The sequence below is a fragment of the Scardinius erythrophthalmus genome (genome assembly GCF_964197995.2).
Source record: "Scardinius erythrophthalmus genome assembly, chromosome: 6".
In the NCBI taxonomy this organism is placed as follows: domain Eukaryota; kingdom Metazoa; phylum Chordata; class Actinopteri; order Cypriniformes; family Leuciscidae; genus Scardinius; species Scardinius erythrophthalmus.
Window position 1 is genome coordinate 41,555,360 of NC_138226.1, and position 144,179 is coordinate 41,699,538.

Sequence of the window (144,179 nt, forward strand, 5' to 3'; positions counted from 1 at the left end):
CTAGCACTCTTACTATCCTCAATTAAAGTTTGGATGCGTGTTTCTAATTCTGAAATCTTCTCTGTCAACCTAACTGTCTCCTTACATTTATCACATATAAATCCTATATTGTCGACAGAGAAGCCTATACTAAACATGTGACATGAAGTGCAAGTGACAATAACAGGACAAGACATTACTCACCGTGTTTGTTGAGTGATTATTACTCACCTGAGCTTTTTATGAACTCAAAGGCGCGGACGCGCGAGAGAAAAATAAATAAATAAAATAGCTGAGCGCACGGGTGGCGCGTTAACAGGCTAGCGAATTACTAGCGTTTTGTGCTAGTAGTACTAACTAGAATGTACATTTCCTGAAGAAAATGTGAAGTGGTGCTTGCAGTGGCAAAACTCGCCACTGGGCAGATGCTAACACAATTAACATGTTGTGATACCATGATATACCACGTTTTAGCATTATTTACCACGATTTACCATATTTCTAAGATGATTTACTACGATTTACCACATTCCAGCATGATTTACTATGATTAACATGTTGTTTGAATGATGCTAGCATGATTAGCATGTTGTTAACATGATTAGCATGATGCTAGCATGATTAGCATATTGCTAGCATGCTTTTAACAAGATGTTAACATGATTAGCATTTTGCTAGCATGTTTTTAGCTAGATGCTAACAGGATTAGCATGTTGCTAGCATTATGCTAGCTTGAATAACATGTTGTTAACATGATGCTAGCTTGATTAGCATGTTGCTAGCATGATGCTAGCTTGATTAGCATGTTGGTAGCATGATGCTAGCATGATTAACATGATGCTAGCTTGATTAGCATGTTGATAGCATGATGCTAACATGATTAGCATGTTGCTAGCATGCTTTTAACAAGATGTTAGCATTTTGCTGGCATGTTTTTAGCTAGATGCTAACATGTTTAGCATGTTGCTAGCATTATGCTAGCTTGATTAGCATGTTGCTAGCATGATGCTAGCTTGATTAGCATGTTGGTAGCATAATGCTAGCATGATTAACATGTTGCTAGCATAATGTTAACATGATTAGCATGTTGCTAGCATGATGCTAGAATTATTAGCATGTTGCTAGCATGTTTTTAGCAAGATGCTGTTGCCAGGTGGTTGCTAGGGTGTTCTGGGTGGTTGCTATGGTGTTGCTAGGCAGTTGCTAGGGTATTCTTGGTGGTTGCTAGGCAGTTGCTAGGGTATTCTTGGTGGTTGCTAGGGTGTTCTGGGTGGTTGCTATGGTGTTGCTAGGCAGTTGCTATGGTATTCTGGGTGGATGCTAGGGCGTTGCTAGGCAGTTGCTAGGATGTTCTAGGTGGTTGCTAGGTGTTCTGGGTGGTTGCTAGGCAGTTGCTAGGGTGTTCTGGGTGGTTACTAGGCGGTTGCTAGGTGTTCTGGGTGGTTGCTAGGCAGTTGCTAGGTTGTTCTGGTTGGCTGCTAGAGTTTTTTGGTGGTTACTAGAGCATTTCTAGACGTTGCTAGGGTGTTCTGGGTGGTTGCTAGGCAGTTGCTAGGGTGTTCTAGGTGGTTGCGAGTGCCTTCAGTACGGCACTCGGCCTGCGGCCTCGTGCCTATGGCCGAATAGGGTGTTCTGGGTGGTTGCGAGTGCCTTCAGTACGGCACTCGGCCTGCGGCCTCGTGCCTATGGCCGAATAGGCACAAGCATGGAGCAATATCGCAAGGCCACGAGAGTAAAATTGCTTTAAAAAATATTAAAAAAATAAAAAAATGTTTTTTTTTGGTTTAGGGTGGTTGCTAGGGAGCTCTTAGTGGTTGCTAGGGTGCTGTAACTGGTTGCTAGGGTGTGGCTATGAAGATTTTAGGCCATTACTTATTGGCTGCTTGATAATATAAATCCTCTGAGGGAGAGAGAGAGGGAGAGACGCAGGGGTGTCAGGCCCTTTGGAGTCTGTGTGTGTGAAAACGTCGGTTGGGATTCAAATGTTTTTAGAACTCCCAATGTAAAGTCAATGGGACTTTTTTGGCCGCTTTTTCGTCCGCTGTGCGAACATCGTACACCCGATCGCTTAGAAAAGTCATACCACACCTCTCCTCAATGAGCCGGTCGATTTGACACCTCACTCAGGGGTCTGTGACAAACGGTGCGGGGCGAGTTTCGCGCCAAACTTTTGTCCGGAATAATAAGAAGAAAAATAATAATAACTAGAATGTACATTTCCTGAAGAAAATGTGAAGTGGTGCTTGCAGTGGCAAAACTCGCCACTCGGTTGCTAGAGTGTGGTACATGATTGCATACAAGCCAACAAACATGTCTGTACGATGTTCTGGTGCTGAGATATGGCTTATTCATGTTGTTCAGGTGGTTGCTAGGGTGTTGCTAGGGTGTTCTGTGTGGTTGCTAGGGCTTTGCTAGGTGGTTGCTAGGGTGTTCTCGGTGGTTGCTAGGGCGTTGCTAGGCAGTTGCTAGGGTATTCTGGGTGGTTGCTATGGTGTTGCTAGGCGGTTGCTAGGGTATTCTGGGTGGTCGCTAGGGTGTTGCTAGGCAGTTGCTAGGGTATTCTGGGTGGTTGCTATGGTGTTGCTAGGCGGTTGCTAGGATATTCTGGGGGGTTGCTAGGCAGTTGCTAGGGTGTTCTGGGTGGTTGCTAGGGCGTTGCTAGGCAGTTGCTAGGGTATTCTGGGTGGTTGCTATGGTGTTGCTAGGCGGTTGCTAGGGTATTCTTGGTGGTTGCTAGGGTTTTGCTAGGCAGTTGCTTGGGTATTCTGGGTGGTTGCTATGGTGTTGCTAGGCGGTTGCTAGGGTATTCTGGGGGGTTGCTAGGCAGTTGCTAGGGTGTACTGGGTGGTTGCTAGGGCGCTGCTGGGGTATTCTGGGTGGTTGCTATGGTTTTGCTAGGCGGTTGCTAGGGTATTCTGGGGGGTTGCTAGGCAGTTGCTAGGGTGTTCTGGGTGGTTGCTAGGGCGTTGCTAGGCAGTTGCTAGGGTATTCTGGGTGGTTGCTATGGTGTTGCTAGGCGGTTGCTAGGGTATTCTTGGTGGTTGCTATGGTGTTGCTAGGCGGTTGCTAGGGTATTCTGGGTGGTTGCTAGGCAGTTGCTAGGGTATTCTGCGTGGTTGCTAAAGAATTGCTAGGCAGTTGCTAGGGTATTCTGGGTGGTTGCTATGGTGTTGCTAGGCGGTTGCTAGGGTATTCTGGGTGGTTGCTAGGGTGTTGCTAGGCAGTTGCTAGGGTATTCTGGGTGGTTGCTATGGTGTTGCTAGGCGGTTGCTAGGGTATTCTGGGTGGTTGCTAGGGCGTTGCTAGGCAGTTGCTATGGTATTCTGAGTGGTTGCTATGGTGTTGCTAGGCGGTTGCTAGGGTATTCCTTGAGGTTGCTAGGGCATTGCTAGGCAGTTGCTAGGGTATTCTGTGTGGTTGCTATGGTGTTGCTAGGTGGTTGCTAGGGTATTCTGGGTGGTTGCTATGGTGTTGCTAGGCGGTTGCTAGGGTATTCTGGGTAGTTGTTGGGTGGTTGCTAGGGCGTTGCTAGGCAGTTTGCTAGGGTGTTCTGGGTGGTTGCTATGGTGTTGCTAGGCGGTTGCTAGGGTATTCTGGGTAGTTGCTAGGGTATTCTGTGTGGTTGCTATGGTGTTGCTAGGCAGTTGCTATGGTGTTGCTAGGTGGTTGCTAGGGTATTCTGGGTGATTGCTAGGGCGTTGCTAGACAGTTGCTAGGGTATTCTGGGTTGTTGCTATGGTGTTGCTAGGTGGTTGCTAGGGTATTCTGGGTGGTTGCTAGGGCGTTGCTAGACAGTTGCTAGGGTATTTTGAGTGGTTGCTATGGTGTTGCTAGGCGGTTGCTAGGGTATTCTGGGTGGTTGCTATGGTGTTGCTAGGCGGTTGCTAGGGTATTCTGGGTAGTTGCTAGGCGGTTGCTAGGGTATTCTTGGTGGTTGCTAGGGCGTTGCTAGGCATTTGCTAGGGTGTTCTGGGTGGTTGCTAGGCAGTTGCTAGGGTGTTCTGTGTGGTTGCTAAGCGGTTGCTACGCAGTTGCTAGGGTGTTCTGGGTTGTTGCCAGGTGGTTGCTAGGGTGTTCTGGGTGGTTGCTATGGTGTTGCTAGGCAGTTGCTAAGGTGTTCTGGGTGGGGTCTAGTGCGTTGCTAGGCAGTTGCTAGGGTGTTCTGGGTGGTTGCTATTATATTTTTGGTGATTACTTGAGCATTTCTAGACATTGCTAGGATGTTCAGGGTGGTTGCTAAGGCATTTTTGGTAGTTGCTATGGTGTTACTAGGTGGTTGGTAGTTTTCAAAGATGGTTACTATGGAGTTTTTATAGAGTTCTTAAAATCTTTAATAACGAGTGCCTTCAGTACGGCACTCGGCCTGCGGCCTCGTGCCTATGGCCGAATAGGCACAAGCATGGAGCGATATCGCAAGGCCATGAGAGTAAAATTGCTTTAAAAAATAAAAAAATATTAAAAAAATCTTTTTTTTTGTTTAGGGTGGTTACTAGGGAGCTCTTAGTGGTTGCTAGGGTGCTAAAACTGGTTGCTAGGGTGTGGCTATGAAGATTTTAGGCCATTACTTATTGGCTGCTTGATAATATAAATCCTCTGAGGGAGAGAGAGAGGGAGAGACGCAGGGGTGTCAGGCCCTTTGGAGTCTGTGTGTGTGAAAACGTCGGTTGGGACTCAAATATTTTTAGAATGCCCAATGTTAAGTCAATGGGACTTTTTTGGCCGCTTTTTTGTCCGCTATGCGGACATCGTACACCCGATCGCTTAGAAAAGTCATAGCACACCTCTCCTCAATGAGCCGGTCGATTTGACACCTCACTCAGGGGTCTGAGATAAACGGTGCGGGGCGCATTACGCGCCAAACTTTGTCCAGAATAATAATAAGAATAATAAGTATGAGCAATAACAATAGTGATGCTTTCAAAAAAAGCACCACTAATAAGTATGAGCAATAACAATAGTGATGCTTTCAAAAAAGCACCACTAATAACAAAAGCTAGCGATGTCAGGTTAATCTGAGATGTTGGGTAAAATGTAGTAGTATAAACAACTAGAAATGGTAGTAAAATGATGGTTCAAAACAAAGAAATATATGGCTAAGACGGAGCTTATCGCACCGAATCAAACAAACACACTCACAGCAGGCAGCGAGGCAGACAGGAGCAATCGATCAGGGGCAAGTGACAAGGAAGCGTCCGAAAGTCCAGGACATATGAAAGTCCAGGACACATGGTAGCCCCCCTCACTGATCTGTTGAAAGCAAAAGCAGCTTTTGTTTGGACAGCTGCCTGTCAGGTTGCTTTTGAGGCAGCTAAATCACTTCTTACTTCCACTCCTGTATTGGCAGCGCCTCGTTTTGATCGTTCTTTTCAGGTATGTGTGGATGCTAGCAATGTGGGTGCTGGAGCAGTGTTATTATAGGCTGATGAGGAAGGAATTCACCGTCCAGTTAGCTACTTCTCAAAAAAGTTTAATTCTTATCAGTTGAATTACTCTGTGGTTGAAAAGGAGACATTAGCTTTGATTTGGGCTTTGCAACACTTTGAGGTGTATGTGGGATCCGTGTCAGACCCATTGGTTGCTTACACGGTCCACAACCCGCTTGTCTATTTACATTCTTTGCGTTGCCCAAACCAACGATTGACTCGTTGGTGTCTTTTTTTGCAATCGTATGCACTTGACATCTGGCATATTAGGGGGACTGACAATGTGGTAGCTCCTTATTCCTTTTAACTGATTGACTAACTATGTTTTGTTTTGCTCTACTTGTCTTTCTTAAATTGCTTCCACAGGGCCCGTGGTTGCTGAGGATATTGGAGAGTATTACAGAGTGGTGGGTTTTTCCAGTTTTTGGAGTTGTCGGCTAACGGGTTTCATAAATGTCCACCCTTTTTTCTATGGGGGGGGGGGGGGGGGTTAAGACATTAGTGTGGGTCATATTGTGTGGGTTTGGTTGTCTTTTGTCATTTGTTTTGTAGGTTGGAGTTGGAGTGAGTGACGTCATGATGACTAATGGTTTACACCTGTGTTAGAGCTGATGCCGGCAAACAAAAGCAGCTCCCTTTAGTCGTGAATAGTGCTCTCCCCTTGTGCCATTTTGTTGTTGTCTTAGTTGTTGTTTTGTTCCCGTTTTGGTCTATTCTATTACTTTATTACTTTAACTTTAATAAATGTTGTTCCTTTTTGCATATCATTTTAACGTGTCATCTCCTTCTTTGTCGTGGCTTGCGAGCCGGCCGTGACAGGTGTCAGCACTATCTTAGGCCGGGGTCCCCGTGAGGGAGGCGGCCTGCGGCAGCTTGACGAGCGCAATCTCTGGCGCAAGACTTGGCGACATTGCAGAGGAGGAGGCTGGGAGGACTGCTGAGTCGAACTACAGGCAGGCGGCTGCTTCTGGGAGCGGCCTGCAGTAGAGCTTGAGCGACGAGGTAAAAAGAGCTTCATGGCCTGGGTGGTCTTTTGTACCTCAGAGAAGCAGTCCACAATCCCACTCACGGCTGGGCCAAAGAGGCCGGTTGGAGAGAGCGGGTGTTTAGAAACGCCGCCCGCTCAGCTTCCCTCATATCCGTGAGTGTCAGCCATAGGTGCCTCTCTGTAACAGTGAGTGAGGCCATGCAACGTCCAATGGCCTGGGCCGCGGATTTCGTGGCGCAAAGAGAAAGGTCCGTCGCGCTCCTTAAATCCGTCACGATAGACTGATCTGCGCCTTTCTCGTCCCATTCACGGAGGAGATCGGCCTGAAGGATCTGTAGCACGGCCATCGAATGCAGGGCGGAAGCAGCATCGAACATCTCAAGTCGAGCCCGCAGGGTCGACATGGTCAGTTCATCGCAGTGGACGCAGCCGCCCGAGGAAAAGGTCAGGGCTGCGTGCTCACGGCCCAGACAGAGAGCGCAGATGACATGGCAGTCTCCGTTACTGAGCGGTTCTCGGCAAGAGCCACAGGAAAAACGAGGCATTGAAAAATGCTTTGCGCTCTTTTAGAGAAGTGTGTGTGCTCGCCGCTCACTTCTAAAAGCAGTGAAAGGATATAACGCCGGATAGCGTAGCAGGCACGGATGGCTGAAGCCGGCTTCCTCAGGCGCTGTCCTGGGCGTGCTTGTCGCTTGAGTTGACGGCGTCGGCTTGTCTAGAGAATCCAGCGATGCGGTGACCTTCGCTGAAGAGATGAAAATCAGGTAAGCAGCCCCCGAGCCCTTCCTTTTATACGCTAAGCCACACCCATTCTGGCGGGCTGTGACGCGTGAGGGCTCATTGGTAGGCTGACGTCACGCAGGGCTCAGTGGTAGGCTGCTGCGGTTGCCGCCGAGCAGCCAATGAGCGCGCTAGATAGCCCGCTCTATGTCTGCTAGCTGCTGCAACGCGTTGACAATATATACAAAATTAAGGATAATTTTTGGCTTCAATATCTCGAGAAATGATGACTTTACCCGTAGTGTAAGCAACTTATGCAATACGAGAGAACCTCTCGTAAGAGAACTGAAACCCTTTAGAAACCGAAGACATCACATTTACTAGATTATAATAAGCTATTTCTCATGCATAAAACAAACAAAAATAAATGTGATGTGTATTGAAAGAGATGTGGAGTATACATTTATTACAAAATGGTTTCAGAAATAATTAAATTGAAAGAAATTATAACTTATAATGAGAGGAAGTGGAAAGGTATGAATAATATGAAAGCAAGGCTAGAGATTGAAGAAGTCATGTAGCCGTTTCTCAATATGCGAACTTGTCTGTACTTGTGTTCTTGTGGACTTGTGAAACGTCATCAGTCGCTGCCCTAGTACTGTTCCAATTCAAAGTTCACATCTAGCCAAGTCCAGTTCGAATCCCCGGATGTGTTCTTGATCCGCCCCTTTTACCGAGGATGCATCGAGAGGTGACTTGTGCGGACTTCAGACAGCCAGGTATCCCAGAATGCATCTCACACCAACCAGCAAGCGTCAATAGCAGAGGAGAAACCACGCGTAATTTAAAAATACTGCTATAATTGTGTCACAAAATGTAGTTTTAAGAGTATTTCAGGCGAGAATGTAGTTGTTAAAAGCTCAAATCTTTGGTTTATTTATAAAGATAGCGCCTATTTGAAAATTTGATCTGACGTTTTCGGAGTTTTGAGAACCAGGCAATCGGACGCTTGGCGCTCGTACCCCGCCGAGAACAGCCTCTCTCGGCTAGTGCTGCTGACTTGCCGGTAGCTCGGATGTCTAGTCTAGTGGTTTAACTAACATGAGATATAAATCGTCTTGTGTATATCCAACAGGCGATTTATTTATTTTATTTGTCTCATTAATGTATAATTTGTTCCCTGGCAAAACGTTTCATAGCTTTATTTAACGTTAGTCTATTTAAATTTAACGTTTTAGCGAGAGATGACTTATGTTTGACTGAATCGTTGGCTTTAGTATAGCTTCTTATACCTATAGGCTACTTATACTTTTAGAATGGCTATTATTGATCATTAAAACTGACATTTAACAAGGTTATGTCATTTTATTTTATATATTTAAAACATAGCCTATACAATATTTTATTATAGTCTGCATGTTGCCTATTCTCTTCACTGTATACATATACAACCCAGCTAGCAAAAAGTCGTCTATTAGACGTTGAATAGACGTAAATCTTCAACGTCTAATTACGGTCCGCTTAAGGTTGAAAATGAAAATTGAAAAGACGTCAAATTTGTCCGACTTTTCAACGTTGAAAACAGATCAATCTTCAACGTCTAATTACGGTCTACTGAAGGTTGAAAATGAAAATTGAAAAGACGTCAAATTTGTCTGACTTTTCAACATTGAAAACAGGTCAATCTTCAACGTTTACTCGATGCCTATTGACAATTGTCAATTCTAAAGTCCCAACACATTAACATGCCAAATAACATTTTATATTAACATATGAATAAAACAAAGCTTTAAAGAGAGAATAGCTTTATTATACTTAAAACAGCACATTTTAAATAAAATAGTGCAATAAAACACAGATTTCACATTCCAAAAGCACATTCCAAGAGTCAACACAAAACACAACTCAGAAAATTTAACGTTACACTACAAATGTTCACACTTTGCGACTTCCACCTCCAGCTCTCCCGGGAGCATGTTCAAGTGTCTCAGCCATAGCAGCCCCGATTTCAACTTCTGTAGCAGTTTTACTCCACTTCATTACTGCAGCAGCTGCAAAAGAAAATATATTAGATGGTGCATGAATAAACCAAAGCTGAAATTAATTAATCTGGCTATCTACGATGTAACATAACTAAAAAATAAATCACAAACAGTTAAACCTTAATGGCTTATTAATATCCGCATTTTGGGAATTTCACACAGATAGCTAGCTAACAGTCCATCGGTGTGGTGTGTACACGTGGTAGCTAGCCGTATAATGTCTAGCTAGTACGTTTACAATAAATAAAGTCAGGTTTGGTTGAAATAAGGTAAACGTTTATAATGTTACACTTATTTTGCCATCATAGCTAATTATTTTGTCATAGCTACTTACTTTACACAGCTGCTTTAAGGTGTGAAGAGCTTTCTGGCGGTTGGCTTGATGATGGGTGGAAAAATACAGAGCGCGCACTTCATCTGCTGCATGCATGTTCGCGCGCGCGCCTCATTTGCTTCTTCTTCTTTCGGTTTTATGGCGGTTGGCAACTAACTTTAATGGTGCATTACTGCCGCCAGCTGGGGTGTGGTAATTCTTTTCAAGTATGAATCCTCATTGCACGTACAGTTTCAATGTATTTTTTTATAACTTTGACGGAATATGTAAAACTCTTTAGATTTATTTGAGATAATAATGAACATGGTTTGGTAGTTTGTTTTCTCCGTTGTTTTAGCATGTATAACACACTATCCTAGCTGTCTTAGATTATCAGTTGAAAACATGTCTTAGATGATCAGTTGAAAACACGGAGTCAAACAGTCCGGCCGAAACTACTTAGTTGAAATCACGTCGTAAACCAGTCCAAGGCGGACCGACTTATTTTCAACCATATTTCAACGTTGAAAGACGGTAATTGTTTACTGGGAACCCTGTCTCTTTTTGCTAAATATTCGTTTTAATGATCAATATTATAATGTTTTTTATTCATCATATTTTTAAAATGAAAACAAAAAGAGTCAGGGTTGTGCTTTATATTTCGTGTTGTTGTAAATATGCAGTGAAGATAATCAATTGCGTTTCCTGAACCACATTTGTGTGGCCATTATGTTAAAGATTTTTTTTAAATGAAAATGAAAAGAGGCAAAGTGGTGGTTTATAACATATTTCGTTTTATTTGTAGCCTAGAGAGATAACCGGAGTAGCCAGAGCGAGCTGCATGAGTGACGCTATCAAGTACGCCGCTGTTCCATTTGCAGAATTATCGGACTCGCGTCCTCCCGTCCTCGGGAGTTCGTTCTCCTGAGTCGAACTTGTCAGTCCGAACTACCAAGGACTCAAGTCCGAACTTTGCGTACTTGGTATTGAGAAACGGCTACACACTCCAGTAAACAGTAGGAGGCGCTAAACAGCCTTCACGATATTATTAAACCCGAAAGAAAAATAAATGAACAAGAAGAGTGATGGGCGGGGTTTATTTGTTGTTGATATCTGAGGCCTCTGTGCATGCGCATTCCGAGGAAACACCTTTGTGTCCAAACCGAAAGTAAAGAAGATCCTCAGGAAATGTAAATTCACCTTCAGTCTTCTTCTTCAGAATATCACATTGCGGTAAGTTAATTTACCTGCTTCTGATATCGTGTCATATTATTGTAGCCTACAATGTTTTCGCTTTCGCGTCGCGTTCATATTAAACTCGATCTTTGCATTTTTAAAGACCAATTAATGGAGTTGTGACGCATGTAAAAGTGAACAACTTCGTCTTCGTGATTATAATGATTTCGAGCTCTAGGGATTATGCTTTTATTTTAGATTAATTTACGGATACATTCTGAAATATAGAAAATGGAAATGTAAACATTTTACAATATAGCTACTAAATACTTCCGCACTTCTGTAACGTTAGACGTCGATTCACAGAGGATCAGCTTTAGTGAGAAGTTTCATTGTTACATAAATTTATTTTTGATGGCTACACTCCAAAAACACTCCTATTGTCTGGTTTGTGTTATTTAAAGGAATATTCCACAGTAAATAATATGATACATTGTCTGAGAATTTTCCACTTTTAATGTGAAAATGCATAATTATAATACAGTATTTAAATAATAATAAATAAGCAAACGTGCATTTTTAAAAAAAATATAATGGATTTATCTGGACCCTAATAGCCCAATTAAGTCATTTCATAAGTTTGGTGATTGGTGGTCCAGCTGTGAAATTACAGAGGGCCAAGCCATAGCACACCAATGGCTGCATCCAAAATCGCATACTTCCCTACTATATAGTTTGTGAAAAACAGTATGTGACAAAAGAAGTATGCCAGAATTCACAGCACTCATAAAAGAGTAGGCAAAAGCACACGGATGACCTACTGCTGTGTACTGTATATAATTATTTTGTATATATAAAAGCACACACACACACACACACACACACACACACACACATGCAGGTATATACAGTATTTAAGAAATATTTGCATACTATATATTTATGTTATATTATATACTGTATATAAATATAATTATTTTATATAAAACCTTTTTTTAAATACATGCATGTGTGTGTATTTATATACAAAATAATTATACTCAGTACACACACACATATTATGTAAACACAAACTTTTATTTTGGATCTGATTAATCGTGATTAATTGCATTGATCAAACTTCTTACGATACGGTGCATCCAGGGGGGTAATCGAGCTCTCGAATAGCGTACCACCCCCGGCGGCCGCCATTGGCTATCAAGCCATCACCTGCTGTTAGCATTCCATTGACTCCCATTCATTTTGTCGTCACTTTGACAGCAAATAACTTTACATCTGAGGCGTTTAAAGACTCCATTTGTCCATTGTTTATTTCTAAAGAAACACGACAATGTATAAAAGGCTCCATTACCTTGTATCTTACATTATGGCCTTACGTAACAGGCTAACGATTGCGTCATAACCACGCGACTCTCTGGAAATTACCGTATAGACAGGAGGAGAAGCTCGCAGGCAATCGGGGGGACGTGGAGGCATAAAGGCCGATAAAGTCTAGGGAGACGCCCATAAAGTTGCTCCTACTCCTAGCTCATGGACAGCTCCTAGTACTCATGTTCTCCATCTCTGCAAGATTTGTAAGGGAATGATTCAGATTTCTCTTGGCACAGCTACTAGAAGACTTACAACTGTCAGACAGGCTGCTCACGTCACATCCACGTCGTCAAGCTCAGTTTGAGTCTGCGCAGTACGCTCAGCCATCAGTTCTTCTAATTTGCTTCACTTTTCTCCGTTGAAATATATGGGGTCGCTGTGTCCAGTTTATATACTGTCTATGGGTGCATCAAAACCACACGTAAAATATCGATATTAGGTACCTTTATTTTGAGACTCTCCACATCCTCACGTAACGTTCGTCTAAGCATTTCTGCCAAAGCGCGTATTTTCATTTACTCACCATACTGTCTGCCGGTGTGTCTTTATAACGTTAATCTACTCATCTGAAATAGACACCTGACAAGATTGATTAAACAATAAACACGTTTTATCACAAAAGCCAGTATTGTCCACTGTCAAGGCATCGCGAGTTCATGTTTTACAGTAGAATCCGACAAGCACCCTTGTTGCTTGTGAACACAACCCGATAAGTTCATTTTAGCGAATCGGCGCGCAGTATTCAAGTCAAGTGACAAGGTTGCTAGTCACTTCGAAAAGACACGCTTGCTAGCTGAGAGGAGTTTCATCAAAGCTGACTAAAAGTGATCGAGGATAGCCTAGATCAGATTCATTTCAATGAACTTGACAAACCTGTGATATTTTCTTCGGGGCGTAAGAGGAAAATAAAAGCTGAAACTTTTTCACGGAACCTTGCTAAACCAGCACGTTACTGTGGTGAGGGAAAAGCTGCCTGTATTGCATGTAATCACAGCAACAAAGTTTGTCAGCAGTCTATGTCAGTGGAGGAGATTAACGTTACAAAGATTAACCAAGTGTTTTATTATATATCATAGCAATTACTTGGTCTTATTTAACTCTGAAACATGAAATGTGGAGTTATCTACTTTTGCTAAAAAACAAACTGATATATATATATATATATATATATATATATATATATATATATATATATATATATATATATATATATATATAATAACTGTAACTGTTAGGGCTGTAACTATCGATTATTTTACTGTAACTGTAACTGTTAGGGCTGTAACTATCGATTATTTTAGTAATCGAGTATTCTACTGATTAGTCCATCGATTAATCAAGTAATTGTCATGTTAATAATGGCAAGGAAGCAATATGCAAGTAAAACTCTTCTTTATTGACAAAACGTAGAAAATGATGGAGACACGATCACGGGGTGTGGCGCAGGGACCTCGATGGCCAACATATTGCAGGTGAGATGGTCAGTACCCCCCTCCTTGGAACGCCTCCTGGCGTTCCCAGACTCCCTTACCTGGCGATTGTAATCATCGATAAGGGAGTGATCCAGGATGTCCCTAGCAGGTACCCAACTTCTCTCCTCCGGACCGTAACCTTCCCAGTCCACCAAGTACTGGAATCCGCGTCCCCTCCGTCTTGAGTCCAGAATACGATTGACCGAATATGATGGTTCCCCCTCTATGAGTCGCGGCGGTGGGGGAACCGGGGCTGGCGGATTAATGCGAGAATAAAACATGGGCTTGACTTTGGATATATGGAACACGGGATGAATTCTCTTGTACGCAAGAGGGAGGTTAACCTGTTAAGCTGCAACGCCACTTTTGAAAAATCCCCAGAAATGACATACCCAAACTTAAACAGATACAGTTAAAGGAGTCATGACCTAGTATTACCTTGGATACCTACTGCTGTATGATAGTCTTTCAGGCCCTTCTAAAAAAGAAAAGTGGAAAAAAAATAAACACAGAGCTCCTCAGACCCTTATTTCTGAAGGCATTATTGTCTCGCGAGATCTGATGCGATATTTTGGCTGTCGTGGACAGTCATTTTAATAATGCAAATGAGGGGCGCGTTGATTGGTGGCAGGAAGGAGGGGGTTGACACCGCAGGTGACGCTTTAGCATATGATTACAAAATGACATCATGGCGCAAATTATGAATGAACCCGACCCGACCCGAAGTATGAGGCGCCGTTTAGGGCTTAAATCAAACTTCATTCACGCACACATAACGTTATATGAAACACGCTTGCATACATACTAAGTAGTCACACATACATGTATATGAACTCTCCACGCACATACTCATTTGAGAGACGCGAGCACACACACACAAACTCGCGCACACACACACACACACACACAAAAAAAAACTAGATGGCACCTCATATATAAGCGTTAGGCAATCAATATACAATAGCCGAATTCATGATGATCTCAGTCATTTGTTGTTTGCAAAGTAACGTTAGCAGCCATTCCCCATGTTTACCTCGAAGCTAATACTCCCGCTAGCATACAATAGCCGCATTAGCAGTTTGCTGCTGTTTGTTACACAGAGTAGAGCAATAAAAACACATTCTTACTGTTTCAATTGCAGGCAAGTGTCTGATTGTTGAAAATGGCCCCTTTTTCCCGAGCTTCAAAGCCAACTTCGCCTGATATTGCCTCAAATTTGTGAAGGATTCCGGCGTAAAATGTTTAGTTAGCACAGACACATAACGTTAAGCCAGTGGGAAGGGTTGTAGGAACCGCGTCATTAAAAATTAATTTAATCCACTGGTCCCTGACAGCTTGGTCCGTTCTTAGGAGAGAAAACACATTTACATGTTGATTCTGGCAGTCAACAACAGAGCAACTCAGTGTGCACTACGTTTCTGCTTCTTTCTTGACTGAATATGAGGGGAGGAGGGGCGCCAGGGCGCACTTCCTGTGGCAGGTCTGCGGTGTCCATATATGGTATATCCAGCCCCGTCATGACGTCAAGTCGGGGCTGAAATCAAAATCTCGTATTTGAGTGCGCGTGCACGCGCGCTGGTTTATGAACCCTGGGGTAAACGAACGCTTCACTTTTAAATATCGGCTTCCCGGCCAGTGTATAATCGTTAGGCAATCATAACATACATTGATTCTCGTGGAAAAGTGAAAATTGCAGGTCATGACTCCTTTAATGAACCCTTTGTACTAAAAGCACAAGTATGATCTCATTTGAAAGCTGACACCTGGCAGTTTATTGTAAATGTTGAATTAATTATTGTCATAGTGAAAAAAATTGTTATAAATAGCTTCAAAGTTTTGTAAAGTTATTAGAAATTAATTTTTATGAAACATCCTCATGAAAATAAAATTGAAGTTGGCACTGGAGCAATCTAGAAATGCACTACAGCTAAGGCCACGTGTCTAAACATTTTATATTTAAAATCTGAAGATAATAAGTCCAAAACTCTGTATTTAGTTAAATGTTTTTCAAGACCATGTCAATGACTTTATTTTGATTTGCTACTTTAAAATGCTACTGATGTTTATTGCCATCTTCTAAACATCAATTCAGTCTTTTGTCTCTATTGTTTTGTGGTGCAAACGAGCCCCATTCAGTCTCAGTCTCCCCCTGCACACATTCACACCTCTCCAGCCTAGTTATGGCTCGAAATATGCATTTCTTTTGTCTGCATTATAGTTACTAACGACTGGCTATTTACAAGCTATTCATAGGGTTTCAATCCCTAATTTCTTTTATCAAAGTTCTCACTTAACATTTAAAAACTGGATCAAATGCCCTGCTTGAATTTCAGTAAGCATATTTAGAAAAAAAAACATAAAAGGATAACTGCTATATATGGCAGGTGCACCTAGGGCTAGCTAGCATGTTAGCTTAGCACACCATCAATACACGACAATTTATGAGATTAAAACCATGTTTGTGCTCCAAACTTAATTTATAACGCAAGTCGAGTGTTTTAAATAATCTTCTGTGATATAATTTCGCTTCAGATAAAAAAATCAGACAGAAAATATATATATATATTTTATTCTGCACAATGATAAAGTCTATATCGATTAGCATTACATTATAAATATAATCTATTGTTATGGAAATACCTGACATTACTCGAAGAACACAGGTAAACCAAATATCATTTCAATCATGTTTATTGTCTTCAAAACATGTTACAGCGATCTCTGATAGCTTTGATGTGTTCGAGACTTCCTGGAATGTCACATGATCATGCCTCTTCTTCATGTTCTATATATGGACTATTATTGTGCATGTAGCGCCCTCAGGCTGTTGGTATGGATTGAAAACACAATACATCACAGTATCCAGCGCTCATAATGATTACATCGACGCATTTGGGCATAAATTCAATAAATATTATTCCTGTCTATAGAAATCTGATGAAAACCTATGAAAATATATCAATATTTCTCCAAATCTGCACATTTTTGAGCTAAAGCCCTGAGGGACGTTGTTTTGTGTATCGCTGTCATGACGACAGCACTGGAGTTTTTTATGAATGAAAGCGGTTGACGCGCATAATTCATATTAAAGGTATCGACTCATTTTTTCATTTCATAACTCCTGACACAAATTAAGACATAACTGTCACTATAAGTTTTTCAGAATACAATAGTGGTCAAATACTGAAACTTGAGTCTTATATCTTTTTAATGATGTATAGTTTGTCAATGTATAACATTAAATCTGATAGAAATTTTTAACTAAATAAAAAAAAAAACGCTTCAGTGCGCCGACGCACTGGTGAAGCTTAACAGGTTAAGGTGGATTGCCACCGGACTAACGATCTTGGTGACAGTGAACGGGCCAATAAATTTGTGAGCAAGTTTATTCGAAACGGACCGGAGAGGAATGTTCTTCGTTGAAAGCCACACTTTGGAACCGACGACGTATACGGGAGGTCTAGACCGGTGGCGATCGGCCTTTGCCTTGGTGCGCGCCCCCACTTGGAGTAAAGTCTAACGGGCTCTAGTCGAAGTGCGGTGACACCTCTGGACGAATGCGTGAGCGGAGGGGACCTCTACTTCAGACTCCAGACTGGGAAAAATAGGTGGCTGGTAACTTACACTACACTCGAACGGAGATAGGCCCGTGGATGACACTGGTAACGTATTGTGGGCGTACACCATTGACAGTTGTTGACTCCATGAGGAAGGATTCGCGGGACCCCGGCACAGGGGTCGCGAGATGATTTCTATAAAAAAAGTGGAAAAAATATATAGGCCCTATTTATTTTTGTTGCAATTAATTTAACCCTTTCGCACGTAGGCTATCACACCGGGTAGATTTTCTGTTTGGCGAGTAAATCTCAAAAGGCTATCCGCCACACTGGCGGGTGAATGTTCATACCAAAATATGAAATTTGCAGCTCGCACGCGCTCTTCTGCCTCTAAGAACGAGCAGAGAGAGAGAGAGTGAGAGCGCCCCGGCCGCGCGCGCGCACTCACTACTCAGAGCGGCCAGGCGTCAAGCTTCCCCGTACTTTTTGACAAGCGTCCTTGACAGGACGGCCAGAGCTTCTTTGCAGCTCAAGTCAGCGGCGTTGTGTTCGTACAGTTAACGCTCTATCTGTTGACGGCGCTGAGGAAAAAGCTCCCGCCACTGGAAGAAGCGGTCGCCGCCCATTTATGTCCTGCTGGCAGTTGGAGAGCAAAGGCTGCGCACCCATCTAAGCCGTGCAGAACGTCTTTAGCACTCGCGGATTGTGCATACTCCGCCGCTGGACAGGCTGCTTCTGCTTTACACACCATGGCTGTTCTTTTCTCGAGAAAAGGAGTTTTCCCTTAGTGTTTGCAACGCAATACTCGTTCCCTTATCTCTCAGGGAACAGAGGTTACGTTCTGCCTTCCCTTCCACATGAGCCAGGTAACAAAACTGAATTTAAAAAAAAAAAGAAAATTGCCTATTTCACCCCAATGATTAGCCTGGGTTTCCCCATACTGCCTTGCTCGCAGCGCGATTCTATTCACGCTGCTAGGCAGTCTGGACACCATGGGACAATTTTTCCCCTGAAAAAGGGAACCAATCACAGAACGGGGAGGGAGCAGCAAGATGATGACGACACCGAAGCAGTTTGTTTATATCAGACTCGACGTTACCTTCTACCCTCATGTTTATCTTGCACAAACGGTAATATTCGCTAAACGCCATCGTGTACAAATAAATCTTTGACCCATCGTCTTTTTCCTCGTCGAATTTCTCTCACTATACATACGTCATCTGGTATAATTGAAGCGATTGGCTATGAGCTACGTACAGGCGCATTTGATAGACATTCATAGCGCCCAATAAACGGCTCTGGGCATTCGTAAACCACGCCTCAAATACGAGAAAATGCGCACGTAGTTCCCAGACCAAGTCTCAATGAGACTTGGTCTGACGTTAGCCAGGCTACCCAATGATAGTAATATTATATATATTTCTCACATTTTGATCAATATATATATAGATTTTTTTATTATACATTTCAAATTTTGCTCAGGACATTTTTTTAGGTTTGTATTCAACATAATAGGCCTACCTTATTATCTCAATTAAAAGTACTGAAATGAATGTATATGTGACAAAAAAAAAGAAAAAAAAAGGCTGTTTATTATTTTGGGCGTGAAAAAATATGCTTGGCTGGTGGATTTTTTCATCTACCAGTCCCCGTGGCAGGTGAGCCAAAAAGTTCATTTCGGACCCTGGGGTGGGGGAGGTGCGGGGTCGCGGGGCAGCAGCGCATTTATCATGGGGGTCGCGGGCTAAAAAGTTTGTGAACCCCTGCTCTAACAGCCTCTGAAGCACTTGTCGGACGTGCTGCACATGTTCCTGGAGAGAAGAGGAAAACATCTATATGTCATCCAGGTAGACATATATGAACTGATCGACCATATCTCGCAGCACGTTATTGACGAGTGCCTGGAAGACCGCTGGGGAGTTCGATAATCCGAACTGCATAACCGAATATTCAAAGTGACCCCTGGGGGAATTAAAAGCGGTTTTCCACTCATCCCCCTTCCTGATGCGGACCAAATGATAAGCATTACGTAATTCCAAGACCAACGCTCCCTGCAACCTCTCGAATGCTGAAGACATCTACCGCAAAGGATAAGTATTCTTTACTGTGATGCTGTTCAACCCTTGGTAATCAATTCAAAGTCGCAGAGTTCCGTCCTTCTTCGCCACAAAAAAGAACCCCGCCCCCGCTGAAGAAGAGGAAGGGTGGATGAACCCCACTGCTAGAGAATCAGAAATATATTTCTCCACAGCCTCCCTTTCTGGAACAGAAAGCGAATATAACTTGCCCTTAGGCGGAGACTTACCTGGCAGTAAATATATGGCACAGTCATAGGGATGATGTGGAGGAAGAGAAGCAGCACAAGACTTACTGAACACTTCCTTCAGGTCGAGGTACTCCGCGGGCACGTTAGACAAATCCATTGTCTCCTCCTGAAACATAGGAACAGAAACAGACGGACAGGCAGACACAAGACAAGACTCATGACATTGACTGCTCCACGACACAATAGCACACTGCTGCCAGTCCACACGGGGGTTGTGTTGTATGAGCCAAGGGTGATGTCAAGGGTGACAATGGGTGCAAGGGAGGAGTCCATGATGTAAAATGAAAGTCTTTCAGTGTGATTACCAGACGTGACGAGAGTGATGGTTTCAGTGGTGAATTCGATGGTGGGGAGATCTTGACCGTTGAGTGCACGAACTGAGACCTTGTGTGTGAGGGGTTTGATGGGAACATGAAACTTGAGTGCAAATGAATAGTCCATAAAATTACCTTCAGCCCCGGAGTCCAACAGTGCACGACAGTCGTGGGTGTGTGTTGACCATCTAAGTCTTACCGGGAGGAGCGTAGATGTTGATGAGGTCTTCTCGGCGGAGATCCCAACCGATACTAGCCTCATAGTTACTATCGGGCTTGGCCTTTTACCGGGCAGCTGTATGCGTGGTGACCGGTCCCACCACAGTAAAGACATAGTCCCTGGGATCTCCGCCTCTCCTTCTCCTCCCGGGAAAGCCGAGCTCGCCCCACCTGCATGGGCTCGTGATCGTAAGCGGGGCTGACCGCATCCACTCCGCTGAAACGCTGATTCTCAGCTCCTCCGGACAACCGACTGGGCAGAACCCGTCTCTCGACTCTGGTCAAACGTGCATCGACTCTTAAAGCCAGTTCAATGAGCCCACTGAGGGATGTGGGCAGATCCAGGGTGTAAATCTCTCTTTGGATGCGGTCAGCCAGCCCATGCAGGAACATGTCCCACTGCGCCTCCTCGTTCCATTGACACTCTGCCGCTAATCTATGAAATTCGATGGAGAAATCTAATACTGATCTCTCTCCTTGACGTAAATCAGCGAGAATTCTAGCCGCTTCTCTCCCGGCAACCACCCGATCGAATACTTGCTTCATTTCAGCTGCGAGTGTCTGGAACAAGGCACAGCATGGGTCCTAGTTCTTCCACATCGCCGTCCCCCAAAGCGCCGCCTTCCCTGATAGCAGCGTTAGAACAAACGCAACTTTGGACTGTTCCGTATTGAAGGTTCTGGGTTGCAGTGCAAAATGCATGGAACAACGAGTGAGGAATGCCCTGCAGAAACTGGGCTCACCTGAATACAGTTCCGGCACTGGTAGTCGAGGCTCTGCCTGGGAAGAATTCGCTGGTGGTGTGGGGGGAACAGCCGGTGTGGGCGGCGCAGTGGGAGCTCGCAAAAGTTGTACCTGCTGGGTGCATGCTGTTGTTGACGAAAGCTTGAAGAGGCACTGATGATTCACTCGCTGCTTCCATAGAACGGTCAGATCGTTCTGTCATGTTAATAATGGCAAGGAAGCAATATGCAAGTAAAACTCTTCTTTATTGACAAAACGTAGAAAATGATGGAGACACGACCACGGGGTGTGGTGCAGGGACCTCGGTGGCCAACAGAGTGCAGGTGAGATGGTCAGAAGAGATGAAGTGATGATGATGATGAATAATCCAGAACACGGAGACGAATACACAACCGGAACTCAGGAACAGGAACAAAGCACACAAACTGGATGCCAACCGGGATCAGGAACCACACACACGAAAACACAACGATCTGACAAAGAGAGGACAAAACAGTGAGTATAAAAAGGTATAGTGGATGAGCTGCAGCTGGTGTCTGAGAGTGAGACCAGCTGATCGCTGATTAGCGCTGATGGGCTGGGTCACACCCCTTACTCACACACCCACACACGTATAACAACAAAGACACGAGACAAGAAGGAAATGCATGAACCGTGACAGTAATTGGATAAAAATGTGGTGATAAAAATAGATCCAAGTGAACAGCAGCCTTTAAAATGACTTAAAATACAAATTGGTAACACTTTACAATATGGTTCATTAGCTAACATTAGTTAACTACCTTCATTAACATACTAAGAATGAACACTACTTCTACAGCATAATATTAACATTAATTTCAACATTTACTAATACATTATTAAAATAAAAGGTTGTATTTGTTAACAGGGATTAAAGTTCTCCGTCGCTACGACGGATTTCCGTTAATTGCAGCAAGTCCATGACGGATTTCCGTCATTGCGGGTTCCAGTCTGTCCTTAAAGTCTTAAATTCACTTTTCATAATTTTAAGGCCGTAAATAGGCTTTCATTTCTCAAATAGTGTAATAAATATCTTAATTTTAGTTTGAATAGGTCTTAAATTAAGGAAAGACAAGGTGTATTCACCCTGCTGAGGGGAATGTGATCAAAGCCTGGAGTGGAGCAAAAGCACGTTCCTCTCTCCACTCTAAGCACTCTATAATCACTTCGCTAATAGTCCACTCCGGGTTTTCAATTACCGCTCACGGAAAGTGCATGTCAGGCTACAGCTGAGCGCTGAGGTAGAACTATATTTCAGTGACACACTTATAATGCAGGTAGGGCTGGGCGATATCGATATAAAAAATATATCGATATATTTTTTAAATGGGATATGGAATTAGACCATATCACATCGATATAGTTTAAATTTGCGCTGTGATCCTTGCTCCCCGCGCCTCCGCTCCTCCTTTTCCACACTGCGTGCGTGTTTAGAGCATGTTATGAGAGGCGAATCATGACTACTTCAGAAAACCCAGCACAATAGGAACTACCAGGCAGGCAGTGACATAAGTGTACGCTGAAATAAAGTTTTTCACCTCAGAAAAACGGACTTTCTTGTCCTGTCAGTCGTTATCCTGTTCTCGTAGCGCACACTCAATTGCACGCGCAAATTCAGCGGCGCGCGCTGTAAGTTATCGCCTCACTGATCAAGTGCAAAAGAAACTACGAGCATGCAACGCCGTTACGTTGTAAATTACACGAAATAAAAGTAATGCAGGTATGATTCTCATTCTATTCACCAGTTTTCATGTTTCATTAACAGTTATTGTTAATATTGTGTATTCACCATGGTAACTGTCGTTTCCATATAACCCCAAAATGCCACTATTTTTCTTTGTGTTATTTTTTATATTTTTAAATGACTGTAGTGGCTCATACCAACATTGTATTAACAAAAACTAGTTTGGGACTGCTATTTAATAGCTTTAGCCTAGCCTAATGTTTACAGTGCTATGAATAAGTTTAGACACCCATACTAAAGTTGAATAAAAAGAGGAATAAAAAATCATCTTTTGGTAACTGAACTTAATGCCTTAATTTGAAAAATTAGGAAAAATCCAACCTTAAAGGACACCAATTTTCTTTGTGAATAAATAATGTATCGTAAATAAATAAATGTTCTTCCTTAAAATACAGGGTGCATGAGTCTGGACACCCCTATGTTAAATTCCCATAGAGGCAGGCAGATTTTTATTTTTAAAGGCCAGTTACTTCATGGATCCAGGATACTATGCATCCTGATAAAGTTCCCTTGGCCTTTGGAATTAAAATAGCCCCACATCATCACATAGCCTTCACCATACCTAGAGATTGGCATGGTTGTATTTCAGTTAGCCTAATAGCTAGTTTGATTTGCATTGAGAGATGATCTTATGGAAAGTATCTCTAGGTATGGTGAAGGCTATGTGACGATGTGGGGCTATTTTAATTCCAAAGGCCAAGGGAACTTTATCAGGATTCATAGTATCCTAAAAAATAAATAAAAAAAATACTTAAAAATAAAAATCTGCCTGCCTCTATGGGAATTTAACATAGGGGTGTCCAAACTTATGCACCCTGTATTTTAAGGAAGAACATTTATTTATTTACGATACATTATTCATTCACAAAGAAAATTGGTGTCCTTAAAGGTTGGATTTTTCCTAATTTTTTAAATTAAGGCATTAAAGGTATAGCGGAGGATCTTTTTACTTCCGGGTGGATAGCCTATACTATTGGTCCTCCTAATTGTCAATCATTCTGGTGAATCAATCAAACTTTTCAAAAAGTGGAGAGGGCGGGACTTATCTAAAATTCGGAAAGATCCTCCGCTATACCTTTAAGTTCAATTTCCAAAAGATGATTTTTTATTCCTCTTTTTAGTCAACTTTAGCATGGGTGTCTTAACTTATGCATAGCACTGTATTTATTAGTACTAGTCTTTACTATTAGTCATATTCTTACAATTTATGTTAAGTAAAGGGGAAAAGTAACTTACTTGTGTGTTAACAAATTTTGTGTAAACGTGTTATAATTTGCATATATATATATATGCAAATTATTAATTATATTAGTATGTTCCATGCCTTGTTTTCATAGATTAAAATATAGCTTTTAAAATACGCCTACCGGCAATATTAAATCGGTTTAAAACGTCTCCCCTTAAAACGCTATTGGTCTCGACTATTTAAAAAGTTAAAGGAATATGACTTGGCCTAAAAAAAAATTTCAGTCAGAAGAATTTTTTTCACTTTAATCCCTGTGTTAACATTAATGTACTGTGAATGTGAACTAACATGAACAAACAATTAAAATAACATTGACAAATATTAATAAATACAGTTACAAATGTATTGTTCATTGTTAGTTCATGTAAGTTATTACATTAAATAATGTTAACTAATGAGCCTTATTGGAAAGTGTTACCTAAATATTTAATAACAAGCAATAATTATTTGTTCAAATAAAGTATCAAAGTAATCATATGGGTTTTGTTGAACAACGCTGTTAAAGTACACCATGTACACACACAAATGTATCACTGGACATGCACCACCTTATCTACAAGAACTCATCACCTTGAAATCCTCCTCCCGCACTCTCATATCATCAGGCCACCTACTTCTTCAGGTCCCGACCACCAGACTTCGTACTATGGGGGACCGAGCTTTCTGTTCAGCAGCACTGCGGCTTTGGAACCATCTTCCGAGTGAGCTGAGAGAAGTACAGAGCTTGGACACTTTCAAGGCAGAACTGAAGACTTTTTTATTTAGAAAGGCTTTTATGTGCTGATTGTTTTGTTTTTATGGTTTTTAGTATTCTGTAGTTATTATTGTTGTTCTTTTGTGTAGCACTTTGAGATTCTTCGGAATGAAAAGTGCGTTATAAATAAAATCTATTATTATTAATACAGATATATTATTGAAAATGCAATCAGATGAAATGTAGCAACTTTTGTTTGTCTGCATACTCTGCACAACAGAGGTTTACTAAATTAAAACAGAGAAAAAACTATATTTCTTAATGTTTAAATAAACTTTATTATTATTGTTGTTGTTATAACTTTAAAGGTGGTATCAGCAATTTCAGGCCCAAACATAAATGATCACATAACCAATAACCGACAGGGGTGGGTGTTGTAAGTTTTTGCGCTCGTGCACGGCTGCCTATGACGGCTGCACGCGAAAACTTCACAACACCCACCCCTGTCGGTGATTGGTTTAAACATTATTTATTTTGGTTTTGAGTGGTGGTGAAAGCTATTTTTTTGTGTGCAGATCTCAGAGCCTAGGCTGCCTACAGAGACGCGTTTTTTTTGACGGCATGCTTATGGGGCGGGCAGCTAGCAGATCGTTAGGAAAGATAAGATGAATATGATCATTTATCATATCACCATCGGAGGGACCATCATTTATTGTTTAATAAAATTATAGTTAGGATTAGGATTACATTATGGATTAGGCCTAGATAATCAGAGAGTAGCCTATTTCTTTTCGTTTTAAATTGTTAAAAAGACATTTCAAGCTTTCTTAAGCTATATTTCATGTCTGTGAGGCCTACGCCGAGTTTCGTTAAATTAGGATGAGATGCGCTCCAGTTCACACAAGCAATGCAAGTGACCGCGCGGGCGACTGCATGATTAGGCCTATCGTCTGCTATATTTGCTATTTATTAAATCCAGGCAATTGGTTGATAAACAATTATTACAATTAAGATTCAATTTATACAAAATGAAATTCACTTCAAAAAAGTCTTTCTACAAAACAAAACTTAATTAAGTGGTCAAAATTATGTCTGACCCGCTCAATGTCTATCGATATTGCGCATCCTATCTTACTCGTGTGGTTCACTTTTCATAATCAACATAAATAAAAAAATAACATTATAATATTTTAACAAATATTAAACTAAAATATAGCTGCGAGCAGCGATTGCGGGCCCAAGCCGGTGGCACCGCCACCCTGGTGCCTTTAGTTACACTAAAGCCACCGGGGTGGCGGTGTCACCGGCTTGGGCCCTCCATCGCTGCCCGCAGCTATATTTATATATATATATATATATATATATATATATATATATATATATATATATATATATGTGTGTGTGTGTATATGTATATATATATATACACACATTATATATATGTAACAAAATATATATATATGGTGTGCGTCCACTGCGAGGAACAGGCAAAGAACGAACGTTTTTTAGTCCATTCCTACTTCCATAGGAATTCATTGAAAACGCTCGCTCTGCACCATTATCCATGTCAGTGCGGTCAAAAGCATTTTGAAAGCGACACACTTCCTGCTGCCAGTTGGTGGCGCTATAACTTTGACTCACAATAGTTACATCCATCTGATCGGCCTCTTACTACGAACACACTGCTGAAGTTTCATCAAGATCAGTTGACGTATGTAGCAGTTATATTACTTCATGTTTCTCCTTTCTCACCATAAATTCGTTTCCTCGTGGAGGCGATTGGATGAATTCTCTAGGATGAGTACATCAAATTCCACAGCATGCATTTTTCAAACAACCCATAATAGCTGACTTCCTGTTGGGCGGAGCTAATAACTTAGAGTGCGGAAGTTGTTCGGCCCAATGAGATCTATATGTGTACCGAGTTTCATATTAATTCATGCAAGCGTGTTTGATATATGGACCAAGTTTTCAGACCGTGTCAAAGGGGGCGCTGTTGAGCCCCCCTGCCACGCCCGGGTACCAGTTTCAGCCCGGCTCTGATGACCGTGGGTTCTGACCTGTGTGAAAAGTTTCAAGAGTTTTTGAGCATGTTAAGGGCCCCAAAAGCCCCTGAAACCTTGAAAAACAAAGATTAAATGGAATAGACAAATCCCCCCCCCACACACACAGACACACACAGAGAGAGAGAGAGAATTCTCCAGAAAATCCACATTCAAACCAAAATATCTGACTTCCTGTTGATCTGAGGTAATGACTGTAAATTAGAAAGTTGTCCGGCTTGATGAGCACAATACACCTACCAAGTTTTGTGATTCTAGGAAAAACTAAGCCCCCATTTTTGACTAAAGGTGGCGCTACTGAGCCATTCCACCACGCCCGTTTCTGAAACTTTGCACATGTCTACTGTATAATAAATGTGATGTGTCTGTCGAGTTTCATGCATTTTCAAGCATGTGAAGAGTCTCAAAAGCATCTGAAAAGAATATTAAAGTTTGATGCCTTGCCATGGCAACAGTATCTAAGATATCAATAATCCTTTCACAGGTCTACGTCTGCCGTGTGTCGACATTATACACATAAAGTTTGAAGCAAATCGGGTAAAAATAAGAGGGTGATTTCAAAGCATTTTGAAAGTGACACTTCCTGCTGCCAGTTGGTGGCGCTATAACTTTGACTCACAAATGTCACATCCATGTGATCGGCCTCTTACAACGAACACACTGAGGAAGTTTCAGCAAGATCAGTTAATGTATGCAGAAGTTATAACACACTTCCTGTGTCCCATTATTTGCCATAAATTCGTTTCCTCGCCACGGCCAAACCGTTCGAGATATCAAAAATCTGTTCGCAAGAATTCATCCTCAATGTCTTGACTTCATTCACACCGAGTTTGGTGGCAATCGGATGAAATCCCTAGGAGGAGTATTTCACATTCCATTGTATGCGTTTTCCAAACAACGTATAATAACTGACTTCCTGTTGGGCTTTTGTAAAACTTAGAGCACGAAAGTTGTTCTGCCCGATGAGATCTATATGTGTACTGAGTTTCATATTATTACATGCAAGCGTGTTTGATTTATGGACCAAGTTTTAAGACCCCATTCCAGGGGGCACTGTCGAGCCCCCCTGCCACGCCCGGGTACCAGCTTCAGTCCGGCCCTGATGGCCGCGGGTTCTGACCTGTGTGCAAAGTTTCACGAGTTTTTGAGCATGTTAAGGGCCCCAAAAGTGGCAAAAAGGCAAAAAAATATATATAATGAAGAAAAAAAAAAAAGAAAAAAAAAATCCTTACGAAAACAATAGGGCCTCCGCCCTTTCAGGGCTTGGGCCCTAATAATAATCCTTACGGAAACAATAGGGCAGGGGTCGGCAATAAACTTTGGCCGCGGGCCAATATTTTTTTTAGCCAGTAGATGGCGGGCCAGCTACACAGAGTAGGCCTATGGATACAAATTAAATACTCTTATATAGGCCTATAATTGCGGAATATGATGGGTCCGTCACCGTCCGTGGATCATTCATTCAATCGTTTTTTTTTTTTTTCAAATTAAAACCAAAAATAAAAAGATGAAAAACGACTTGTTTTTCTATTATTTATTTCCTAAACTGAAATGAAAAAAAAAAAAATAAGGACGGGTTTTCTGATTTTCTGATTGTGCTCAGATCAAAAATAGAAAAAATGAATTACTGGATTAGACAAATTTAAATTTTGATTTTTAAGTTTTAATTTAACACCTTATGCATATATCAAGGAAACCATTTTAAACAGATCAAGTAGGCTACTATTGTGGTAACATATTACAGCCATTTTAATAAAGGTGTGAATAGCAATCATGCCTCATTCCGTACAGTCCGACTTTTGAACTTTATTCCTTTTTTATTATTATTATTTATTCGGGGACACACACATACACACCTAAGGTTTAAGGAGGTCTGCGTGGGACTGTTTTTTTTTCGTCCCGCTCCCACAAGGTTCTATTCAGCAACCGCTTAAAATACACTCGGTGTTCACCCGCTTTATTTTTCCTGACCTGACGGGTCCACAAAATTTAGATCTCGTTTCCATAATCTCACATTCAAATGTCTCTAATGGAAAGAAGGAGATTGGAGTAGCCTATAATAATTATAAATGCTATACAAAAATTGTGTTCGTGTCAGTATAAATATTAGGCTATTTTAACATTGTACTGTCAGCAGAGAAAAAAAATGTCACAGAAAAAAAATATGAAATATAAATAACATGAATTAAATAGGACAAAGCCTATCACTCAAGTTTCTAAGCAACATCTGTCGTTGTTGTTATATAGTTTCTGTCGAACTATTTCAAACATCCTTGCAAAAAAAGAATGTTGTTGACTGACAATGGTTTCAGTACCAAACAGCTCCTCAGAGATAGGTGTACAGGCGGTCAGAATTAAGTGCGGATACGCTGTCAAAAGATGTCGGGAGTTGGCTATTGTCAGTCAGACCGCACGCTCCGTCCAAAGTACACCAGAGTTCTGACCGCTACCGTCTTTTGACGCGCGAATGGACACAAAGTGGTCAAGCATATAACTAGACGCGGCAGGCGCGAATTTGACGCGCTATTCGCGTCCGTTGTGAACGCACAGTTATACTTTAAAATGTAATCCTGCACCGCATGATTCCCTATGGGCGTTTCACACAGTATGCGGCGGTGAAATCGCCGCGCGACTACGGCTTTTCTCAAGTAGTGGAAGAGTTTTGTACAGCATTTAGGACTGCCAAAATAATCCGGCGGGCCAGAAAATATTGCTGACGGGCCAGTTTTGGCCCGCGGGCCGCCAGTTGCCGTTCCCTGCAATAGGGCCTTCGCCCTTTCAGGGCTTGGGCCCTAATAAGCTTATTTAATGGCTACAACACGTATAGTAGACCTAGACTCTATTTGTACAAATTGCTGCACATTCATTTTATTCTGAATTTTGCACACATAAGTTGAAAGGCATTTGTTTGTGCATGCATAGCAAAACATATCTGCAACATTTATCAAGTTCACTGATAATTATGCGCGCATTTATTAATTATTATCTTAATGAATAATGAAACAAGGACGAAGCATATAAACTGCGTTGTTTGTTTAGAATGGAATGGATCGCAAATAGATCTGAATGAAGAAACGAACCATAGTAGAAAATGTTTTTTTTTCCGTCTATTTGAAAGTTAGGCTAATAAACATGTTGCATTCGGCCTGATTATGTCATTTTTTAAGTTAAATAGCCTGCCTCCAGTTTTCCTCAACTTGACTAATTAAGAGGCGATATTTGACCGGCATATCATTAAAATGTCCGGAAAACGAAACCTCACCATTTTTTTCTAGCGGAAACTCTGACGTAATATTAACAGACTTCGTCCATCTCTCTCAGTAAAGAGCACGGCAATTCTTGTTCATGCTTTAGTCACTTCCCGTATTGATTATTGCAACGCTCTTTTTTATGGACTGCCTTCAAAGTTACTCTACAAACTTAAGCTAGAACAGAATTCGGCTGCTCGAATCATCTGCAGAACTCCTCTAGCTGAACACATTACTCCCATATTACAACACTTGCATAGCCTGGTTAAAACCAGACCCTTCTCAGTTGAAACTGAGTGTAGGGTCTGGAGAAGCTATGTAGACAAATCATTTCCAAAGGGGCGTCACCAACCGACGTAGCTCAGCTTGATTGACAGGTGATCTGACCAATCATACTTCGCCATCCGCCATTTTGTCCGACAAAGCAGTCAGGAGAGTAGATTAACATAGGAGGATTTAAATTTGAAAAACGGAGTGTACTGACGCCTTTCCGTGGTTAAAACAACATTCCTTCTTATGTTTGTTCATGTTTATTTGAGGCTATAAATTAACTAGAAGGAAGAGATGATCGGTTCACAAGAACAGCTTTAACTGATGCTCTAGTCTACAGCGATCTGTCACGGCACATTAAAGAGCAACAAAACGGTATTTATTGTTTAAATTTCTTTTAAAAAATTACCAAATTTGAAAGCGGAGACTTTGTTTAATATGTTTAATATCAAACGTAACCGAAAAGTAGCCTGCTCTGTCCTGTCTGCCAGCGTGTTGTCAGTGTCAGTCTCCTCTCTGCTCCGCAATGTATTTTTCACTGCGTGAGAACTCCTTCAGCGTCGCTGCGCTGTCGTCATCATGTAAATCCCTCCCCAAACGTTTCTGATTGGTGCCGCGATTTCGGCGGCACAGAAATGAGTTTGAATGGGCTCTTCTCCAGACTATCCTGGAGAGAGAATTAAAATTCGCCGGAAGTAGTCTGGGTTTTCCCAGGCTAACACTTACATTGACTCCTGGTTAAATATCGTACTGATTTTAAAATTCTTCTTCTTACTTGCAAGGCACTCAACAATCTTACCCCTTCATACTTATCTGACCTTCTTCTTATTTACACTCCTACTCTGACTTTAAGATCATCTTCTTCACTCACACTTGTTCTTTCTCGAACTTGCCCTACTTCCATCGGGTCCAGAGCCTTTAGTCATGCAGCTCCTTATTTATGGAACCTGCTGCCACAAGATGTGCGAAACAGTGAAAGTCTTCAAGTTTTTAAATCTCGCCTTAAAATTTATCTTTTTCAGCAGGGTTTAATGTGATTACTTTTACACATTAATACTAATATCCAGGCTGTAATTATGAGTATTTGTTTATTGTTGATTGTTTTATGGTGTTTGTAAGGTGTCCTTGAGTGTCATGTAAAGCGCCTATAAATAAAATGTATTGATCCGTGGCTGCAATACTTAAGGCGGGATATTGATCCCATAGCAGTGCTCTAATAGTGGTCTAGTGCGCAATTCTTAAAATGCCCACAAGATGGTGCCGTTTATCGTGAATCTGTTATTACAAAATCAATACCCGATTACGGGAAAATGCTTAAATATCAGGAAAAAAAATTGGTAAAAACAATTATCGGTTGATCTCTACTGACGAGTTTTTCCACACCAGAGTAAACCATCAATTTATGGATTTCATAAGAAAAGGATCGGCCACATACTGCTGCTACTGAGTCTGAAGCACAGAATAGGCCTACTCTAGAATGTAATTGTGTGTGTGTGTGTGTGTGTGTGTGTGTGTGTGTGTGTGTGTGTGTGTGTGTGTGTGTGTACTGTGTAGTATTAAGAATTGTGTTTCTTCTCAGTGTTTCCATAAGCAGGTCTGAAGTCAGTTTCTCACTATGGAGAACAGAGAGAGCAGTAAGAGACCTTCATCTCCAGATCCCAGCTGTGTATCTCTGAAGAGTGACATGTCAATGCCTCTTCCTCCTTTATTCAGTGATGATCCAGTGACCTCTGACCCCAGGTGAGACACCATCTAGTTCTGTAGAAAATAGACCAACTCGTACAGCATCACAGATGAACGAATAATATTGTGTTAATTACACTGTGTAGTAAATTAGCTCTAAAGAAATATTAATAATTAATCATAAGTTATAATTATTTATAAATATTTGGACTTAATGTAGTTAAATTAATATTACAATCAATTAAACTGTTTGTCCTGTGAACACTCAGTGCTAATTGTTTATTCATTCTAAGAAATGTTAATTTTCGGGCTATGGGAAATGTCTATCTTACTGTACAGTATCAGAGCATGTAGTCAAAATCTGCATGATTAGGGACTCCAGTATATGAGCATGAAACACGGACAACTTTAAGTGTGACATTAACAAGACTTTATTAACTAGACTAACACTTAAACTACTCTAACATACACATACAGAACATACATGCATACAGTTTTCCAAGGGAAAGAGAGCTGAAGCAGAATACAGGAAACAGGGTTCGTACAAGGTGCTTAAAGTGTTTGAAGTACTTGAATTTGACTTTTTGAAATTTAAGTCCTGGAAAACCCTTGAAAACAGCCATAATTTTTAAGAGGTTCTTGAAAAGAGCTTGAATTAGGCCTATTAAAAATAGGGATGCACCGATACCGAGCTCATGTACTCGTACAGATGGTGGACAACCAGAATGCGACTTTTACCGCCGCCGTTCCTGCGGCGGCAAAATTGGGATGTGTATTTGCTGCCTTTTACCGCTGAGTGGCGCTGTAATCACAGACTTTGAAAAGTGTCAGTTTATTCTCTTTATGACGTAATCTGCCGCAGCAGTAATCTGATCTGAGGTCACAGATAAATTCAAGATAAAAATTGTGGTTAAATGAATTCAAATTCATTAAATTTAAACAAAGTAGACACACGTTAACATTGTGTGCCCAGTTTTTCTATAATTTAGAAAGGCTATGTCAATAGGTTACTTGTCATTTACGTCGTGTTATTTTAATGTGTTTGTAGATTTATTAACTGAAACATAACAGTGAAATAAATTAAAATAATTTACTGTAAAATTAAAACATTTTCAGGACTTGCAGTTAGCCTACTAACCGATGTTAGTCGGTTTAAGCATTCTTTGTTATATTCAGAATTAAATAGGCTTACATGTTGTTATGATTATCAATTGAATTCTTTAATAAATAATCAACCACAATGCCTATTACTGCCGCAGCAAAAATAAACCAGTCGAATTTCAAAGTCGTTCGTGAAATGACTAGGCTATACCGGGTGGCGCGAATGTGACAGGGCAAAACAGCAGCAACTGCGGCATTTTAAATGGTAAGTTTCCTATATGTTTATGTAAAAAAAAATATATTTTTTTCATTATTTGAACAAAAATGAGACTGATTGAATATGTAAAAATATAAACAAACAAAGCAGAGAATAAAACAAAATTTTAGGGAAAAAATATAGGCCTATTATGCTACAACAGAATTGGTTAACATTAACGAAAGCAAAATATGTAAAAATACATTTCAAACAAAATAAAACAAAACAAATTCGTGGCCGAGTGGTAGGCTATAACTTACATTTCAATAATTCAGATGACACGGGTTCAAATCCAGAACAAACATGGACTACTTTTTTATTATTAATGCAGATAGATTTGATAGTTCTAAAATATTGCTACACCATAGGCCTATTGTTTTTTTTCTCCTATAGCCTATATTAAATATTTTATATTTATAAAATAAAATTACCATTCATTTCCATTTTACATTAGGGACAAATTTTATCCAACAGAATGGCTGAATTAACATCTGCATAATAATAATAATAATAATAATAATAATAATAAATAAACAGCACAAGGTCTTGTAAAAACACTTTATTTTTTATTTTTTCGACACATAATTTCGAGACAGTAAATTGCCAATGTTAAAAAAATAAACAAATAAAAAAGAATATAACAAACTTTTAAAACAGAGAAAATAGTAGATCTAGGCTATTCAGACAATAGCTCTGTGGTCAATGCATTAACAATAGCCTCTCGGAGCTTCAAACGATCTGAGATCGAATCTCAGTGTAGCCGACAGTGTTTATGTTTTTCCGTTCTTGATGCTTAAATATGCATCTGTTTATTAAAGTCAATCATCTTGTTTAATTATCAATTGTACATTACAACATAAATTTGCTACATTCCAGTTGAGCCGCTGCAAAGACGACACATCTGATGAAGGAAGACTGTCAGTCGATCGCACCAGAAAATGAAGATGATGAAGCTCGACAGTGATACCCGGCCATAGCAACGGAAGACATTTTTCAAAACAGATCGAACAAATCAGAAAAATACTTTCAATACAGTATTGCTTTCAATTAAAAAATAAACAATGAAAATGTAAAAGAAAAAGAAAATTAATTAAGTTTGAAAACCCATCGCACATTTCAAGGTATGAATAAAGTGTCGGGACAGTTTATTTATTTAAACAGGGTTGCATCGATCAAGTTTATTCCCTTTGTGATGCAAAATAAGAAACAGAATCTTATTCTTGCAATATTTTAAATTTCTATTGTCAAAGAAATTGCAGCTAAATAAAAAAATTAAAACGGTACAAAACTAAAAAAAAGTTCAAAGCAACATAAATTAAGAACAGGCGTTTTTCTTTGCCTCTCTCTCGCGCTGGATATTTTTTTAGTATGTTTGGTCTCCCTCACTGCGCGTGGCAGGTCTTTCTCGAAATTAAGCATTTCAGCGTAAAAAAACACCATACAGCTGATAATACTGTAGCCTATATGTAGCTGTGTGTCATCCACACAAATCACGAAAGAAAAAACTGTAACAAATAGCTTTTGTTCCTTCAAAGATACAACATGCCTTGCTGAATTCACCTTACAATAAAACGAGGTGGGTCGCGAATTAAAGAGCTCTGTATCTGCTAAATTGAAATTGTGTGTGGAAAACCTTTAAATACAATCAATAAAAATACAATATATAATTTAATAAGATATAGGGCCTACTGTACATAGGCTATGGACTTTTGGAGATTTTGAGATTAATCCTTAAAAGAATTTTGCCTTTGCCTGCTCATCAGGCTGGCTCCGACACTCTCCATATGAAAGACGGAACATTAACACCTCTGTCCTGCACCCCCACGATAAAGCAACTATTGCCTTCTCCAAACCCCCCACAGGCTAGCTGAGTTTGCAAAACAAAACAAAGAGTTTGCCACTCGTCGTGGTGTGCCAAAACACTTAATTATAAACTTCAATATTTCATTCAAAACAATCTCAAAACGCTTTGTGACATTTTGAAAAGCCGTGGATGCATTACTGCCACTGGAACCATGAACGCAACAGAATACTGGTTCTGATTTTATTGTTTGTCGTTTAAACGTCATATTATATATATATATATATATATATATATATATATATATAAATGTTTTAACAGAACTGCTTTTGAAATTACGATTGGAATTATTATAGGCTACAGAAGTAAAGTCATTGTATAATATTTGTTCCTTAGTGTAAAATGGAAATGCATGGTGATTTTATTTTGTAAATGGGCTATAAGCAAAAAACTATGTTTTAGAACTAGACAAATCTCTCTGCATCAACAATAGACTATAAAATGCATTAATATAAAAAATATCAGTAGTCCAAGTTAGTTCGGGATTCAAACCCGTGTTATCTAAATGATCGTAACGTATGTTCAACCACTCGGCCACGATTGTCACGGATGCACACGGGAAGCAGGAAAATCCAAGTGCAGTAATTTATTAAGAGGGCAATCCAACATCGTTGTAATCCATGCAGAGGTCAAAAATCCAGAGAAGCAATCCAAACAAGAACAGATATAAACAGACAAGAAGTGTGGTGACACAAATTAACGACTCCGTACACATACAGAAACAGGCAGAGAATAAATACACACAGATCTAACAGGGCTAACAATGAACAGCTGGGACAGATTACGGGCAACAGCTGAGTGTAATGAACAGTGATAAGTGACAGACAGAATGCTGGGAATTGTAGTCAATGTGAGGGACACCGTGAAAAACGAGACACAAACCAGACACTGTGACATAACCCCCCCTCTACGGAGCGGCTACCAGACGCTCCATGACAACACTAAAACACAACACAAGAGTTCAGGAGGGAGGTGGAATGGTGGAGGATCAGGGGGAGGGAAGGTGGGCCAGGTCCATGGGGGGAAACGGGGACAGGGAGTGACAGTTCATCTGGCGGCCAGAGCGGAGACGACAGTCCCTCGAGCGGCCAGGGCGGAGACTTTCCCTCGGGCGGCCAGGGCGGATCCAGCTGTGCAGGCGACCGGGACGGGGCAGGTCCTTCGGGCGGCCAAGGCGGAGACGACCCCTCAGGCGGCCACGGCGGAGACGACCCCTCGGGCGGCCAAGGCGGATCCGGCTGTGCAGGCGACCGGGACGGGGCAGGTCCTTCGGGCGGCCAAGGCGGAGACAACCCCTCGGGCGGCCACGGCGGAGACGACCCCTCGGGCGGCCACGGCGGAGACGACCCCTCGGGCGGCCACGGCGGAGACGACCCCTCGGGCGGCCACGGCGGAGACGACCCCTCGGGCGGCCACGGCGGAGACGACCCCTCGGGCGGCCACGGCGGAGACGACCCCTCGGGCGGCCACGGCGGAGACGACCCCTCGGGCGGCCACAGCGGATCCGGCTGTGCAGGCGACCGGGACGGGGCAGGTCCTTCGGGCGGCCAAGGCGGAGACAACCCCTCGGACGGCCTGGGCAGAAACTTTTCCTCAGGTGGCCAGGGCGAAGCAAGCTGTGCAGACGGCCAGGGCAGAAACGTCAGTCCATCGGGCGGCCAGGGCAGAGACCTTTCCTCAGGTGGCCAGGGCGAAGACTCTCCCTCGGGCGGCCAGGGCGGAGACTCTACCTCGGGCGGCCAGGGCGGAGACTTTCCCTCGGGCGGCCAGGGCGGAGACTTTCCCTCGGGCGGCCAGGGCGGAGACTTTCCCTCGGGCGGCCAGGGCGGAGACTTTCCCTCGGGCGGCCAGGGCGGAGACGATCCCTCGGGCGGCCACGGCTCAGGAACTGGAACAGACACCACCGGTTCAGGCACTGGAACTGGCACCACCGGCTCAGGCACTGGAACTGGCACCACCGGCTCAGGCACTGGAACTGGCACCACCGTCTCAGGCACCACCGGTTCAGGCACTGGAACTGGCCCCACCGGTTCAGGCACTGGAACTGGCCCCACCGGTTCAGGCACTGGAACTGGCCCCACCGGTTCAGGCACTGGAACTGGCACCACCGACTCAGGCACTGGAACTGGCACCACCGACTCAGGCACTGGAACTGGCACCACCGACTCAGGCACTGGAACTGGCACCACCGACTCAGGCACTGGAACTGGCACCACCGACTCAGGCACTGGAACTGGCACCACCGACTCAGGCACTGGAACTGGCACCACCGACTCAGGAACAGACACCACCGGCCCAGGAACAGACACAGAAACAGACACAGGCACAGAAACAGACACAGGCACAGACCCAGGCACAGGCCCAGGAACAGACACAGGCTCCGGAACAGACACTGGCCCCGGCTCAGGAACAGACACTGGCTCCGGCTCAGGAACAGACACTGGCTCCACCGGCTCAGGAACAGACACTGGCACCACCGGCTCAGGAACAGACACTGGCACCACCGGCTCAGGAACAGACACTGGCACCACCGGCTCAGGAACAGACACCACCGGCCCAAGTGTGTGCGTAGCCCACACACACCACATGGCTGTGGCCATAATGCCCAGTGTCGCGGTCACTGAGGGCTCAGGAACAGACGCCACCGGCTCAGGCTCAGGAACCGACACCACCGGCTCAGGAACAGACACAGGCTCGATGACGGCCATCTTGTCAGGGGACACAAGCTCGGCAAACGTGATGTGAACACTCTCGGCGGCGGCCATCTTGTCCGAAGACACAGGTTCAGCAGGTGTGACGTGAACAGGCTCGGCGGTGGCCATCTTGTCCGAAGACACAGGCTCGGCAGGCGTGACGTGAACAGGCTCGGCGGCGGCCATCTTATCCAAAGACACAGGCTCGGCAGGCGTGACGTGAACAGGCTCGGCGGCGGCCATCTTGTCCGAAGACACAGGCTCGGCAGGCGTGACGTGAACAGTCTCTGTGGCAGCCATCTTGTCCGAAGACACAGGCTCGGCAGGCGTGACGTGAACAGTCTCTGTGGCAGCCATCTTGTCCGAAGACACAGGCTCGGCAGGCGTGACGCAGACAGTCTCCGGCTGGGCAGACGGAATGTGAACAGTCTCTGACTGGGCAGACGTGACGTGGACAGTCTCTGACTGGGCAGACGGGACGCGGACAGTCTCTGACTGGGCCGACGCAGGTCTCCTCCTCCTTCTTCCCTTCTGACGGATGTGTACCGTCTCTGAACTGGACGAAACCATCGACGAAGTCCCAGCGCTCGATGAGACCCGTGGTGAAGCTTCAGCTATCCTGATTTCCTCATGCCTTTGTGCACATCTAGAAAAATACTCTAGTAAAGAGATGCCCTTCTCTCTCTCTGCGGGAGAAAGTTCGCTACGTGGAATCCACATAGTAACTGGGGACGAGATCCTACAAAAAATAATAAAAAATGAAAATTACCGCTGGATTTATGGTGACGGAGTCGTTCTGTCACGGATGCACACGGGAAGCAGGAAAATCCAAGTGCAGTAATTTATTAAGAGGGCAATCCAACATCGTTGTAATCCATGCAGAGGTCAAAAATCCAGAGAAGCAATCCAAACAAGAACAGATATAAACAGACAAGAAGTGTGGTGACACAAATTAACGACTCCGTACACATACAGAAACAGGCAGAGAATAAATACACACAGATCTAACAGGGCTAACAATGAACAGCTGGGACAGATTACGGGCAACAGCTGAGTGTAATGAACAGTGATAAGTGACAGACAGAATGCTGGGAATTGTAGTCAATGTGAGGGACACCGTGAAAAACGAGACACAAACCAGACACTGTGACAACGATTCACTCGTTGCGACATGGCCTAACGTTCCAGTGTGTGTTCGCTGACACGAGCGAGAAGCGCTCTTCATTCAAATGAACGCGCCGCCGCGTTTGTCGAACACTAATTCAACATGCCAGAATAAAACCTGGCTTTAGAACAATGCATAGCGCCACTCGTCGTGGTGTGCCAAAAAATGTACAATAATTTAGTTTCATTCATTTCAGTGTTAATGTTTGAGTTAAAAAAAACCTCTACAAATTAAATTAACACAAAGTCGGCTATAAGAGTCCTTTATAGGCTACGTAAAAAGCAAAGGGCTTACAGTCTTAACATTTAGGCTACTTTGCTTAAATTCGATAGGGATGTAGGGATGTAATTTCAGTATGCTTTACCAACGCTATGTATTCAAATAAAGTTCCTAGAGGTCTGGTCTCTATATTTCCTTCCCAGCTGACACTAATATGCAAGTGCACAGCAAAAATCACAACTTGTGCTTGCTGCGAACGCAAGTTGTTTAAGGTGTCTCAACTGTACACAGTCTACCATACAGTGTGAATTCGTTACAAGGTTTCATTTAATTAAATTAATGTGCAGCAATTTGTACAAATAGAGTCTATAGGCCTACTATAGGCCTACTGTTGTAGCCATTAAATAATCTCATTTAGTATCATATTTGTTAAAATATTATAATGTTATTTTTTTCCATCTATGTTGAATATGAAAAGTGAACAGCATGAGTAAGATAGGATGCATTATATCGAGAGATGGATATGGAGTGGGTCAGACATGATTTTGACCACTTCATTAAGTTTTGTTTAGTAGAAAACCTTTATTTAAAGTGAATTTCGTTTTCTATAAATTGTATCTTAATTTTAATAAATTTTTTATCAACCAATTGCCTGGATTTAATAAGTAAGAGAAGCAAATATAACAGACACTAATCATGGAGGCGCCCGCGCGGTCACTTGCATTGCACGTCAGCTGGAGCGCATTTCATCCTCCTAACTTAACGAAACTCAGCGTATGCCTCACACAGACATGATAAATACATCAAATACACAAAGCTTGAAATGTCTTCAAACGAAATAATTCAAAACGAAAAGAAAAAGGCTACTCTCTGATTATGTCTTTTTGCATTTCTCTCTAGGTGCGTTCATTACAAATATGGCGATCGTCAACTTCATCTTTGCAGTCGACACTGTCAGAAAACACTAGTTTATTGATAAAAATCAATGCACGCATCACCGGATTTACAAATACACATCTTGCTTGTTGCACGCACACATATTATGTCGAAAAAACAAAATATTATGTTGAAATAACATTATTATTAATAATACATCTTTTAGAATATTTGATTAAATGCTGATTGTTGCGCTTGTTCAATTTAATACAATTAAAACTTTAATTGTGATAATTAAAATAATTGGAAATTAAATATTTAGTGGCCAAGTTTTGCTAATTTATTATATAGGCTATTATATGCCTATTGCCTATATTAAGTAGGTCATATTAAGACAAGGCATATATTAAGTTATTTTAGCTGTTATGAGAAAAATAAATCTAACGAAATCTAAAATCTAAATCTAATAAATCAAAAAAAAAAATTCTAACGCCAATTCAACATGCCAGAATAAAACCTGATTTTTGAACAATGCGTAACACCACTCGGCCTGGTGTGCCAAAACACTACATTTTAAACTTCAATGTTTAATTCAAAACAATGTCAAAACGCGTTGTGACATTTTTTTTAAAGCAGTAGCCTAGCCTATACATTAAGGGCATTGAAACCAGGATCTTAACTAAAACGCGTTCCGCATAATCTCTCAAAAATTATGCCACACTACTCCATGTATTTTTTTTAAGGACTGCTTTTGAAATCACTATAAATTACTATGCAATTGTATCGCTCACGAGAGCTCTTCATTTATCTAATTCCTCAATAGAATAGTAAAAATATTCAGCGTCATTGCTCCTAATATCGTCTCTATTTTTAACTTTTGATTCTATCTTTGGTTCTATTCTGTTGTAGCCTAATAGGCCTATTTATATATGAAAAATATGCTTATTAGGCTTAGGGTTTTATATTTAACCCACTTACATTTTAAAATACGGCAATTGTTGCTGTTATGCACAATGTCCCTTTGCGCCAACTGGCGGTCATTTCGGGAACGACTTTGAAATGCGGCTGGTTTATTTTCGCTGCCGCGGCGGTAATAGGCATTCTGGTTGTCCACCATCTGTACTCGTAAAAATGCTCCGATACCAACAACCGATTGGCCTACCAGGCAGCGTGTTTACAATTTTTGTCCAGACAAAGAAACATTCATAACTGAGAGTATAATGGGGATAAAAAAAAGAAAGCTGTCTATGAAGTAAATGTATCTTATTAGTGGAATATTTAACGCAATGTAGTGACACATATCTGTGGTGCGCAAGCTGGTCGAGCGCATCCCTTTAAACAGACATCAGTGGAAAGTTTGTAGTTAAGTTGGATGTCAGTGGCAAAGAAAATAAAACAAATTCACACAAATTATGTAAAAACGCCTGTCTTGGTAAGTATCTTAGGAAACAAAGTCGGTTATATCTCAAGTCAATGTAGCCATGCTGCTGTGTTTGAATGTTAATCAAAGGACAACGAAATTACTCACTGCTCTAGACTAAATAGGCTACCCTTTTCAAATTTACAAAAAGACCCATCTATATTTAATTTATACAGTAATGAATATGCAATTTTTTCACATTTGATTACTTTATTCAAATATCTGTACCTGTTAGATCTACCCAAAAAACTCTAAAAACACTGTTTGTTTCATTTGTAGCCTTTCTTTGTTCTATTGTATTTATTTGTCCTATTTGTAATTCGATTATTTGTTCATATTTTGTTACTGACTGCTTATTTGTCTTTAATAATGTTTTAAATTCACATTAATTAGGCTGGTAGTTTTTGTTGTATCAAATATCCAAGATATCCAGCGATCTTAAAAAATAGAAAATGTACTCGTACAGATGGTGGACAACCAGAATGCGACTTTTACCGCCGCCGTTCCTGCGGCGGCAAAATTGGGATGTGTATTTGCTGCCTTTTACCGCTGAGTGGCGCTGTAATCACAGACTTTGAAAAGTGTCAGTTTATTCTCTTTATGACGTAATCTGCCGCAGCAGTAATCTGATCTGAGGTCACAGATAAATTCAAGATAAAAATTGTGGTTAAATGAATTCAAATTCATTAAATTTAAACAAAGTAGACACACGTTAACATTGTGTGCCCAGTTTTTCTATAATTTAGAAAGGCTATGTCAATAGGTTACTTGTCATTTACGTCGTGTTATTTTAATGTGTTTGTAGATTTATTAACTGAAACATAACAGTGAAATAAATTAAAATAATTTACTGTAAAATTAAAACATTTTCAGGACTTGCAGTTAGCCTACTAACCGATGTTAGTCGGTTTAAGCATTCTTTGTTATATTCAGAATTAAATAGGCTTACATGTTGTTATGATTATCAATTGAATTCTTTAATAAATAATCAACCACAATGCCTATTACTGCCGCAGCAAAAATAAACCAGTCGAATTTCAAAGTCGTTCGTGAAATGACTAGGCTATACCGGGTGGCGCGAATGTGACAGGGCAAAACAGCAGCAACTGCGGCATTTTAAATGGTAAGTTTCCTATATGTTTATGTAAAAAAAAAAATATTTTTTTCATTATTTGAACAAAAATGAGACTGATTGAATATGTAAAAATATAAACAAACAAAGCAGAGAATAAAACAAAATTTTAGGGAAAAAATATAGGCCTATTATGCTACAACAGAATTGGTTAACATTAAAGGTTGTCTAAGCGATCCCGGGAGACGTTTCTTCTTGTTGACATTCGAATTATTGTCAAACAAATCGGAGGCTAGCTAGACCCTCCCTCCTCCTCATCCGCGCACTAACCCCCGAACCCCACCCCCACATCATTCTTGTCGGTTATTGGCTGGAACAGTTTGTTGTGTTTCGTGCTGCGGGTCGCTCTGTTTTTTGCTCAGTTTGTTTTTGTTGCAGTTTGTGGAGCCTGTGGTGTCTACAGAGACCGCGTTTTTTTACAGTGTGTTCAGGGGACAGGCAGCTAGCAGATAGTGAGGAGATGTTTGCGGTATGTGACAAAAAATGTTTTGGCCTAAAAAACGCGTGACATGACTTAGAGCACCTTTAACGAAAGCAAAATATGTAAAAATACATTTCAAACAAAATAAAACAAAACAAATTCGTGGCCGAGTGGTAGGCTATAACTTACATTTCAATAATTCAGATGACACGGGTTCAAATCCAGAACAAACATGGACTACTTTTTTATTATTAATGCAGATAGATTTGATAGTTCTAAAATATTGCTACACCATAGGCCTATTGTTTTTTTTCTCCTATAGCCTATATTAAATATTTTATATTTATAAAATAAAATTACCATTCATTTCCATTTTACATTAGGGACAAATTTTATCCAACAGAATGGCTGAATTAACATCTGCATAATAATAATAATAATAATAATAATAATAATAAATAAACAGCACAAGGTCTTGTAAAAACACTATTTTTTATTTTTTCGACACATAATTTCGAGACAGTAAATTGCCAATGTTAAAAAAATAAACAAATAAAAAAGAATATAACAAACTTTTAAAACAGAGAAAATAGTAGATCTAGGCTATTCAGACAATAGCTCTGTGGTCAATGCATTAACAATAGCCTCTCGGAGCTTCAAACGATCTGAGATCGAATCTCAGTGTAGCCGACAGTGTTTATGTTTTTCCGTTCTTGATGCTTAAATATGCATCTCTTTATTAAAGTCAATCATCTTGTTTAATTATCAATTGTACATTACAACATAAATTTGCTACATTCCAGTTGAGCCGCTGCAAAGACGACACATCTGATGAAGGAAGACTGTCAGTCGATCGCACCAGAAAATGAAGATGATGAAGCTCGACAGTGATACCCGGCCATAGCAACGGAAGACATTTTTCAAAACAGATCGAACAAATCAGAAAAATACTTTCAATACAGTATTGCTTTCAATTAAAAAATAAACAATGAAAATGTAAAAGAAAAAGAAAATTAATTAAGTTTGAAAACCCATCGCACATTTCAAGGTATGAATAAAGTGTCGGGACAGTTTATTTATTTAAACAGGGTTGCATCGATAAAGTTTATTCCCTTTGTGATGCAAAATAAGAAACAGAATCTTATTCTTGCAATATTTTAAATTTCTATTGTCAAAGAAATTGCAGCTAAATAAAAAAATTAAAACGGTACAAAACTAAAAAAAAGTTCAAAGCAACATAAATTAAGAACAGGCGTTTTTCTTTGCCTCTCTCTCGCGCTGGATATTTTTTTAGTATGTTTGGTCTCCCTCACTGCGCGTGGCAGGTCTTTCTCGAAATTAAGCATTTCAGCGTAAAAAAACACCATACAGCTGATAATACTGTAGCCTATATGTAGCTGTGTGTCATCCACACAAATCACGAAAGAAAAAACTGTAACAAATAGCTTTTGTTCCTTCAAAGATACAACATGCCTTGCTGAATTCACCTTACAATAAAACGAGGTGGGTCGCGAATTAAAGAGCTCTGTATCTGCTAAATTGAAATTGTGTGTGGAAAACCTTTAAATACAATCAATAAAAATACAATATATAATTTAATAAGATATAGGGCCTACTGTACATAGGCTATGGACTTTTGGAGATTTTGAGATTAATCCTTAAAAGAATTTTGCCTTTGCCTGCTCATCAGGCTGGCTCCGACACTCTCCATATGAAAGACGGAACATTAACACCTCTGTCCTGCACCCCCACGATAAAGCAACTATTGCCTTCTCCAAACCCCCCACAGGCTAGCTGAGTTTGCAAAACAAAACAAAGAGTTTGCCACTCGTCGTGGTGTGCCAAAACACTTAATTATAAACTTCAATATTTCATTCAAAACAATCTCAAAACGCTTTGTGACATTTTGAAAAGCCGTGGATGCATTACTGCCACTGGAACCATGAACGCAACAGAATACTGGTTCTGATTTTATTGTTTGTCGTTTAAACGTCATATTATATATATATATATATATATATATATATATATATATATATATATATATATATATATATATATATATATATATATATATAAATGTTTAACAGAACTGCTTTTGAAATTACGATTGGAATTATTATAGGCTACAGAAGTAAAGTCATTGTATAATATTTGTTCCTTAGTGTAAAATGGAAATGCATGGTGATTTTATTTTGTAAATGGGCTATAAGCAAAAAACTATGTTTTAGAACTAGACAAATCTCTCTGCATCAACAATAGACTATAAAATGCATTAATATAAAAAATATCAGTAGTCCAAGTTAGTTCGGGATTCAAACCCGTGTTATCTAAATGATCGTAACGTATGTTCAACCACTCGGCCACGATTCACTCGTTGCGACATGGCCTAACGTTCCAGTGTGTGTTCGCTGACACGAGCGAGAAGCGCTCTTCATTCAAATGAACGCGCCGCCGCGTTTGTCGAACACTAATTCAACATGCCAGAATAAAACCTGGCTTTAGAACAATGCATAGCGCCACTCGTCGTGGTGTGCCAAAAAATGTACAATAATTTAGTTTCATTCATTTCAGTGTTAATGTTTGAGTTAAAAAAACCTCTACAAATTAAATTAACACAAAGTCGGCTATAAGAGTCCTTTATAGGCTACGTAAAAAGCAAAGGGCTTACAGTCTTAACATTTAGGCTACTTTGCTTAAATTCGATAGGGATGTAGGGATGTAATTTCAGTATGCTTTACCAACGCTATGTATTCAAATAAAGTTCCTAGAGGTCTGGTCTCTATATTTCCTTCCCAGCTGACACTAATATGCAAGTGCACAGCAAAAATCACAACTTGTGCTTGCTGCGAACGCAAGTTGTTTAAGGTGTCTCAACTGTACACAGTCTACCATACAGTGTGAATTCGTTACAAGGTTTCATTTAATTAAATTAATGTGCAGCAATTTGTACAAATAGAGTCTATAGGCCTACTATAGGCCTACTGTTGTAGCCATTAAATAATCTCATTTAGTATCATATTTGTTAAAATATTATAATGTTATTTTTTTCCATCTATGTTGAATATGAAAAGTGAACAGCATGAGTAAGATAGGATGCATTATATCGAGAGATGGATATGGAGTGGGTCAGACATGATTTTGACCACTTCATTAAGTTTTGTTTAGTAGAAAACCTTTATTTAAAGTGAATTTCGTTTTCTATAAATTGTATCTTAATTTTAATAAATTTTTTATCAACCAATTGCCTGGATTTAATAAGTAAGAGAAGCAAATATAACAGACACTAATCATGGAGGCGCCCGCGCGGTCACTTGCATTGCACGTCAGCTGGAGCGCATTTCATCCTCCTAACTTAACGAAACTCAGCGTATGCCTCACACAGACATGATAAATACATCAAATACACAAAGCTTGAAATGTCTTCAAACGAAATAATTCAAAACGAAAAGAAAAAGGCTACTCTCTGATTATGTCTTTTTGCATTTCTCTCTAGGTGCGTTCATTACAAATATGGCGATCGTCAACTTCATCTTTGCAGTCGACACTGTCAGAAAACACTAGTTTATTGATAAAAATCAATGCACGCATCACCGGATTTACAAATACACATCTTGCTTGTTGCACGCACACATATTATGTCGAAAAAACAAAATATTATGTTGAAATAACATTATTATTAATAATACATCTTTTAGAATATTTGATTAAATGCTGATTGTTGCGCTTGTTCAATTTAATACAATTAAAACTTTAATTGTGATAATTAAAATAATTGGAAATTAAATATTTAGTGGCCAAGTTTTGCTAATTTATTATATAGGCTATTATATGCCTATTGCCTATATTAAGTAGGTCATATTAAGACAAGGCATATATTAAGTTATTTTAGCTGTTATGAGAAAAATAAATCTAACGAAATCTAAAATCTAAATCTAATAAATCAAAAAAAAAAATTCTAACGCCAATTCAACATGCCAGAATAAAACCTGATTTTTGAACAATGCGTAACACCACTCGGCCTGGTGTGCCAAAACACTACATTTTAAACTTCAATGTTTAATTCAAAACAATGTCAAAACGCGTTGTGACATTTTTTTTAAAGCAGTAGCCTAGCCTATACATTAAGGGCATTGAAACCAGGATCTTAACTAAAACGCGTTCCGCATAATCTCTCAAAAATTATGCCACACTACTCCATGTATTTTTTTTAAGGACTGCTTTTGAAATCACTATAAATTACTATGCAATTGTATCGCTCACGAGAGCTCTTCATTTATCTAATTCCTCAATAGAATAGTAAAAATATTCAGCGTCATTGCTCCTAATATCGTCTCTATTTTTAACTTTTGATTCTATCTTTGGTTCTATTCTGTTGTAGCCTAATAGGCCTATTTATATATGAAAAATATGCTTATTAGGCTTAGGGTTTTATATTTAACCCACTTACATTTTAAAATACGGCAATTGTTGCTGTTATGCACAATGTCCCTTTGCGCCAACTGGCGGTCATTTCGGGAACGACTTTGAAATGCGGCTGGTTTATTTTCGCTGCCGCGGCGGTAATAGGCATTCTGGTTGTCCACCATCTGTACTCGTAAAAATGCTCCGATACCAACAACCGATTGGCCTACCAGGCAGCGTGTTTACAATTTTTGTCCAGACAAAGAAACATTCATAACTGAGAGTATAATGGGGATAAAAAAAAGAAAGCTGTCTATGAAGTAAATGTATCTTATTAGTGGAATATTTAACGCAATGTAGTGACACATATCTGTGGTGCGCAAGCTGGTCGAGCGCATCCCTTTAAACAGACATCAGTGGAAAGTTTGTAGTTAAGTTGGATGTCAGTGGCAAAGAAAATAAAACAAATTCACACAAATTATGTAAAAACGCCTGTCTTGGTAAGTATCTTAGGAAACAAAGTCGGTTATATCTCAAGTCAATGTAGCCATGCTGCTGTGTTTGAATGTTAATCAAAGGACAACGAAATTACTCACTGCTCTAGACTAAATAGGCTACCCTTTTCAAATTTACAAAAAGACCCATCTATATTTAATTTATACAGTAATGAATATGCAATTTTTTCACATTTGATTACTTTATTCAAATATCTGTACCTGTTAGATCTACCCAAAAAACTCTAAAAACACTGTTTGTTTCATTTGTAGCCTTTCTTTGTTCTATTGTATTTATTTGTCCTATTTGTAATTCGATTATTTGTTCATATTTTGTTACTGACTGCTTATTTGTCTTTAATAATGTTTTAAATTCACATTAATTAGGCTGGTAGTTTTTGTTGTATCAAATATCCAAGATATCCAGCGATCTTAAAAAATAGAAAATGTACTCGTACAGATGGTGGACAACCAGAATGCGACTTTTACCGCCGCCGTTCCTGCGGCGGCAAAATTGGGATGTGTATTTGCTGCCTTTTACCGCTGAGTGGCGCTGTAATCACAGACTTTGAAAAGTGTCAGTTTATTCTCTTTATGACGTAATCTGCCGCAGCAGTAATCTGATCTGAGGTCACAGATAAATTCAAGATAAAAATTGTGGTTAAATGAATTCAAATTCATTAAATTTAAACAAAGTAGACACACGTTAACATTGTGTGCCCAGTTTTTCTATAATTTAGAAAGGCTATGTCAATAGGTTACTTGTCATTTACGTCGTGTTATTTTAATGTGTTTGTAGATTTATTAACTGAAACATAACAGTGAAATAAATTAAAATAATTTACTGTAAAATTAAAACATTTTCAGGACTTGCAGTTAGCCTACTAACCGATGTTAGTCGGTTTAAGCATTCTTTGTTATATTCAGAATTAAATAGGCTTACATGTTGTTATGATTATCAATTGAATTCTTTAATAAATAATCAACCACAATGCCTATTACTGCCGCAGCAAAAATAAACCAGTCGAATTTCAAAGTCGTTCGTGAAATGACTAGGCTATACCGGGTGGCGCGAATGTGACAGGGCAAAACAGCAGCAACTGCGGCATTTTAAATGGTAAGTTTCCTATATGTTTATGTAAAAAAATATATATTTTTTTCATTATTTGAACAAAAATGAGACTGATTGAATATGTAAAAATATAAACAAACAAAGCAGAGAATAAAACAAAATTTTAGGGAAAAAATATAGGCCTATTATGCTACAACAGAATTGGTTAACATTAACGAAAGCAAAATATGTAAAAATACATTTCAAACAAAATAAAACAAAACAAATTCGTGGCCGAGTGGTAGGCTATAACTTACATTTCAATAATTCAGATGACACGGGTTCAAATCCAGAACAAACATGGACTACTTTTTTATTATTAATGCAGATAGATTTGATAGTTCTAAAATATTGCTACACCATAGGCCTATTGTTTTTTTTCTCCTATAGCCTATATTAAATATTTTATATTTATAAAATAAAATTACCATTCATTTCCATTTTACATTAGGGACAAATTTTATCCAACAGAATGGCTGAATTAACATCTGCATAATAATAATAATAATAATAATAATAATAATAATAAATAAACAGCACAAGGTCTTGTAAAAACACTTTATTTTTTATTTTTTCGACACATAATTTCGAGACAGTAAATTGCCAATGTTAAAAAAATAAACAAATAAAAAAGAATATAACAAACTTTTAAAACAGAGAAAATAGTAGATCTAGGCTATTCAGACAATAGCTCTGTGGTCAATGCATTAACAATAGCCTCTCGGAGCTTCAAACGATCTGAGATCGAATCTCAGTGTAGCCGACAGTGTTTATGTTTTTCCGTTCTTGATGCTTAAATATGCATCTGTTTATTAAAGTCAATCATCTTGTTTAATTATCAATTGTACATTACAACATAAATTTGCTACATTCCAGTTGAGCCGCTGCAAAGACGACACATCTGATGAAGGAAGACTGTCAGTCGATCGCACCAGAAAATGAAGATGATGAAGCTCGACAGTGATACCCGGCCATAGCAACGGAAGACATTTTTCAAAACAGATCGAACAAATCAGAAAAATACTTTCAATACAGTATTGCTTTCAATTAAAAAATAAACAATGAAAATGTAAAAGAAAAAGAAAATTAATTAAGTTTGAAAACCCATCGCACATTTCAAGGTATGAATAAAGTGTCGGGACAGTTTATTTATTTAAACAGGGTTGCATCGATAAAGTTTATTCCCTTTGTGATGCAAAATAAGAAACAGAATCTTATTCTTGCAATATTTTAAATTTCTATTGTCAAAGAAATTGCAGCTAAATAAAAAAATTAAAACGGTACAAAACTAAAAAAAAGTTCAAAGCAACATAAATTAAGAACAGGCGTTTTTCTTTGCCTCTCTCTCGCGCTGGATATTTTTTTAGTATGTTTGGTCTCCCTCACTGCGCGTGGCAGGTCTTTCTCGAAATTAAGCATTTCAGCGTAAAAAAACACCATACAGCTGATAATACTGTAGCCTATATGTAGCTGTGTGTCATCCACACAAATCACGAAAGAAAAAACTGTAACAAATAGCTTTTGTTCCTTCAAAGATACAACATGCCTTGCTGAATTCACCTTACAATAAAACGAGGTGGGTCGCGAATTAAAGAGCTCTGTATCTGCTAAATTGAAATTGTGTGTGGAAAACCTTTAAATACAATCAATAAAAATACAATATATAATTTAATAAGATATAGGGCCTACTGTACATAGGCTATGGACTTTTGGAGATTTTGAGATTAATCCTTAAAAGAATTTTGCCTTTGCCTGCTCATCAGGCTGGCTCCGACACTCTCCATATGAAAGACGGAACATTAACACCTCTGTCCTGCACCCCCACGATAAAGCAACTATTGCCTTCTCCAAACCCCCCACAGGCTAGCTGAGTTTGCAAAACAAAACAAAGAGTTTGCCACTCGTCGTGGTGTGCCAAAACACTTAATTATAAACTTCAATATTTCATTCAAAACAATCTCAAAACGCTTTGTGACATTTTGAAAAGCCGTGGATGCATTACTGCCACTGGAACCATGAACGCAACAGAATACTGGTTCTGATTTTATTGTTTGTCGTTTAAACGTCATATTATATATATATATATATATATATATATATATATATATATATATATATATATATATAAATGTTTTAACAGAACTGCTTTTGAAATTACGATTGGAATTAGTATAGGCTACAGAAGTAAAGTCATTGTATAATATTTGTTCCTTAGTGTAAAATGGAAATGCATGGTGATTTTATTTTGTAAATGGGCTATAAGCAAAAAACTATGTTTTAGAACTAGACAAATCTCTCTGCATCAACAATAGACTATAAAATGCATTAATATAAAAAATATCAGTAGTCCAAGTTAGTTCGGGATTCAAACCCGTGTTATCTAAATGATCGTAACGTATGTTCAACCACTCGGCCACGATTCACTCGTTGCGACATGGCCTAACGTTCCAGTGTGTGTTCGCTGACACGAGCGAGAAGCGCTCTTCATTCAAATGAACGCGCCGCCGCGTTTGTCGAACACTAATTCAACATGCCAGAATAAAACCTGGCTTTAGAACAATGCATAGCGCCACTCGTCGTGGTGTGCCAAAAAATGTACAATAATTTAGTTTCATTCATTTCAGTGTTAATGTTTGAGTTAAAAAAAACCTCTACAAATTAAATTAACACAAAGTCGGCTATAAGAGTCCTTTATAGGCTACGTAAAAAGCAAAGGGCTTACAGTCTTAACATTTAGGCTACTTTGCTTAAATTCGATAGGGATGTAGGGATGTAATTTCAGTATGCTTTACCAACGCTATGTATTCAAATAAAGTTCCTAGAGGTCTGGTCTCTATATTTCCTTCCCAGCTGACACTAATATGCAAGTGCACAGCAAAAATCACAACTTGTGCTTGCTGCGAACGCAAGTTGTTTAAGGTGTCTCAACTGTACACAGTCTACCATACAGTGTGAATTCGTTACAAGGTTTCATTTAATTAAATTAATGTGCAGCAATTTGTACAAATAGAGTCTATAGGCCTACTATAGGCCTACTGTTGTAGCCATTAAATAATCTCATTTAGTATCATATTTGTTAAAATATTATAATGTTATTTTTTTCCATCTATGTTGAATATGAAAAGTGAACAGCATGAGTAAGATAGGATGCATTATATCGAGAGATGGATATGGAGTGGGTCAGACATGATTTTGACCACTTCATTAAGTTTTGTTTAGTAGAAAACCTTTATTTAAAGTGAATTTCGTTTTCTATAAATTGTATCTTAATTTTAATAAATTTTTTATCAACCAATTGCCTGGATTTAATAAGTAAGAGAAGCAAATATAACAGACACTAATCATGGAGGCGCCCGCGCGGTCACTTGCATTGCACGTCAGCTGGAGCGCATTTCATCCTCCTAACTTAACGAAACTCAGCGTATGCCTCACACAGACATGATAAATACATCAAATACACAATGCTTGAAATGTCTTCAAACGAAATAATAATTTAAAACGAAAAGAAAAAGGCTACTCTCTGATTATGTCTTTTTGCATTTCTCTCTAGGTGCGTTCATTACAAATATGGCGATCGTCAACTTCATCTTTGCAGTCGACACTGTCAGAAAACACTAGTTTATTGATAAAAATCAATGCACGCATCACCGGATTTACAAATACACATCTTGCTTGTTGCACGCACACATATTATGTCGAAAAAACAAAATATTATGTTGAAATAACATTATTATTAATAATACATCTTTTAGAATATTTGATTAAATGCTGATTGTTGCGCTTGTTCAATTTAATACAATTAAAACTTTAATTGTGATAATTAAAATAATTGGAAATTAAATATTTAGTGGCCAAGTTTTGCTAATTTATTATATAGGCTATTATATGCCTATTGCCTATATTAAGTAGGTCATATTAAGACAAGGCATATATTAAGTTATTTTAGCTGTTATGAGAAAAATAAATCTAACGAAATCTAAAATCTAAATCTAATAAATCAAAAAAAAAAATTCTAACGCCAATTCAACATGCCAGAATAAAACCTGATTTTTGAACAATGCGTAACACCACTCGGCCTGGTGTGCCAAAACACTACATTTTAAACTTCAATGTTTAATTCAAAACAATGTCAAAACGCGTTGTGACATTTTTTTAAAGCAGTAGCCTAGCCTATACATTAAGGGCATTGAAACCAGGATCTTAACTAAAACGCGTTCCGCATAATCTCTCAAAAATTATGCCACACTACTCCATGTATTTTTTTTAAGGACTGCTTTTGAAATCACTATAAATTACTATGCAATTGTATCGCTCACGAGAGCTCTTCATTTATCTAATTCCTCAATAGAATAGTAAAAATATTCAGCGTCATTGCTCCTAATATCGTCTCTATTTTTAACTTTTGATTCTATCTTTGGTTCTATTCTGTTGTAGCCTAATAGGCCTATTTATATATGAAAAATATGCTTATTAGGCTTAGGGTTTTATATTTAACCCACTTACATTTTAAAATACGGCAATTGTTGCTGTTATGCACAATGTCCCTTTGCGCCAACTGGCGGTCATTTCGGGAACGACTTTGAAATGCGGCTGGTTTATTTTCGCTGCCGCGGCGGTAATAGGCATTCTGGTTGTCCACCATCTGTACTCGTAAAAATGCTCCGATACCAACAACCGATTGGCCTACCAGGCAGCGTGTTTACAATTTTTGTCCAGACAAAGAAACATTCATAACTGAGAGTATAATGGGGATAAAAAAAAGAAAGCTGTCTATGAAGTAAATGTATCTTATTAGTGGAATATTTAACGCAATGTAGTGACACATATCTGTGGTGCGCAAGCTGGTCGAGCGCATCCCTTTAAACAGACATCAGTGGAAAGTTTGTAGTTAAGTTGGATGTCAGTGGCAAAGAAAATAAAACAAATTCACACAAATTATGTAAAAACGCCTGTCTTGGTAAGTATCTTAGGAAACAAAGTCGGTTATATCTCAAGTCAATGTAGCCATGCTGCTGTGTTTGAATGTTAATCAAAGGACAACGAAATTACTCACTGCTCTAGACTAAATAGGCTACCCTTTTCAAATTTACAAAAAGACCCATCTATATTTAATTTATACAGTAATGAATATGCAATTTTTTCACATTTGATTACTTTATTCAAATATCTGTACCTGTTAGATCTACCCAAAAAACTCTAAAAACACTGTTTGTTTCATTTGTAGCCTTTCTTTGTTCTATTGTATTTATTTGTCCTATTTGTAATTCGATTATTTGTTCATATTTTGTTACTGACTGCTTATTTGTCTTTAATAATGTTTTAAATTCACATTAATTAGGCTGGTAGTTTTTGTTGTATCAAATATCCAAGATATCCAGCGATCTTAAAAAATAGAAAATGGAAAATTTTCCGAACCCTTAATCAATCTAGAATAGTTTGGGATCCTAACGCTAAAATGAAGGGTCTCTTAGGTGGTCATCTAAACATAAGGGGCCCTATCTTGCACCCAGCGCAATTGACTTTGTACACTGACGCATGTATCATTCCTATTTTGCACCCGCGCAAAGCACGTTTTTTCCTCCACAGAAGCACGTCGCTAAACTAGGGAATGAACTTGCGCTCCCTGGGCGGTTCAGCGCAAAAAAGGAGGCGTGTTCCAGCGCAAACGTTCCTTCATGCTATTTTGCAGGTTTAGAAAACAGTTGCGCCACTAACCAGGAAAAAATGGTTTAAAGTCAGTGGCGCGTTGCGCATGTTATTCATATGCTATTTTAAGGGCGCATGCTTGGCCATAATCAATGTAGCGTGTGCACAACGCGCATTCACTTTGATTCTCTCATCTACACAGAAGCAGCAGTTTTCATTTTTGCAAATCATACATTATTACGATAGATAGATAGATAGATAGATAGATAGATAGATAGATAGATAGATAGATAGATAGATAGATAGATAGATAGATAGACAATTTATTATAAAAGCATACATCTAGCTTACACATTTACCCAAATTATCACACGCCTTTTTAACCGAAGTTAATTTGGGTGGGTTTCTCCATCCCCAACGTCCCTGACGAGAGCGTTGCTCTCCTCGGCTGTGAACCGCTCTTCGCGTGCGTCTGGCAAATCCGCCGTTATAATAGGAATCCGCTTTAGAACAAGCGCGCCTGCTCTTAAAGGGAATGTGAGATGACGCTCTGATTGGTTTATTTCACGTTACGCCCAAACCACACCTATGAATAATGAAGCTCTTCAGACCAACCCATTTTAGATTTGCGCCTGGCGCAAGAGTCATTTATCCCGCCGGGAAAATAGCAACAGCGCCAAGACCCGCCCACAAAGTTACTTGCGCTTTGCGCTTTGACACTTGCGTTTCAGATCGTTAAAATAGGGCCCAAGAAGTATTAGATCGAAAAGTGATCAAGTTCATCATCTCTTACTAAATTCAAATTTAGATTTCCTTTGTTTATCAGAGACTTGGCTTCACGAAAATGTTTCTACTGCATTAATTCAGGTGCCTGGTTTTAATGTTTTTAGAAAGGATAGAGAAGGTTCCAAGGGTGGTGGAGTAATGATATATATAAAGGATAGTATTCAGTGTAACGAAATCCAGTGGGTGAATTGTGAGGAATTGGAATGCATTGGTTTGAACATTGTCTTATGTCGTTTACTCTCATTGTAATCTATCGTCCCCCTTCTTCTAATTGCAGTTTCTATGAAAATTTTGATACTTTACTGAAAGAATGTAATTTTAACAAGGAGGTAATAATTATGGGTGATTTCAACATTAATTGGGAAGATAAATCTACCAGGAAAAATCTTAAGCAGATAACTGACAGTTTTGATCTTAAACACTTAATTAGTGGACCTACACGAATAACCAATTCTTCTAAAAGTCAAATTGATCTGATATTTACTAATAGACCTGAGCGAATTCTGAAATCTTTTAATATGTTAACTGGTCTGTCTGACCATAATATGATTCTGGTAACTAGGAAATTAACTAAGAAGAGGTTTAGCTCATTTGTTAAAAAATGTGAATTCTTTGGGATACCAAAGTATAAACAAGGAAATTTTAAAGGTGCTATTCAGCAGATAGAATGGGGTAATCTATTATTGGGTATTGATTATGAGGAAGATAGTGAGATTTTTACAAAAAGATTAGGAAATATTATTACTAAATTTAATCATAGAAAGAAAAAGAATATGGTCCCGTGGATAAATGTAGATATTCTGAATGTGATGAAAGACAGGGATCATGCTTTGAAAACCTCACTTAAAACTAAATTGAGTTGTGATAGATATCGATTTACTATGTTGAGGAACTCTGTGGTCATCTAGAGCAAAATATAAATATGGTATGGATGTTATTATGCTCAAAGAATCTAGTTTGACTCTAATTAAACCTATTAGTAAAGTTATTAATCTTTCAATTTCTCAGGGAATATTCCCAAGTGTTTGGAAGTCAGCGATTGTTGTTCCAATATTCAAAAGTGGAGACCCCCTTTCTATTGATAATTATAGGCCAATTAGTATATTACCCACCGTTTCTAAAATTATGGAGAAACTAGTTGCAAAACAGATTAGCAGTTATTTGAGTAGTTGTTCATTTTCAATGCATCCAATGCAGTTTGGTTTTAGAGCAAAATATTCTACGGAAACCGCAAATTGTTTTGTTTATAGAAAATATTAAAACTCTCTTAGACAAAGGTGGTGTAGTTGGAGCAGTGTTCCTTGATTTAAAGAAAGCCTTTGACACTGTTAATCATAGGATCCTTATGTCTAAGTTAGCTTGTTTTAATTTCTCATCACATACACTTAACTGGATAGAGTCATATCTATCAGATAGATCTCAATGTGTTAGACTACACAATCACCTATCTAATGATTTAGGTATATCAACGGGTGTTCCGCAAGGATCTATCTTGGGTCCAATGCTTTTTGCTATGTATATAAATGATTTTCATCTTTCATGTCCTGGCACTAATATACAAATGTATGCTGACGATACAGTGATTTATATACATGGTAATAGTCTGACACAAGTTGCAAATGAACTTACGAATTCTATGGTTAATGTGTCGGCATGGCTAAAAGAGAATTGCTTGCAACTAAATGTGTCCAAAACAGTATGTATGTTTTTCTCTAAGTCTAACAGTATTATTAAAGAGCCGGATGTTTACGTGTCAGGGGTGAGGCTGCAGGTAGTGCCACAATATAAATATCTGGGAATACTGATTGATTCTAAACTTACATTTAAAGCTCACGTAAAAAAGGTTTGCAAGCAGGTTAAGTTTAATCTCTATAATTTTAAGCTTACTAGAGATAACATGTCATTAGAAGCAGCTAAGATGTTTATGTACTCTATGGTTATCTCTCACATGACTTTCTGTTTAACCACTTGGTCTCAGGCGAGTTCAGTGACTTTAAAACCATTAGAGTCCTTATACAAACGTACACTTAAGGTCCTTGATAAGAAATCGGTATATTCTCATCATTGTCCAATACTGAAAAAATATAATTTATTGAGTTGGGAAAATATGATTAAGTATGCAAATGTATGCTTGATGTATAAAATCATTTATGGTTTATCTTCTCCCCCTCTTGGTCAGCTAGTTCGTATTAGAACAACTGATTTTCGCTCTACAAGAGGCGCATTAAGACAAGACTGTATCATACCGCTTAGACAAAGTAAATTTAGTCAATCTGCCTTTTCTGTTAAAGCTGCACAAGAATGGAATACTATTCCAACAATTATAAGAGATCTAGACACATATGCTTTATTTAGGGCTCAATTGAAGAATTGGTTAATCAGTACTCAGATCTGTCAACACTAGAATCTTATATCTGCTGGCCATCCTATTATTGTTTGTATTTTGTTGCATTGTTTTTAATTGATCTTAAATTGTTTAAATATATATTTTTTATTGTATTGTGTTATTATTAAAATTTCTGTTATGTATTCATATAACAGAATCATACTTAATCCTATTTTGTTTAGGTTGACTTGTAACATCTTGTCCAGGGACTACGGATGAAAAATAGCCCTTGGCTAATTCTGGTGCATTTACAGGAATGTTTTTATTAATGTACAATGTCCCTGTCAAACTAAATAAAGCAACAAAAAAAAAAAAAAATTGGAATAATGAATTGATATTTCACTGATGTCTAAACATTTGAACCGCTGACTCGATCCTCAGCACTGAGTCCTGCTGAAGCAGCTCTAAATATGTGCTGTGCTATTAAATGAAAGATAAAATAATATGATAGAGCAATAGAATGAACAGTGAAAGTAACAGAAGCTCATACAATGCATTTTAGCAGGCTTAATTAAACATGAAAATAACTGAAGGAAATATATATTTGATGAACAATTTAATTGAACAACTAATATGATTTATATTCTTTTGGTTTATCTATTAATACATTTAAAAATGACAAATGCAGAAACAATTCAGGGATCGGTTACGGTATCGGCATTGAAAAAAATTTCCAATAATGAAAGTATCGGTATTGGACTCAATCTGCAAAAAGTGGTATCGGTCCATCCCTAATTACATTTATTTATTTTTGTTGTTGTTGATGAAAAAATACCATTGTTTCACGCAAAATTAATGTTTCAGCCCGTCTGAGATATAGAGCTATTTCACATGGCTATGAGCATGATATTAAGTATATGATAAGTATATAATACAACTTTCATTCTTCAGGTCAATCATATATTAATGGGAAAAAAATCTGTTTCAATATCCTTTCAATGATTAAGGGGATTTCCCATGCCTGACAGCACTGTTCAATGGATTGATCTCTATGAAGTGACATATCAGATACCATATATATGTAATTTGAGTAAAAAAAATTATAAAATAAATAAAAATAATAAAGATATTGTTTGATAAGTGCTGATTGAAGTCCTTGAAATCCAAAAACGTAGTGCTTGAAAAGTCCTTGAAAGTCCTGGAATTTCATTTTACAGAATCTGTACGAACCCCGAGGAAAGCAAGAAGTTATAGCATTGTTTGAAATTCAGCAGATCAACAGCCTTGAGCAAACCATCAGTTTAGTTCTAACACGCCCTCCTTTAAAAGGGGTAAGGATACTTAATGTATCAAATGATGAGACTAAGTTTGATACTTGCATGTCTCGCCCATTTGAATTAAACTGTCTTGATGCAATTTGTTGAGGCTCCAGTTGATCTTTGCTGATGTGGTCTTGATGAGAGAGAACCAGTGTGGGTCAGAGGATCTTTGGTAAATGGAAAGACAAGGCCACAGCCTGGCACAAGCTTGGGGGTCCTTAGAAAACTTCTAGTTCAGCATCATCTTCACATCAGGATTACTCCGATAGGGACTAAGAGACGTGATCTTGTGATCAGTGATTTTCAAAGTGTGAAGATGTCACACCCTCTGGAGGTGTGTGAGCCAATAAGAAGTTTTCCCTTTGGAGGGAGATTTTACGACCCTTTTGTTCTAGCAGGGCATTTGAATATGTAATGTCATTGGGTGTTTAAGAAAAGAACCTTATAAGACCTTTAAGAAAGATTCTTATAATACTAATGCGTCACAGAGTTAGCAAAATGTAATGCAAAGTAACAAATGGGGGACGAAGATTGGAGTTTATAGAGACACGTGCTACACACATGATTTTGGTTAACCATAGTATGCAATACTGAGACATTAATCTAAAAGAGTTTAAAAGAGACGATGAATACATGGGCCAAACCCCATAAAAGGAAAATCATGAGATGGGAAAATTGGATACATGTTTATACATTTCTCAAGTGGTTAGATATAGAATATATAGGATTAAAAGGGGTTATTTCTCCTTCTCGGCAAGAACAAACAACTCTCTGCAAATTCCTTCTGGGTGATAAAAGCCTTCTCAGTCTTAATGTGCCATGTAACAGGACACTGGGTTCTGCCAGTGTGTTAGCTTCATTTGGGATGTTAGTTTTGGGGGAAGTTTCATAGACCTTTGTTGGGAGAGTGAGTTTGCTGGACTATTCATTAAATATAATGAATCATGTGTGTGTGTGTGGTTGGTCCAGATGCTACAACTGTTAAGATGTATATGAATTATTATATTTTAGAATCACCAGGAGGAAGAGTCAGAGACCTTCATCTCCAGATCCCAGCTATGCGTCTCTGAAGAGTGACATGTCAATGCCTCTTCCTCCTTTATTCAGTGATGATCCAGTGACCTCTGACCCCAGGTGAGACACCATCTAGTACTGGAGAAAATAGACCAACTTGTACAGCATCACAGATAATCTGATCAAATAATATTGTGTTAATTACACTGTAAAGATGTATAAAAATAATTTTATCTTAGAATCACAAGGAGGAAGAGTCAGAGACCTTCATCTCCAGATCCCAGCTGTGTGTCTCTGAAGAGTGACATGTCAGTGCCTCTTCCCCCCTTATTCAGTGATGAACCAGTGACCTCTGACCCCAGGTGAGACACCATCCAGTACTGGAGACAAAAGACGGACACATGCAACATCACAGATCATCTGAATTAATAATACTGTGTTAATTACACTGTAAAGATGTATACAAATTATTATATCTTAGAGTCACCAGGAGGAAGAGTCAGAGACCTTCATCCCCTGAACTCAGCTGTCTGTCTCTGAAGAGTGACATGTCAATGCCTCTTCCTCCTTTATTCAGTGATGAACCAGTGACCTCTGACCCCAGGTGAGACACAACGAGATCAGACTAAAAATATAAATTCCACCTTAAATACATTTACATGAAGTCTGCTGTGTTTCACAGTCACCAAATGACTTTCACTGTAAAACAAAGAAATCAAAAAACACACAAGTTGCACAGCCACAAGCATGTTTAAATGATTTAAAGTATAGTTTGTTTATGCTTCTTATCAAAATCAAAAGCATGTCAAAAAGGATGATAGAATCAGCAGTGGCTTAGTTGTGCACTAGATACACTGTCAGTGTAAAATCGATTTTTAGAAAAACAGACTGACTTGTAATGAATTTAATAGCAGGTGGAACTAAAGGAAGAATTATTTCTGTGTGTTTATCAGTATCTCCAGGAGGAAAAGTCAGGGATCATCATCTGCAGATCCCAGCTGTGTGTCTCTGAAGAGCAACATGTCAATGCCTCTTCCTCCCTTATTCAGTGATGAACCAGTGACCTCTGACCCCAGGTGAGACACCATCCAGTACTGGAGATAAAAGACAGACACATGCAACATCACAGATCATCTGAATGAATAAAACTGTGTTAATTAAACTGTAAAGATGTAAATGAATTATTACATTTTAGAGTCACCAGGAAGAAGAGGAAGAGATGTTCATCTCCAGAACCAAGCTGTGTGTCTCTGAAGAGTGACATGTCAATGCCTCTTCCTCCTTTATTCAGTGATGAACCAGTGACCTCTGACCCCAGGTGACGTGGGTGAATTGGGTGAACTGTTTTATGGGAGTAAAAGTAAAATTCACACAGAGAAGAGATTTGTATTAGGGCTGCAAGTAATGAATATTTTGAAAATGGATTGCTATTTTTTTTTTTAATTAATCAGATGAAAAAAATTATATGAATTATTAAAGAGGAATTTTTTTTAGTAAAATAAAATTTTAATCCACTATTTAAAAAAATGTTGTTCCCTATCAGTCAGTCACATTCGACGTTACGTCAGAACGACTGATGGATTGGGATCTCGCCTGAGAGCCTTCGAGTGTAAACAAAACAAGCCAATGTACATTAGTGAGCGAGATTTGCTGTTGCCTCAACTCCGCCGCTGGACGCAGTCCGACCACCTGCTCGTGACCAAAGGTGCCCTCCTGTGGATTCCACCTCTGCTCCAGCACAGCCTCAGCAGCAGCCTCCACCTAAGCCGCAGCACGGAGCCGGTCACAGGAAGGTGGCACAGGCTGTCCCAGCTCCTGTCAGACCCGCCAATCCATCTCCTATCGCCAGCAGGCAGCATCAGACTTGGATATGCAATTCAGATCGCGTGCGGAAATCGCAGTCCTACTGGCGAAGGATGAGATAAAGCTGGTACCTCTAGCTGATATGAAGACAGGATTTTACAGCCCGTACTTCGTTGTACCCAAAAAAAGGTGGTGGGTAACGGCCAATCTTGGACCTGCGTGTCTTAATTCTGGCCCTTCACAAGCTCCCGTTCAAGATATTAATGCAGAAACTAGGGATGTCCCGATCAGGTTTTTTTGCCCTCGAGTCCGAGTCCGAGTCATTTGATTTTGAATATCTACCAATACCGAGTCCCGATCCGATACATCTATAATACATAAAAAAAGAATAAAGAAGAGCGAAAAATTTAAAGTAATTAAAAATAAAAAAATAAAAGTGCCACAGTGTTTGCAAAGCCAGTAATGTGCTTTTAGGAACTGCACTCCTAACTCTACGCCAGTTTCACACTGCACGCGTTAGCAGAGCGTGCAGCGCGTATTTTTTTCGGCGCCCATGTTAACAGATTAGAGCATTCACACCGCACGCAGAGGCGGCGCGACAGCGCATAGCAGGAGCAGAGCAGGAACAGCAGTGCCGCGATCGTTTCGGCGCCGACTCCTGCGCTGCTTACGCTCTGCCAATGCGTGCAGTGTGAAACCGGCGTAACTCTGTGCCACCGCATAACTATAGATGTGTTAAAAAATAATGAGAATATATATACATATATATCTGAGTCCTGATCGGGAGGTAACGTCCGATTCCGATCGAGTCTGAAACCACGTGATCGGGCCCGATTTCCGATCACGTGATCGGATCGGGACATCCCTAGCAGAAACGCATCTTCGAATGCATTTGTCCTCACGAGTGGTTTGCAGCGATCGACCTGAAGGATACGTACCTTCATGTCTCGATTCTCCCTCAAAAGACCGTTTCTATGCTTTGTATTCGAGGGACAGGCATATCAATACAAGGTTGTCCTCTCTGGGCTGTCCCTGTCGACTTAAGTCAAGTCAAGTCACCTTTATTTATATAGCGCTTTTTACAATACAGATTGTATCAAAGTAGCTTCACATTGATAACATGAAAATAAAACAACAAAGTTTGTTTCTAGAAGAAAATTACATCATCGTCCACCCTAAATAAGGCAGATCAATAATATTGTTGAATATTAAATGTCCCCAACTAAGCAAGCCAAAAGCCAAGGCAACAGTGTCAAGGAACCAAAACTCCATCAGGTGACAGAATGGAGAAAAAAGCCTTGGGAGAACCCAGGCTCAGTCGGGGGCCAGTTCTCCTCTGGCCAACGAACGAACAGTGTATGATTATGATCCAGGCAGCGTTACAGGTCAGTAGTCAGATTGGTCATGTCGATGAGGCCTTCACAGGGCTGATGAGGCTGGCACTTCAGGGATGCGTCATGGTTGGGTCCAGATGCAGATCCACCATCTAATCTGGATACGGCCGGGGTCCACCTCACTTCAGTAAACGGAGAGACTGGTTGACACTTCAGTACTGCGCTGTCGTCGGGTCCAGGCGCAGATTCTTACATCTTCACACAGGTTGCGGCGGCAGCCCTTGCCCCTCTGAGGGAGGACGGTGTTCGCATTCTCAACTACCTTGACAACTGGCTCATTCTGGCCCACTCGCTAGAGCAGTTGTAAGAAGAGGCACCTCGGACATATTGCAGCCGCATTCACGCCGCTCTGGTTGCTTTATATGAGACTTATGAGTGCTTCAGCACTCAACACATCATTTGCCTCAATTTGCTAGCAGTACGGCTTGCTCTGCGCCACTTTAGATTGCTGCTACAGGGCAAGCATGTGCTAGTCAAGACTGACAACTCTGCAGCCGTTGCGTACTTCAACCATCAGGGTGGCCTAAATTCCTGTTGCATGTGGCAACTCGCCCGCAATCATCTCGTCTTGAATCAGAACCTGGTGTTCTTTCACCAAAAAGTCCCTTAGAAGTGCCCAATCAGTACTGTGCTTTCCTTCATGCAAGATGGGTTGGAGTGAAGGCTGTCTCCCTCCATCCTGAATGTGTATGTTGACGCTTTCACCATACATCATGGTAAGTCGGATGTTAAGTTGGTGGGAAAGCATGACCTGATCATCAGGTTCCTGAGCGGTGTGAGGAGCCTTAATCCTCACCGCCCTAACATTGTAGAGAGCTCCCTTCGAGCCGCTGCAGTCAGTAGAGCTTAAGATCCTGTCTCTCAAGACTGCAAGACGGCATTTTCAGTTGACAAATCGTGCCTGGCATTCGGGCCAGCTAACTCTCACAAGACCCTGAGACCCCGGCCAGGATGTGTGCCCAAAATTCCTACCACCTCCTTCAGGAATCAGGTGTTGGAACCTGCAAGCGTTGCCCCTGGAGGAGGCAGACCTAGCCTTTGCTCTGCTCTGTCCCCTTCGCGGTTTACGCTTGTACGTGGACCGCACACAGTGGATGTCAGTCTTGGCATATTAGTGTTGAGGGCTTACTCCACTCGGCACCTCGCTGACAGACATTTGTAGAGCTGCGGGCTGGATGACACCCAAATTGTAGGCGAGGTGTAGCGCCTGTGTCCTCTCGTCTACTTGCTACAACTAGCTAATATGTAGGGGGACCTGTTCGGTGTCTTGCTTGTCTTGCCACTCCACTCTTAGGACGGGTTATGAGCGCTTATCTGCTTCACAGGTGAGTTTCCAACCTAGCGAACCCTGCAGGGAGTTCCTCCAGCACCCTCGGCAGTCAGACATGGCGAAAGCGTCAGACACTAGGTTTAGCACTCGTTTGAATGCCAAGAAGGTCAGCTCATTTGCTAGCCTAGGTGCTCATGTGTTGTGATTACCCTCGGGTGATACCACATGTGTATTCTTCCAAGGTGTGTCTTCCCTGTCGGCGAGCCCGTGTCGTTGCCTTGGCAGAGCCCGCCCTGTGTCTCTGCTCGGTATTGACTTCACCCTAGCTAGGCTGGATCTGCCACAGAGACCTTCCATTTGTAGCACTGCACTAATGGTCAGTCTAAATGTGTAACTCCACCTCCCTACGGGCAGAATGTGGTCTCTGTAGGGTCCTTTTCCATTTGGAATAGGTAAGCTTTCCCAGTGTTATCCATGGGTAAGATGGAACAGAAGTGATCAAGTCTCTGCGTTAAAACACTGTCCTTTCTCCACCCCAGCAGGTGTAGGGGGATAAGGCGGCTTACGCGGGGCACCTAAGGAGCAGCAATTGCAGCGTTTTGGTAGAGATCCCGATTCGTCAGTCGTTCGGATGTAACATTGAACATGACTGACTGATGTCTGGATTATTAATGTAACCCCCTTTCCCTGAAGGAGGGAACGGAGACGTTACGTCTCGTAGCTACAATTGCTATACCACTACTGAACAGCCAGGACAGCGTCTCGACTCCACAGCGCAAAACTTAAGTGAGAGAGTACAGCATGCTTCCTTATATCTTTTTCACGGGGCGCAGTTTGGGATGCAAATCTCATTCGCCAATGTCCGTTGGCTTGTTTTGTTTACTCTCAGAGGTGATTGGGTTTTCAGGCAAGATCCCAATTTGTCAGTCGTTCTGACGTAATGTCTCAGTTCCCTCCTTCAGGGAATGGAGGTTACATTATATGTTCCAAATCCTGGCCAATGTTGTCATTCAAACAATGTACAGTCCAATATACAGCCCATGAAAACTTATACAGTGAATGAATCTATATAGACTATGCCATACATTATATGCAGATTTAAAAAAAAAAAAAAAACACACAAACATTACATTCCAAACCAAAAAAGAAGTGAGTGCTTACCCACCAAAGCAGAAGTTGAAATTACTAAATTAAAAATTATAATAAAAAAAAAAAAGCTTGAGGTAGACTGTAACACACTCATCTGAACATAGTAATTATATTGTATTAATAGGCTATTCCAACAATATCCCTGCTTTCATAAAAATATGATTACTTGTGTTACATGTAGAACTTTAAACCTACAGTTAATACGCCAATGTTGGAAATCCTTTCTAACATTCACAAATAAGTACAGTATATAACTGTAAAATGTAAGTTATACACTGAGGAAAACACGTCTCAAAGGCATTAAATATCACACGTATCTGTCACAACAGCACAAAGCACAACAGTGCTAGCCGCGGTAAACACCTATGCTTTTGTTTGAAGATAAATATAAATCTAAAGCATTCTCATGTTTCACACAGATGGATCATGTACCTTTCCCTCAGGAGCTCACTCTGTGTCTTCTGTTATTTTCCATATGCTTTCTGTGCAGTGTGCAGATGCGACTAATTGATAATCAAGTTCATCATCAATTATTTTCATTATCTATTATTATCCATTTTATCAATTAGATGTTCCAGCTAGTGTTGTTTTTGGCGGCCTGTTTTAATTTTAGTTTTAGTCTAGTCTTTGTGTCAAGCTGTCATTTTAGTTTTTATTAGTTTTAGTCATGTTCATACTCTTTTTAGTCTAGTCAAGTTTCAGTCGACTAAAAGTCTGAGCATTTTAGTCTTATTTTAGTCAGAATTATCCATGACTATTTTCGTCTAGTTTTAGTCGACGAAAACTGATGACATTTAGTCTAGTTTTAGTCAATGAAAATTGTATTTTGGTCTCTTTTTAGTAATGCAATTCTATTTAACCAAGTCAATATAGTGTACCACTATGGAAAAATAGCGAACAGACAACACTCGTCTCATTCGTGGAGGTTGAAAAACAAGTTCTTAGTGACATCCAAGATTTATTGTATAAAAATTTAAATGCAAAAGAAAACGCATGAGAGTTGGCTGTTTTTGCCAATTTTAAGTTTTAATTTAAAATGTTTGCGATTTTAATATAACTACATGGCTAAATATTTTACCACTTGCTTATAAATCTGCTTATACAGAGTATGTGTTTGTGGTACAGCCGTGGATCAGTTACGCACTGCAAACGCAGCATATGTGAAAGCACTATAGCGTGTGCTGCTCCTGCACTGCATACACACTACACACGGTGTATGTGTGAAACGGGCGTCAGCCTTAACTTTGTTTGTTGTCGTTTACGCTAACTCACCGCAGCTGCATCTTCTAAATAATGCCGCGAGTGGGGCTTGATGAAGTGACGTCACCTGCGTCTGCGCAGTGCGACCTGATGCAGCCCCTGAAGTGAGCCACGGGAAACCGAAATACTGCAAAATAATAGTAATGCGACTAAACGAGACGAAATAACGTCATAAAATTTCGTCTCGTCTCGGTTTTGTCAACAAATATGAAGAGACATTTTAGCATAGTTTTTATTTTGTAAACCACATTTAGTCTCGTTTTTATTCGTCAACAATATTGCATTATACATTTAATTATAGTTATTGTCACATGACCAGCATTTACGTTGCGTCTCGTCTCGTTTTCATCACGTGATAAAGGTTCGTTGACGACGATATTTATTCATAATTTTCGTTGACGAAAGCAACACTAGTTCCAGTCTCACTGAACCCTCTGGGGTCTGAGGTGTTTTCTGGCCCTGGAGGTGTTCAAGACACAGACTTGAAAAGTCACACACCTTTGTGCCATTCCTGAAACGTACATACCTGTCATTTTCAAGGTGTTTCATTTTTCACTTTACCATATTCATGTACAGCAGGGGTCGGCAACAGCCGGCCCGCGGGCCAAAACTGGCCCGCCAGCAATATTTTCTGGCACGCCGGATTATTTTGGAAGTCCGTTTCTTTTTTTCTTTTTTTCTTTTTTAATCAGCCTATTTTTATTTTACAATAACGGTTTACAAATAGGCCTCGTGTACTTTTTCGTTCATTCATTATTCTATTTCGGAATGAAAGATGAAATTTAAAAAAGGGTGCAGCTTGGTTTTTTGTTTAAAGGTGCCGTAGAATGGATTATTTTATTATTTTATAATGTTTCCTGGGGTGCCCTTATAATGTTAGTCTGTTTTTTAGATCAAAATTTGTTATAATTTAGAAATAAAAGGCATATTTCCTAGCCTAATTTCATCCATTGATTTGAACATTCTGTTTGAAGGGGCGTGTCTGCTGAGAGACTTCAGTGTTGTTGCCCACTGCTGTGATTGGCTGACATGCTTGCATATGAAATATCTGGCGTTACATGTAGAACTATCTGGAAAACTTTTACTATTACAGCTTTTATACGTTTTTACTATTGCAGCTATCGGGATTAACGAATCATGAGAAGTTTTTTAAGTATTTAGATTTATTCCAGCATTGAGCAGATGACAGCCTGTTGATCGCGTGAATGAAGATCTTATCACTGCAACGCGATTTACTGATGCATAAACAGTGTTGAACGACTTTGAGAGAAAGATTATCTGTCGAACAATTACACATCAGAAATTCACATAACCCACTGGTTCTCCAGAGGCTCGGATGAAGGAACTAAAAAAATACTTTTGTGTTCATTTGTACATCCAAACACTGAGCAACTGCCATGCTTCGTTCGCTCTTTTGCAAGCCACGATGTCTCTCGAGGAAAAAACAATATCGCGCTGGATCTAGATAACACAGTGTAAATTATCGTTAATAAAATCACTACTTACCGCTTGCGGGAATATAACGTTAGTTGAAATTGCCCCCTTCGTCCGTTTGAGACGCCGAGAGATGCTTGGCTGCTTGATATTGTTCCAGGTTAGAAAAACAGTCCGTGGTGAAATGGGCAGAGCAACTAACAACTTTGAATTAAATTGTAGAGGTATCCGATTATAGATAGATCTGCCATTTTCCCTATGATCCTCGCTTGTTTCTTCACCTGCAGAACTTCTGATGATTCGGCTGTGCAGTTCCGCCTGGCACTGAGCATGGGCTGGCATATGCAAATTTTTAGAGGCGTACATATTAATGATCCCAACTGTTGCGTCACAGTTGGTGTTATGTGGAGATTCGCCTGTTTTTCAGGGGTGTTTTTCAAAAACGAGATTTAAATAAGAAAGAGAAAACTATGGTGTTTGAGACTCACTGTATGTCATGTCCATGTACTGAACTCTTTTTATTTAACTATGCCAAGATAAATTCAATTTTACATTCTAGGGCACCTTTAAAAGAAAAATAGCAGAAATGGCTGTATTTTGTTTTCCAAATGTATTACTGTCATCAAATAATAGTATTAGAAAATTGGACGACATTTCCGATCTTTTTTTAATTTGTAATATGTATTTGTACGTTTATTGTATTTCATTTGACTGATCCTATCTTTACCCGGAAGTAAATTACACTGTTGTGCCTACTATACTGTTGTAGCCATTAAATAAGTGCATTTAGTTTCATATTTGTTAAAATATTATAATTTTAAGGTTTTTTTTTTTTCATTTATGTTGATTTATGAAAAGTGAACAGCACGAGTAAGATAGGATGCGCAGTAAATCGAGAGACATGGAGCGGGTCAGACATGATTTTGACCACTTCATTAAGTTTTGGTTTTGTAGAAAGCATTTCTTTAAAGTGAATTTCGTTTTGTATAAATTGTATATTAATTTTAATCAATTTTTCATCAACCAATTGCCTGGATTTAATAAATAAGAATATAACAGACAATAGAATCATGGAGGCGCCCACGCTGTCACTTGCATTGCACGTTAACTGGAGCGCATCTCATCCTAACTTAACGAAACTCAGTGTATGCCTCACACAGACATGAGAAATACATCAAATACACAAAGCTTGAAATGTCTTTAAACACAATCATTCAAAACGAAAAGAAAAAGGCTACTCTCTGATTATGTAATCCATTATGTGCATTTCTCTCTATAGGTGCGTTCACTACGAATATGGCGATCGTCATTGCCGTAGCCAAGGAAACATCTAGTGTAGATATCTATGACTATAATGATATCAATTTTCTAATACTATTATTTGATGACAACAATATATTTGGAAAACAAAATACAGCCATTTCTGCTTTTTTTCTTTTAAACAAAAAACCAAGCTGCACCCTTTTTTTAAATTCCATCTTTCATTACGAAATAGAATAATGAATGAACGAAAAAGTACATGGACCAGGTATCATTCGTTCAATCGTTTTTTCAAATTAAAACCACAAAAAATAAAAAATGAAATACGACTTGTTTTTCCATTATTTATTTCCTGAACTAAAATGAAAAAACGAATAACGACTCGTTTTCCGATTTTCTGATTGTGCGCTCAGATCAAAAATAGAAAAAATGAATAACAGGTTTAGACAAATTTTAATTTTGAATTTTAATTTAACACCTTAGCAGACATATACCAATGAAATCATTTTAAACAGATCAAGTACTGTTGTGGTAACAGATTGCAGCCATTTTAATAAGGGTGTGAATAGCAACTATGCTCTCCTCCTGTAAGTCTCATTCGCTTACAGTCCGACTTTTATTCGGGTATAACTAGGGATGGCCCGATATCGATACTGGCATCGGGGATCGGGCCGATACTGTCCTCATATACTCATACTCGTACTCATAAAAATTTGCCGATACCACGCACCGATACCACGTACATTTTGCGAGCACATCCCTTAAACAGACATCAGTGGAAATTTTGTTCAGTCGAATGTCAATGGCAAAGAAAATAAAACGAGGCATGTAGATTATTATTAACGTTAACTGACGAGAGAGAGAGAGAGAGTGCGAGAGAGAGCGAGCACACTTCTGTTGAATGCTCTTGATTGCTGATCGTTCACTCAGCACATGTTATTTGGATGAAAACTAAATCGTATATTTAAGTAAAGTAAAACATGAACTGTTACCTGATTTAAGTATAACGAGTGGTTCCCTACATTAATACAGGACGTGTGCAGGTCAAGAAGTTCCATGAACGCAAACATCCAAAGTGCGCGCCCCGCAAACCAGCGTCTCAGCGCGCGAATACTGAATTAAATTGTCTTTCACGTCTTGCGCTTGTACGGACGAATTCACACAAAATTATGTAATAACGCCTGTCTTGGCGACTATCCTATAGTAAACAAAGTCTGTTAAATCTCAAATAAACGTCGCCATGTTCAAATCATAGAGGTTCAAATGCGGTCCGTGCGTTCGGTCTTAAAGGGGCAGCAGTTTGATAAACCTGCTTCTGTGTTAATCAAACAAAGGACAAAGAAATACTCACTGCTCTTGACTAAATAGGCTACCCTTTTCAACTTTACAAAAATATCTATCTATATATAATTTATACAGTAATGAATATGCTTTTTTTTCACATTTGATTACTTTATTCAAATTTCTTTACCTGTTAGATGTACCTGAAAAACTCTAAAAACAGTTTATTTAATTTGTAGCCTTTCTTTGTTCTGTTGTATTTTTTTTGTCCTTTTTGTAATTCGATTGTTTGTTATAATTTTGTTACTGACTGGTTACTTGTTTTAAATTCACATTAATTAGGCTGGTAGTTTTTGTTGTAGTATCAAAATTGGATTAAATAATTGGGATCGGTTACTGTATCGGTATCGGCAAGTATCAAAAATGAAAGTATCGGACTCGTTCTGCAAAAAGTGGTATCGGGACATCCCTAGGCATAACACACTGATAAATAATATGTATTACCTGATAAAAAATATTTGCACTAAATGCTGCACAAAACTCTTCCACTACTTGAGAAAAGCCGTAGCCGCGCGGCGATTTCACCGCCGTGTACTGTGTGAAACGCCCATAAGGAATCATGCGTCGCAGGATTCAATTTTAAAGTATAAAGACGGTAGCGGTCGGAACTCTGGTGTACCTATACTTTGGACGGAGCGGGCGGTCTGACTGACAATAGCCCACTCCCGACATCTTTTGACAGCGTATCCGCACTTCATTCTGACCTGTACACCTAGCTCTGAGGAGCTGTTTGGTACTGAAACCATTGTCAGTCAACAACATTCTTTTTTTGCAAGGATGTTTGAAATAGTTTGGCAGAAAATAGCCTACTTCATTTGTCAGTAGGGCAATATGGTTTTGTTTATGTTGCTTAGAAATTTGAGTGATAGACTTTGTCCTATTTAATTTATGTTAAAAAACAACTGTGATCATGCCAATATCAAGATAAACTATAGGGCTGCACGATTTTGGGAATACATTTTAGATTTTTCTGGTTAAAATTGCTTTTTAAAAATCACAACACACACACACACACACACACACACACACACATATATATATATATATGTGTGTGTGTGTGTGTGTGTGTGTGTGTGTGTTGTGATTTTATATATATATATATAAAATGAACACCAGGTTTGTTGTGCCTTGTAGGCATAGACTGCAGTGCTGCATAAAATAATAATAAGAATAACCTATAGCAGGCTAGCCTGGCTAACGTCAGACCAAGTCTCATTGAGACTTGGTCTGGGAACTACGTGTGCATTTTCTCGTATTTGAGGCGTGGTTTACGAATGCCCAGAGCCGTTTATTGGGCGCTATGAATGTCTATCAAATGCGCCTGTATGTAGCTCATAGCCAATCGCTTCAATTATACCAGATGACGTATGTAGAGTGAGAGAAATTTGACGAGGAAAAAGACGATGGGTCAAAGATTTATTTGTACACGATGGCGTTTAGCGAATATTACCGTTTGTGCAAGATAAACATGAGGGTAGAAGGTAACGTCGAGTCTGATATAAACAAACTGCTTCGGTGTCGTCATCATCTTGCTGCTCCCTCCCCGTTCTGTGATTGGTTCCCTTTTTCAGGGGAAAATTTGTTCCATGGTGTCCAGACTGCCTAGCAGCGTGAATGAAATCGCGCTGCGAGCAAGGCAGTATGGGGAAACCCAGGCTAATAGCAGGCAGCCTATCAATCGTTAAAAAGGAACACTTCAGTAACACTACACTACAAAAAAAAATGACACAAAAACGCACAGCGTGTTATTTACTGAAGCGATCGAGCCGCTCTAAACTGTGAAACATTATTGTTACCATATTTGTTACCATATACATATCTACGTTTGAGCAGATATCCACAAACACAGTATTTAACAGTGAACATGGGTCTAAACATTATAATATTCAGCATATATCTAGCAACAGATCAACTGCAATGTGAAGTTTATGCAACAATAACATTAACTAATATAATTCAGAATACATTTCTTACCTTACATCTTTCTTGTCTTCAAATCGCGTTCTTCTTCTTCTGAGGTAAATCCAATGTAAGCTGACTAAGCTTACAGCGTGTCCTCCGAACTCGACGAAAAGCAGAGACTGATGAAGTTTGGTGCTTTGTTTTTGAGGTATTGAGCGCGTTCGCGTTCCTTCACGTGGAGATTTGCATGTAAATCTTCTTTTGCGTGTGTGGGCGTGGTCACATTAAAAATAATGAGCAAGGGTTTGAGAAACTGGACATCTTGTTGCTTTTAAACATTAATTTTGAATCAGATCATTTAAAAGTACACACTTAAATGTTTATAAAGATATATGGCTCATAATTGTGTGACAAGTATTCGTCTCAGTTTATAGACCTGCTCAAGAAAAAAGTTCACCGAGATGGAGAGGCAGAAAGCACACCCTGTTTATTTTCTTTATTTTACAAAAGCACAATGTTTGTTTTGATTGTAAGTGGACACATACAAATGTAGACATCTCACAGATTTTTTTTTTCATATTTCTTTTTTCTGCATGACCATACCGTTGGCGCATTTGCCGACCCTAGAGCCCAGTTAAAATAAATGAAACCGCAGACAGAACTAAAAGAAGAATTATTGCTTTGTGTTTTTGATTTGTTACATACGTTACATTTTAATTTATAACTGTTTTTCATATTCTTAAATCTGTGAACTCTTGTTGTTTTAGCTGTGTGTATAGATATAATCAGCATGGAGAACAGGATTCTTGTCAACCAGTGAATGATGAACTCCAGAGAATCAAAGACCAGCACAAAACCAACATGAAGAACAAGTATGAAAGATTATTTGATGGAACAAAACTCCAAGATAATGAAACCCTCCTGAACAGGATCTACACACAGCTCCACATCATAGAGGGGGAGAGAGAAGGAGTGAATGAAGAACATGAGTTTTTACTGATGGATAAAACAACAAGAACACAACATTCACAAGAGACTCCAATTGACTGCAATGACATCTTTAAAGCCTCACCTGAACCAGGATGTGAGCAGAAAGCCCAAATCAAGACTGTTCTTACTAAAGGCATCGCTGGAATAGGAAAAACTATATCTGTGCAGAAGTTCATTCTGGACTGGGCAGAGGGAAAAGCCAATCAAGATGTAGATTTCATGTTTCTGCTTCCATTTCGAGAGCTGAACTTGATCCGAGATCATCAGTACAGTCTTCACAGACTTCTGCTGGACTTTCATCCTGAACTTCAAGATCTGGACTCAAAGATGTATGAGGAGTGTAAAGTTGGGTTCATCTTTGATGGTCTAGATGAAAGCAGAATCCCACTGATGTTTTCAGATGCTCAGAAAGTTTCAGATGTGACTGAGACTTCATCAGTGGGTGTGTTGATGTCAAACATCATGAAAGGTGATCTGCTTCCCTCTGCTCTCATCTGGATCACCTCCAGACCAGCAGCAGCCAATCAGATCCCCTCTAATTTCATCAACCGTGTGACAGAAATTCAGGGATTCAATGAGCCTCAGAAGGAGGAATATTTCAGGAAGAGAATCAGTGACGAGCATCAAGCCAGCAGAATCATCTCACACATCAGAAGAGCAAGAAGCCTCCACATCATGTGCCACATACCCGTCTTCTGCTGGATCTCATCCACTGTGCTTCAAAAGCTCCTGAAAGAAGATCTGAGTGCAGAAATTCCTCAAACTCTGACTGAAATGTACATCCACTTCCTGCTGATGCAGATCATCATGAGGAATCAGAAGTATGAAGAGAGAGATCCAGAGAAACTCCTGCAGTCCAACAGAGAAGTGATTGTGAAACTTGCTGAAGTGGCTTTCAATCAGCTGATGAAGGGCAATGTGATGTTCTATGAGGAGGACCTGATTGAGAGCGGCATAGACATCACTTACGCTTCAGTGTATTCTGGCATTTGCACTGAGATCTTTAAGGAGGAATCTGTGATTAATCAGAGGAAAGTCTACAGCTTCGTCCATCTAAGCATTCAGGAGTTTCTTGCTGCTTTCTATGTTTTTTACTGCTATTTAACAAAGAACAATGAACCACTGCAGTTTTTTCTGCATGAATATAGGATTTCCAGATTTTATGAAGACTCTATGTTTGGACTACAGTTTCTGGATGCAAAATCTAAACATGACCATGAACATAGATATGATAACCATGCATCTGACTCTTTGTATGATTTACTAAGGTCAGCAGTAAGTAAAGCACTCAAGAGAGAGAATGGACAGCTGGACCTGTTCCTGCGGTTCCTGCTGGGCGTCTCACTAGAGTCCAATCAGAGACTCTTACAGGATCTGCTGACATGCACAGAGAACAGCTTAGAGAGCATCACGGAAATCACACAGTACATTAAAAAGAAGATCAAATATAATGATAATTTTTATAGTCCCTCAGCAGGTCAATCCATTAATCTGTTCCTCTGTCTGCTGGAAGTGAAAGATCAGACTCTGTCCAGAGAGATTCGGGAGTTTGTGAAATCAGACAAACAGTCAGAGAAACTCTCTCCTGTTCTCTGCTCAACAATCGTCTACATACTTCAGATGTCAGAGGAGGTGCTGGATGAGCTGGATCTCAGGAAATTCAGCACATCAGATGAGGGTAGAAGAAGACTGATTCCAGCTGTGATCAACTGCAGAAAAGCTCTGTGAGTGTTTAATTATTAACAAATGAAGAATCATGATTAATAATAAGGCTGCGTCTCATTTCTCTGTCTTACCCCTTACTCTTACCCCTTCCCCTCGGTTTTGCGCGTTCATGTGAGGGGAAGTGGTGTCCCGATTCTCATTTTGATTAAGGGCTAGGGGCAAGGCGTAGGGCTACATAGCCCCTTGAAACGAAGTCTGCGGAGGACCACACTTGAAAGAGAGGGGTAGGGATTTCTCAGAAGTGAGTCGAACAAATGTATGTATTTTCAGCAGTTTAATGACACTCGTGTTTTATGATACCTTTAATAAAACGTTCAAGCGGTTTTAATTGTAATGTTTTTGTTTTGAATCGCTAGTTAACTGCTAGCTAGCAGCTATGCGCTATTTGCCGTTTGCTAATGTTTTGCTTATGGTGTCGCCGGCACCGCCGTTAAATACAATGAAACAATGTCTTTGACTGATGGCACACAAGCGTGCAAAGATAAAAAGAGACCAGGCAATCGATATCACAAACCGAGACGACGGCATCTTCGTTTGTTTATGTCAACGCGTATCGCCTCTGTTGACGTAGCAGCCAGCTAGAGGAAAGGGAAGATGACGCAAACGGTAATCGAGTGGTGTCTCATTTCTTAGAGAAACGTTCTTCCCCCTACCCCCCTTCACTCGGTATCGAAGGGCAAGGGGAAGACGCAGACGTAGGGGAAGGGGAAGGGGAAGGGGTAAGACAGAGAAATGAGATTGGCCCTTAATCTAGCACCTTAAAAATTAACCATTTCGTAAATTAGAGATTTTCTCCTAAATATCAAACTCAGAGTCTTAACCCTCTGGGGTCTAAGGTGTTTTTGGGGCCCTTGAGATGTTTTGACATGCCCTGACATTTGTGCTTATTTCAGCTACTTACAACATACCATTGGCTAACATGTAATTTTGCTGTATTCAGCACAAACTCTGCTACAATAATATGTGAGCAAAATGGATGTACATGTTTGCATTTTATAGAAAAAAAAAATTATGCGTGGTTAGTACGTTTTTGGAAAAGAATTGTCACTGCAATAAGGCCATTTAACACATACTGAATAGTTGTCCACAAGACTTTTGAATTACTATTCTTGTAGGATAAATTTTTTTCTACAAAATGATGTGAAAATCATTCTGACCACTCTTTCACAAACAACAATATAATGTAATTTTGCAAGTCAGTTTTTGTGTCAGCACTGCTGTATGCATGGCAGTGTTAATGGCCATGAATATTAATATGATTCACACCAGGAGTGTGACTAAAGACCACTCCCCCAATGGCTAATGCCCCATCAAGGTGCTGTGAGGCAGCCTGAACAAAGAATGATGAACTAAGAATGATTCACTGATGAATAAAAAGTTTAAAAGAACAGCGTTTATTCAAAATAGAAATCTTTCCTAACAATGTAAAGACTTAAAGTTATTACTATCACTTAATACATCCTTTCCAAAAAAAGAAAGAAAAAAAGACCAAACTTTTGTTTTTTTAAATAAAAAATATTTTTATTCAAAGAATCCTGAAATAACTATCACAGGTTATAAAAAACATATTAAGCAGCACAACGGTTTCCAACATTGATTTAAAAAATAATCATCATATCAGAATGATTTCTGAACTCTGATGGTTAGTGGAAGGTGGTCAGCAGAGGACACACATCTGAACAGTCACACATCGTTATGCCACTCTTGAAAACTGTTCCTGTTCAACTGAAGACATAAGTGAACATTGCATGCCTGGCATTTGCATGGTGTTAATTGTCTTTTACCACGCACTGCTGTGCAATGCACACAATTGTGGCGACCAACTGTGGCAACATCCCTGTCATCTGATGTCAGCTCAGCTCCTGGAACCGGTACATGGTCACTATTGGTCCATTTTGGTTCCGTTTTCTGTGACACACCACAGAGTTCTGTTATAAGTTGCTCCATAAACTCTTTATGGGACAAGTTACCATGTAGCTCTTTGTGCACAATGAAAGAGTTGGTGGAAGCAATGTCCAAGAAGTGTAGAAGAATCTTTCTGTACCACTTCATGGTTTTGTGCTGTGTTGTGTATTACTGTACAGCTGATCAGACAGGTCAACACCCCCCATGTGTTTGTTGTAGGCAGTCACAGGTGCAGGACATGGAAATGTCTTTGTCCTCCATGTATCTTGTGTTTTCACCCTCCTCTGTGCAGTGTTTCCTGTATAAGCAGGATGGATGGTAGAACAGACAGATACCTCTCGTGTGTCCATCCACTTCACAAATACAAGAGGTCCATCCCGAATCCACTTGATGCATCCCCTGGCAGATTTTTTAGAGAGTGAATTAGCTGCATTCCGAGGGCAGTCCTTCCTGTTGTCCCTGTAAGTCCCACATGCACCAAACTTCATTGCAAACAAGTCTTTTAGGAGCTTTGGACTTGTATAAAAATTGTCCATGTACACATGGTACCCAGAACCCAAAAATGTGAGGTCTAAAAGAGATGTTACAGCATCATTTGATAGTCCATGGCCTGTGGGAAAGTTGTTCTTTCCTGTGTACACAGAAAAAGTCCACAGTGTATCCATTCGATGAGTCTGCAAGAACAAACAACTTGAAACCCCACCTGGTTGGCTTGGCTTTCATGTACTGTGTCATACCTGTGTGTGCTTTGCATGTCACCATTCTTTCATGCTAAGTTTCTTTTAGGATGATAGATGGCTTTACAAGCATGACAAATAGTGTCCATGAGATGTTTGACCCTGAAAAGACGGTCATGTTCAGTTGTGCCCCTCTTTCTGTCATTATCCATATCTGCATCTGGGTGACTCATGTGCACATTCCATGAAATGGTGCGGTATCTGTCCCGGAACGTAACTGTAGCTGGAAAGGGTACAGAGAAAACACAGCTTTGTTGCCAGAAGTCCCTGATGGAACTGACCTTCGCCATGGCCATGTAGAACAGCAACCCAATGTAGCGGTATCTCACTGATGCTGATATCTGTCCATTTATATTTGCAGCCCTTTGCAGTTGCCTTGGCAGCCTGAGCATTGGTGTTGTGGTACAGAGTTGACACAGCACTTTCTGAAAAAAAATGTTTGAATAGACTCATGGGTGAATGTAAATCAACTGAGCTCAGTTGTGGTTCAGTTTCCCGTGCAGGACGGAATCGCACAGTCTGTGGAACCATGTCAACATCAGTCTCTATTTTCCATGACAGAGTGGACTGCCTGTTGCTTGCCTGCTGGTTAGCCTTGGCTCTCTTCGGGACAGGTGCTTGGACAAGTTCATTGTCACATATGTAAAAAAACAAAAAAAACAAAAACAAAAAAAAAACATGTGAGCATGCAGATAACACAATTAAAGAAATTATTATTATTAGAATTTATTAGGATTAACCCCTTGAGATGTATCATCTCGTTTTCGAGGGGGTCCTTACAATGAAGCACAATTACAACTTTAAGAACATAACAAGATTTCAATTAACAATACATCAACAAACAGGCAAAAAAAAAAAAAAAAAAAAAAAAAAACAACAGTACACATAACAACAACGACAGTTTCATTGATAGCATGTGCAATCTACTTTAATATAAGATAATAAAGATTGTTTAAACAACCGAAATGAAGTAATGGATCTAATATCTACAGGCAAATTATTCCAGTCTAATACGGCTTTAAACATAAATGCTCTCTTAACAATTGTTTTTTTAACACGAGGAACGAGAAAGTAAGTCTGGACAGAATGCTTAACTTGGTGGTTTGAAGAAAAGAGTACAAAGCATTGTTGTAGATAACTAGGATAATCAAAGTAAATACATTTAAATATAAATTGGAGCCAGTGAATCTGCCTTCTCACATTCAAAGATGGCCACTGAAGTGCATCATACATTTTACAGTGGTGAGTGGAAAAATAACATCCTAAAACGAATCTGCAAATTCTATTATATGCCGAATTAAGTGAGACAAGATCAGATTTTAATGCCGTCTGATAAACCACATCACAGTAATCAAAAAACGGAAATATTAATTGAGCAACTAGTTTCTTACGAACACTATAAGAGAAGCAGTTTCGAGATTGATGCAAAATACTCATTCCAACATTAACTTTTCGTAAAACATGATTAATGTGTGGTTTAAAAGAAAGTTTAGAATCAAGCCATACACCAAAGATATTTAATAGTGTCAAGAGGAGTACCGTCTTTACATGATATAACACAAGAACAGGTTTTGGAATTAAGTTTATGTCTAGAACCAAAAATCATAGTATATGACTTGGTTTTATTAAGCACTAATTTATTAGCCAAAAGCCAGTCTTGTAAACTATTAAAATCCGATTGAAGAGATTGAATTTGTATAGGATCAGAATTACATGTATATATGACAGTATCCTCCACATAAAGTTGAACCTGACAGTTTTTAAGAAGTAATGGTAAATTATTTACATAAATAGAAAAAAGAAGTGGTCCCAAAACTGAACCTTGAGGCACACCTCTTTGCTGAATCAGAAAATCAGATTTATTCCCATTTAGGACAAAACATTGTTTCCTGTTGTGCAGATATGAATTAAACCACAAAATTGTATTTTTTGAAAAACCAATAGCATGAAGTTTATCTAAAAGCAAATAACGATCAACCAAATCAAAAGCTTTAGTCAAATCAAGAAAAATATCACCTGTGAGCTTGCCATTATCTGAAGCTGAAAACACATCATTTGTAAACTTAAAGCTGCAGTAGGTAACTTTTGTAAAAATTTATTTTTTACATATTTGTTAAAACTGTCATTATGTCCTGACAGTAGAATATGAGATAGATAATCTGTGAAAAAATCAAGCTCCTCTGGCTCCTCCCAGTGGTCCTATTGCCATTTGCAGAAATACACTGCTCCCGGTCAGAAACAACCAATCAGAGCCAGGAGGAATGTCTTAGCAGTGTCAATCAAGCTCGTGTACGAGCTGATCACACCCCTCTCTTGCACAGCGCATACCGTCGTTCAAAATCAAGATTGCCGGTGTGCCGCAGCTGTGCTAATGGCAGACAAACAACCAAAACTGCCAATTTCTCGAGTGGCACCTGCTCATACAACAAAGACAGGCAACACAAGCAACAATTGAAACCTGCTAATTCACTGGCTTGTCATGTTGCTGAAATAATGTACTAACAAACCTTATTTGGCATTACATATCGCTAGAATAATTACTTACATACTGTAACGTTTGTTACCGTTATATTATCTTACTAGCTATTTATAACTTATAGAAAGAGTGCAATGTTATAAAGTTACATTACATGTATTGCAAAATACGTAATGATTTGAGGACCAAGTTTGTAGTCAAAGTATGGGCAGGCCATAGTCAATGTAAAGCATATTGTTGATGTTTCGTCCCTACCAGTGAATGTGCCATAACTGTTTATCCGCCGTCATCGGTGGCCCTGCTTACTAGCCTGCACGTTCACGGCAGGCTCCGTTGTGGGGGAGGAGCTGTGGAGGGAGGGCTGTAGCGCAGCAGAGAGCAAGGGGGAGTGACCTGTAAGTTGTGCTTGTTCAAATTTTCAGGCTAAGTCAACGTTTTCTAAAAACTCCCTACTGCAGCTTTAAGTAATGCAGTAGTTGTGGAATGATTAGACCTAAAACCAGATTGAGATGATGATAGAATATTATTAATACATAAATAATTTGAAAGTTGTTTATAAATTAATTTTTCAAAAACTTTAGATATAGAACATATAATAGATATTGGTCTATAATTATTGAGATCAAGTACATCACCTCCCTTATAAAGCGGAGTAATGCATGCACATTTCCAGATCACCAGCAACTCACATGTAGACAAAGAAAGATTAAATAAATCAGCTAGTGGATACATAAGAATATGTGAAGTTAATTTAAGATACCTATTTTCAATTCCATCTAATCCTTCACCACTAGTCACTTTTAATTCATCAATGGCACTCTGAACATCAATTGGAGCAATCTTCCCAAATGAAAATTAACTATTACATGATGCAGTCTCATTACAAATATCAGTATTCAAGTAAGAGGCAGATACTAAAGTAGACCAAACTGAAGAAAAATGCTGATTAAATTCTAGATAAGGAGTCAGGAAGTATTGTATTATTATTAACTCTAATTTGATTAACTGAATGTTTATTTGATGTATTAATAATGTTTTTAATTTTATTCCAGAATTGTTTAGGATTTTTATTATGAAAAGAAAGACATTCTTTATAATAATTAGACTTTGCATTTCGAGTTTTTGTCTTGCTCAAATTTCTCAAATGCCTATAGACTTCCCAATCAGCATTACTTCTTGTCTGACAAAATGTTGTCCATGCTTTGTCCCTTTGCCTAAAGAGACTAATAAGTTCCGAATTAATCCAAGGAAGATGATTGCCCTTAACCCTAACAATTTTCCAAGGTGCATGCTTGTCTACAACATTTATAAACTCAGTATAAAAAAAATTCCCAAGCGTCTTGTACATTAGGATTTAAATGATATCTATTCCAATTAATAGAAATCAGATCATGAATAAATAAATCTAAATTCAGTTTTTTATATTGTCTGATTTTAATTAATTTTGGTGGCAATTAAGGTACTTTAATTTTCCATACACAGAATATAATCGAATGATCACTAAAGCAATCAGACATCACACCTGACCTTAAAAATCTATTTGGGTGTGAGACAAGTATCCAATCAAGAAGAGATTGTGTGCGAGAAGTAATTCTAGTAGGCTCAGTAATTAATTGGGTAAGATTTAAATTATTAAATATATTTTTCTCTTTATTACATGACGTATCCAACCAATTCTTATTGAAGTCACCTAATAAGATTAGCTCATTTTTACCAAAAACTGAATTAATAGTGGATATCAGTCAGTTAAAGGACTCCACTGGTGAAGAGGGTGGTCTGTATATGCTCCCGATGATTATACATTTATTTAAATGGAAAACCACCTTAACAAAAATACATTAAAAATATAAAGGATCAATCGAAGGTATAATTAATTCAGATAAAAGACCTGTAGAAACATATATAGCCACACCTCCACCCCTGGAGCACCTATCCGATCTGTAAACAACATAATTGGTTAAGTTAATTTCATTATCTGAAACATTGCTATTGAGCCATGTTTCGGAAAGAGTGATAATATCAGGCTTATTTAAATCAACCCACACACGAAGTAAATCAATTTTACACACCAGACTTCTAATATTCAAGTGAATGATTTTTAATCCCTTAACCTTATCCAGCTTGAAAAATAACTAAAACTGATAATGTCACTGGTCAAATATAAGAACAAAAATAACTGAATCCAAAAATTCATTACAAGGGTGCAAAAACTATCAAATAAACTGATCACAACAGAACAAACAAACAGGACATTTAAATACAAAACATAAAAACATAAAAACACGACACCCTTCAAGAATAACCCAGCTGCCCCAGAGACCATGTTCCAGGGCATTCCAGTGAGTAAACCAAATAATATAGGTTAAAAACCATCTCATCAAATCAACTCAAACAGCAATAATAATAATAATAATAAGAAAATAAAGAACAACGTAACTTAATGAAAATTAAATAGGAAAAAAAAATAAAGAAAAATATAGGCTATATGCCAAACAGTAGCTCTGTGGGAGGTAATACAGAATCCAACGCTCCAAAATAGTATTTTACATCGCAAAACTACCTCAACACAATAATAATAATTATGCTTCTAACAAACTTCGGTTATCCGAAAAATCCTCTCCTCAGACAGTCATTAAATTATCCTGCTGAAATCTGAGGTGACATGTAGACAGCTTCAGCATCTTTGTGGCAGCTAAAACGCTGCTGTTTGCCATCAACAAAAACACACAACGTGCAAATATATCTGCAAATATATCAACATGCAAATATATGGGGCGGCAGTGGCTCAGTGGTTCATGTAGATTGTCTACAAACCAAGAGGTTGGTGGTTCAATCCCTGGTTCCACATGACCAAGTGTCGAGGTGTCCATGAGCAAGACACCTAACCCCAGCTGCTCCCGACGAGCTGGATGGCGCCTTGCATGGCTGACACTGCCGTCGGTGTGTGAATGAGTGAGTGAGTGAGTGAATGGGTGAATGTGAGGCTATATGTACAGCGCTTTGGTGGCCATAGGTCTGTGAAAGCGCTATATAAATGCAGTCCATTTACCATTACCATATCTATTTTACATTTAACATGATCAAAGCTCCTGCGCCTCTTCATCAGGTCAGCGCTGAAGTCCGGATAGATATATACGCGTGTCCCGTTGTACTCGAGCTTCTTTTTCTCCCTCGCAATGCAAAGAATTTTCACTTTGTCCTGGAAATTAAGGAGCTTGATCATAATAGGTCTAGGACTGACTCTATCGCTTTGACGAACTGTCGGAGAGCGATGAGCCCATTCAATGATCGGCAGAGTGGAAAAGTTGTCTTATCCCAAAAGCTGTGGAATCAACTGGGACATAAAGCCAGCAAAATCACTGCCTTCCGATGACTCTTGAACTCCAACGAAGCGGAGATTAGAATGTTGACTTCGATTCTCCAAATCGTCAACTTTGTCCAGCAGGTAGGAGTTGTCTTTCTCCAGTTGTTGAATCCGAGCGACACATAGCCTACTTGCACGTTGTCCTCATTAGCCCCAACACATTGCTCTAACAAATGAACTTGATCTCCCAAAGTACTTCATGAATTCTGAATACTAGTCAGTCTGCTATGAATGACGTCCATTTTTGCATTAAAAATGAGTCAGCACATCAGTCTTACTCTGTTGAATGGTGTTCCACAAAGTTTGGAGTGAGATATGCGACTCATCCGTTGCGCCAATCGTGTAATCCAAACAGCAGAAAACATGTGGCCGTATGAAAAACTTTAACGCCAATGTATTGAAAAGCAGTCAAAAAAAAAAAAAAAAAAAAGAGGAGATCTTACAAAGCTACTATGATAGCAGTAAGCATGCTTGAGTAGAGCTTGACACACACACGTTCACTCACGCCGCGGCCACCGACATACTGGTAAACTAAACTGGTAAACTAAACGAGCCAATGAAGATTGGCATAAGAGATTTGCATCTCGTGCTCTGTCTCACAGCGGATGCAATATTCTTAAAGGAGAACTCGGCAACTCTAGCGAACTCTAGTCACTTCTTCGCTGATTTTCCCTTTTGTTGTCGCATGTTTTCCCCACAAGCTCCCCCTACAGCTGTGGGAGGGTGTATATTTCACAACACAGTCGTAAAAAACTCACTTGCAGCGGCCTCCTCCCCCTCTCTACCGCTGCTCATGTGCATTTGTTTTGATCGGAGCAAGCCAACTGTATCGCGTGGAGCTATGTCTACCGAGGTAGGTAATCTGGTAATGCATCATACATGCGTGTGTGTGTGTTTATGTCGAATTGCCATAAAGCAATTTGTGTTTCGCGCTCATTCTCGTTCTAGTTCTCGCTTCTCACGAGACTTCCAATTTCTATCTTGCCGGGACGGTAGTGGCCAAGTTGCAAGGTTGGTTTTCCGCCTGGGAACGCTGGGGGGAGCGGGGAAAGTCACCAATATCACCAGAACAGGTTGTTTAACCATCCAAATGATTTCTAGACAGTTTTATTAAGTTAAAAAAGTTACCAAGTTCTCCTTTAAATAAGGAAGCGGATGCAATGCACATTTGCTTTTTGCTGGGGAGCCAAACCAGTGACTTGGCTGCCCAGCGAGTACAGCAATAGTGAAGACGGGACGTCATGTCTTCGTTCCCTCCTTCAGGAAACGAGGGTTACATATGTAACCAAGACGTTTCCTTTCAGTCGGTCACATTCGACATATGTTGACGTCACGGACATATTGTAGAACAAGTTAACATGTTGTCATACAAATAAAGATTTAAAAATGAGGCTGTCACTAATTAAACAGGTTAAACAAGCAGAATTCAATCAACAAATTATGTTGTATAAACTAAGTTCGAGAGGAGCATGTTATATATGTGACCCGTCACGGAAACCAGTGACACAAGTCGGCAGCACAACTTTCGAGCAAAATGAGAAAGAAGCGTTTTTTTCAAAATTGGTGATTTTCGCTTTTTTGCAGAATCTGTTAGTTGAGATCACGAAGAAGCCTCTCCATGTTTGAGATAGCAGTATTGGTATATTTAACATATATTTAACAACATGGTATATTTTAACATCGTACATTTTGAGGTTGAAATCGGCTTGTTTTCCGGAGATTCTAGCATGCAGTAGGGGCGTGTCATTGTCGGTGTGTATTTCCATACTGAATGAGCCAGCTTTTGTTTCTTTTGTTATTGCCCCCGCCCTTCAAGGGAACAGCGTGGCTACTTATTATGCAGCGCTCTGGCCGGCTCTATCTGATTTCAAAATTCAATGAAGATGGACGCCAATAACATTACGATGTCCAGCAATCGATTTAAATAGTAGGTTACATGGGGTTTAATTTGTCGTTTAATGAGATGTAGCCTAATACATGTTGTCAGTGCGAGATCCACCTATTTAACTAACGTGTATCTTAATGGTCCAGTGGTAGATCTTTTGCCAATGGTGTCAGAGGTTCTTGGTTCTAATCCGCCCTCGTATAGGTTTTTTTTTCTCGTATTGTTTTTTTCTCTCATCAAAACTGATTATGTGCATCAGTGGTTGTATATCAAGCAGGGACATCCGAGTGAAGACAGTGTGGCGTGTGCGTGAGCCACACAAGAAAACACTGTATCCGCGCCACTGATCGCAGCGGCAACGAGCACTTTGATCACTTGATTTAAAAAACACATTTCAGCGCTAGAACGTCTCTTATTTAAAAAACGAATGAAATGAATGCTCTGCCAATTAACTGGAGATGTTTTATTTATTTGTAGAATTGGTACATTCGTGCCGCGAGATGTTTTAAAAAGTGGAGGGGACAATATCGACCCTGGCAAAAAGTGCCATAGCACATCCTGTTTTTGATTTGAACATTCTCTAGAGTTTATCTTATTTTTTATTCAGTGTACATAAAAGTTGCCTATACAGTTTTATCGCTTTATCGCAGTTTTATGCTTATTTATATATTACCTGTTTGCAAACTTATTTTTTTTTCTTTGATGGCACATTTTCCTGACCTTTTTGCGCTCCCCCCTGTGCGTTACAGGGGGGAGCTTTACAGGGGGTATGGCTTATCTAAATGATATGTAAATGAGCCCTATTGTCACTCCCAGCAGCAGAGAGAGGTGAGAACTGCACAATCTTTAGAGGCCGTTTTCTTCCCTTTGAGCTTTTTTGAGTGCCTACCTTTAAATGGCCACAACTTCTCCAAATATTATCAGATTTCCATGTGTTACACATCGTTGGAAAGCTTGGAGACTACACTTTCAGAATATGCGAATAACTCAAAATGTTCCGGAACCGACTTGTGTCCCTGCTTTCCGTGATCGGTCACATATATATATATATATATATATATATATATATATATATATATATATATAGTGAGGAAAATAAGTATTTGAACACCCTGCTATTTTGCAAGTACTCCCACTTAGAAATCATGGAGGGGTCTGAAATTGTCATCGTAGGTGCATGTCCACTGTGAGAGACATAATCTAAAAAAAAAAATCCAGAAATCACAATGTATGATTTTTTAACTATTTATTTGTATGATACAGCTGCAAATAAGTATTTGAACACCTGTCTATCAGCTAGAATTCTGACCCTCAAAGACCTGTTAGTCTGCCTTTAAAATGTCCACCTCCACTCCATTTATTATCCTAAATTAGCTGCATAAAGACACCTGTTCACCCCATACAATCAGTAAGAATCCAACTACTAACATGGCCAAGACCAAAGAGCTGTCCAAAGACACTAGAGACAAAATTGTACACCTCCACAAAGCTGGAAAGGGCTTCGGGGAAATTGCCAAGCAGCTTGGTGAAAAAAGGTCCACTGTTGGAGCAATCATTAGAAAATGGAAGAAGCTAAACAATGACTGTCAATCTCCCTCGGACTGGGGCTCCATGCAAGATCTCACCTCGTGGGGTCTCAATGATCCTAAGAAAGGTGAGAAATCAGCCCAGAACTACACGGGAGGAGCTGGTCAGTGACCTGAAAAGAGCTGGGACCACCGTTTCCAAGGTTACTGTTGGTAATACACTAAGACGTCATGGTTTGAAATCATGCATGGCACGGAAGGTTCCCCTGCTTAAACCAGCACATGTCAAGGCCCGTCTTAAGTTTGCCAATGACCATTTGGATTATCCAGAGGAGTCATGGGAGAAAGTCATGTGGCCAGATATGACCAAAATAGAACTTTTTGGTCATAATTCCACTAAACCTGTTTGGAGGAAGAAGAATGATGAGTACCATCCCAAGAACACCATCACTGTGAGGCATGGGGGTGGTAGCATCATGCTTTGGGGGTGTTTTTCTCCAAATGGGACAGGGCGACTGCACTGTAGTAAGGAGAGGATGACCGGGGCCATGTATTGCTAGATTTTGGGGAACAACCTCCTTCCCTCATTTAGAGCATTGAAGATGGGTCGAGGCTGGGTCTTCCAACATGACAATGACCCGAAGCACACAGCCAGGATAACCAAGGAGTGGCTCTGTAAGAAGCATATCAAGGTTCTGGCGTCTCCAGACCTAAACCCAATAGAGAATCTTTGGAGGGAGCTCAAACTCCGTGTTTCTCAGCGACAGCCCAGAAACCTGACTGATCTAGAGAAGATCTGTGTGGAGGAGTGGGCCAAAATCCCTCCTGCAGTGTGTGCAAACCTGGTGAAAAACTACAGGAAACGTTTGACCTCTGTAATTACAAACAAAGGCTACTGTACCAAATATTAACATTGATTTTCTCAGGTGTTCAAATACTTATTTGCAGCTGTATCACACAAATAAATAGTTAAAAAATCATACATTGTGATTTCTGGATTTTTTTTTTTTTAGTTTATGTCTCTCACAGTGGACATGCACCTACGATGACAATTTCAGACCCCTCCATGATTTCTAAGTGGGAGAACTTGCAAAATAGCAGGGTGTTCAAATACTTATTTTACTCACTGTATATATATATATATACATGTATATATATATATATATATATATATATATATATATATATATATATATATATAAATATATATTAGACAGACATCTGACTCACCTAGTTACCACAGCAGCTTTCTGCATCCGTCCACCACCTCGACTCCATACACTCGGCTGGTTCCCATATCCAGCCTGGGATACTGGGAAATAACTCTGGGTTTGAGCTAAATTCTAAACTCGTAGCCCTACCCTTGGACAGCATGTCAAATATGCTTATTTTAATCTTTTACTCTATTTGATTTTTTTGTAAGTCATGAAACAACTGGTATTCTTATGAAGAGTTTTGTTGTAGATGCCTGTTGTAGATGCACATGAGCTGAGTCCCATACCCCCTCGCTCTGATGGAACCAAAAGTCGACAGCTGGAACCTCCGAGGGCTCACCCGACCAAGGGAAGAGAGGTGGCTGGTATCCAAGGAAGCACTGAAAGGGGGTGAGCCCGGTGGTACGCTGAGTGAGGGAATTCTGGGCGTATTCCGCCCAGGGGAGGTATCGGTTCCAGCTGTCTTGGTACTGGTGGCAATAAGTTCGCAGATAACGTCCTATCTCCTGAATCTTCCGCTCAGTCTGGCCGTTGGTCTGCGGATGATATCCTGATGAGAGGCTGTCAGTGACCCCGAGGAGCTTGAAGAAGGCGTGCCACACCCGGGAGATGAATTGGGGCCCCCTTTTCGAAACGATGTCTTCTGGAATGCCGAAATTTCTGAATACGTGATGAAAAAATGCTTCAGCTGTTTCTAAAGCCGTGGGTAAACCAGGTAAAGGTATCAACTTGCAGCCTTTGGAAAATCTATCCACAACGACGAGCACACAGGTAAATCCACCGGATCTAGGAAGGTCAGTCATGAAGTCCACTCTGATGTGTGACCAAGGGCGTCTGGGTATAGGTAGTGGCACAAGTTTACCCTCAGGTAGTTTTCTGGGAGTGTTGGTGATGGCGCAGACTGAGCAGCTGCGGACGAACCTTGAGACATCTTCTGAGATGGATGGCCACCAGTACCGCTGACTGAGGAGCGAGAGGGTACGCTTGCTACCTGGATGTCCAGAGCCCGGAACCGTGTGAGCAGAGTCCAGAAGGGGAGTACGAAGATGTTAAGGTACGAAAGTACGCCCTTCTGGACCTCCCGGCGGAGCAGGATGGCGAGAATTTCTTGAGAGATTTGTTGTCGATGTCCCAGAGAATGGGACTGAGGATTAAGGCTGGAGGGAGGATGGTTTCATTACTGAGGTCCTCTGAAGATGAATGATGGAGTCTGGAAAGAGTGTCTGCCTTGCAATTCTTACTTCCTGGATGGTAAGTAACAACGAAGTTGAATCGAGTGAAGAAGAATGCCCAGCGGGCCTGGCGAGGATTCAATCTTCTTGCCTCACGAAGATATTCCAAGTTGCGATGATCTGTAATTACTTCAAACTGGTGATTTGCTCCCTCCAGCCAATGTCTCCATTCTTCTAAAGCCAGTTTTATGGCTAGCAGTTCCCGGTTGCCGATGTCGTAGTTTTGCTCCGCCGGGGACAGCTTTTTGGAAAAGAAGGCACATGGATGGAGTCTGGGAGGCTCACCCTGCCGCTGTGACAGCACCGCTCCAACCCCAGTGGAAGACGTATCGCCCTCAACGATGAAGGGAAGTTCAGGATTGGGATGGATGAGGATTGGTGCTGTCGTGAAGACTTCTTTGAGGCGATGGAAGGCTTGGATAGCAGTGGGATTCAAGGACAGAGACTTGGGTCGATTCTTTAATGAAGATGTGAGGGGAGCAGTGATGAGACTGTAGTTCTTGATGAATCTTCTGTAGAAATTTGCAAAACCAAGGAATCTTTGAAGTTCTTTGACAGATGTGGGTAATGGCCAGTCTTGGATTGTTTCCACCTTCCTCTGGTCCATCTGGATACCATGCTGATCTATGATGTAACCCAGAAACTGAACAGAGGTAATATGGAACTCACACTTCTCCAATTTCAGGTAAAGCTTGTGTTCTCTCAGTTTCTCTAGTACTTGAATGACATGACGATGGTGTTCAGCAATTGAAGATGAATAGATGAGGATATCGTCAATGTAGACAATCACAAAGCGGTTGAGGTACTCACGGAACACTTCGTTCATGTACCCCTGGAAAACCGCTGGAGCGTTTGACAGCCCGAAGGGCATAACCTGATATTCATAATGGCCAGATGGGGTGACGAACGCTGTCTTCCACTCATCTCCATGCCGTATACGGATCAAGTTGTATGCACTCCGAAGGTCTAGTTTAGAAAATATGCGAGCCCCACTCACCTGCTCCAAGGCAGCTGGGACCAGAGGAAGGGGATAACTGTATTTGACGGTTTGAGAGTTGAGATGACGACAATCGATGCAGGGCCTCAAGCTTCCGTCCTTCTTACCCATAAAGAAGAAACTTGAAGCGGCAGGGGAGGTCGATGTGTGGATGAACTGTTGTTGTAAAGCCTCCTCCACATACTCCTCCATGGCCTTCTGCTCCGGGATGGACAGTGGATAGATACGACCTTTAGGAAGAGTGGCTCCAGGTAGCAAGTCGATTGCGCAGTCCCATGGCCGATGAGGTGGTAGTTTAGTAGCCAGTTTCTTGCTGAACACATCCTGGTATGCCTGGTACTCCACTGGAATCTCTACTTGATGCTGTACTTCAGGGCTCTCAACCGAGGTGGAGCAAACAGGAACTTTGGACCTCTTCTGAGGCGTCGATGATGATGAAGGTATTTTCTTGATGGATGATAGACAGCACAAATGACAGGACTCACCCCAATGCAATACTTCACCAGATTTCCAGTGGAGCGTCGGCTGATGTTGAACTAACCAGGGGCGTCCCAGGATGAGCTCAGCGGTGGACTCCTCCAGCACCATAAAATAAATCTCCTCTGAATGAAGACAACCAATGCGCAGCGTTTTCCCTGGATGGTTTGTACAAGGAGGTCTTGAGAACTGTGATGTTTGCGGATGTTCAGTTTTTGGAGAAGCTGGGTGGAGATGAAATTCCCCGCCGAACCAGAGTCAATAAGGGCTTGCGCTGAGACACAAATACGAGAAGTTAATACATGCACTGTGGTGCGATTTAAAGCTTCAATTTTAGGTGAGACTTGAATTGTGCTTACCGCTGGGCATGGAGGTCGAACAGGGCAAGTGCTGAGAAGATGATTATCAGATGCACAATAGAGACAGAGTTTATGAAGAATTCGTCATTGACGCTCTGAAGCTGGAAGATGGGCGGAGCCGAGATCCATAGGCTCTGGTGCTGGAGGAGTGACTGATGGAACCGTGGGCGGAGGACATACAGTGGGAGTCGGAGAATCACAGGCTGATAGTCTTTGTGAAACTCGAATGGATTTTTGAATTAATTTCTCAATTCCCAGACTGTCGTCGTAAACCACCATCAACTGACGAATGTTAGGATTCAAACCATGACGAAAAGCTGTGATCAATGCTGCCTCATTCCATCCACTGGATGCCGCTAAGGTGCGAAATCGTAAGGAGAAAGTACTCACGGAAGATTGGCCTTGACGAAGATTGTAGAGTTGATCATGTACTGAAAGATCGGCAGCTGTTTGACCGAAAACTTCTTTGAAGTGTTGTATGAAACCGGAGAGGGATTTGACGACTTCCGAATTCGAATTCCACAGAGACTGTGCCCACTGAAGTGCTTGCCCAGACAATAGTGAAATGATGAAAGCAACACGAGCTGAATCGTTAATGAATTGATGTTCTTGCATGGAGAAATACAAAGATACCTGAAGTAGAAACCCACTGCAGTCCTCCGCCTCACCGGAGAATGTCGCTGTTCGGGCCATGGGACACGCTGAGGCAGTGAACGAAGCAACGGGTGCTTGAGGAAGTGAAGCTGAAGAGGTGGGTTGATGAATGGCGATCGGATTGACAGGTGAATTCGCCGTGGATCCCGATGGATTCTGCATGGTGGTCTGAACTTCTGTCAGGTTTGGCATAGACGAAGCAGACAGAATGGTAAGTTAAATGCTTTAATTTGCAGAATGGATCGGTACAGCGTAATAGGTGAGTAAACAGTAAGTTGAATATCAGATGATAGCTTAACTGAAGTGTAATCAAGTCTCTCTCTTTGTCTTGCAGAAGATGATGAAGGAGTTCCTTAGAAGACGTAATGATGACTGGCTGAGAAGATTGGGATCGTAGGTAGGAATACAGGTAAGTATGGCAGAGAGTCTTTATCATGTGTAGAAGAGATCAGACAATGACTGAATGTTCGTAGCAGGTATATAAGGGTGAACTGATGATGAGGTCCAGGTGACGGTGATTAGTAATCAGGTGACAATGAGCATGTGAATGACTGAGTGGGCGGAGTGAGGGAATGAGTGGAAGGAGATGGTGATGGAATCCTGACAGTGTCAGTGTCATGTTCTGTTTGTTTTGGCTTTAACTCGTCACATGGGCTTCTTTGTTCTGGTTTCCCGCCACTCTTCAGTCACCATGGACACTACATTCATCACAGCTGTGTGCCCTTTAGTTAAATGTCTCTGTGTATTTAGTTCCTGCCTGGGTTTTAGTTCATCGTCTGTGTTTTTTTTTTTTTTTTGTGACGTTTGCACGCTGACTCACTATTCAGTTCTGAGCTATGTAAATAAACCTGGTTGTTATTTGTCATCTTCTTTGTCTTCCTTGGATATCTGTGACAGAATACCAGACCAAATGATGGATTATGCCACTAAGTTTGCGGTCATGGCTCAGAAGAGCCACAACTTTTGACCGTTTTTCACATGAGTTTTTTGTCTTGCACTCACCTGCTCTTATGACGACGAAACCCTGAAGTCACTGTTCTGGATCGGGGCTAACTTCCATCACCCCGTGAAACTCCCTGACACAACTGGATTGAGCTGGAGAGGGGCTATCATCCGGTGTCTGGAGAGCGTCGTGCCCTGGTCCAGAACTCAACCAGACCCAGAGCCAGTTTCACCACCTGTGACCACGGAAGGATCGCGTGATCCCCCCACAGATGGAGAGCTACCACCCACCGCAACGCGTCAGCTAGAGCCTGAGGACAAGTGGCCAGCACAGACCCTCGTCCCGGAGGAGGAGCCCCCCAGTGCGTCTGACTAGGGGTGTGAGCCCGCGACATCGGTGGCCGATGTGATACTATTGGAATTTGAGACTGTGGACTGGCTGATTGACTTAAGCGCAGAGGAATCGTCTTCCACCTCATCCCACCCAATTTCAGATTTTTCAATCACTGTTCCTAAACATCACTATGAACTATGAACCTTCATCGCTGTTTATAAACAGCACAGAGACCAGCATGGACGAGATATTATTACCTGCAACCCTGTCAAGTCTCCATCTGCCTCCGTCACCACCCTTCTCAGCCAGTCCTCCAGCCCTTCCTCTGCTGGAGGTTGTCAGCCCTTCACCATCTCCGGAATCGCTATGCTGTGACATCAAGCCTCAGGTCGAGCAACCTCCATCAGCACCTGAGCGAGTGGATCTGTTACCTGATCGACCTGGCTGCTCCGCTCTGGCTTCTCCTACCTTTGGCTGCACCAGACCCCCTTGGCCTTTTGACTCAACTGGGCTCCCTCATCCCAGCGGCTCCCCCTTGGTCAGTTGCCACACCAACTCTATCACAGACTTGCAGATCTTCCGCTACACTCTGTTTCTCCACGGTCACATCGGCATCATCTCAGTCCTCGGGTGCTCCTCCTCTGACTGTCGTTGCAGCGATGTCGCCTAGTCCTCCGATGTGCCCTGAGATCCACCGCCTCCGCCTCCGTCTGTCGTCCCCCAGATGTCAGCAGTCCCGTCAACATTTTAGCGCCTTCCTCCCTCATCTCCACCGTGGGCTGTCACCACTGCCAGGCTCTGGGTCCGCCCTCCAGATCGCCCTCCAGACATCCTTCGTTGTTCCGTTACAGTGCAAGGTCCAGGAGAACTGTCAGTGTCATGTTCTTTTTGTTTTGGCTTTCAATTTTCCTGTGTTCTTTTGTTCTAGTTTCCCACCACTTTCCCGAACTACATTCACCACAGCTGTTCATCCTTTAGTGAAAAGTCTCTTTGTATTTAGTTCCTGGCTGTGTTTCAGTTCATCGTCTGTTATTAAGTTCTGAGTTATGTAAATAAACCTTGTTGTTATTTGTCATTTTCTTTGTCTTCCTTGGATATCTGTGACACCATGATCCAGAAAACAAATTTGGGTCACCCGAGCTGCCTGCAAGGCTATTGGTGCCAACAATAGAACATTATTTTCAGTTTTTTATTCTCCATAATTAAATTCAAATTTACCCTTAACTTTTCACACTAAAACACTTTCTGAAATACTCTTGTGTACAAATTTAGGAGTCCTAAAATTAAAAATATTTTGCTCCTGAGGACAGACAACTGGCAACTTCCTTTACTCATCTTTAATGTTATTTATTCATTGTTTTAATTTTATGTAATTTCATCTCTTTTAATCTTCCTGTCTGTAATATCACTGGTCAGTGTTGTGAGAGCTTAAGAGATAATTTAAGAGATAATTTACAGTGTGTGTGTGTGTTCTGTTCTCTTTCAGTTTTTCTGGCTGTAATCTCACTGATCAGCATTGTGAAATTGTGGCATCGACTCTTCAATCCTCAGACTGTGTCCTGAGAGAGCTGGACCTGAGTAACAATGACCTGCAGGATTCAGGAGTGAATATGCTCATTGATGAACTGAAGAGTCAAAACTGTCAACTGCAGATACTGAGGTATTTAAGAACATATAAGAGATAATTTACACTCAGAGAGCCATAATGTTGGTGTGTGTTTGTAGAGGATTTGATTGATGTGTGTGTTCTGCTCTCTTTCAGTCTTTCTGGCTGTAATCTCACTGTTCATGGCTGTGAGAGTTTGTCATCAGCTCTTCAATCCTCAAACTGTGTCCTGAAAGAGCTGGACCTGAGTCACAATGACATGCAGGATTTAGGAGTGAAGCTGCTCTCGGATGGGCTGAAGAGTCCAAAATGTCAGCTGCAGATACTTAGGTATGTTAGAATATGTAAGAGATAATTTTCAGTCAGTCTGTCATAATATGAATGTGTGTTTGCAACTGACTGTTGATGTGTGTGTTTTGCTCTCTTTCAGTCTTTCTGTCTGTAACCTCACTGGTCAGCATTGTGAGAGTTTGTCATCAGTTTTACAATCCTCAAACTGTGTCCTTAAAGAGCTGGTCCTATGTAACAATGACCTGCATGATTCAGGAGTGAAGTTGCTCTCCGATGGACTAAAGAGTCCAAACTGTCAGTTGCAGATATTGAGGTTCGATTTTCACATTTATTTTTTTCTTAATTTTTGTTGGATATGCACCTAATAATAGCGCATTTGTCTAGGTTAACGCTAGAGCAAGCAGCCATGTATAGTTGCTACTACTTACATGTTTCAAATGATAAGCCATATTTGAAGTCGATGGATGATAGGCAAAGGTTTGGATTTCCTGTCCGACATATAATCCGACATGTGTGTAATTACCACATGGACCCACCATTAACAATCTGTGTGTCAGACTGCTTGACTTCAAAAACCTCTGCGCAAGAGTGAAACGTGACCACTAAATTAGGCTATTTTTACCCAACTCCAGAACCATGACAAAATCATTCACTAATTAGTTGTTTCTCTAAACTTTAACAATTTATTTTTTATGCCATAAACACACCATCAAATTAAGCAGAGTACACATAACTTTTTGAGTAAAATCTGATTATTTAAATGAGAAATATTTGCAGAGGGCAAGAACCATTATTTGCATTTATTTGTGTATTCACATAGTTAAAGTGTGTGATATAATTATGTATATTGAATAAATTATATCAGTATGTTATGAGGCCATTTATAAACTGTAAGGGTTAGTGTAGTTACTTAAGTCTACCCTGAATTGACTAGAGATATGCATGCAGCAGTCAGTGACATGTCTCTCTCTGTCTGGCAGCTGTAGTTTACAGTTGTCTTTAAGTAACACATGGCTGGAGCTGAACAGGCACTAATACAGTTTCACATGCACTTCTCTCTGTAGGTTGTCAGGCTGTATGGTGACAGAAAAAGGCTGTGGTTATGTGTCTTCAGCTCTGAGTTCAAACCCCTCACACCTGAGAGAGCTGGATCTGAGCTACAATCACCCAGGGGATTCAGTCAAGCTGCTCTCTGACAAACTGAAGGATCCAAACTATCCACTGCAGATACTCAAGTATATCAAACACTAACAGGGTTGTTTAGCAGAGTCAATATCTGCGCAGTCTTTAAATTCCGTTTTTGAAAATGGGGGGATTTCCCACCAGTTGAACTTTGAGTTGAATTTACAAAAAAGACAAGTAAACAAGAAAAAATAAACAAATTGCAAGCAGAATCATAAATAAAAATAACAGAATAAGGAGACAAATAAAGAGTGCTTTATGTTTTCCAGATATGTCTGACAGTAGGATTCAGGCACATTAATACTACATAATTTGAATAATCAAATGTTGCATTGAACATTGAAAAAAAAGAACCCAAACTCAGAATTTTTCTCCTCTGCATTTTACCCATTGCAAGTTAGGGCACACACATTAGGAGTAGTGAGTAGTGAACACGCAAACACACACACACACACACACACACACACACACACACACACAAATCAATCCACAAATGCTCGCGAGAGATCCACACACACAAAGCAATCTACAGATGCACGCAAGAGATCCACACACGCAAATCAATCTACAAATGCACGCGAGAGATCCACACACACACACACAGCAATCCACAAATGGATGCAAGAGATCCACACACATAAAGCAATCCACAAATGCACGCGAGAGATCCACGCACACACAGCGATCCACCAATGCACGTGAGAGATCCACACACACACACAGCGATCCACACACACAGCAATCATGCATTACTGTCCTTACTCACATTGCTTTGCTCACAATCCACAAATGCCTGTGCTGACAACCCAACCGCAGAGGAATGCAAGTAATCGCAGCAACCGCAATATTTGCGTGTTTTATTTTTTCATAAGGCTATAGCCTACTCTTCTTGTTTTGAACTTCGTGCATGTGTTAAATAAGTTAATAATGATAACAAGACTGTTTTTTATCATGGTGATTTGTTCTTCGTGGATTTGCACTTAAGCCTAAACAGAAAGTGAATCAGCGAGATTGACTGAGCGCGTGCGATTACCTGCGTCTATCTTTGAGGTGAAGTCATAAACAGTATTCGTGAAAAGGTTGCCATGTCTAAGGAAAGCGAAATATTTTTCGTATCATCCTTTTATCGTTTAAGGGAATTTTCCATGAATGGAGTCAGTGGTCAGCATTCCACAGCACGAGGAAGCCGTGGGAAAAAAAATCAGCGAGTCACGCATTGAATCAATGCCATTGGTCTCTATTAAAGGGATAGTTCACTTTGAAATTTAATTTTGGTATGTTTTAGCTTACCTCAAGGGCATCCAAGATGTTGGTGTCTTTTTTTCCGCAGTAGTTTTAATTTTGATATTTTGAGGTCAAACCGTTCTTGTCTGTCAGTTCTTGTCTGTCAGCGTGCGTGCATCCTGCTGTGTGACGTGTACGCAGACTGGTGCATAGATATATACACTAGATGTCGCCTTGGCTACGGCAGTTCTTAACGAATGCCGTAGCCAAGGCGACATCTAGTGTATATATCTATGCACCAGTCTGCGTACACGTCACACAGCAGGATGCGCGCGCGCCCTCAGATCACTTGGACGTGGCTGTGTTACAAGAGGTAATATCAATACCAAATATCAAAATTGAAAATACTGCGGAAAAAAAGACACCTACATCTTGGATGCCCTTGAGGTAAGCTAAAGCTAAGCTAAGCTTCAGCGTTAACCATGCGACGCATTGATGGGCAGCTGAGCCTTGAAAAGTGGAGCTCAAAGCTAAAAATAATTAACGCCTTGTTTCATTACATCTATCTGTGAATCAGGGTTTTTGAACGTATTCGTTGAATGAATGGTTTAATAACTCGCTCAAAGACAGTCTGTTGCTGTAACAATGTAACTGCGCACTGAGTGACAGCCTTTCAATGTGCAGAGACGCTGTTTAGTTTCGGTTACATTGGTTACTGAAAATGTCCTCGTTTTTGTGCATGCTGACCACATTGTAACACTTAAACAAGCCATGTGCTCACACCAAACATGACAAAAACACAAGCACATGGCCAGTAAAACAAAATCACAAGCCATGTGCTCACACAAAACGAGACATGAACCCGCAGCCAATGAGAACACTCATAAGCCACGTGTTCACATAAATAATGACAGCATGAAAGCACACAGCTGGTGAAAAACACAAGCTGCGTGCTACACAGTACAAGACAAAACATGACATGAAAGCACGTGGCCGATGTAAACATGAACCGCATGCTACACAAAAGACAACAACACACGCGGACAGAAGAGCGTACGGTCCAAGCGAACTCTTACACAAGACAGAGCGCACCAGAACGAGGGAAAGCTCATCTTGTGCGCTAACAACAGAGGACAAACACGCGGAGACCAACCGAAACCAAACTAGACAGATGTGCCGGGATCCAAACACCACGCCCCGCACATGTAACAAGGCATACAGACAAGAGAGCACACGGCTCGAGGACACTCAAAGCCGCGCGCCCACACAAAGACATGACAAAACAGGAGTGTCAGAGCTCTGTCACAGAACCAAGGAATACACTAGACAGAAGTGACAGAACCCTGACAGTTAAAGGATAACTCTCGCCAAAATGCAGCCTAAGGTCTTTTTGTTAATCTATCCGAGGCAAACTTTCGTTTAAAAGCATAATAGGGTATATGTCGAACGTCGCATGACGAAACCGGAAACCTGGTCTCATCGCATCCGCTTGTCATAGAAAGTGTTAACAGCCGTATGAACTGATGCCGATATCTATGGAATTTTAAGGTAATCAGCTAACCTACCTATCTCACTTTGTTATTAGCTTTTTATTCTATTTAAATATCTAAACGTTAGTGTGAAGATTTTTTTTTTTTTTTACTTTTAAATATCGATCTTCACATGCGAGGGACATTGGTTATGATCATCTTTGCTCGCTCCTTTTAAGTTATCTTGAGTAAAACAGTAAAAAAATGCATGAAGCGCATACAAAAGACCTGAACCGGAAGCGATGCGTTCTGTTTTCCGGTTTCGTAATGCGGCGTTCGACATATACCCTATTAGAATGGAAACGCCACTTTTAAGTTTGACTGTATTTTTGTTTTCGGTCAAATTGCCTTTTGAATGGGAGTGCTAGGGGCACGACTATGATGGCATCAAAAATCGCTATTTTTAAAACACTAAGACGGCTCGACACAACATGAAACTGTGCTTGAAGTATCACCAGGGGCTCTACACATGAACTCCAGCATTGACTACATTGTTTGTGTACACAGAGTTTACTAAAAAGAAACATTTTAAACAACTCACTGTGTTTCCGTCTGCCGGCATTTTGTCAGTCAAAAATAGTCGATCTCCATAACAGGGAGGAGAGTAAAGATGGAAAGCTCCTAAAGCTTAGTTCCATATAAATTCACGGATAATTTGTTGTTTTGTTGTTAGTGAAAATCAATATTGACCTTGTATTTGAAAAAGGATCCTCATATAAGAAACAATACTAAAATTAAGAGTCAGTTCATTCGCATTCGGAGACTGTTTGCACTGTTCATTCACACTATTTTTGACTGACAAAATGCCGGTGGATGGAAACTCAAAATCTTTCTTTTTAGTAAACTCTGTGTACACAAACAATGTTTTCAAAGTTTCATGTTGTGTCGAGCCTTCTTAGTGTTTTAAAAATAGCGATTTTTGATGCTATCATATACTGCCCCTAGCACTCCCATTCAAAAGGCAATTTGACCGAAAACGAAAATACGGTCAAACTTAAAAAAGGCGATTCCATTATAATTAGCTTTTAAACGAAAGTTTGCCTCGGGTAAATTAACAAAAAGACCCTAGGTTGCATTTTGGCGACAGTTATCCTTTAAGTGGTACTTTAATACAACTTTATATGTACTTTGAAAATACAGAACTGACCCTCTACAAAAAAAAACTAAAAAAAAAGTATTCTACCTTCATGCATTTTTTTTATCAACACTTGAATGTGGGTAAGTTTCATAAAAAAAAAAAAGCAAAATTATGTGCAAAAAGCTGTTGACAGAACCGGGCTAATATGGTCATACTTCCTGGTTCTAGTAAGAACTTTTTTTGACCTGCTGGAGTTTGTTTATTAAGCGTGGGGGGAACCAACCAGTACAGCATTACAATAATCTAGCCTTGAGGTCATGAAATGTTCCACATTTGTCATTGAGAGCACAAGTCGTATTTTAGATTTATTTGTCTTGAGCCAGCCATCAAGCTTTCTGTATGTATTCTAGGTTATTGCGTGCAGATGATTTTGGACAAATAATTGGAACCTCTGTTTTTTAATTTTTTATTTAGTAGATCATGATATAAAATCTTTAGATCACCCACCACTAGCATTATCTACATTAAGGTGTGTTTTGGTGTTTATAGTGTGGATCATGGAGGAGACATCATGATGACAGCCGGACTACGAAAGTGTACGTCTACACACACACACACACACACACACACACACACACACACACACACACACACACACACACACACACACACACTCATATTTTGGTTTTTCATGTTCTATGAGGACATTCCATTTACTTAATGATTTTATACTGTACAAAATGTATATTCTATCCCCTAAACCTGCCCATCTGAAAAAACTTTATGCTTTTTTACATTTTCAAAAAACATCATTCTGTTGGATTTATAAGCTTGTTATTGCCATCTTTGTGGTGACATCTGTTACCTATAATGTAGGGATTACCAGTACCACCCACATACACACTCATCTAGTGGCTTTTGTTTTGTTGCTCTAGATGTTTCTCTCTTCTTGTGTTCAGATGCCTGTGATCTCACACTGAATCCAAACACAGCACACAATCTTCTAATTCTGTCTGAGGAGAACAGGAAGGTGACGCGTGTGTTAGAGCATCAGCCGTATCCTGATCATCCAGAGAGATTTGATGAGTATCATCAGGTTTTGTGTGGAGAGAGTCTGACTGGACGCTGTTACTGGGAGGCTGAATGGAGCGGAGTTGTTGAAATATCAGTGACATATAAAGGGATCAGCAGGAAAGGATGGAGTGATTGTAGTTTTGGATCGAATGACAAATCCTGGAGTCTGGGTTGCAGTAATGACAGTTTCTCTGTCCGTCATAATAAGAGATACACTGGTAAACCTGACATTCGTTCATCCACTAAGAGAGCAGGAGTGTACACTGTAAAAACTAAAGGAGCCTCAAGTATCCTGTTGGATACTCAAGGAACTTCAAAATGTAATTTTGGTGCCTCAAAGCTCTTTTTCCTATAGTAGGGTTACTGGAGGAGCATTGACAATCTTTGAGGTTCTTGCTGGAACTTATGGGATCCTTTAAGCACTTTGTATTTACTTCAGAGGTTCTGGAGTCACCTTTTCATTACCATGAGACCTCGAAGTGCTTTGGGGGAAAATAGAGGAACTTGAATGCGATAAAAGGGTTATTGGAAGATCTTTTAACATTTAAGTGGTTCCTGGAAGATCTCTTATGTTAAAGCCAGCATCTGGAGGAACCCAATGGTTCAGTGAGGCCCGAATTAGATTATTATTCTATTATTATTATTATTATCCTATTATTATTATTATTATTATAGGCTACTTAAGTTTGATTCAGTATACATACCCAGGTGAAAAAGACGTACTATTAAATGTATTAAAAATGTACTTGAGTGTGTTTTTAGTAGACCTACAATACAAATATAGCCTACTTTAATGCATTTTTATTATTATTATTATTAGGCAAGTTTGATTCAGTATACATACCCAGGTGAAAAAGACGTACTATTAAATGTATTAAAAATGTACTTGAGTGTGTTTTTAGTAGACCTACAATACAAATATAGCCTACTTTAATGCATTTTTATTATTATTATTATTAGGCAAGTTTGATTCAGTATACATACCCAGGTGAAAAAGATGTACTATTAAATGTATTAAAAATGTACTTGAGTGTGTTTTTAGTAGACCTACAATACAAATATACTTTAATGCATTTTTAATACATTTAACAGTAACTATAGTCTTTTTCACTTGGGTAGCTTACATATATTTAGTATAGGCCTATTTTATTAAGTCATTTAAACCTTAAACAACAACACTAAATAATAATAATATTATATAAAGAAGAAGAAGCAGGAGGAGAAAAGTATTATTCTGTCACGAAACTGCTGCTATTCCTCCGCTGTCGTCGCTTCAGTGATGCTCGCGCGCAACAAAGCTCAGCTGATCGTCATCAGGAAAGTAACGGCTCCTCTCATCAAAGCTTCCGCCGTTTATTCGACTCTCCATTGCAAGGTTTGTAAACTCGCCAAATAAATATAAATACAGAGTCTACTCACTATATATTTAAACACACATATATATAAACTAAATTTATTATACATTACTACGTTTTTACAGTGTTTACCACTCGTTTATTGCACAGTATCTGGTATGAAGGTTTTAGCCGCGATGCTAACTACGTTGATCTAATGAACAAATGGAAATGATTGACTTATTGTCTTAGATTGATTTAGTCATTCAATTCAACATATTTTGTACAACTGTGTCTTCAAATTGCTGATATAGCCTAACTAATTTAGAAAATTCTCTGATTCTTGGCGTTTGTTATGAATAACAAAAACAGGTTATAGTTTGGTCTGGTTTTGTTTAGCCTAACTTTACTTACTACAGGTGCCCTCATTCTCTCAAATACCATTTTAAAGCCATTTACTGGTCAATAAATATTATGTTGTGAATAATCAGCTTTGTTCTTTTGTTTCCCCAGAACAACCATTACATTTCTAAAATAATCTGAACATTTCAGTGGCAACATTGAATTACAGTAAGTACCTGCACCACATGCAAGTACTTTATTACTATGAACTTTCTCTGTGTGAAATTGTATTGTTTGACTGTGTACTTGTGTTTTTTAATCAGTTACTCTCTGAAAATCTTTTCTCATGATCTCAAATCTCATACATGTTAGTCAGAAAAATAATATCACAGGTTTGATTCACAAAAATGCTATAGACATTTTAACTCTGAATTATAACTTCAAGTTTAGTCTTTTTCGACAAAAAAAATAAATAAATAGGAAAAAGCAATTAGGCTTCAGAAGACTTGCAACACAACCCATAACACATGAGTTGTGAACTCATTGATTATTTTTAGGATCTTTTCTGGGACATTTTTGGAGCTTAACCATTTTTACATAAATTGTTGCATTGAATTGAACTAGACAAGTGTGCATAAGAATGGTTTCATGAATGATTTACACATTTGTTTTCTTCTTGTGTTTCATGCAGTGAAACTGAATGGTGACTGGGGTTGCATTATGCCTGAGATCTGCTTTTGGGTTCCACAGACAGAAAGTCAAACAGGTTTGGAACGTCACAAGGCTGAGGAAATTATTTAAATTTCACAACTATCACTTTAATAACATTACTAACAGTAAATTTGGACCATCCACCAGAAAAGAGGAAAAACAAACGGAAAACGATGCTGTACCTTTTCACTTTTCTAACTCATTAAGTACCTCACACCAACTTGGTCCCATAGTGACATTTTTGACCACAAACGAAATTGCTGATCGTGTGAATTCATATTGAAATGACTGAATTCACCAGTGAACATTCACAGAACAACAGATCATTTTACTGCACCTTAAATCTGTTTCGGGTCGAAGCATCTACTTCTACTTCCTCTATCTTGTTTCATGAGAATACTCAACAACCATTTATGAACACTGTTGATTCAAGTCACACATTTAAGCTTTTCAAAAGCCATAGTGTACATTACAGTCTCCAGTCTAACGGCATCCCAGGCTTAAACATTTTATGATTCAAAATAGCTGAATAACTAACAATCTGAGATTTCAGTATAGAGATAAAGGTTACAGCACAATGAGTGTATATTAGCGCTGTTGTTTGTTTTTGGCATCTGATAGAGCTTTTGGACTTGGAAACAGTGATGTCAGACTAACCATCGGACTGAAACACAAATGTTTTAAAGTTAAGTATGATGGACATTTTTAATTAGTTCAAATGTATTTTTTTACATTGATTTATTTAGTGGAACATATGTGTTTCCATGCATTTTGTTGAGATGTCTTTTCTTGTTTATCTATTGTACATGGTTGATTATTCATGTTGCTTATGTATTATACTATTTTTTTGTGTAGTCATTGATATTAATCTGTAGTTAGCTTTTTTCCCCATGTGCATGGAAGTGTATGTATAAAAATGAATATCAAATATGTAATAAACAATTCTTATTTTGTATTTGGTTCAATTTGTTTATTATAATAGAAGTCAAAGGTAACCATAGTAACAACATGAAATTAAATATAAAAAAAAAAATGAAATTTGGTTCCTGGAGGCACCCAAAGTGGTTCCACACAGAGCCTAATATAAGAGTTCCTCAGGAAACCTGTGTGGTTCCTCAGAGAACTGCCCCTTTTTAAAGGGTGCCTAGAGGATCTACAGACGGTTCCGCCGGTGTGGCGAAGTGAAGAACCCCAAAAGGTTCCTCCAGGCACCTTTTATTTTTACAGTGTATGTGGATGTGTCGGCCGGCACTTTGTCCTTCTACAGTGTCTCTGACACACACACACTCACACACTTATACACATTTAACACCACATTCACTGAACCCCCCTATGCTGGATTTGGGGTTTATTCTGATTCCTCAGTGTCTCTGTGTGACATTAAACAGCATCCTGTGATAAACAACAGTGAGACACACACAATCGGGTGAGTGAAATATACTGTCTTAGTGAATAATTTTTCCAGACTGTGACTAATAGTTCAATCCTATGTTCTTCGTACATCACTAAACACTACAAGATACAATACAAGAGAGATGCACGATGTTGGGTTTTTGCTGATATGCGATATGCCGATATTTTTCAACATATTTTGGCCGATAGCAGATTCTGATACTAATAAACATGTTTTTTCTCCTTTGTTTGGAAACAACACCAAGTCTCTACTGTGTAGGGACTTTATTTATTTTATTTTTCATTTTAGTTTTGAGCAAAAACTAATTTCCGAGGTCTCTGACTTAGATTGCTGTACCAGTATTTCTCAAAAGCTCCTGATCACACATGATCTCTAAACTGTAATTTGCTATTAATTTTCTGTCATTTTCTAGCTGTAGTGTGATCTTCTTTTCTATTAATATGCCTGCAGAAGAGGAATAAGACAAAACTGGTCAAATTCACTCACTATTACTTGATCTATTCCAGCACTCCCTCAATTACAATCAAGCACAATTAACTGTAGACAGTTGTGTTGTAAGCAGTAAAACAGTCCAGTTCTTTATAGTCAAACTCATTTATTATGTTTGGATAATGAACATTTCTGTCTTGAGGTCGACCGACTGATCGGCAGGCCGATTTATCAAGACGATTTTTGGCATTTTTTATTAATCGGCATAGGCCGATTTTGCTGCAAATTAGGCCAATTAATAGGCAGGCGCATCTGCAAGCAGCTAAACATTGTTTTGGAACATTTGACGCTGCCTCTTGCGGCAAGCAGATTGCCATTCCACCAGCATAACCCTGTGATGTCCCCCTCTGCTTGCTAACTTTTTAAAGAAAACGGTAAGATTTAAGACTTAAAGGGCACCTATTATGCAAAATTCACTTTTACATGGTGTTTGAACATAAATGTGTGTTGGCAGTGTGTGAGCAAAACCACCCTAGAATGATAAAAATCCACCCAGTGTTTTTTTTTACAATCTCAATAAATTATAAGCACTGTCTCAGAACGAGCTGTTCTAAGATTCTATGCAGTGTGACTTAGAATTGCACAGGCCCCGCCCACGACTGTTGATTGACACTGCAGTTTGAGTATAGCCCCGCCCTGAGTGAGCTGGACACAGAGTCCTCCATTGTTTTGACGCTTGAGCCTCTGTAGACAAGAATGTCTCCTAAGCGATTGAGGTGTTTTGTTGTTGGATCATGGATGTAAGAATGAACATAGCCGTCTTCATTTACTCTCGTTGTTACTCGAGGATGGAGCTGTACTGTTTGTGATCCAGCTTAAAGGGTTAGTTCACCCAAAAATGAAAATTCTGTCAGTAATTACTCACCCTCATGTTGTTCCAACCGCGTAAAACCTTCGTTCATCTTCGGAACATAAATTAAGATATTTATGATTAAATCTGAGAGTTGTCTCACTATTCCACTATTCATTTCCTTCTCTCTGGGCCTCTAGTTGGTTCACGTAGTGTTTTTGCGTAGCGCGTCTGTGTTACACGTCACCACGTAGGCTCACAATTGGCCGAAGCGGGTCATGTGTGTGATGCGTGATGACGTATAACACTGACGCGCAGCGCAAAAACACTATGAGGCCCAGAGAGAAGGAAATGAATAGTGGAATAAAGTCGTTATTTTTGTTTGTTTTTGCGCACAAAAAGTATTCTCGTCGCTTGATAAACTTAAGATTGAGCCACTGTAGTCACTTGGACTATATTAACAATCTCTTTAATAACTTTTCTGGGCCAGCAAGTTTCGGTCCCTCTGAAAGCCTATGAAGGAGTGAGACAACTCTCAGATTTAATCAAAAATATCTTAATTTGTGTTCCGAAGATGAACGAAGGTCTTACGCGGTTGGAACAACATGAGGGTGAGTAATTACTGACAGAATTTTCATTTTTGGGTGAACTAACCCTTTAACGTTACAGTCTTCAGAGCGACAGGCCTAACGTTACTGACCACGGCAGAAATGAAAGTGAGAGCACGCACTTTAAGGCGGGGATAAGACGGGGATTTATAACGGAATAAGATGTGGGCGAAATGTGATTGTTGTCCATCATTCTGCGCAATTGTTGAAAAAGAAAAACGTTTTAAACCATGAAGGTGAGCACTTTGCGTGAGAGTTATGTCGGTGAAGAAGTAGGCTACTATCAAATCCCATTCAATTATTCACTATAGAAAGTGAAAGTAAAAACTGACCAGTGAGAGCTGAATCTACTCAACATGTTCTGATAACGGTATTTAGGCCTAACCTTAATTTATTTTCTTAATATTTCTCTTGTGGCCCATGGTGAAAAAAAAATTAGAATTATTTCGTGTTAAACACGTTGTTTTTTAAATGAGGACTAATATAACATCTTCATTGCTGCGTGTCGGTTATGCACTGATGCGCTATGAAATTATTGTGGGGCTAATTAATTGTAATATTGATTTGGTAATAAAAGTAGCCTCATAATAATAATTCTAACAGACCTTATGTTTGATTGTGTTATGATGCATTCATTCTGGATGTGCTGGCACTCGTTCTATGTGTGTGTGCAATGCATTGTCCCCTCAGGGCTTGCCGTAGATAGGCAATAAAGGTCATGCAATGCGTACTACGGGTGTCACGGTCTTCAGGTTTTCCTCTCACATGTGTGTGATACGTTTAATATCTTAAAGTCGAGAACAGTTCATACAGTTCTCGTTTATTGTTATCTTATTCATAAAGTGTTTAGGCGAACCCTGCACGAATGTGCAGTCACATAATCATCATTCAGATCACCGCAAAGGGGGCTTAAGATCATCTTAGGGGGGTTAACCCCCCCCCCCCCTTGCCCTAGCCCCCCCCCCCCCCCCCCCCCCCCCTTGCCCTAGCCCCCCCTTGACGCCGGGCCTGGTCCGACTCCGAATGAAATGAACACCGCAACTGAGAGTTTCTGTTCTGATATTATCAGATCTGAGCGCGAGCTCGTGAGGCTCCGCCCCCTGTGCGGACAGCAGCAGTTAATGTGCATTTAAAGGGATACACACTAAAACAGCGCGTTTTTCTGATTTCTTTAATCAACAACATTGTTTGATTAAAATCATTTCCCTTTATTGTCTGTCTGGAGGCCATTTCATTTTATTTATCCATGGCACTTGTATTTTGTTTCTTTATATGTAGCCTAAGTAATGTAGGAAAATTACTTGTTTGCATTATTTAGGTATTTTATTTTATTCATTTTTCAATAACCTTTGTTAATATCAGTTAATAAAATATGTGTGTTCATGTTAGTTCACAGTGCATAAACTAATGCTAACAGATACAACTTTGGATCTTAAAAATGTCTTAGAAAATGTTGATATTAACATTAAAGGTCCCATTCCATGGATTATTTTTATTATTTTATAATGTTTCCAGGGGTGCCCTTATAATGTTAGTATGTTTTTTAGATCAAAAATTGTTATAATTTAGAAATAAAAGGCATATTTCCTAGCCTGATTTCATTCCCTGGTTTGAACGCTCTGTTTGAAGGGGCGTGTCTTCTGTGAGACTTCAATGTAAACGCCCTCTGCTGTGATTGGCTGACATGCTTGCATATGAAATATCTGGCATTACATGTGGAACTATCTGGAAAACTTTTACTATTACAGCTATTATACGTTTTTACTATTACAGCTATCTGGATTAACGAATCGTGAGAAGTTTTTTAAGTATTTAGATCTATTCCCATCACATAAAAGGTTGCAGTGATGATGAGCATTGAGCAGATGACAGCCTGTTGATCGCGTGAAAAAAGATCTTATCATTGCAACGCAGTTTCTGCACTCACTAATGATTTCACCAATGCAAACATGAGGTATATAAATACAGTAAGAGCTCCGTTGTGCAGTGTAACAGCGTCATTGATTTCATAACGAGTTTTGGCAAGTGTTTGGCAAACTCGCGCTGTGTGTCACAGCTTGGCCGATTGGAAAGGGATTGTTCTGTGATCGCTTTCTGTATATAAATCACAGTTTAAGTAAGATCATTTTCATCCTACTAAGAGAAACGATGTGAAGTTGATCGCTACTTCCATAGTAAATCACTACTTACCGCTTGCTGGAATATAGTTGAAATTTCCCCCTTCGTCAGTATGAAACGCTGAGAGAATCCTGCTTGATATTATCCCAGGTTAGAAAAACAGTCCGTGGTGAAATGGACAGAGCAAACTAACAACTTCGAATTAAACTTTTGCGGTATCCGATTATAGATAAACATCAACCACGTCTGTTGACATTTCGCCATCAATACGCCTGTGTTCCTGTGGGCGGAGGTTACGGTTCTAGTGACATCATTAAAGAAGGAAGTAGAGGGGTGTAGTCCAATCGAGCCGTTCGTTGTAGTCAACTTCTGTTAAATAAAATGTCTCGCTTGGCATTGAACTTTGAGCTTTATAATTTTACAGATATTGTTCTGCTTCTAGTTTAAATGTCACTTGTATTGTTTTGAAGTTGTTTTAGTTCTGGCGCCCCCCTGTGGTAGTTCTCTAGAAATATAAGTGATCACATTTTCATGCAGTCAGCTTCCCCTCGATCTTCGGATGCCATCCTTTGTTTTGTGTTTGTAAAAGCATCATCTGTAAGTTAATTATTCATTACGTAATGCTTGATGATATATATTTGCATATATTTGTGATAGTTTTATTTGAAGCTTTGATTTAAAGTTATTTTTGTGATAGCCTTTAGCTATTAGCCTAGCCTTTCTTTGATATAGCAGATAAGAGTTTCAGAACTACATGAATGGTCTTAAGTCATTGTATTATTGTTCTGATTATTGTTTATTTTGCTGTTATTTACAGTTTTACTCATAATTCATAATGTACCTGGCATCTTATTAAACGGCAAAGACTAAGATGAATCCTGGCTCATCTGTACTTTATGGATGGAGTTTGGCTGGCTGTTAAATTGCATCTGTACATGCAAGGAGAACAGTACAGTAAAAAGATGATAATCCTACAAGCAAATCAAGTTACATGGCAGAAGATTGCAGTCATATTTGTACCATGAACTATGACGAGAAACCTACATCCTCTGCTGAAGAAAACGCAGAGAAAACCATGAGCACAGAAGACCGAGCTTCTGAGGCGGGCTCAAAGCACTCACGTTCATCACGTTCAACGAGATCATCAAGATCATCAAGGATGTCAGCTAGCATAGCTGCAGCCACTGCACGGGCTCAAGCAGAAGCGGCACGAACTCGTGTATTGTTTGTAAAGAAAGAGAATGCAATCAAACTGGATAAGATTAAATTAGAAATGTCCCATAAACTGGACACAGCCAAAATGGAAGCAGATTTGGAGGTACTCCAACATGAAAAGGAACAAGCTGCTGCTTTGGCCCAGGCAGAAGTGCTAGAAGCAGCGGTAGCAGCAATTGAGGACAGCGTTTCCTGTGCTAGCTTCTCTGTGTCTTCACATAGCAAAGTGGAGCGTACCAAAGACTATGTTGAAACACAAAGTGGGGTGGACCTAAATGAACCAAAAGAAACATACATGCAGAATTCAAATTACAGTAACAAGCTGTACCCTGAGGCCTCAGACCCCAACTGCTCTGCTCATAGTACCATAAAAATGAGCCGTGTGCAGGATGCCTTCACTGAATTGCCGTCTCAGCCGTTTGATCAGTCATTCAAAGATGAAGTTAAACAGGAAACATATGATCCTCATGCTTCATGTTTCTCTCAGAGGGAACCTATCTCGGCATGGCCACATTCAGTACCGTTTCACCAGCCAGAAGCCTCAGGTATGTTGGACTTAGCTAAATATTTAGCACGTCGTGAGCTTGTAAATACAAGTCTCGTTAAGTTTGATGACAGACCTGAGAGTTTTAGAGCATGGAAATCAGCTTTTGTTGGAGCCACAGAGGGTTTAGGCCTCACAGCTGGTGAAGAGCTGGACCTGCTTATTAGGTGGCTCGGCAAAGAATCATCTGATCATGTGAAAAGGCTACGGTCAGTTCATGTCAGAGATCCTAAGGCAGCACTATACGTCGCCTGGGAAAGATTAACAGAATGTTATGGCGCGCCAGAAGTAATTGAAAATGCACTTCTGCAAAGGCTCGAAAACTTCCCCAGGGTTCTTAGTAAAGACTTTATCAAGTTAAGAGAGTTAGGTGATCTCCTGACAGAACTAAAGGCAGCTAAGCAAGATGGCTATCTGCCCGGGCTAACATATCTGGATACTGCTAGAGGAATAAACCCCATAGTGGAAAAGCTACCACACTTTCTTCAAGAGAAATGGCTCTCTCACGGCATGAAATATAAAGAACAGTATAATGCCTCCTTTCCTCCTTTCTGGTATTTTGTCAGCTTCGTCTGTTATGAGGCAAAAGCCAGAAACGATCCAAGCTTCACAATTGCCGGTCCTCCAAAAGGTGAGAAATTCTTGAGCAAACAAACACATCAGAGGATGCTCATTTCTGTTCATAAAATTGATGTTTCTCAAAATGCCTACCCCAGTAAGGACTCGGGCACCAGTGATGAAAAGATTAAGAACTGTCCAATACATAACAAGCCTCATCCGCTGCAAAAGTGTCGTGGTTTCCGGATGAAGCCATTGGAGGAACGAAAGGCCTACTTAAAGGAAAATGGTATCTGCTTTAGATGTTGTGCATCTTCTTCCCACATTGCCCGCAATTGCAAATCTTCAGTGAGGTGTACAGAATGTGATAGGGAAGACCACATCACTGCCCTCCACCCAGGACCTGCACCATGGGTCTCCAAAATTTCAACCTCTTCAGAGCATGGCGGGGAGGAAGAACGTTCATCGCCTTCTGTGAACAGTGCCTGTACTAAAGTCTGTGGGGATGGTTTGTCAGCTAAATCTTGTTCTAAAATATGCTTAGTTAGAGTGTATCCTAATGGCAGTCCAGAAACCGCTGTCAAGATGTATGCAATGCTCGATGACCAGAGCAACAGGTCACTAGTAAGATCGGAGTTTTTCGAGCTTTTCTGCATTAATAGTCTGGCTTCTCCTTATCTCATGAAAACCTGTGCCGGAACTATTGAAGCTTCTGGAAGGAGAGCTGATGGCTTTCAGATAGAGCCAGTTAGCGGTGGTATTAACCTGGCTCTACCTACTCTAATCGAGTGCAATGATATTCCAGATAACAGGGCAGAAATACCTACCCCAGAGGTTGCTCAAAATCATCCTCATCTTAGAAGAATAGCCTCTGAGATTCCAGAAATGGATGACAGTGCCCAGATCCTCATGCTGTTGGGTCGTGATGCTCTGAGAGTCCATAAGGTGAGACGCCAGATAAATGGGCCTCATAATGCTCCCTTTGCGATTAAAACAGATTTAGGCTGGCTTATAGTTGGAGATGTATGCTTGGGTAATTCTCACAAACCAAGTGTGTTGAGTTACAAGACACATGTGCTGGACAATGGTAGAACTTCATACTTTCCACCATGTCAAAGTCACATTAATTTGAAGGATAACTTAAGTCTCACAGCTGAAGTACAAGGTATCCCTTATTTCTACAAGGGTGCAAGGAGAGAAAATCACCTTGGCTGTTCGGTGTTCATGCGCACAAGGGATGACAACAAGCATGCTCTGTCTGTTGAGGATCATCTCTTCCTGGAGATCATGGACAGTGAGTTTTTCAGAGATAGTGACAATAGCTGGGTGGGTCCACTTCCTTTCAGATACCCAAGGCCTCAACTTCCCAATAACAGAGAGCATGCTCTCACTCGGCTCTGCTCTCTTCGTCGCACTTTGCTGAAAAAAACAGAGATGAAACAGCAATTTACAGACTTCATGCAAAGATTGTTTGAAAATGATCATGCCGAGTATGCTTCTCCCCTAAGTGATGACCAGGAACGCTGGTATTTACCATTCTTCGGGGTTTACCATCCTAAAAAGCCCAACCAAATCAGAGTGGTGTTCGACTCTAGCGCCCAATATCAGGGTCTGTCTTTGAATAGCGTCCTTTTGACAGGACCAGATTTGAATAACAGCTTGTTAGGTGTGCTGATTCGATTCAGGAAGGAGCCTGTTGCTGTGACTGCAGATATACAGCAGATGTTCCACTGTTTCACAGTGAAAGAAAACCACAGAGATTATTTGAGGTTCCTGTGGTTCCGTGACAATGATCTCGACAAGGATGTAATTGAATGTAGGATGAAAGTCCATGTGTTCGGAAATAGCCCTTCCCCAGCAGTGGCTATCTACGGACTTCATCGGGCCGCCAAAGAAGGAGAGCCTATGCATGGAACTGACACCTATAATTTTGTGAAGAGAGATTTTTATGTGGACGACGGTCTGAGATCATTTCCGACTGCTTTTGAAGCTGTTGATTTACTTCAGAGGACACAGGCATCCCTGGCAGAATCGAATCTAAGGCTCCACAAGATAATGTCAAACAGCCCACTAGTGTTGGCGGCCTTTCCACCTGAAGACTGTGCTGTAGGTGTCAAAGATCTTGATTTCGGAGATGAATCCATGCCTTCTCAACGTAGTCTTGGCTTGAACTGGAGAATATCAACAGATACCTTTACATTCCACTCACCAGATAACAGCAAACCTTTGACTCGTCGTGGCATTCTCTCCACTGTTAACAGCATTTATGACCCTTTAGGCTTTGCAGCACCTGTCACAATTCATGGAAGATTTCTGTTAAGAGAGCTGTCAAAGGGAATTGATAACTGGGACGAGCCCCTCTCAGAAGAGAAATGCAGAGAGTGGGAGATCTGGAGAAATTCATTGCAAGACCTGGAGAGAGTTCATGTTCAGAGGACATATAGCCTGAAGTCACTCTCAAAAGCAAAATTTACAGAGCTGTGTATATTTTCAGATGCCTCTGTCAAAGCCATTGGAGCAGTAGCATACCTCAAGACTATTCATGAAGATGGACAGACCAACGTTGGGTTTGTCTTAGGTAAAGCTAAATTGACACCTCCAGATGAACCTACTATCCCTAGGTTAGAACTTTGCGCAGCTGTGTTAGCTGTCGAGATCTCAGATTTCATCTTGGACGAGATTGATTTTAAACCAGACTCAGTGAAGTTTTTCTGTGACAGCAAGGTCGTATTGGGTTACATACACAACGAAAGTAGGAGGTTCTATGTGTATGTGCACAATCGTGTTCAAAGAATCAGGCAATCATCGAAGGTTGAGCAATGGAATTTTGTTCCTACAGAGCACAATCCAGCTGACTGTGCCTCTAGGTCTGTTCCAGCTTCTCTTCTTACAAACACCATGTGGTTGACTGGACCGGACTTTCTTTATGGACCTTTGGAAAGTGATCTAACCTTGCAAGATACCTTTGAGCTGGTGAGTCCAGAGACAGATTCCGAGGTTCGTCCTTTACCTCAAGTGAGCTCTGCTGCCACAAGTATAACTGAGAAACCACTTAACCCAGAACGTTTTGAGCGCTTTTCTACATGGAACTCTCTGTTGAGAGCTGTGACATGTTTGATCCATGTTGCCAGATCCTTTCATTCTATGTCTAAAGGACAGACCTGCAAACGTATAAGCTGGCATAAATGTCATCAACCTTATTGTCTGAGTGAGTTGGCCCAAGCCAAAAAGGTCATCCTTCTTTCAGTCCAAAAGTCTGTCTTTCCTGGAGAGTACAGTGCTCTTACGAGACATGTTGAAATCTCTCAGAAAAGTCCTCTCATTAAGTTGAATCCTGTTTTGGGTGAAGATGGGCTAATCAGGGTTGGTGGTCGTTTAACACATGCACCTGTGATCAGTGATGAGAGATATCCCATTGTTTTACCTGGGCGACATCATATTTCCACCTTACTAATTCGTCACTTCCATGATCAAGTGAAGCATCAGGGCCGTCTTTTCACAGAAGGAGCTCTGCGCACTGCAGGATTCTGGCTGATTAATGGAAAGAGATCTGTTAGTAGTGTCATACATAAATGTATTGTATGTCGGAAGTTGCGCGGGAAAACAGAGAGTCAAAAAATGGCAGACCTTCCAGAGGAGCGTCTCAGTCCATCCCCACCTTTCACTTATGTTGGCTTGGATGTGTTTGGTCCTTTCTCAGTCTCAGCTCGTCGTACAAGAGGAGGTCATGCAGAGAGCAAGCGTTGGGCTATTCTCTTCACTTGTATGTCCACGCGAGCCGTTCACATAGAGGTAATTGAATCCCTTGACACTTCCAGTTGTATAAATGCACTACGGAGATTCTTTGCCATTAGAGGGCCCGTGAAACAATTCCGGTCAGATTGTGGAACTAACTTTGTAGCTGCAAGCAAAGAACTGGGATTCTCCAAATTGGTGAAGGAACCAGAGATGCAAGAATACCTCACCAACTGCTCTTGCTCATGGGAATTCAATCCGCCTCATGCTTCACACATGGGGGGAGCTTGGGAACGTCTGATAGGAGTAGTGAGAAGGATTCTGGATTCAATGTTGATGCAGTATGCGTCTCGTCCCCTCTCACATGAGGTCCTATGCACATTCATGGCTGAAATTTCTGCAATAATTAATGCAAGGCCCTTAGTTCCAATCTCCTCAGACCCTGACTCACCTCTTATACTGACCCCTGCTATGCTTCTGACTCAGAAGATTGGTGCTCCTCCATCTCCTGGGAACTTCTCAGGTAGTGACATGTTCAGACAACAGTGGAAGCAGGTGCAGAGTCTTGCTGACAATTTTTGGTATCGCTGGAGACGTGAATATCTCCCAACACTACAAAGTCGTCGCAAGTGGAATAGTACTCAACCTGACATTCAAGAAGGAGATCTTGTACTCCTAAAAGACAATCAGAGCCCTCGTAACAAGTGGCCTATGGCTCTTGTGTCCCAAGTATTTCCAAGCACTGATGGGAGAGTACGCAAGGTTCAGTTGAAAGTTACTAAAAATGGATCCGGAAAGGAAGTAAAGTATCTCAGACCAATTACAGAGATTGTTCTTCTGTTGCCTAAGGAAAATTAAGACTTAAATAAGACATCCTTAGGATGTCTGGCGGGGAGTGTTCTGCTTCTAGTTTAAATGTCACTTGTATTGTTTTGAAGTTGTTTTAGTTCTGGCGCCCCCCTGTGGTAGTTCTCTAGAAATATAAGTGATCACATTTTCATGCAGTCAGCTTCCCCTCGATCTTCGGATGCCATCCTTTGTTTTGTGTTTGTAAAAGCATCATCTGTAAGTTAATTATTCATTACGTAATGCTTGATGATATATATTTGCATATATTTGTGATAGTTTTATTTGAAGCTTTGATTTAAAGTTATTTTTGTGATAGCCTTTAGCTATTAGCCTAGCCTTTCTTTGATATAGCAGATAAGAGTTTCAGAACTACATGAATGGTCTTGAGTCATTGTATTATTGTTCTGATTATTGTTTATTTTGCTGTTATTTACAGTTTTACTCATAATTCATAATGTACCTGGCATCTTATTAAACGGCAAAGACTAAGATGAATCCTGGCTCATCTGTACTTTATGGATGGAGTTTGGCTGGCTGTTAAATTGCATCTGTACATGCAAGGAGAACAGTACAGATATTATTGTTGTTGCTCTAACAACAACATTACAAACTAACTAAAGTTTGAAACATGGGATCACGAAGAACGGGACCTTTAACTGAGATTAATAAATCCTGTTGAAGTATTGTTCATTCATTGTTGCGTCATGTTAACTAATGCTAACAAAATGAAACCTTATTGTAAAGTGTTACCATTTTAGTTATTAATAAAGAAATTTGGCCATAGGAGTGTACAATTAATTTTAAAAGATAAGGAATCTTACACTGGTTTACTGTTTGATTTATGTTAAAGTGTTTGGGACATGGCTTTTAATGGTGAGCCTTCTGTTTTTGAAATCAGGCTCTAGATTTATTGGCCAATATATTGATTATCGGCTTTCAAATACAAAGAATTATCGGTTATTATCAGTATTTGACAACATTTTCATATCGGTGCATCCCGAGTATTCATCTTTGTTAACGTTAAAAATTCAACTGGTCATTGTTTAGTTCAGGTCCATTAAATAATATTGACAGATACAACTTTTGATTTGAATATTTTTTTAATAAACGTTGAAATTAACATTAACTGAGATTAATAAACACTTTGGGATTTTTCATTGTTAGTTCATACTAACTAATATAGTTAAAGTTACCAGCCAACCGGCAAGTTTAATTTATTAGTTTATTCAACAATTAATTTTGTACACTGTTTGTGCATAAAAACCATCTCACTCTTTCATTCTGCCTTCTTCTGTGCCACAGGTTCTTCAACCCAAGGCTCTCCAACCAGGGGTCCACAACGGTACTGCAGGGGCTCCGCCAATTAATGTTTGAAAACAAATAATTTTTGTTAAAAAATTAACAAATGGATAAAAAACATCACAAAATCAAATAAAAAATAATCACCCTCAAAAGTTGATATATATTATATATATTGTAATAATATCATGTTGGCGAAACAGATTTGGCAAACACTCTAGTGTGTCTCATGTTTCCATTTTCAATGTATTTTTGCAGCGGTGAGAAATGTAGCCAATCGCAGTCATGTTTGTTGATCTCTTGAACGCAATGGCCAATCAGAGGTGTTTAATTTAGTCAGAATCCACTCACTGCCTCAAACAGCTGAGTTTTTTTTTTTTTTTTTCAGTGCTGAGTTCTGCTTAAATGCCAAAGTAAATGTATAGCAAGATTTATATTTGACTGTCTATTTCATACTTGTTGGTGAATTTCTGATGTACATTTTATAGATTAGCCATAAATTATAAAATGTAGAATTTTACAAAAAAAAAGATAGTTGTGGCAAATATAATTTTTCATGCTCTGTTTTCATGTGATTAAATTCCTCTGCAAACACACAAAGTTTGTTGAACTGCAATGATGGAACATTTTTATATTTTCTTTACCTAATAAAAGCTCTTTTTTCTAACTTTATTTGTTGTCTCAGCATTTAACATTGTGATATTTTTAATATTTCACTTCATGGAAATATTATGAATGGTAGGCATTCTGAATAATGTGATGTTAAAGTAAGTCTGTCATGGGATAATGCACAAAAAAACGAATATTATATTTATTTATTTTAAACTCAAATTTCCCAGTGACAACATAATGTACCCCTAATTTTGGGTAAGTTGCGCCACTTCTATTTCACTAGCTCTGATCCACTACTCTGGTCTGAAAGGGAATGCTGGCACGTTTGACTGCCGCTCTTTTCTCCTTGTGTTGTTGTTTTTCAGTGTTCAGTGAGTCGCTGTCACTGCTCTTGGAGCTTTGGAAACTCCCCTCATCTGTAGTGATGGTGAGATGAAGCCTCATGAAGCATTGAAGCCTTTCAGCCAAGTGGTTCACAAAAAGGTTAATTTCTCGAGGCTTCATTTTCTCACAATACCAACTGGTGGTCAAAGAGTGTAAAACAAGCAGATACTGCACAGATGACCTGATGTGATCTGTGATGCACTGTATTTTGCGCCAGTTAAGGTTTAGAAATAACGATGAAGAAAAAAATCAATTTCCACATAGACTAATCTATTTATATGAATATAATGTGTAGGATTGTTTGGACCAGATGATTTGTTCAAACATAATTCCACACAAAAATTCAACACTCCAGACCCAAAATCAACCATTCAGGACCATGAAGTCCAGGCTCCAGCCAGTCTGAGATAACCAACGAAAACCCCCAGCTAAGAACTTATGCCAGCTTCAAAGAGATGAGCCCAACTAAAGGAAGAACGTATAAACGTTTGATACTTTGGAAAAGACTGAAAGACTTAACGTCTCATCCTTCGGATGAGACGTTAAACCGAGGTCCTGACTCTCTGTGGTCATTAAAAATCCCAGGATGTCCTTCGAAAAAGAGTAGGGGTGTAACCCCGGCATCCTGGCCAAATTTGCCAATTGGCCTCTGTCCATCATGGCCGCCTAATCATCCTCATATACTGATTGGCTTCATCACTGTCTCCTCTCCACCAGTAAGCTGGTGTGTGGTGGGCGTTCTGGCGCAATATGGCTGCCGTCGCATCATCCAAGTGGATGCTGCACATTGGTGGTGGTTGAGGAGATTCCCCCATCTATGTAAAGCGCTTTGAGGTCTCAGAAAAAGCGCTATATAAATGTAACGAATTATTACTATTATTATTAATTATTACTGATTGATTCATAGATGGCACAGTTTGGGACACATGAAGATAACGGCAGAGGTTGTTTGATCCCCCGACAGATATACAAAACAGACCTTCTTCTTTATAGAGACCTTTGAACGACCCCAGGGTTGAAACCTCTTAAAACCAAAACTGAGACTTTACATATTAAAATGCATAAAATCATCCCAAAACAATTATTGATGGACGTATAATCAAACATAGTTCAACTACAGAATCCTATATTATGTCTACAACCTATATATGTGACTATCATGCTTAGATCGCATATAAATCATGCAATTGTTATAACTATTAGATGTTTGAATGAAAGTGTTTCTTGTTTCCTATCAGTACGATCGTATGTTCATAATTCAAGAGATGGCTTGATTGAAATCTGTGCAAAATGTTTCGTATGCTTATAATAGGAATCATGTCTAAACTGTACCCTCTCAAATAAAGACAGTGCCTAATTGGTCAGAACTCATCCAGGAGGCTGGACAAACAATTGAGTTTAAAATTGTATGACCCGAACAAGCCTTAGAGTAACAAGAGAAGCCTTAGAGAATATAGCCATGGAGAAGCCATGACGGAGTAACCAGACAGACGAGTAACCATGTAGACGAGCAAACAAAAGAACCCAAATCAAGATCAGAAGAACATGGGTTAAACTGCTTCATTCAAGCCATCTAACTACTCTCGTCTCACTTCTCTTTTTCTTACTTAGTTTCTATTAATTTTTGTTGAGAGTCTCGGTTCTAAGTTCAGTTTTGCTGCAAAGTTTCAGTCAACAATTCAACTGCAAAACCCACTTTCAACTTTAAAGACTTTCCATCCATCCCCCAGCACACCACGTGATTGGCCGCCCAAGACATCTATCCAGACACGAGGAGACCGCCAGCCAATCATCGAACCAGGGAAACCCCCTTTTATGCTGACAAAAGGAATCCCCAAAGGAACAAAGACAAATGCAAGTAGCCTCCATAATCTTAGCTGAACTGGTGCAATGATATAAATTTAATAACCCGCCTAAGATACGATAGAAGGGTTAAAATAATGATTGATGGTTCGTTCAGGTCATGTCTTATAAGTGCATATAGCATTCAAGCAGGCTCGGGTAACTCCACTGCTAAAAACAACAACATTAAACTCATCACTTGTAGAGAATTACAGACCTGTCTCTTTCCTACCATTCATTGCGAAAACACTTGAATGCAGAACTTAAGAGTTTTCTGTTAAAGCGGTGTCGTGTTAGCGGCCCCTAAGTTAATATAATGATCGTTGCGATGGAAGTGAATCAATCAAACTAACTTTAGCTGGACAATAACTTTATTCTAGAGCTGCTGTAAAGCCAAAACACTTTAATTTCCTATTATCAATGTAAAGCTGCTTTGGAACAATCTACATTGTTAAAAGCGCTATATAAATGAAGATGACTTGACTTGACTTGACATGTCTCCCTCTACTTTTCAAAATCCTGTTCGTGTCCCCCCTACTTTCCACATCCAGGAACGTCACTTGCACACACTAAAAATACATCACTGAAAGTTATAATGAGCAGGTATCGCGCCATCTGTGAATGGCACATTTATACATACACATTTATGCCAAAATGTCCATTTTGACACACTCACAGAAAGACTCGTGCCAGTATCGAGCGCACAGACAGCGCGCTACAATCAGTTTTGCTGGGCAGTTCTCTTTCGCACTTGAACGAACAATAACACACACATTTATGCCAAAATGTCTGTTTTGTCGAGTATCCTCATAACAGAAAAGCAGTCTTAAATTAGTTAAATAAAGTGTTAGAAATGTATTTTCTTTATCTCAGCTTTGTCCATAGAATAGCTTTGTCCAGAGGAAAAGGCCTTTCTTGCACATTCCTTTTGTATGTACGTAAGGCAACATCTGTTTCATATTAAAATGGATACCCATGTACGAACGGGATAAAATCTCCTATTCTGTGCATTGAGAAGCCTTTCGGAGCTCAAGAGAGAGAGAGAGAGAAACTTTATTGTCATTGTAGTTATACAACGAAATTTGTTTGGTAGCTCACAGAGGTCAGCAGCAATAAAACAAGAAAACAGCACACATAACATAATAAATGTAATAAAAGTATAAAATATAAAGTATAAGTATAAAAAATAAATAAAAATGCACTTGGTATAATAAATAAACAAGATCAATTTTAAGGATAGAAATGTAACAGTATTTACAGTATAGTAGTTGAGTGCAGACATGAATGTCCCATAGAGTGTGTAGATAATAAAATATAACACTATTTACAATGTGGTAATTTGGGTGGCACAGGCTACAGCTCTGGGGGAAAAGCTGTTCTTTAGTCTGTTTGTACGGGTTCTGATTGTTCTATATCTTTTCCCTGAAGGGAGGGGTACAAAAAGTCTGTGTCCTGGATGAGTTGAATCCTTGATGATGTTGCTAGCTCGCTTCTGTAGGCAGCTATCATAGATCATGTCAAGGTTCGGGAGTTTGATTCCTATGATCCTCTGAGCAGTTTTGACGGTCCGGGTCAAAGCTCGGCGGTTTTCTGGAGTGCAGCTGGAGTACCACACTGTGATGCAATAACAGAGGATGCACTGTTAGCCCGGATTTTATATCTAATAAAGAATTGAATTACAATTTAATTAAAATATTTAAGTTTGATTGCGTTACTAATGAAATAAAAGTAGATTCTACTCATTTGTGTACATAATTTGAATGTGTGAATAAATGTAAGTTAAAAAGACTCAAATTCTGAAGTTTTTCTCCTGACCACGCCTTCCACGCAGTGGTTTGATGCTGCGAGGCAGGTAACGCCATTTTGTCGTGGTGTGTGTGAATTCAAGGAGCTGTTGATGAGAAGTTGGAAGTGGAACATTTGTTTTAGCAAGTTCTATGGACGTTTTTCCCGACATTTACCTTTTTATCGTTTATTTGTTTTCCGTTTGTGAGCGGTGAAAATCAATGTTTGTTTGTTTTTTAGCTAGCTAGATTTCTCACTCGCGTCGCGTGCAGCGGACATCGCCGCGCTTGAACCCCTGACCGGCGAGTTCGATGTACGTTGTTTTTTTGTATTTTCCTTCCTATTGTTTCTATTTCACTGGAGGAGCTGTTGTTGAGACGGAGAGTGTAACTGTTTGAACCTCCGGCCGGCGCCGAACAGGACGAGGATCGCGGCGCGAATACGGTGGTGAGTGCAATAATTTAAGACCATATTTTATTTCGACACGGCTATTGATTAAAAGAGTAAGTTAAAGTTAATTAATGGGTTAAATACAAAAACGTATGGATGTACTGTTTTATCTAAGTTCATAGCCCTCTTAACGACAGACTATCTTGTTTTGTGTTGCAGGTCAAGAAGAGATGCTTTGGACCTGCAAGTATGCCCTCATAACTGTGAAAAGAGAGCACATCTATTTAAAAATTGCAGGCTCAAACATGTAAGTTATACATGAACAGAACAATTTCCTTGTTTACATCTGAAATTTATGTACATTTAAATCACTTATGCACAATGTTCAACTTATCCTGCCTCCAGATAAGTATGTCATGTAAGTTTATTAAGACATGTTCTGAGGCTGGTGTCATCTGCATACTGCACAGTGCACAATTACATGTAAACCAGAAAGTCAGGTGCTATTATAAAGACTATAACTTTAATGTTTGCTCCTCACAGAAAAGTTGCCAATGAAAATCTTTGACATCAGCCTGATGGTACTTCAATGGCCAGCTCTTTCTACAGTAAACCAGGTATGTATAGGTGCATTCACGCCATTTTGTAATACCATAATTCCTATGAGATTCCAGCTTGTAAAAAAGCGCTTCCGTTCTGGTAGAACTCGTAATTGCAACCTGTAAACTGGGAATTTTCGGAGAGTTCCTTATTTTTACCACGTGACCGTCGTACCACCCTTCTGCTGCTGATTCATTTAGCCGTTGACAATGTTGCCTTAAAAATGCATAATTCCCACTCAAAGAACATGAACGGCCAGTCAAAGAACGAGTAAAACGTCACATTTTATCATCTCGGAATTACAGTAATTATGACATGGCGTAAATGCAGCATATGACTTATGAGTATTTGACAACAGAATCATCTTACATGATAATATATCAAATCAAATCAAATCAAATCAAGTATATTTGTATAGCGCTTTTTACAATACAGATTGTATCAAAGCAGCTTCACAGTATTAAAATAAAATAATACAACAAAGTTTGTTTCTAGTGGAATTTATTGATTGATAGAATAAAATTAAATATCCCCAAATATCCCCAACTGAGCAAGCCAAAGGCAACAGTGGCAAGGAACCGAAAAACTCCATCAAGTGACCTAATGGTGTCCTAAAACTCCATCAGGTGACCTAATGGAGAAAAAAAAACCTTGGGAGAACCCAGGCTCAGTCGGGGGCCAGTTCTCCTCTGGCATTTATGAACTAGAGGCCGGATTGTAGTTTGAAACTGTGAGATTAACAATATTATATGAATGCCTGGCTGAAAAGATGCGTCTTTAATCTAGTTTTAAACTGGGAGAGTGAGTCAGAGTAACGAACAGTATCAGGAAGGCTATTCCAGAGTTTTGGAGCCAAATGTGAAAATGCTCTCCCTCCTTTGGTTGATCTGGATATCCTAGGTATGACCAAAAGCCTCGAATTTATTGATCTTAAAGAGCGCGATGGATTATAGGGTGATAGAAGATCCGTTAAATAGACTGGAGCTAAGCCGTTTAGGGCTTTATAAGTCAGTAGCAATACCTTATAATTAATACGGAACTTTATAGGTAGCCAATGTAGTGATGATAAAATCGGTGTTATATGATCATATTTTCTTGATCTAGTAAGAACTCTAGCGGCTGCATTTTGGACTAACTGTAGCTTGTTTATTGAGGATGCAGGACAACCGGCTAATAAAGCATTACAGTAATCTAGTCTCGAGGTCATGAATGCATGAACTAACTTTTCTGCATCAGAAACTGATAGCATATTTCGTAGCTTAGCAATGTTTCTAAGGTGGAAAAAGGCAGTTTTTGTAACATACGAAATATGATTTTCAAAAGACAGGTTACAATCGAGTATAACACCCAGGTCTTTTACTGTAGAGGATAAAGTAACAGGACATCCTACAATGTCAAAGTTGTATTGTGAGAGGTTCTGTGGGCGGTTTTTTGAACCGATAAGTATTACCTCTGTCTTGTCTGGATTTAATAAAAGAAAATTACGCGTCATCCAATCTTTTATATCTTTAACACACTCTGTCAATTTGGATAAATTAGCGTTTTCATCCGGCCGTGATGAAATATATATTTGAGTGTCATCAGCATAACAATGGAAACTAATTCCATGTTTCCTTATAATATTTCCAAGTGGCATCATATATATTGAGAATAACAGAGGGCCTAACACAGATCCCTGCGGCACTCCATAGTTTACTGGAGTTATGATCGATTTTTCTCCATTTAAATAGACAAAATGGTAGCGGTCAGATAAGTATGATCTAAACCAGCTTAATGCTTGTCCTTGAACACCAGTATAATTTTGAAGTCGATCTAAGAGTATTGTATGATCTATAGTATCGAACGCAGCACTTAGATCAAGTAAAACTAGTATTGAGATACAGCCTTGGTCAGAAGCTAAGAGTAAATCATTTGTGATTTTAACGAGCGCAGTTTCAGTGCTATGATGCGGCCTGAATCCAGACTGAAACTTTTCATAGATATCATTTTCTTGCAAGAAAGAGCCCAGTTGAGCGGACACAACTTTTTCTAGTATTTTAGACATAAAAGGTAGATTTGAAATGGGTCTATAATTTGCTAGATTATTATGATCTAATTGTGGTTTCTTAATGAGAGGTTTTATAACTGCCAGTTTAAATGTTCTTGGAACATGACCTAAAGATAAAGACGAGTTAATAATATTGAGGAGACCACCTTCCACTACAGGTAACACTTCCTTCAGTAGTTTAGTTGGTATAGGATCTAATAAACATGTTGTTGTTTTAGATGAAGTGATAAGTTTATTTAAATCTTTTTGTTCTATAGTTGTAAAGCACTGTAATTGTTCTTGCGGGGGGGAAATTGAGGCTGAATTATAAGGCGCGATTGAGGATTGAACATTTACAATTGTGGTTCTGATGTTTTCTATTTTCTCAGTGAAGAAGTTCATGAAATCATTACTACTAAACTGTAACGGGAAATTTTGTTCGGGTGACGTCTGTTTATTTGTTAGTCTAGCCACGGTGTTAAATAAAAACCTAGGATTGTTTTGGTTGTTTTCTATTAGTTTGCGGAGATGCTCAGCCCTGGCCGCTTTTAGGGCCTTTTTATAACGTGACATACTGTCTTTCCACGCGATTCTAAAGACCTCTAAATTAGTTTGTTTCCATTTACGCTCTAAATTACGGGTTTCTCTCTTTAGAACATGCGTAGTATTATTGTACCATGGTGCTTTAATTTTCTCTGTAACCTTTTTTAATCTAACGGGTGCAACAACATCCAATGTTCTAGAGAGAATGGTGCTCATAGTGCTAGTTAGTTCTTCTAGTTCATCTGTTTGTTTGGGTTCAGGCAGCAGCTGAGACAGATCAGACAAGCAACTCGAGAAATTATCTATGGTGGATGGAAGGATTGTTCTGCCTGGTCGAAAACGCGGCGCCGCATGACATATTACAGCAGTACGTAATATGCAAGTTACCAAGTAATGGTCAGTGACATCATCACTTTGTGGAATGATATCTATATCGGTTGGATCGGTTCCATATGATATAATTAAATCGAGTGTGTGATTAAGACGATGAGTTGGTCCGGTGACGTTTTGCTTGACCCCAAAGGAATTTAATAAATCTATAAACGCAGCCCCTAACGCATCATTTGGATTATCTACGTGTATGTTAAAATCTCCAACAATTAATGCTTTATCTACATTGACCAATAGATCTGAGAGAAAATCTGCAAACTCTTTTAGGAAATTAGCGTAAGGCCCAGGCGGTCTATATACAGTAGCCAAGGCTAGAGATAATATGGATTTTTTTCTAACATCTAAGAGCGTAACATTTAGTACAAGTATTTCAAACGAAATAAACTTATAACCCGTTTTCTGAGTAACATTGAGAATATCTCTATAGACCGCTGCAACACCGCCGCCACGACCAATCAGACGGGGTTCGTGCTTATAGGAGTATCCTAATGGAGTAGACTCATTTAGACCGAAATAATCATTAGGTTTAAGCCAAGTTTCAGTAAGGCAAAGTACATCGAAGCTATTATCCGTGACTATTTCATTTACAATAACTGCCTTAGGTGTGAGTGATCTAATGTTTAGAAGACCTAGCTTTAGAAATTGTTTTTGGTTACTAATAGCAACATTTTCTGGTTTAATAACAATTAGATTTTTTCTAGATCCTGCAGTAGATTTATTATTTGATCTCACTAAACGAGGAATAGACACAGTTTCTATGCAATATTCTACACTATTTATATCAGTTAATTTGGTGCAGCAGAGACTATGATTTGAACTTTTGGTTACTAGTCAAAAGTTATTTAACATTTTAGAGATGTTATCTGACAGAAGATCCGATCCGAATCTGCTTGGGTGTAAGCCATCAGCACGGTAAAGCCTAGGACGCTCCCAAAACAGATTCCAATTATTTACAAAGAGCAGTTTCTGCTCATTGCACCATGATATTAACCATTCATTTAGCGCGAATAATCTACTAAACTTTTCATGACCTAGTCGGTACGTGGGAAGCGGTCCTGACACAATGATCGTTATATCAGGCGATGTACTGCGTACCGTATCGATCAGATTCCTGAAGTCTTTCTTCAGAACCTCTGTCTGTCGCAGCCTGATGTCGGCCCCTCCCGCGTGCAGGACCACAGTTCCGACGCGCTCGTTCAGAATCTCGGGAACGTGAGCAGCGATTTCAGAAACACGAGCACCAGGAAAGCAGTGACTATGCACCTTACTTTTATTTAACGTAGCTTGTACGTGTCGAACGATGGAATCACCGATGATCACAGCATCGCGTTCTGTTTCGCGAAGAGGGGAGAAGCGGTTTTGTGTGGATATCTCGAAAACCGGGAGGGTCGGAGAGAGTTTTCTTGGTCTAGACCTGACTCGCGTCTTCCGCTGCGGAAATATCCAGGCTTCGTGGTGGCATGTTGGAGCCGGCGTAAACGAGACCATAGCTGATCGCGGCCTCGACGCTCGTGACCGATGCTGAGTAACGCACGGAGTAGACGAGGTCGGAGTTTGTGTTGATTTGTGTTCATCGGCTCGTGATGTTTCAAGAGCTAACCGCCGGTCTATCAGCTCGGCTTTTCTCACTAAAAGGTCGTGGATCTGTTTTTCAACAGCTTCCAGCTCAGACTGCAACGCGTGTAGCTCAAATGTATCCTCACCTGCACCAAAAGGTAGACTACTTACATCTGATATATTCGCCATTTTAACAGATGGACAGTAAGTTAAGTTAGCAACGACGCTACCAGTGATGCTATCAATATTAATACTAATTTATGGCTTAAGTCTTGGATATAATCTGTCTTTTTAGTGGTACGGGTGTGGAGTAGACGCACGATAGGCGAAAAAAAAATGTTTGTTTATAAATGAGTGCGGAGAAGACGCGTTCAGCCGTGATCCACGGACGTAACCTATAAGAGTATCCAGCGTTGGATCACTAGGCTTGAGACACGTCTGCTCAACAGTCCGCGTTGTAACTATGAGGTGAGGAAAAATAGAAAATGTTCGTTGTAAGTGAGTTTAAAGAGAAATCAAGAATTATAAATCAATCGATGGAGCTCCAAAGACAACAACGCGTTCAGACGCGACGCATGCGCATTCGAAACAGGAAGTGTCGAGACAAATATATTTGTCTATCTTTATCTTTAATCTTTTTCTTCCTCATTAGGATGCAGCTGACAAGGACTCTTACAAACTCCAGTGAGAATCCTCTGCGTTGATCAAAAAAGTCCTCAGCTAAACCTAGAGTGATGATCGATTTGGAAGGATGTTTGGTGATGGATGAACTGACCAACATAATGCCTTTTATGTCCTTTTTTCGGACTGATTTACGCCCTGCCCTGCCCTGGAGTACCCTAACTGTATGAAAAACATTTTTTTTTTCAGCAGGTAATGTTTAGCCTGGGAAAAGGTGAGCTGGCACCTAAAATTAAGTACTGACAATACTGTGAACTCAAGAGTAAACATACCACATAGTTTTGGTGCAATTTGTTGTGATTGTCTTTTCATGTTTTATGAGGAAAATGTATTCAGGGCATGTAAAATCCATGTTTTGTTGTATTTCAAATGAAAATTAAAATAAAACAGAATACTCAAATGTTTTAAGTAACCATTACTTGATTATTTTAGGGCAACCAGTTTGCTCACATTTTTTAAGTAGTTGGGCTAGTACATTGAACTTAAATATACTATGTGTAATAACTGCAAAGTAATTGATATTACAAAACATTTTAAGTTAAATTAACTCATTTTTTTTAAGTTACCATTACTTAATTATTTTAGGGCAACCAGTTTGCTCACATTTTTTAAGTAGATTCAACTTGTCCGGGCTAACAGTGTGCTCTCTATTGTGCTCCTGTAAAAATTTACTAAGAGCTGGGTTGGCATTTTTGTTTTTTTGTGCTGGTCTATATTCTCATTATATATTATTTGTGTAGAATGCTGGGAGCTGGGCAATTTTCTCTAAGCTTCCCGGCGCTGGTATTTTCTTTTCTTGGTTTTATTCATTCATTACACCAAATAAAGGACGGAGAGAAAAGGCACTTCGTGTTGGAACATTTTTATTTCCAACATAAAGTCTTAGATCAATAAGAGTAAATGAGAAAATGAGATGCGTGAGATCCTGTCAGCAGCGGCAGATCTTAAAGTGACAGCAGCCACTAATTCTGTCTGTCAGTAAAGTTAACCAAATAACAAAGGGAACAGAGAAAATCACTCACTGCTCTTGACTAAAGAACGTTTGTAGCTTTAATAAGGATTAATCTGTATTTAATTTATAATTTATGCATTGTGGACTGTTTGATAACCTCATTCAATTTCTGTATATTTCATATGTTAGACAGGAAGGGCACGGGTATTACATTTATTTTTGGGTTTATGTGAGGATTGTTTTAAGTTCACTTACATTAAAAGTTGTTATAATTTTCCAAAGTAAAAAATCATTTTCATCATGACATCAGTAGCTATATTAATATCAGTGATACTGGCCTTCATTCGTAAAAAGATGCCATTAAACAATTATTTAAAATATACTGTCTTTATGTTGTTTCTACATTGTTTATTGTGGAAATTGAGTCTCACATTATTTAAATTTTACCTAGACACAAAACATTAATGGTGAACATTTTTGACTTTATAAAAAGAGTTTCTCAAGTCTTGGCAATTGGCGCCTATTAAACAATAAAGAAAGTAAGACGTATTTTTTTATACATACTTTAGTAGCCTACTATATTCTTTTTGGCAGATTTTATCATTATAATCAACTTAATTATTTCCTGGATTTTGTATCACCATAGTCCCTAAAGGTATATAAATGCAGGAAATGGGATTAAAATTGCAAAAAATATATATATATTTTTTTGCTTTTTTTAAAGTGCGAAAAGATATTCCACCATTTTGTGTCTCCCTCACTTCTCAAACCAAAGTTACACCCTTGGGTCACGGTAACCCAGCCCCTGATGCAAACGGTTCTTATTTCTAGCCCAGCAATGTTTTGGTGCTACTTAATGAAGACTAAAAATTTACTGTTTAATGTTATGTATTTGTATTATTTTTCTTTATTCATTTTCATAATAATTTCATAATGTATTTTGTCAAGTCAGATTTTCATGTGCATGTGTTGAGTGCATGAGAGACTATAGATAGCATGGAACCATGTGAAGATCATGTCACATAAGACAGGTGGATGAGCTATATTTTGTAGAGGGTGTGTACAATGTAACATGTTGCAACTGATGCAAATGTAAACAACAAAGATAGTTCTTAATATGGAAGTGAATTGTGCCATGTGTTCGCATGACATATACGTTCCATTTTTAAAGCTCAAGCAACATAGTTTGTTACCTTAAAAGGAAGCTGCTCTGTAATGTATATAAGCTCAATCTTACTGTACCACCACAGAGAAACATGAGGGCAGAGAGGCATGAGAAACAGAGAAACAAAGGCATGAGGGCAGAGAAACATAATGGCAGAGAAACATAAAGCCAGAGAAACCATTTACATCTAGCATGATGGGATGAGAAGATAAAGAAATGGGGAACAGAGAAATCTGGAATGAAGACCTTTCATGTAGCCTTATTCTAATATGCCTGTTTCTCTCTGTCTGACACGTGATACATAATAAATTGAGATCTCTTGGCAAAGGTAACTGGTGTAGCTTCCGTGATTCAAACATAATGGGGGAAACCATGATTTTTAAATCTACACTTAAGAACCACTTTAACTGGACTTCCGGTATAGCCATGAAGGCGTGAGGTCGAAGGAAGAAGGGCTCCCGACCTACATCTTCAAACTAAACTTGTTACACGCCATATAGCATCAGTCATTGTTGATATACGCGTTTAGAACATCGCTTGGTGAATTATGAGTCACACTAAGCAGAAGCAACCGCACCCCTCAGCCCCACGACCACGAGAGCTACTGCTAGCATTGCCGGTAAGTTGGCAGCCATTGCCGCTACCTCCAATCTCGCAAAACCGGCCATGACGGAAACTTTTGAATCTGTCTCCATGGACCAGTTGATTTCTGAATTAACTAAACAGCGCATTAGTATCAGGGAAGACATTTCTGACTTGATTCGGGAATCTATTGGTCCTTTACAAAGCTCTGTAAATGCACTGAGAGAGACTGTGGATGGCTTTCAAAGCCGTTTGACCGCGACAGAATCCCTGGTTGGGGAGAATTTCGAAAAGCTGACAGTGGCCAAAAAAACAATAAAAACTTTGCAAGCGCAGAACACATCTCTCCTTGACCGCATTGAAGATTTGGAGAATAGATCGCGAAGGGCTAACCTGAGGATTGTGAACGTTCCGGAAGGGAGCAAAAACGATCAAGATCCCATTACGTTCATTGCCAGCACTTGAGAGAGCGCATCGATCACCCGGTCAAAAGCCAGCTGATGGCCGTAAACCACGTCCATTTGTGGTGTGCTTTCACAGGTTCCAAGAAAAGGAGCAATTACTGCGATGGGCAAGGCGGCATGAGGCGAAATACAAGGGGAATCCAGTCAGAATCTACTCAGATCTCAGCTCTATCCTGTCAAGGAAACGCGTGTCTTTCAATGGCATTAAGCAATCACTCTACCAGAAGAGCATTCGATTTCAATTGCTCTACCCGGCTCGTCTGAGAGTGACTTTTAATGAAGAAACTTTCATATTCAATACACCGGAGGAGGTGAAACAGTTCTACGATCAACGTATCAATGTTTAGGATTTCCTGGATTATTTATTTAATTATTTTCTTACGTTCAAGGTCTCCCTTTTGAGCGAAGGATGGCGGATAATTATTACATTTTTCTTGAGACGGTTGAAAAAGGTATAAACACTTTCATTTTTTGTGACTTCGAAAATAGTTTGTTGTTCTAAACCTAACTCAAACAAGCTAATGGTTCTGTGACATGATACTCCACCGAGTTAAAGGGGTCATATAATGGTACATGCACTTTTACAAGTTGGTTGTACTGAAATGTGTGTTGGCAGTGCCTGTACACAACCATCATAAAATGATAAAAATCCATCCAGTGTTTTTTTTAATCTCCTTATATGTTTTCCAATCTCCTAAATCAAGCTGTTCGACCTAGTGACGTCACAGGGTCGGACGCCCCTCCCATGATTGTTGATTGACAGCCGCATTTCAACACAGACCCGCCCTCGCTCGTGAGCTAGCTGTCAATCATCATAGTCCGCGCGTCATTGTTGTTGATGAGCACGAGGGTCAAACGAGAACAAACGAGGGTCAGTATAAAGCTGGATTTGCTAAGAAGCTGCTCCTGAAAAAAGGATCGGTACCAACTATTCGTGTTCCTGCTGCACCTCCAGAAGAAGAAGTGAGTGTAACGTTTTATTAACCTTTATATTCATATTTATATTAATCTTTGCAAATCACTTGCTGCACGCTTCACGATGAATGCGGCTATTTTTACACTCAGGGTACATTACGGCATGTTTTCTATGTACGACGTTCTCAATATAATTCATAATCCCACGTTTATAATGAACAACGCGTTATGGTTATTGTGTTATTGTGTTACTACAAGCGGTGTACGCACAGAACAGAGGGGCGGGGTGAGCAAAGCTCATTATCATTTAAAGACACATGCACTGAAACGGCGTGCTGAAAACAGAGCTGTTTTTGACAAGGTAAAACGAGTGTTTTCTTACAATACTAATGAGAATTTTTAATTAAAGTATATTACAAACTTTTAATTTAGACCCTAAAGAATCATATTAGCTTGTACAAAAATGGCATTATATGACTCCTTTAATACTTTATTCACAAAAGCGTTTTAACCATTGAGAATGTTTCATAAGGGTAAAGGTTGGGTTGCTCCCTAGAGGTTGGAATGGTTTTAAGTCAGTTGAGGGATTACTGGGGGTTTGATAATAGGGGCCTGCAATTTGTCTCTGTTCTTGAGACAAATATAGGAAAAGTTTAGTTTCTTCTGGGTTGGGATTATTTTATTTTTTTCTCTCTCTTTACTTGCCTGGCATGCAATGGAGACGTGGTCTTATTCATTATTCTTTTATAACCTAATGATTGATTAATGTGTGATTTAAATAGTACAGGAGGGTCTACCATTCGGTTCACTAGCTGGAACGTTAAAGGTTATGAATGGGCCAAATAAAAGAGCTCGTATCTTTGCTCATCTTAAAAAATTTAATACTGAAATAGCATTCCTGCAAGAAACGCATTTACAGGTAGCAGATCATATGAGACTCAAAAAACCATGGATTGGTCAAGTCTTTCATTCCCACTTCAACAGTAAAGCAAGAGGAACAGCGATTTTAATACATAAGAAAGTACCGTTTTATCCTTCCAAATGTGTTTCAGATCCTCAGGGTCGTTTTGTTATTGTGACAGGTGATTTTTTTCACACCCCTGTTGCCCTGGTATGTGTCTATGACCCCAATTGGGACGATGTTAATTTCATTTATAAAATTATCTCACTTTTACCCAACTTAGACTCACATCGATTAATTTTTGGCGGGCATCTGAATTGTGTTATTAACCCAATTCTAGATCATTCGAATCCGAAATCCATGCTCCAGTCTAAAATGTCCCAAGCTCTCTCTACTTTTCACAAACGGGCTGTCTGGATCCGTGGAGATTTTTATTCCCACAAAAGAAAGAATTGTCTTATTTTTCCCCTGTCCATTCTTCATACTCAAGAATAGATTATTTTTTTATAGATAAAACAGTACTTTCTTCAGTGGAAAATACTCAATATTCAGCAATTATAATTTCAGATCACGCACCATTACTTCTTGACCTACGTTTTATTCAGCATTGTACACAGCGCCCTACTTGGCGATTAAACTCTACTCTGTTGGCAGATTTCCACAGACATATATCACTGGTGATAGATTACTTCTTGCTCACAAATGATTCAGAAATGGTATCACCACTGACTTTATGGGAGACATTTAAAGTTGTCATCAGAGGTGAAATTATATCTTATTCTGTATCCAGTAATAAAAAGAGAAATGCAAAACTACAACAACTAATTGATTCGATAGAAAAATTAGATCAACAACTCTCTCTATCCCCTTCTGAAGAACTGCTTAAAAAGAGAGTGGAAATTAAAGGGTTAGTTCACCCAAAAATGAAAATTCTGTCAGTAATCCCATACATAAAAGAAATATATTTGAAATATATTTTCAAAATATATTTTTGGAATATATGCAAATATTTGAAATTGGCCCAATAAATATATTTTAGTTACATATATGTAAATATATTTTCATATATGTTTACATATATGTTTAAACTTTTGCTAATTGTTTCATTTGAAATATATTTTGAAATTTAAAAAGTTAACATTTTCACAAACAAACAACACATTTTCAATTTATTTTTTAGATAGACCACTTCAGCCATGGATGCAGTGCTCTACCACTTCCCCACATACATACATACATACATTTTTCCTACTGGTCAGGGATCAAACCAGCAACCCTTCAGTTACAAGCCCGAAGCCCTAACCAGTAGGCCACGGCTGCCCTTTTACTGACTTTATTGGCCTAAAATGACAATTTTATGTAGGAAATAACACACATAATGCAGAGTTTTTTCCCTATTTTACAGAATTGAATACAGTTTTTTAATAGTATGTTTATGCAGTGTTAGACACTGAGTTCTATCTATTGTTCAAGTGCACTTCACTGTTGGAGTGTCACTGCTATACTTGCATCATAAATATTGTGCATATTTTCAATATTTAAATGACTTCAGGAAAGATGTCAATAAAACAACAATAAATCTAATAATTGCACTTAGTGTTAGGTACGTGCCACCTAATATGGCCTAATAGTCCTAGGAAAGCAACTATCTGTCATTTTACATTGCAGTCATTTAAATGTAAGTACAGTATTTATTATAGCTGTGTGTCATAATATAGTAGTGAAATATGGTAGCCTACTGTTGTGTATAGGGCAAAAGGTAGAGGAATTACTATGATCAAAATACATTTTCGACCCTTCTTTAGCAAGCTAAACATTTTATGACCATATATTTTGTCATATATTTTACATTACATGTTATAAATGTAAATATAGTTACTTAACATCATATATTTTTGTTATATTTCAGAATATATTTCAAAATTATACATATAAGTGAACAACGTCAATGTATTTGGAATATATGCCACATATATTTTTGACACTTTAAAATATATTTCAATATATTTCTTTTGTGTATGGGAGGAAGCGGATGACGAACTCGTTCCTTCCTAATGCGTGGCCAAGCGCCGAGACGGCGAAAGTTGAAATGGCCGCAACATATACTTTGAGCGTGGAGGGGGACCTGCCCATGTCCAGCAGCTCTTGAAGGAAACAAAGCACCCGCGACACCCCACGTTTGTGGGTCCAGCCCTTTGGCGGTGCACCACTTATTAAACACAGACCATTTTGACGTGTAGAGCCGTCTCGTAGAGGGAGCTCTAGACTGTGTGATCGTGTTCACAACCCCTTTTGGCAAGTCAACGGGTATCCGTTGAGTATCCATGCATGCAGAGACCAGCGCTCTGGATGAGGATGCCAGATCGAGCCACGGGCTTGAGAGAGAAGGTCTCTTCTCACCGGTATCGGCCATGGGGCTGTGTCTGCCAACCGCATTAATTCCGGGAACCACGTCAGATTCTCCCAGTGCGGGGCTATGAGGAGCAACACGTGGCACGCTTCCCTGATTCTCCCGATGACTTGTGGCAACAGAGAGACCGGGGGAAAAGCGTACAGCTGGGCCAGGCTTGGGCCAGCGCGTCCTCGCTCTTTGAAAAGAACCTTGGGCAGTGAGCGTTGTCTTTTGACGCAAAGAGGTCGACTTTCACTTTGCCGAAAAGGCGCCACAGTGACTGGACTGTCTGGGGATGCAAAGACCACTCCCCCGGGGGAACATTGTCCCTGGAGAGTCTGTCTGGACCGTCGTTCAGGTGACCCGGCACATGCGCGGCTCTCAGCGAGCGCAGTGAGTGCTGAGCCCAAACGAGGAGGCGTTCCCGTAGGACACCACTGATGTGTTGTCCGTGCGGACTAGTACATGGTGACCCCGCAGGTATTGGAGGAAGTGCTTGAGCGCGTTCTCGACCGCCAGCATCTCTAGACAGTTTATGTGAAGGCGACTCTCCTGGTCTGACCAGAGGTCATAGACCGGTCTACCCTCGAAGAGCGCTCCCCAACCTCGGTTGGAAGTGTCTGTCGAGACAACTTTCCGGTGCGAGACAACTCCCATTGTCACTCCCGTGCGATACCATTCGGCTGCCAGCCAGGGCTGCAGGGCTGAAACGCAGCCATGATTCACCCTGACTCGCGAGCCGCCGGCAGTCCAGGCTCGGTGAGGCACTCGCGCTTTCAGTCAGCGTTGTAGCGGGCGCATGCGCAGTAAGCCCAGCTGGAGCACTGCTGCAACTGAGGCCATATGCCCCAGGATTCGCTGGAATGTCCTCAGCGAAACCCGACTGCCCGTCTGGAAAGACGTGGCGAGATGTCGAATGCGGCGTGCACGCTGCTCTGACAATCTGGCCGTCATAGCCACTGAGTCCAGTTCTATTCACAGAAAAGAAATTGACTGACGGGGCAGTAATGAGCTCTTGGTCCAGTTGACCGAGAGACCCAGGCTTTCCAGATGGCTGAGGAGCGCTGTTCTGTGAGACAATAACTCTGTCTCTGACTGCGCCAGAATTAGCCAGTCGTCCAGATAGTTCAATATCCGCATCCCCTGTCTTCTCAGGGGAGCAAGAGCCGCGTCCATGCACTTCGTGAATGTACGGGGTGCCAAAGACAGGCCGAACGGCAGGACGGTGTATTGATATACCCGACCGTCGAAGGCAAATCTCAAGAATGGCCTGTGATGGGGTGTTATCTGGATCTGAAAATATGCGTCCTTCAGATCGAGAGAGATAAACCAGTCTCTCGGGCGAATTTGCACGAGGATTTGTCTGGTTGTGATCATTTTGAACGGTCGTCTCATGAGAGCTTTGTTCAAATGTCTCAGATCTAAAATAGGTCTTAGCGCTCCGTCCTTCTTGGGTACGAGGAAATAACGGCTGTAAAAGCCCGTCTCGCTCAGAGAAGGATGCACCTGTTCTATAGCCCCCTTGCGCAGCAGCTTTGCTATTTCTGCCTGAAGTAGATGCGCTACTTCTGTATTCACTCTCGTCTCGGTCCGTGCTTGAAAGCGCGGGGGACGGCGAGCAAATTGAAGCGAATAGCCATGCTTTATAGTATTCAGCACCCATTCTGACACGCCCTGGATAGCTTCCCATGCTTTCGCACACATAGCTAGGGGTCGAATGGTCTCTGGGTTCAGATCGCCGCACGCGCCGCTGGTGCTCGAATACGGAGGCTCGCAGACAGTGGTGACTGGCTGTACAGCACGCAACGGCTTGATCACTGTGGACGGAGCACATTTTGTTGCGAGTAAGTGCGCACGCTCGTGAGCGGGCACAGGGCTTACGTTCGCAACACGGCCAGTGTTTGGGAGCTTTAGAGGATCTGCACCCCGGGACAACTGTGCGACAGAGAGGGGAGTGGGTAGGTGTGGGCACGGAATTGTGGGCACATTCTCTACACTTAGCACTCGAGCGGCGCGTGCCCGCTTTATGAGAGTGCGCTCTGTGGGGGTTACCGGGGAGATCGTGCTTGTGTGTAGTGGTGAACACAGGGATGTGGGCACATTTTCTACATTCATGACACCTTCGGCGTGAGCCGGAGAACCAGATATTATACTCTTTTTGAAATTTCTCTGGGTCGCCGTGAAAACGGCGTTTGTGTACAGACGAGCGAGTTGTGCAACTGGCTCGTTGGCTACAATGTAAGCTGCTGCAGTAGCCTTTTCTAAGGGGACTGACAGCTGGGCGCTTTGATGGCGGTCCGGCCGCGGCGGGACTCAACCATCTTTTCCTCCCTGTGGCTGCTAGGAGGACTTCGCGGGCTCAGGTTTCAGCACTATCTTGGGCCGGCCGCCCTGACGTCGCTGCGAAGACGGAGGCTGAGAAGAGCGCTGTGACGAGCTGCGTGCAGGAGGCTGATTCTGAGAGCGGCCTGCAGCTGAGCTCGAGCGGCGGGGCAGGAAGAGATTCATAGTCTGCAACGCCTTCTGTACCTCCGAGAACCGATCCACAATCCCGCTTACCGCTGGGCCAAATAGAGTGGGGGAGAGGAGACCGGCGGGGGGAGAGCGGGGTGTTGAGGAAAACGGAGCGCTCAGATTCGCTCAGCGTTAACCAATGGTGTCTTTCGGTGACGGTGAGCGAGGCCATAGATCTCCCGATGGCTTGTGCCGCGGACTTTGTAGTGCGAAGCGAGAGGTCCATCGCACTGCGCAGATCCGTCAGGACGGCTTGATCCGGGCCTTTCTCGTTCAGCTCGCGGAGGAGATCAGCTTGAAGGATCTGGAGCACAGCCATGGAATGCAGGGTGGAAGCAGCCTGGCCGGCGGCAGCAAAGGCGCGGCCGACGAGAGCTGATGTGGTCCTGCAGGCCTTGGACGGCAGGGCAGACTTTGAACGCCATCTGGCGGATGGCGGGCAATGGTGCGTTGCCACAGCTTCCTCTACCGGGGGGATTTGTGTATAACCCTTCTCGGCGGCCCCGTCTACTTGAGAGAGGGTCGAGGAGACCGGCGAGCGGAGTCTAGCGGAGAAGGGGGCGTTCCAAGACTTCGAGAGCTCAGTATGGAGCTCAGGCAGGAAGGGTGCTGACCTAGAGGCAGGCGCTTGGCGGCGGCTAGGCAGAAAACACCCGTCGAGTCTGTTGGACGCGGGCGCCTTCGGTGGGGACCACCCGAGCCCCAATTGGTCGACCGCTTTAGTGAGGAGGCGGAGAAGTTCCGCGTCGACATTAGCGCGGGACCGACTAGACTCCTGTGTTGAGGAGGCGGAGCGGTGCGATCCAGACCACTCTTCGCTGTCCGAGGCTAGAAGAGAGCAGCTGTCACTGATAGCAGCGTCGTCCGCTTCATCCCCGAGCCCGCAGGGTCGACATCGGCAGCTCTTCGCAGAATTCGCAGCCGCCCGAAGAGAGAGCGAGGGCTGCGTGTTCTCGTCCCAGGCAGAGAGCGCAGATCACGTGGCGGTCCCTGTTGCTGAGCGGGGCTCGGCACAAGCCGCAGGAAATGCGAGGCATTTTGAAACAAACGCCTCGCGCACTTTTAGAAAGTGTGTCGCCGGGCGAGCACACAGAAGCAATATTATCGCCGGATAGCGAAGCAGGCAGGGATGGCTGAAGGCGACGAAGATGACCGGCTTCCTCAGGCTTTATCCTCGGCTTGCTGGTCGCTTGATTCGACGGCGGCTTCCTCAGAGTCCAGCGATGCAGAGAGCTTCGCTGAAGAGACGAAAATCAGGGAAGCAGCCTCCGAGCCCTTCTTTTATACGCTAAGCCACGCCCCTTCTGGCGGGCCGTGACGCGTGTAGTGCGCCAAGCGCTCTCATTGGGCGTGACGTCACGCTAAGGCTCAGTGGTAGGCTGCTGCAGTTGCCGCAGGACAGCCAATGAGCACGCTAGATAGCCTGCTCTAGGTCTGCATGCTGCTGCACTGCGTTGACAAGATTATAAAATTTAAGGATAATTTTTGGCTTCATATCTCGAGAAAAGATGACTTTACCCACAGCGTAAGCTACTTACACAATACGAGAGAACCTCTCGTAAGAGAACTCTCTATTCTTTACGGTGGCGGTGAAATTACAAAACAAACTGCACCCAAATGTGTCCCTGCCTGATATACAACCAATGATAAACATAATAGGTTTTGATAAAAAAATAAATAAATCTGACAGATGCAAGACCAGCCGAACTACTGTGAGAGTGTGTTAGAAATCAGGGGTCCGTTCATTGTACGTCTCTTAATACATCCGCACAGTTTTCCTCCGCAGCAGAGCAAGGGCTTATGTTACCTGTTTAAAATGTGCTTCAACATGATCCAGCCCGATCTCATGAAAGTGTATAGCATGAATTTTATTTCTCGTACCATTTATAATCTCGTAACCATGACTCTCTGACTTTTAAAAGATCTGCCCCGCACTCCATACTCTGTTGGATAAGCTTTCAGACACCGGTTCACGTGGAGGGCTTTCCCCATAGCGTCATCGACACAATGTCTCGTTCCCTGTTCTCAGGAAACATGTTACAGTCGTAACCTGAGACGTTATAGTTATCATCCTTTGTGTGAACTTAGATGAATCAAAGTTAATTGAACTTTGTTACCTGAACCAAGATTTATCAAAGCTTAAAAGATGTTTGATCAATGGTAACTCCCTCTGGAACCACATTCCACATAGTATCTTTAATAGGTGGTCTAGTATTTCTGTTAACTTGTGACTTTAATGTTTCTAAATTCCAACTTAAATTGTCCAAATTCCACCAGCAAGTTCTTTTAGCCTGGAAAATTTGCCACTCACACAATTTCTCTCCTCACACTTCCTTTATTTGGAATAATGCCAAATTAATCATCTTATGAATATGTTTGATAATTATGGAAATCTTTTAACTTATGAACAATTCATGCGAACCCACAGTTTCCCTGTGCATTTTAAGGAATTTAATTCTGTCATTAAATCTATTTCTCCTACTCTGATTCATCTTGTTAAAAGTCATATTCAATATAACTCAACATTAATGACGAATCCAAAATTAATATTAAACGGTGTTGAATTGATTGATAAAAAATGCAATAATAAACAAATTTGTAAAATTTTTCAAAAACAAAATAAAATAACACCTAGAGGAAAATGTTTTTGGAACTCCATTATTGATAATATTAATTGGAAGACTGCTTGGTTAATCCCCTTTAAATATTGTTTTAATAATAAAACTAAGGAAATACATTTAAAAATTTTGCATACCATCTACCCTGTTAAATCATTAATCTCAAGATTAAGCTCTTTTTGTAAAAGTAAGAAAGAGGTGTTGACGCATTTGTTTTTTGAATGCAAAATTATGCAAAGTTTCTGGAGGGAATTGGCAGAATTTATCTTTAATTTAGTAAAGATTAAATACTATTTTACATTAAAGGATATTATTGTGTATTATGAAAACAATGTTAACAAAGATCTTGAATACATTGTTAATTTATTTATACTGCTGGCAGAATTTTATATACATAAACAAAAATATGCCAATTCATCCCCAAGTAGAATTTGATTGCTTTATGTCTTCTCTGAAATTGGTAAAAAAAACAAAAAGTCATTAACATGTTTAAAATATTATGATATAATTGTCGGATCCCGTTACCAATTAATGCCACACTTTGTTTCGTACTATTGTATGCTATGCTATATGTTTGTTAAATGTTCTATCTTTAATTTAAAAAAAAAAGGAAAAAAAAAAGAAGGGTGCAGCCTTTGAATAGGGACATCCTTCGTCGCGCAGCTGTGACGCAATCTGCCTTCAAATACGGCCTTCGGAGAATGGGGACACATTGGGACACAGCTTATGAGCCAACTATGACAACTTCTTCGTCGTCCGATTTGTTCTGTTGAATCGGTTCATCTAAATGGTCCTCTCATTTGTAGCTTTGGAAAGTCAGATTCATTCTAGTGAATTGATCTTAATGAATGGATTCAACAATTCGAGTCCCATATAGCATTGCAAGTCTGTTTTTTTTTTTTTTTTTTTTTGGCTGGCTTTAGTTCATCATATCTAATTAAGTATTCCAGTTAATAATTCTAGCAGTATTGTAGTTTTTTTAAAATAAGCTATTATACATAGCTTAAATGTGTCTTATTTCAGCCTAGCCTACCAAATTTTTTTTATTTCTGTTTAACATTCGAATTATTGGATATAATATAGAATAATACTTGCAAAAGTTTATATTTCAGATATATACTGATGTCTACCATAGCGGTCAAAATAGAGCAGCCTAAATCATTAAAGGCAAATCATCTGGACGCTTCAAATAGCCGATTGTATTGTAATATCGTTTTTTCTTAATAGGCTGCTGCCACCATCTTTAATTATTTTAGCCAGAATGGTCTGACACCAGAAGACAACACACCACCACAACTTCAATCAAAATATGCAGTTTTATTAACAGAGGGGACTACAAGGACAGGCTAAACACAACCTGGAAAGCCGTAGAACTACACAGAGTACTTCGGGGTGATAGTGGCTCAGTGGTTCATGTAGGTTGTCTACAAACTGGAAGGTTGGTGGTTCAATCCCCAGTTCCACCTGACCAAGTGTCGAGGTGTCTATGAGCCAGACACCCCAGCTGCTCCCGACGACCTGAATGGCGTTGCATGGCTGACGCCGCCGTCGGTGAATGAATGGGTGAATGTGAGGCAATATGTAAAGCGCTTTGGTGGCCATGGGTCTGTTGAAAGCGCTATATAAATGCAGTCCATTTACATGAATTCACTCACTTCATTGGTGACAAACCCCAGAATCAATTACAGTGGCACTTAAAACCTCAACCTCATGCATGTGCAAAATGGTACCTATGGCCAAATTTTGAGCCCTATGAAAGAATATGAGGTTGGGCCCCCTACCGCACTAATAAATTAAAACCCATTAATAAAATCTATATATCGACATGTGTATGTGTGTGTGCAGTAATAAACATCATCAATTAGTAAATAGGCTTGTTAGTACACCAAAATGTTCAAGACCTTACAAATCTATAATCACAGCATAAATGAACAACCCAAACAACTATATACAATTTAATTTAATACAATCAGTCACATGATCTATATGAAGCAAATCTCAAATGCAAATAAACCATGCACTCTAAAAAAAACATTCTGCTCTAAAGTATTACATTTAAAGTATTAGACAAAGCATCAACATCGTAAAACTCTGTAAAGCTGCTTGACACACAACTATTATGATTACAATGCATGTAAATGACTTTAGAGTTGTTTGGTGTCTTTATTCCATCCACAGCTCCAGGTAAAGATGCTGCTTTTGCAGTTTTCTCCTGTAAAGCTGTACGATTAGTCCCAACGCGAGGGCCTTATGGAGAGGTAAGAGATAAATCATGACAGAGATAGGATCAACATTTAGTATGCAATGTTCAAATGAAATTGTATAAATCATAAGAAAACGTTTGTGTTACTGGCTCGTGTCATATTACAGTTCTCATTTTTTTATTGGTGCTTTTTTAGTGTTAATCTCAGTCTTAATTTACCTTCGCAAAGTCTCCATGGAAAAGCCCTGGTAATTCAGAAGAATCTTCACCTTCTGGTTGCAGTGAAACGGACTGCTATTATAATCTCTGCATTTTTGTGACGGTTTATTGCAAACGATCCTTCGTAATTAGAAAGCACAAAACACAGCATCACTACAGAGCCTTTAACAAACCTGATATTTGCTTTTAATGGAGTGTAATCATTGTTATAACAACATAACATAACATAACATAACAATAACAATAACATTTGTGAGAGAAACAGACCAACATTTAAATTGTTTTTGAATTGTTAATGAACTACGAGATCTAGGGTGTATGTAAAGAAAACGTATACTCTGTTAGGGACTGTTCGTTTTCTTTTTTATTTAAGGGGCTACCGGAGGAGTTTTGAGATTTATAGTCAAAAAAGACTTGACCTTCCCTTCGCCAGCAATACATTTTTCTATGACCCTCCAAAATGATTGTGAAAAAAGGCATGACCCTCCCCGATAATTTATTGATTATGACTCGCGGGAGGTAGAAAATGGATGATTTGATTTGTTAAAGGAGAACTTGTTAACTTTTTTAACTTAATAAAACTGTCTAGAAATCATTTGGATGGTTAAACAACCTGTTCTGGTGATATTGGTGACTTTCCCCGCTCCCCCTACCGTTCCCAGGCGGAAAACCAACCTTGCAATTTGGGGACTACCATCCCGGCAAGATAGAAATTGGAAGTCTCGTGAGAAGCGAGAACGAGAACGAGCGTGAAACACAAATTGCTTTACGGCAATTCGACATAAACACACGCGCATGTATGATGTATTACCAGATTACCCACCTCGGTAGACATAGCTCCACACGATGTCTGGCTTGCTCCAATCAAAACAAATGCACATGAGCAGCGGTAGAGAGGGGGAGGAGGCCGCCGCAAGTGAGTTTTTTACGACCGTGTTGTGACATATACGCCCCCCCCCCACAGCTG

At 40.1% G+C, this 144,179-nt stretch overlaps 1 protein-coding gene across 1 annotated transcript; it reads left to right on the top strand.

Annotated features, from left to right (window-relative positions):
• Positions 1-10,597: 10,597 nt before the first annotated feature.
• On the top strand, positions 10,598-118,148 carry LOC308692927 (uncharacterized protein). Its single transcript, XM_081369527.1, has 15 exons — positions 10,598-10,698; positions 31,510-31,670; positions 59,855-59,977; positions 60,097-60,219; positions 60,339-60,461; positions 60,811-60,933; positions 61,053-61,175; positions 73,438-75,384; positions 94,974-95,147; positions 95,250-95,423; positions 95,524-95,697; positions 96,449-96,619; positions 100,947-100,993; positions 101,357-101,689; positions 117,481-118,148. Exons 2-15 carry the CDS (start codon positions 31,546-31,548, stop codon positions 117,543-117,545), a joined length of 3,825 nt encoding a protein of 1,274 aa, XP_081225653.1. The 5' UTR covers positions 10,598-10,698; positions 31,510-31,545; the 3' UTR covers positions 117,546-118,148.
• The last annotated feature ends 26,031 nt before the right edge of the window (positions 118,149-144,179 follow it).

What these genes read in the sequence shown, in the direction of transcription:
- LOC308692927 (XM_081369527.1), top strand. Translation starts at nt 31,546, where the DNA reads ATGGAGAACAGAGAGAGCAGTAAGAGACCTTCATCTCCAGATCCCAGC. An exon ending in CCAGTGACCTCTGACCCCAG is followed by an intron (nt 59,978 to 60,096) that starts GTGAGACACCAT and finishes ATTTTATCTTAG; the next exon opens with AATCACAAGGAGGAAGAGTC. An exon ending in CCAGTGACCTCTGACCCCAG is followed by an intron (nt 60,934 to 61,052) that starts GTGAGACACCAT and finishes ATTACATTTTAG; the next exon opens with AGTCACCAGGAAGAAGAGGA.